We start from the raw sequence: 138,277 nt of genomic DNA, 5'->3' as shown, positions 1-138,277 counted from the left end.
AGCCAAATTGACCTAGTATCATGTTACCATATTCCTGAGCACAAGGATTTCCAATTTCAAATTTAATATACACTCAGTAGCTATTTGATTAAGTACAGCTGTATACTTGCTTGTTAATGCAAATAGGTAATCAGCTAATCATGTGACAGCAACACAATACACAAAAACATGCAGACATTGTTAAAAAGTTAAGTTGTTGTTCAGATTAGACATCAGAATGGTGAAGAAATGTGATCTCAGTGACTTTGACTGTGGAATGATTGTTGGTGCCAAACGGGGTGGTTTGAGTATCTCAGAAACTTCCTGGCATTTTGACGCACAACCCGTACTAAGTTTACGGAAGATGTTACAAAATGCAAAAAAACATTCAGTTCTTAAAATCCCAAAGGTGCTGTGGGGGCAAAGCACCTTGCTAACGAGAGGAAATCAGAGGAGAATGGTCAGACTCGGTCACACTGACAGGAAAGCAACAGTAACTCAAATTACCATGTGTTACAACAGTGGCGTGCCGAGGAGCATCTCGGAATGTACAACACATCATACCTTGAAGTTCACGGACTAGAGAACAACTTCTTCAAACTTGTCTGCGGAAACAGCTTAAGTTCTAACTTTAATGTCTCTTTTTTTCTCTCCTTTTCAATGTGGATGGGCTCTGTCACGCCCTTGACCTGCATCTGCACTCATACTGTGGTTCTTTATGGCAATGGTTCCTGCTCCCTGAGATGGCCGAAAGGCCGTTTTAAAATATCCCATTGGCGTGGAAAGAAGATGAGTGTACCTTCGGGGCACTAAGGCTTTACAGCCCTGTGGACAAGCTGATTCTAGGCTGCTGCTGCTGACTGAAGCTTCACGGGAGAAAACAGAATATCAGGAACAGTGGATCAGCTGTCGGAGGTCACTGTACCCGGTGAACTGCTCTCTGACTCCTCTAACTTTCTCTCGGTGGGGGGGTGTTTGCTGCCAATTCTCGTGTCAGAGAACTTGAAAAACACGATGCGGCAGACTTTAATGCCATAAATCAGTGAGTTTTGTTCTTGTTGGTCTCCCCTCGCTGTGTGACACCTCTCTACCCCTTTATTATGGAGAGAGAGAGCCTGTGGCACGTCAAAATGGTCAGCTAATGATTAGTTTTTCTGTACTTCAGATCATGGTCTCTCTTGGGGCCTCTGCTATTGCTTGCTTGGTGGGTACTGGGTGCTGATGCTTTTTGCTGAAACATGAAGGCGAGTGGGAAGGCTGATGCTTTATTGCAGCTTGTGCTTGGGAGGGGGAGAAGGCAGATTTTGGGGTTCTAACATCTTTACTGTCATTCAATCTTTTGGGTACTCCTGTTCTTGAGAATGTCTGAGAAGAGAAATAATTTCAGGTTGCATATTGTATACATTCTCTGACCTTAGATGGAACTATTGACCTATTGAAGTATTGAAAATACATTGGCTAATGTGTAAATACTGACTAATGTATAAAGCATTGTCTAAGTTAGCAAACATTTTTCTATGAAAAATATGTGCTGGCCATCAAAATCAATTAGTAATTACAAATCTGTTGCCCAGGAGTTGAACATGCTTTCCTTCTCATGATTCTCTCGTTGGTCATCAGGAAAGGTGAATTTTTGAGATTGAGTTCGTGCTTCAGGTGGAGACAAGAAAATCGGAATACAAGGTGTCGCTGGTCCACTCTGCAATAAGGCAGCCTTTCATATGTGTATCCATTGGTGCCATTTGCTGTATGTGGAGGTCCCAGAGTGACCTTCTCTATATCCTGTTGGGCCTAACACAGATCAGGTGAAATTGCTTTCTTGAGTGCCCTTTCCCTGTCTGCTGCAACAGACAGGTTCTCCCACCATTTTAATTCAACTCCGCTCTTTCACGGCCTCTTCCGCTGCCAAGTTTAAGCCAGGCACAGACAGGAAGAGTAACACCTCATATTCTTAATACATTCATTATTCCTCAATAGTTTCTGCATGCTTCATCTGATAAATTAACTATTCTCAATAGAAACTTTGGTTGCTACACCAACTAAGCTGCCACAAAAAAATCCTACATTTTAAGGTAAAAGCATGGATTTCACAAATTGGCATGAGCATGTCGGATTTAACGGTTGTATACAAACTAGCAATTAGATTAGTGGAGAAAGCTCTAACGTACTCATTTACATGTTTTCTCACATTAGGTATTCAGTATTCTGAGAGTGATGAATTAGATATTTTTGGCAATGTAACAGATATAGCAAATACGAGTTTCACAGTCTTTTGCATGATGTAGGGAAACACGGTCTTTGTTAAAACAACTAAGGAAGATACAGTAAGTCAATGTGCCGTATGGGCAAGCACTCCAATACCTTGATCAAACTAGAGACAGAAGTGAATTCAGTGACAGTGCAGTTTACATAGCATTAATACATTTGCAGCCGGGTGTCACCTCACCATATCCCTGAACACAAGGATTTCCATTTCAAATGTAATGTCCACTCAGTGGTTACTTAGTTAGGTACACCGGTACACCTGCTTGTGAATGTAAAATCTAATCAGCCAATCATGTGAGAGAACTCAATGCATAAAAACATGCAGACATTGTTAAAAGGTTCAGTTGTTGTTAAGACCAAACATTGTTCATGGATGAAGAGTTGAGAGAGTGGATAGATTTGAAAACTAGTGTGGACGTGGTATAGTTGATTGCAGTTGGAGCAAAGGACTGAGCCTACTGTTGGGAGTTTCCTCTCAGGCAGGAAGCGGGGTAGAGATGGCAAGAAGTGTCAGAGAAGACTGAAACAGCGATTGGGAAGTAGTATTGGATTGCCTCATGATAGGAAAGATGTGGAAACCATAGAAAGGGTGCAGAGGAGATTTACAAGGACGTTGCCTGGATTGGGGAGCATGCCTTATGAGAATAGATTGAGTGAACACAGCCTTTTTTCCTTGGAGCGATGGAGGATGAGAGATGACTTGATATAGGTTTACAAGATAATGAAAGGTATTGATCGTGTGGATAGTTGGAGGCTTTTTCCCAGGACTGAAATCACTAGAATGAGAGGGCACAGTTTTAAGGTGCTTGGAAGGAGATACAGAGGAGATGTCAGGGGTAAGTTTTTTATGCAGAGAGGGGTGAGTGCGTGGAATGGGCTGCCGCCAGCGGTGGTGGGGACAGAAACGGTAGGGTCTTTTAAGAGACTCCTGGATGGCTACATGGAGCTTAGAAGAATAGAGAGCTATGGGTAAAGCCTAGGTAGTTCTAAGGTAGGGACATGTTTGGCACAGCTTTGTGGACCAAAGAGCCTGTATTGTGCTGTAGGTTTTCTATGTCTGTATGTTCTATGCTCTATAGGAGTTGTATCGAGGAAGGTGAATGGCAAGTTTCTGGGAAACATAAAAATAAGGGCTAATTGAAGATTGTAGTGGCTAATTGTCCAGTGATGAAGGCAGAAGACAGGATTTAAATAAAAGAAGGAAGGAAGAGTTTAAGAATTTGTTGAGCTTTGAATGTTGTCCAGTTTCTGATAGCAATCCAATTAGGCTAACTAAGGATTTGAAAAACCATTAGGAAATATTGTGGGTGCAAATCCCTTAAAAGAAGGGGCACTCTTTTTATTTTGTAATGATAGTAAGCAATGTGAGAAAGCTTTGGGGTTAAAAGCTGTGAGAGGAAGGAAAGTAACAGCAAGGAATTCTATTGAATGACATGGGCTTTGGGGATTCATCTCTCTGGTTTCTCTAGATGTGTCCAAGGATCAAGTTAAAAATAATTTGGTTGGGGAAAAAGTTGCGTATGCTATATATTTCAAAGGGTTTCATCGTGGAGTCTGAGCAGATAGCTTATTGGTGTTGGTTATACTTGATGGAAAAACAGCTGCTGCATAGGTTAGTGAGATGTATTGTTTGACTCTGTATGCTTCTCCATCAGAGATGTTTCAATGGAAGAAATTTGGTCATTAGCGGCTGTGTGTAAGGGTAAAGGTGAGAGTAGATGTGGAGGAGAACATGATTATGGCAATTATGTAGAAGGCATTAGTCTAAATTGTAGCAACTGTGGGGAAGAACATAGCTCTGCTATGCAGGGTGTTGTGAGTATTAGAAAGCTGCCAAAGTGTAACGTGTTCAGCTGGAAATGGGCATGTCATAAGCAGAGGCTCCGCAGAAAGTACACAAGACAATAGGTCTCATTGACACTAATGTCCAGATTATAGATAGTTTATAGGCAATGTCTAAAGTGCACACTGTATTACAAAGGATTCTCTGATTGTTGATAAAGTGAGGTTTGTCACTTTCGTGACAGATGTGGTAAATTGTTAAGCTCAAACTAAGAGAAAAATGAAAGTTATTTTAAAAGCTGTAGGAAAAACATCTGGAGATAAAAGGCATAACTCTAGAAGTTTTCTTTTGAGATGCAGAGTGGGATAAGACTTTCTGGCCCTTTAAGGCATGTCACGTAACAATGCCCCAATGCAATCATAGCCTAATAATGGGACAATTTACAATTACCGATGAACTTACCAACTGGTACGTCTCTGGGCTGTGGGAGGAAACTGGAGGAAAACCATGAGATCACAGGGACCAGCAGCAGGAATTGAACCCTGGTCGCCTGTGTGCTAACCACTATACTACTATGCCACCCCAATGGTTTTAAGTTATTACTGGTGAAGCCTCTTCAATTACTCCAGAAGACTGAGGTTGGGTAAAATACTGAAAGGCTTTTATTCGCTGTACAATACGACCTCCATGGTGAGCGTCTGCCCCTGGACTGAGGGGGAGGGGCAAGGCGAAATCACCTTTATTCAGGAATCTGTGAGAGGAGCTACAGGGGCAGTCAGCAGAGGGGCGTGTCCAGACAGTTAACCCAGTTACAACCGTGTCCTCCCGCCCATCAGGTAAAACCATGTAGGCATACTGGGGGTTCGCATGAAGTAAATGAACACTCTCGACCATCGGGGAGTATTTATTGCTCCTCGCATGTTTCCGGAGCAGCACTGGCCCCGGGGACATCAGCCAAGTTGGTAGGGTGGTCCCAGTGGTCGACTTTCTGGGAAAAGAAAAGAGCCGCTCATGAGGGGTGGCATTGGTGGCCGTGCATAACAGGGAGCAGATGGAGTGGAGTGCCTCGGGAAGGACCTCCTGCCAGCGGGAGACCGGCAGTCCCTTTGACCTGAGGGCTAAGAGTGTGGCTTTCCACACCGTGCCATTCTCATTCATCACCTGTCCATTCCCCCGGGGATTATAGCTCGTGGTCCTACTCGTTGCAATTCCCCTAGTCAGTAGATATTGACGCAGCTCGTCACTCATAAACGAGGACCCTCTGTCACTGTGGATATAGCATGGGTATCCAAACAGAGTGAAGAGCTTGCGCAGGGCTTTTATAACTGACGTGGTAGTGGTGTCGGGGCAGAGGATGGCGAAAGGGAATCGCGAGTACTCGTCGATAACGTTAAGAAAGTACACATTGCGGTCGGTGGAGGGAAGGGGGCCCTTAAAGTCAACACTCAGTTGCTCAAAGGGGCGGGTGGCATTGATGAGTGGTGCCCTTTCGGGTGGGTAGAAGTGCAGTTTGCACTCTGCGTGGACTTGGCAGTCCCTGGTCATCATCCTGATCTCCTCACGGGAGTAAGACAAGTTCCGGGCTTTCACAAAGTGGAAAAGCCCGGTGACCCCCGGGTGGCAAAGATCTACATGTAGGGTGTATAGCCGGTCGATCTGTGCGCTGGCGCACGTTCCCCGGGATAGGGCATTGGAGGGCTCATTGAGCTTCCCAGGCCTGTACATGATGTCATATTTGTAGGTGGAGAGTTCGATTCTCCACCTCAGAATTTTATCATTTTTCATTTTGCCCCGCCGTTGGTTACTAAACATGAATGCGACTGAGCGCTGGTCTGTTAGCAGGGTGAACCTTTTGCCGGCAAGATAGTGCGTGCAGTGCCTAATAGCTTCCACTATGGCCTGGGCCTCTTTCTCCACTGCGGAGTGCTGAATTTCAGGGCCTTGAAGGGTACGGGAGAAGAACGCCACGGGTCTTCCTGCCTGGTTGAGGGTAGCAGCCAGTGCAAAGTCGGAGGCGTCACTCTCTACTTGGAAGGGAATGGCCTCATCCACCGTATGCATTGCTGCTTTGGCAATGTCCCCTTTTATGCGGCTGGAGGCTGCACAGGCCTCAGCAGAGAGGGGGAATGTGGTGGACTTGACCAGGGGGCGGGCCTTGTCTGCGTAGTTAGAGACCCATTGGGAGTAATATGAAAAGAAACCCAGGCACCTTTTGAGGGTTCTGAGGGTGTTGGGAAGAGGGAGTTCCAACAGGGGGCGCATACGGTCAGGGTCAGGGCCAATGACTCCATTCTCCACGACACACCCAAGGATAGCAAGTCGGGTGGTCCTGAATACACACTTGTCCTTGTTATAGGTGAGATTGAAAGCTTTGGCCACTTGGAGAAATTTTTGGAGGTTGTTGTCATGATCCTGCCGGTCATGACTGCAGATGGTGATGTTATCCAGATATGGGAACGTGGCTTCAGTTGGCACTGGTCCACCATCCGGTTCATTGCCCTCTGGGAGACAGATACACCATTCGTGACACCGAAGGGGACGTGCAGGAATTGATAAAGCCTGCTGTCCGCCTCGAAGGCAGTGTAAGGGCGGTCCTCCTGGCGGATGGGGAGCTGATGATAAGCGGATTTTAGGTGTATGGTTGAGTACACCTTGTAATGTGCTATCTGATTGATCATATCTGCGATGCCAGGTAGAGGGTACGCGTCAAGCTGCGTGAACCTATTGATGGTCTGGCTATAGCCCACGACCATCCTATTCTTCTCCCCATTCCGAACAACCACCACCTGTGCACTCCAAGGACTTGTGCTTGCCTCAATGACCCCCTCCCTGAGCAGCCGCTGCACCTCCGACTTAATGAAAGCTCTGTCCCCCGCGCTGTACCTCCTGCTTTTAGTTGCTACGGGTTTACAGTCGGGGGTCAGGTTGGCGAACAGCGGTGGGGGAGGGATCCTGAGGGAGGAGAGGCCGCAAGTGGTGTCGGTAGTGTGGCAGTTGGCATGATGTTGGGTGGGATGCGCGGGTCGGTGTGTGTGGGTGGTCAGTAGCGGGGTATGTGACGTATTCCTACAAAACTGGGGATTTACGACAGTAACTGGTGGGAGGGGCCCATCATACTCCATTGTCATGCTTTTCGGGTGGCTCTGGAAGTCGAGCCCCAATAGCACAGGGGCACACAGTTGAGGCAAGACCAGTAATATAAAGTCTCGATATTCTATGCCCTGCACCACTAGTGTTGCTACAAACCTCCCCCCCCAGATGTCTGTTGTATGCGACCCGGAAGCCATGGTGACCCTCTGACTTACCGGCCGTATCATGAGTCCACAATGCTGCACTGTGTCGGGGTGGATGAAACTCTCCGTGCTGCCTGTGTCAAACAGGCAGCTTGTCCTGCGCCCCTCCACCAGGATATCCATCATTGACCTTGCGAGCTGGTGGGGAGCGCTTTGGTTGAGAGTCACGGAAGCCAGAGTTGATTCACTGTCTTGGTCCGGCGTGGTGGGGTGCCGCGTGAGCACCCGTTGGTCGTAGGCGGTGGGAAGTGGCGCTGACCAAGATGGCCACTCCCATGTCTCGCACATGGTGGCGGTGTGCAGGGAAGATGGCAGCACCCATCTCTTGCACGTGGTGGCGGCGTGCAGGGAAGATGGCAGCAGGCAAGATGGCGACCCCCATATTTCGCACGCGGCGCTGCTCGATCCCGCTCGCGGTTTGGACTTACAGACCTTGGTGAAGTAGCCCTTCTTTCCGTAGCTGGAGCAGGTAGCTTCTCGGGCCAGGCAGCGTTTCTGGGGGTGTTTCTCGAGACCGCAGAAGTAGCACTTCGCGGACTCGCGACTGGCAGCAGCCGAGGTCGATTCGCTGGTGGGTTACGGGGTCTGCGGCGCCCACGAGGCCATCGGGGGATCGCGTGCCTGGACAGCCTCGGAGTTATGCAGAGCGGCCTCCAGCGTGTCGGTCAGTTCGATCGCCGAACTTAAGGTAAGATCGGCTTTTTCCAACAGCCGCTGGCGCACGTACACTGACCTGGTCCCCGTGACTAAGGCGTCCCTCACTCGGAGCTCTGCATGCTTCGCCGCTGTCAGCTCCTGGCTATGGTAGGCTCGCATGAGCATCCGTAGGGCCTGGACGAACTCAGCACTTGATTCCCTGGGCCGTTGTTGCCGTGTCGCTAAGCGTTGCCGAGCATAGACGCTATTTATCGGCTGCAGGTATTGTCCTTTGAGGGTGCTCATCGCGCCGTCGTAGCTTGGCTGGTCTCTAATCAGCGAATAGACCCGTGGACTGACCCTGGAGAGTTGAACTCTGCACTTCGCTATGGGGTCAGTCGCTTTAATCTCCTATAGGTACGCTTCGAAGCGGGCCAGCCGTAGTTCGAATGCGTTTCCAGCATCAGGCGTTTGCGGATCGCTGTCTAACTTGTCGGCCTCAGAGCGTGTTCCATGCTTTAAAATTTACAGCGAATAAAGTTGAAGCACCTTCAATTACTCCAAAAGACTGAAGTTGGGTAAAATACTGAAAGGCTTTTATTCGCTGTACAATACGACCTCCATGCTGAGTGTCTGCCCCTGGACTGAGGGGGAGGGACAAGGCGAAATCACCTTTATTCAGGAATCTGTGAGAGGAGCCACAGGGGCAGTCAGCAGAGGGGCGTGTCCAGACAGTTAACCCCATTACGACATATATATGGTTTACCACAACTGGTGCCTTACAAGGAGTAGTAAATAATATTCAGACTTCAAAGAAGAGTTGTTAATATTTTTTTCTCATCTTACAATGGAATGCCAGAAAGCCTGTTTGCAAATGGTCCACAGTTTAAGAAATTTATTGAAGATTTACCTAATAAACTTGTTATATGTGTACAGGAAGCCTGGTTGAAATCTTGTCTAAGTTTCAAGATACAAAGTTATGTTGATATAAGATGTGATCAGAAAATGGGTAATGGAGGAGGAGTGGCAGCAAAGTTGGGATAAGGAAAAGACAGGATGAGAACTCAACTGGTAGAATGGTATAAAAGGAGAGAAGTTGTACATTAGAAATTGGACATACTAGGTTGAATAATTCCCTGTTCAGAGTTAACATGCATGATACTGGCATGTGTAGGGAGTGCACTTGTCAAGAAATGGTGGAGCATATCTTGTTTGAATGCAGTTGCTATGAGATGCTAAGGAAACATCTCATCATTCAATTGAGATATTTGGGACAATGTTTCAGATGGAAAGTTCATTGGGATATCACCGCCATCATAGCGTATATAAGTGTGTATTTGCCTTTCAGAAAAGTATTTGACTTTTTGATATTAACTAGGTTTTTGGGGGAGTGGAATTTACTGGGTATACTTCCTTTCTCTTTGCTCCACACTCCAACTCAGTAGGTGACTGTAACAGCCAACTGCCATGAAACATTACAAGAAGAAGAAGACCAAACATTAGAAAGGGGAAGAAATGTGATCTAAATGACTTTGACCATGGAATGATTGTTGGTGCCAAATGGGGTGGGTTGAGTATCTCAGAAACTGATGAGCTCTTGAGATTTTCACACACGACATTCTGTAGATCTTACAGAGAATGGTGTGAAAAACAAAAAAATCATTCAGTGAACGGCAGTTCTGTGGGCAAAAATGTCTTGTTAATGAGTGGAAATTAGAGGAGAATGGCTAGACTGACAGAAAGCTGGCAGTAACTTTGATAACTACACTGTAGCACAGTGGTGCTACAGAAGAGCATCAGTGAATGCAAAACAGGTTGTACCTTTGAAGTGAATGGACTACGGCAGCAGAAGACCACATAAACACAAACTCAGTGGCTGCTTTATTAAGTACCACCTCATTTCTACCATGTATATATTGGCTAGATATCAGTTTCCTGGCAATTCTAGATACATGATTACTTGGAAACACGTAGGCTATGTGCTGATGGATAATAAAAATTAAATTGCACAATGTATGGTGTAATACAAAAAATAAGATTACTATCATGTAAAACAGTAAAAGTTAGCACATACTTTTCTGTGGAAATAATTTGTGACAGTAAAAATCAGTTAGTCATTACAAATCTTCTGAGCAGGAAGAGTTGAGCATGCTTTCCCTTTCATGTACTTTCATGACTGAGTGGAAGATTTTCTAGTTGATCATCAGAAATAGTGAATGTCTTGAGACAGGATCCTACCACCAAACACATCTTTACCTCCTACCCCTCACTCTCCACTTTCCGCAGCGATTGCCCACTCTGTGATTCTCTTGTTTATTCGTCTTTCCCCATTAATCTCCCTCCTGGCATATTTCCCTGCAAGCAACAGAAATGCTACACTTTCCCATTTAACTCCTCCCTTACGTCTACTCAGGCCTGAGAGCAGACTTCCAAGTGAGGAACACGTTACCTGTGAATCTGTTGAGGACGGCTATTGTACCCGGTGCTCCTGAAGTGGCCTGCTCTACATTGGTGCGACCTGACATAAATTGGGGGGGGAACCACTTTGTCAAGCACCTTGGCACCATCTGCCAAAAGTGGAATTTCCTACTGACCAACCATTTAAGTTCCTATCCCCATTCCTTTTCCAACAAGTCAGTCCATGGCGTGATGAGGCCATTCTCAGGCTTGAGGAGCAACACCTCATGTTCCGTCTAAATAGCCTCCAACCTGATGGCAGGTACACTGATTTCGCCTTATGGTAAAAAAACAATTCCCTCACCCGTCTCTCTTCTATTCCACACTATAGCCTCATACTTGTTCTCCTCACCTGCCTATCAGCCCCCCTTCTTCGCTTTCTCCTGTAAGCCACTCTTTTCTCCTATCAGATATTTTCTTCCCCATCACTTTACCTTTCTCACCCACCCGGCTTACCTGTCACTACCTAGGTATTCCTCTTTCCCCATCTCCACCTTTTTATTCTGGTGTCTTTTCCCTTCCTTTCCAGTTTTGAAGAAGGGTCTTGGCTCAAAATGTCAACTATACTCATTTCCATAGATGCTGCCTGACCTGCTGAGTTTTTCCAGCATCTTGTGTGTGTTTCTTTGGACTTCCAGCATCTGCAGATTTTCTCTTCTTTGTTTCTTCTCAAGATGGATCTGTTTATGTGCACCATGCCCTGATCAAAAACAACTTTCAGAGTACCTTTAGAAGAAGAATTATAGAAATGCATGAAACTGGAAAAAGCTACAAAAGCATTTCTCAAGACCTGATTGTTCATCAGTCCACAGTAAGAGAAATTGTTTACAAATAGAGGAAACTCAGTACTGTTGCTACTTTCCTAAGGAGTGGGTGTCCTGCAAAGATCACACCAAGAGCACAAGGTGCAATGCATTATAAGAAAAACAAGAATGCTCTTCATGGAAGGACATCATGGAGGAAGCTACTGCTCTCCAAAAAAAAACATTGCTGCACCTCTTAAGCTTGCAAAGGACAATCTGGATGTTTTACAACACTTCTGAGACAATGTTCTGTGGACAGGTGAGACAAAAGTTGAACATTTTGGCAGAAGTGCACATGTTTGTGTTTGGAGGAAAAAGGGCACTGCACACCAACACCAAAACCTCATCCCAACTGTGAAGAATGCTTGAAGGAGCATCATGGTTTGGAGCTGCTTTGCTGCCTCCTTGAAGGAACACTTAATTCAAAGCTGTATCAAGATACTTTACAGGAGAATATTAGAGTAGCAGTCTGTCACCTGAATCTTGATAGAATTTTTATGATGCAACAAGTCAATAATCTGAAAAACAAGAGTAGATCAACAACAGAGTTGTTCAAAAAGGAGAAAATTTGTTTTTAGAAATGGCTGAGTTGAAGTCCAAACCCTAATCCTATAGAAATGTTGTGGAAGGACCTGAAGCAAGGAAATCCACCAACAACCCAGTTATAGCAGTTTTGTAAGGAGGAATCCTAAAATTCCTCCTAGCTGATGTGCAAGACTGATCAACAGTTCCTGGAAACATCTGGTTGAAGTTATTGCTGTACAAGGGAATCACACCAGTTACTGAAAGCAAAGGTTCACATACTTTTCCAACAAATACATGTTATATTGGATATTTTTCTCAATAAAGAAGCAAGTATTATGGATTATGTTTCATTTATTTACTTGGATTATCTTTATCTAGCTTTAGGACTTACATGAATATCAGATATTTTAGGTCATATTTATCCAGAAATAGAGAAAATTCTACAGGGTTCACTAACTTTCTAGCACCACTGTATGTTTATGCTTTGCATGACCTTGCTGTTTTCTTGCAATGTACCTTCATTTTACAGTTCTTATTTTGTTGTGGAGCAAATTGTTCAGTGTGGCATTTGGAGCATTGAACATCCATTTCTGCCAAAAAGTATTGTGCAATTCCAATATAAATCTGCATTGACCCATCTTTTATGGCATAGTGTGCCAAAAAACAGTTCAGATTGGCAACAACATCTACTTCACGAGGTGCACCTCAAGTCTGGATGCTTATCCCCCTATGCTAGTGGCTTTACACTTAAGACTGTGTGGCTAAGCACACCTCCAAAGCCATATTCAAGTTTGCTGATGACACTAATGTCATAGTCGGAATCAAAGGTGGTAATGAATCAGCGTGAAGGGAGGGAGATTGAAAATCTGTACCGAGTGGTACCATAACAACAACCTCTTTCAATGGCAACAAGAGCAAGGACTTTATTGACTTCAGGAGAAGGAAGCTGGAGGTCCATGAACCAGTGCTCAATGGTGGATCAGAGGTGGAGAGGGTCAGCAACTTTAAATTCCTTGGTGTTATTATTTCGGAAGACCAGTCCTGGGCCCAGCACATAAATACATTACAAAGAAAGCATGGCAGCGCCTCTACTTCCTTAGAAATTTGCAAAGATTTGGCATGACATCTGAAACTTCGATGAACTTCTATAGATGTACAGTGGAGAGTATATTAACTGACTGCTAATATCCTGGTATGTAAACACTAGTGAATGAAAAGTCCTACAAAAAGTTTGGATATGGCCCAGTTCATCATGGAGAAAACCCATCCAACCATTGAGCGCATCTACATCGAGTGTTGTTGCAGGAAAGCAGCATCTGCCGTCAGAGATCCCCACCACCCAGGACATGCTCTCTTCTCACTGCTGCCATCAGGAAGAATGGATAGGAGCCTTTCGATACACACCAACGGGTTAGGGAATATTCATTGCCCCTCAACCATCAGGCTTTTGAACCAAAAGGGATAACTACATTCAACTCCACTTGTCCCATTATTGAAATGTTCCCACAAGCTATGGACTCACATTCAAGGACTCCTCATCTCATGTTCTAGATATGTTTTGCTTATTTATTTATTTTTGTTATTCCTTTCATTTTGTATTTATACAGGATGTTGTCTTTTGCGTACTTGTTGAACACCCATGTAGATTGATTCTGTTATGCTTGTTATTCTTTTTTCTGGATTTATTGAGTACTCTCTCAACAAAATATATCTCTAGTTTGTATACTGTGATATATATGTACTTTGATAATAAATTTACTTTGAATTTCCTCACATTAAGTATTCAGTACTCTGGGAGTGAGGAATTAGATACTTATGCCAATGTCTTAGTGTTGACAAATACGAGTTTCACAGTCTTTTGCATTATGAGGGAAACCAAGGTCTTTGCTAAAACAACTAATGAAGATACAGTAAACCAATCTGCAGTAGAACCAAATACTCCAATACTCTGAACAGAAGTGAATCCAGTGACGTATGCTGTTTACATAGTTCTACTGCATTAACGAAATTGCAGCCAAATCGACCTGGTATCATCTCACCATATTCCTGAGCACAAGGATTTCCAATTTCAAATTTAATATACACTCAGTGGCTATTTGATTAGGTACAGATGTACACCTGCTTGTTAATGCAAATTGGTAATCAGCCAATCATGTGACAGCAACTCAATGCACAAAAACATGCAGATATTGTTAAAAAGTTCAGTTGTTGTTCAGATTAAACATCAGAATGGTGAAGAAATGTAATAAGAGTCAGAATCAGGTTTATTATCACCGACATGTGACATGAAATTTGTTAACTTAGCAGCAGCAGTTCAATTGAATACATAATATAGAAGAAAAAAAATAAAATAAAAATAATAAATAAGTAAATCAATTACAGTATATGTATATTAAATAGATTTTTTAAAGTAAAAGAAACAGAAATACAGTATATTTTTAAAAAAAGTGAGGTAGTGTCGAAAGGTTCAATGTCCATTTAGTAATCAGATGGCGGAGGGGAAAAAGCTGTTCCTGAATGGCTGAGTGTGTGCCCTCAGGCTTCTGTATCTCCTACCTGATGGTAACAGTGAGAAAAGGACATGCCCTGGGTGCCGGAGGTCATTAATAATGGACGCTGCCTTTCTGAGACACCGCTCCTTAAAGATGTCCTGGTTACTTTGTAGGCTAGTACCCAAGATGGAGCTGACTAGATTTACAACCTTCTGTAGCCTCTTTTGGTCCGGTGCAGTAGCACCCTACCCCATACCAGCCAGTGATGCGGCCTGTCAGAATGCTCTCCATGCCACATCTATAGAAATTTTTGACTGTATTTGTTGATGTGCCAAATCTCTTCAAACTCCTAATGAAGTATAGTTGCTGTCTTGCCTTCCTTATAACTACATTGATGTGTTCAGAAGTTATGTCCCCAGAGATCTTGACATCCAGGAACTTGAAGCTGCTCACTCTCTCCACTTCTGAACCCTCTATGAGGATTGGTGTGTGTTTCTTCATCTCACCCTTCCTGAAGTCCACAAATAGCTCTTTCGTCTAACTAACGTTGAGTGCCAGGTTGTTGCTGCGACACCACTCCACTAGTTGGCATATCTCACTCCTGTACGGCCTCTCGTCACCACCTCAGATTCTACTAATAATGGTTGTCAGCAAATTTATGGATGGTATGTAAATTTGCTGATGCAGGTGACTGAATGTGGAATGACTGTTGGTGCCAAACGGGATGGTTTGAGTGTCTCAGAAGCTTCCTGGCATTTTAGAACATAGAACATAGAATAGTACAGCACAGTACAGGCCCTTCAGCCCGCAATATTGTGCCGACCCTCAAACCCTGTCTCCCATATAACCACTCACCTTAAATTCCTCCATATTCCTGTTCAGTAGTCTCTTAAATTTCACCAGTGTATCTGCCTCCAACACAGACTCAGGCAGTGCATTCCACGCGCCAACCACTCTCTGAGTAAAAAAACCTTCCTCTAATATCCCCCTTGAACTTCCCACCCCTTACCTTAAAGCCATGTCCTCTTGTATTGAGCAGCGGTGCCCTGGGGAAGAGGTGCTGGCTATCCACTCAATTTATTCCTCTTATTATCTTGTACACCTCTATCATGTCTCCTCTCATCCTTCTTCTCTCCAAAGAGTAAAACGCTAGCTCCCTTAATCTCTGAACATAATGCATACTCTCTAAACCAGACAGCATCCTGGTAAATCTCCTCTGTACCCTGTCCAATGCTTCCACATCCTTCCTATAGTGAGGTGACCAGAACTGGACACAGTACTCTGAGTGTGGCCTAACCAGAGTTTTATAGAGCTGCATCATTACCTCGCGACTCTTAAACTCTATACCTTGACTTATGAAAGCTAACACCCATAAGCTTTCTTAACTACCCTATCCACCTGTGAGGCAACTTTCAGGGATCTGTGGACATGTACCCCCTGATCCCTCTGCTCCTCCACACTACCAAGTGGCCTGCCGTTTACTTTGTACTCTGCCTTGGAGTTTGTCCTTCCCAAGTGTACCACCTCACACTTCTCTGGGTTGAACTCCATCTGCCACCTCTCAGCCCACTTCTGCATCCTATCAATGTCTCTCTGCAATCTTTGACAATCCTCTACACTATCAACAACACCACCAACCTTTGTGTCTTCTGCAAACTTGCCAACCCACCCTTCTACCCGCACATACATGTCGTTAATAAAAATCACGAAAAGTAGAGGTCCCAGAACCGATCCTTGTGGGACACCATGAGTCACAACCCTCCAATCTGAATGTACTCCCTCCACCACGACCCTCTGCCTTCTACAGGCAAGCCAATTCTGAATCCACCTGGCCAAACTTCCCTGGATCCCATGCCTTCTGACTTTCTGAATAAGCCTACTGTGTGGAACCTTGTCAAATGCCTTACTAAAATCCTGTGGACGAGCTGATTCTAGGCTGCTGCTGCTGACTGAAGCTTCACGGGAGAAAACAGAATATCAGGAACAGTGGATCAGCTGTCGGAGGTCACTGTACCCGATGAACTGCTCTCTGACTCCTCTAACTTTCTCTCGGTGGGGGGGTGTTTGCTGCCAATTCTCGTGTCAGAGAACTTGAAAAACACGATGCGGCAGACTTTAATGTCGTAAATCAGTGAGTTTTGTTCTTGTTGGTCTCCCCTCGCTGTGTGACACCTCTCTACCCCTTTATTATGGAGAGAGAGAGCCTGTGGCACGTCAAAATGGTCAGCTAATGATTAGTTTTTCTGTACTTCAGATCATGGTCTCTCTTGGGGCCTCTGCTATTGCTTGCTTGGTGGGTACTGGGTGCTGATGCTTTTTGCTGAAACATGAAGGCGAGTGGGAAGGCTGATGCTTTATTGCAGCTTGTGCTTGGGAGGGGGAGAAGGCAGATTTTGGGGTTCTAACATCTTTACTGTCATTCAATCTTTTGGGTACTCCTGTTCTTGAGAATGTCTGAGAAGAGAAATGATTTCAGGTTGCATATTGTATACATTCTCTGACATTAAATGGAACAATTGACCTATTGAAGTACTGTAAATACTGACTGATGTGTAAATATTGACTAATGTGTAAATACTGACTAATGTGAAAATACTGACTAATGTGTAAAGCATTGTCTAAGTTAGCAAACATTTTTCTATGGAAATATGTGCTGGCCATCAAAATCAATTAGTAATTACAAATCTGTTGCCCAGGAGTTGAGCATGATTTCCTTCTCATGATTCTCTCGTTGGTCATCAGGAAAGGTGAATTTTTGAGATTGAGTTCGTGCTTCAGGTGGAGACAAGAAAATCGGAATACAAGGTGTCGCTGGTCCACTCTGCAATAAGGCAACCTTTCATATGTGTATCCATTGGTGTCATTTGTTGTATGTGGAGGTCCCAGAGTGACCTCCTCTATATGCTGTTGGGCCTAACACAGATCAGGTGAAGTTGCTTTCCTGAGTGTCCTTTCCCTGTCTGCTGCAACAGACAGGTTCTCCCACCATTTTAATTCAACTCCGCTCTTTCACGGCCTCTTCCGCTGCCAAGTTGAAGCCAGGCACAGACAGGAACAGTAACACCTCATATTCTTAATACGTTCATTATTCCTCAATAGTTTCTGCATGCTTCACCAGATAAATTAACTATTCTCCAATAGAAACTTTGGTTGCTACGCCAACTAAGCTGCTGCCGAAAAATTCTACATTTTATGGTAAAGAATGGATTTCACAAATTGGCACGAACATTTCGGATTTAACGGTTGTATACAGACTAGTAATTAGATTAGTGGAGAAAACTCTAACGTACTCATTTACATGTTTTCTCACATTAGGTATTCAGTATTCTGAGAGTGATGAATTAGATATTTTTGGTAATGTAACAGAGATAGCAAATACGAGTTTCACAGTCTTTTGCATGATGTAGGGAAACACGGTCTTTGTTAAAACAACTAAGGAAGATACAGTAAGTCAATGTGCCGTACGGGCAAGCACTCCAATACCTTGATCAAACTAGAGACAGAAGTGAATTCAGTGACAGTGCAGTTTACATAGCATTAATACATTTGCAGCCGGGTGTCACCTCACCATATCCCTGAACACAAGGATTTCCATTTCAAATGTAATGTCCACTCAGTGGTTACTTAGTTAGGTACACCGGTACACCTGCTTGTGAATGTAAAATCTAATCAGCCAATCATGTGAGAGAACTCAATGCATAAAAACATGCAGACATTGTTAAAAGGTTCAGTTGTTGTTAAGACCAAACATTGTTCATGGATGAAGAGTTGAGAGAGTGGATAGATTTGAAAACTAGTGTGGACGTGGTATAGTTGATTGCAGTTGGAGCAAAGGACTGAGCCTACTGTTGGGAGTTTCCTCTCAGGCAGGAAGCGGGGTAGAGATGGCAAGAAGTGTCAGAGAAGACTGAAACAGCGATTGGGAAGTAGTATTGGATTGCCTCATGATAGGAAAGATGTGGAAACCATAGAAAGGGTGCAGAGGAGATTTACAAGGACGTTGCCTGGATTGGGGAGCATGCCTTATGAGAATAGATTGAGTGAACACAGCCTTTTTTCCTTGGAGCGATGGAGGATGAGAGATGACTTGATATAGGTTTACAAGATAATGAAAGGTATTGATCGTGTGGATAGTTGGAGGCTTTTTCCCAGGACTGAAATCACTAGAATGAGAGGGCACAGTTTTAAGGTGCTTGGAAGGAGATACAGAGGAGATGTCAGGGGTAAGTTTTTTATGCAGAGAGGGGTGAGTGCGTGGAATGGGCTGCCGCCAGCGGTGGTGGGGACAGAAACGGTAGGGTCTTTTAAGAGACTCCTGGATGGCTACATGGAGCTTAGAAGAATAGAGAGCTATGGGTAAAGCCTAGGTAGTTCTAAGGTAGGGGCATGTTTGGCACAGCTTTGTGGACCAAAGAGCCTGTATTGTGCTGTAGGTTTTCTATGTCTGTATGTTCTATGCTCTATAGGAGTTGTATCGAGGAAGGTGAATGGCAAGTTTCTGGGAAACATAAAAATAAGGGCTAATTGAAGATTGTAGTGGCTAATTGTCCAGTGATGAAGGCAGAAGACAGGATTTAAATAAAAGAAGGAAGGAAGAGTTTAAGAATTTGTTGAGCTTTGAATGTTGTCCAGTTTCTGATAGCAATCCAATTAGGCTAACTAAGGATTTGAAAAACCATTAGGAAATATTGTGGGTGCAAATCCCTTAAAAGAAGGGGCACTCTTTTTATTTTGTAATGATAGTAAGCAATGTGAGAAAGCTTTGGGGTTAAAAGCTGTGAGAGGAAGGAAAGTAACAGCAAGGAATTCTATTGAATGACATGGGCTTTGGGGATTCATCTCTCTGGTTTCTCTAGATGTGTCCAAGGATCAAGTTAAAAATAATTTGGTTGGGGAAAAAGTTGCGTATGCTATATATTTCAAAGGGTTTCATCGTGGAGTCTGAGCAGATAGCTTATTGGTGTTGGTTATACTTGATGGAAAAACAGCTGCTGCATAGGTTAGTGAGATGTATTGTTTGACTCTGTATGCTTCTCCATCAGAGATGTTTCAATGGAAGAAATTTGGTCATTAGCGGCTGTGTGTAAGGGTAAAGGTGAGAGTAGATGTGGAGGAGAACATGATTATGGCAATTATGTAGAAGGCATTAGTCTAAATTGTAGCAACTGTGGGGAAGAACATAGCTCTGCTATGCAGGGTGTTGTGAGTATTAGAAAGCTGCCAAAGTGTAACGTGTTCAGCTGGAAATGGGCATGTCATAAGCAGAGGCTCCGCAGAAAGTACACAAGACAATAGGTCTCATTGACACTAATGTCCAGATTATAGATAGTTTATAGGCAATGTCTAAAGTGCACACTGTATTACAAAGGATTCTCTGATTGTTGATAAAGTGAGGTTTGTCACTTTCGTGACAGATGTGGTAAATTGTTAAGCTCAAACTAAGAGAAAAATGAAAGTTATTTTAAAAGCTGTAGAAAAAACATCTGGAGATAAAAGGCATAACTCTAGAAGTTTTCTTTTGAGATGCAGAGTGGGATAAGACTTTCTGGCCCTTTAAGGCATGTCACGTAACAATGCCCCAATGCAATCATAGCCTAATAATGGGACAATTTACAATTACCGATGAACTTACCAACTGGTACGTCTCTGGGCTGTGGGAGGAAACTGGAGGAAAACCATGAGATCACAGGGACCAGCAGCAGGAATTGAACCCTGGTCGCCTGTGTGCTAACCACTATACTACTATGCCACCCCAATGGTTTTAAGTTATTACTGGTGAAGCCTCTTCAATTACTCCAGAAGACTGAGGTTGGGTAAAATACTGAAAGGCTTTTATTCGCTGTACAATACGACCTCCATGGTGAGCGTCTGCCCCTGGACTGAGGGGGAGGGGCAAGGCGAAATCACCTTTATTCAGGAATCTGTGAGAGGAGCTACAGGGGCAGTCAGCAGAGGGGCGTGTCCAGACAGTTAACCCAGTTACAACCGTGTCCTCCCGCCCATCAGGTAAAACCATGTAGGCATACTGGGGGTTCGCATGAAGTAAATGAACACTCTCGACCATCGGGGAGTATTTATTGCTCCTCGCATGTTTCCGGAGCAGCACTGGCCCCGGGGACATCAGCCAAGTTGGTAGGGTGGTCCCAGTGGTCGACTTTCTGGGAAAAGAAAAGAGCCGCTCATGAGGGGTGGCATTGGTGGCCGTGCATAACAGGGAGCAGATGGAGTGGAGTGCCTCGGGAAGGACCTCCTGCCAGCGGGAGACCGGCAGTCCCTTTGACCTGAGGGCTAAGAGTGTGGCTTTCCACACCGTGCCATTCTCATTCATCACCTGTCCATTCCCCCGGGGATTATAGCTCGTGGTCCTACTCGTTGCAATTCCCCTAGTCAGTAGATATTGACGCAGCTCGTCACTCATAAACGAGGACCCTCTGTCACTGTGGATATAGCATGGGTATCCAAACAGAGTGAAGAGCTTGCGCAGGGCTTTTATAACTGACGTGGTAGTGGTGTCGGGGCAGAGGATGGCGAAAGGGAATCGCGAGTACTCGTCGATAACGTTAAGAAAGTACACATTGCGGTCGGTGGAGGGAAGGGGGCCCTTAAAGTCAACACTCAGTTGCTCAAAGGGGCGGGTGGCATTGATGAGTGGTGCCCTTTCGGGTGGGTAGAAGTGCAGTTTGCACTCTGCGTGGACTTGGCAGTCCCTGGTCATCATCCTGATCTCCTCACGGGAGTAAGACAAGTTCCGGGCTTTCACAAAGTGGAAAAGCCCGGTGACCCCCGGGTGGCAAAGATCTACATGTAGGGTGTATAGCCGGTCGATCTGTGCGCTGGCGCACGTTCCCCGGGATAGGGCATTGGAGGGCTCATTGAGCTTCCCAGGCCTGTACATGATGTCATATTTGTAGGTGGAGAGTTCGATTCTCCACCTCAGAATTTTATCATTTTTCATTTTGCCCCGCCGTTGGTTACTAAACATGAATGCGACTGAGCGCTGGTCTGTTAGCAGGGTGAACCTTTTGCCGGCAAGATAGTGCGTGCAGTGCCTAATAGCTTCCACTATGGCCTGGGCCTCTTTCTCCACTGCGGAGTGCTGAATTTCAGGGCCTTGAAGGGTACGGGAGAAGAACGCCACGGGTCTTCCTGCCTGGTTGAGGGTAGCAGCCAGTGCAAAGTCGGAGGCGTCACTCTCTACTTGGAAGGGAATGGCCTCATCCACCGTATGCATTGCTGCTTTGGCAATGTCCCCTTTTATGCGGCTGGAGGCTGCACAGGCCTCAGCAGAGAGGGGGAATGTGGTGGACTTGACCAGGGGGCGGGCCTTGTCTGCGTAGTTAGAGACCCATTGGGAGTAATATGAAAAGAAACCCAGGCACCTTTTGAGGGTTCTGAGGGTGTTGGGAAGAGGGAGTTCCAACAGGGGGCGCATACGGTCAGGGTCAGGGCCAATGACTCCATTCTCCACGACACACCCAAGGATAGCAAGTCGGGTGGTCCTGAATACACACTTGTCCTTGTTATAGGTGAGATTGAAAGCTTTGGCCACTTGGAGAAATTTTTGGAGGTTGTTGTCATGATCCTGCCGGTCATGACTGCAGATGGTGATGTTATCCAGATATGGGAACGTGGCTTCAGTTGGCACTGGTCCACCATCCGGTTCATTGCCCTCTGGGAGACAGATACACCATTCGTGACACCGAAGGGGACGTGCAGGAATTGATAAAGCCTGCTGTCCGCCTCGAAGGCAGTGTAAGGGCGGTCCTCCTGGCGGATGGGGAGCTGATGATAAGCGGATTTTAGGTGTATGGTTGAGTACACCTTGTAATGTGCTATCTGATTGATCATATCTGCGATGCCAGGTAGAGGGTACGCGTCAAGCTGCGTGAACCTATTGATGGTCTGGCTATAGCCCACGACCATCCTATTCTTCTCCCCATTCCGAACAACCACCACCTGTGCACTCCAAGGACTTGTGCTTGCCTCAATGACCCCCTCCCTGAGCAGCCGCTGCACCTCCGACTTAATGAAAGCTCTGTCCCCCGCGCTGTACCTCCTGCTTTTAGTTGCTACGGGTTTACAGTCGGGGGTCAGGTTGGCGAACAGCGGTGGGGGAGGGATCCTGAGGGAGGAGAGGCCGCAAGTGGTGTCGGTAGTGTGGCAGTTGGCATGATGTTGGGTGGGATGCGCGGGTCGGTGTGTGTGGGTGGTCAGTAGCGGGGTATGTGACGTATTCCTACAAAACTGGGGATTTACGACAGTAACTGGTGGGAGGGGCCCATCATACTCCATTGTCATGCTTTTCGGGTGGCTCTGGAAGTCGAGCCCCAATAGCACAGGGGCACACAGTTGAGGCAAGACCAGTAATATAAAGTCTCGATATTCTATGCCCTGCACCACTAGTGTTGCTACAAACCTCCCCCCCCAGATGTCTGTTGTATGCGACCCGGAAGCCATGGTGACCCTCTGACTTACCGGCCGTATCATGAGTCCACAATGCTGCACTGTGTCGGGGTGGATGAAACTCTCCGTGCTGCCTGTGTCAAACAGGCAGCTTGTCCTGCGCCCCTCCACCAGGATATCCATCATTGACCTTGCGAGCTGGTGGGGAGCGCTTTGGTTGAGAGTCACGGAAGCCAGAGTTGATTCACTGTCTTGGTCCGGCGTGGTGGGGTGCCGCGTGAGCACCCGTTGGTCGTAGGCGGTGGGAAGTGGCGCTGACCAAGATGGCCACTCCCATGTCTCGCACATGGTGGCGGTGTGCAGGGAAGATGGCAGCACCCATCTCTTGCACGTGGTGGCGGCGTGCAGGGAAGATGGCAGCAGGCAAGATGGCGACCCCCATATTTCGCACGCGGCGCTGCTCGATCCCGCTCGCGGTTTGGACTTACAGACCTTGGTGAAGTAGCCCTTCTTTCCGTAGCTGGAGCAGGTAGCTTCTCGGGCCAGGCAGCGTTTCTGGGGGTGTTTCTCGAGACCGCAGAAGTAGCACTTCGCGGACTCGCGACTGGCAGCAGCCGAGGTCGATTCGCTGGTGGGTTACGGGGTCTGCGGCGCCCACGAGGCCATCGGGGGATCGCGTGCCTGGACAGCCTCGGAGTTATGCAGAGCGGCCTCCAGCGTGTCGGTCAGTTCGATCGCCGAACTTAAGGTAAGATCGGCTTTTTCCAACAGCCGCTGGCGCACGTACACTGACCTGGTCCCCGTGACTAAGGCGTCCCTCACTCGGAGCTCTGCATGCTTCGCCGCTGTCAGCTCCTGGCTATGGTAGGCTCGCATGAGCATCCGTAGGGCCTGGACGAACTCAGCACTTGATTCCCTGGGCCGTTGTTGCCGTGTCGCTAAGCGTTGCCGAGCATAGACGCTATTTATCGGCTGCAGGTATTGTCCTTTGAGGGTGCTCATCGCGCCGTCGTAGCTTGGCTGGTCTCTAATCAGCGAATAGACCCGTGGACTGACCCTGGAGAGTTGAACTCTGCACTTCGCTATGGGGTCAGTCGCTTTAATCTCCTATAGGTACGCTTCGAAGCGGGCCAGCCGTAGTTCGAATGCGTTTCCAGCATCAGGCGTTTGCGGATCGCTGTCTAACTTGTCGGCCTCAGAGCGTGTTCCATGCTTTAAAATTTACAGCGAATAAAGTTGAAGCACCTTCAATTACTCCAAAAGACTGAAGTTGGGTAAAATACTGAAAGGCTTTTATTCGCTGTACAATACGACCTCCATGCTGAGTGTCTGCCCCTGGACTGAGGGGGAGGGACAAGGCGAAATCACCTTTATTCAGGAATCTGTGAGAGGAGCCACAGGGGCAGTCAGCAGAGGGGCGTGTCCAGACAGTTAACCCCATTACGACATATATATGGTTTACCACAACTGGTGCCTTACAAGGAGTAGTAAATAATATTCAGACTTCAAAGAAGAGTTGTTAATATTTTTTTCTCATCTTACAATGGAATGCCAGAAAGCCTGTTTGCAAATGGTCCACAGTTTAAGAAATTTATTGAAGATTTACCTAATAAACTTGTTATATGTGTACAGGAAGCCTGGTTGAAATCTTGTCTAAGTTTCAAGATACAAAGTTATGTTGATATAAGATGTGATCAGAAAATGGGTAATGGAGGAGGAGTGGCAGCAAAGTTGGGATAAGGAAAAGACAGGATGAGAACTCAACTGGTAGAATGGTATAAAAGGAGAGAAGTTGTACATTAGAAATTGGACATACTAGGTTGAATAATTCCCTGTTCAGAGTTAACATGCATGATACTGGCATGTGTAGGGAGTGCACTTGTCAAGAAATGGTGGAGCATATCTTGTTTGAATGCAGTTGCTATGAGATGCTAAGGAAACATCTCATCATTCAATTGAGATATTTGGGACAATGTTTCAGATGGAAAGTTCATTGGGATATCACCGCCATCATAGCGTATATAAGTGTGTATTTGCCTTTCAGAAAAGTATTTGACTTTTTGATATTAACTAGGTTTTTGGGGGAGTGGAATTTACTGGGTATACTTCCTTTCTCTTTGCTCCACACTCCAACTCAGTAGGTGACTGTAACAGCCAACTGCCATGAAACATTACAAGAAGAAGAAGACCAAACATTAGAAAGGGGAAGAAATGTGATCTAAATGACTTTGACCATGGAATGATTGTTGGTGCCAAATGGGGTGGGTTGAGTATCTCAGAAACTGATGAGCTCTTGAGATTTTCACACACGACATTCTGTAGATCTTACAGAGAATGGTGTGAAAAACAAAAAAATCATTCAGTGAACGGCAGTTCTGTGGGCAAAAATGTCTTGTTAATGAGTGGAAATTAGAGGAGAATGGCTAGACTGACAGAAAGCTGGCAGTAACTTTGATAACTACACTGTAGCACAGTGGTGCTACAGAAGAGCATCAGTGAATGCAAAACAGGTTGTACCTTTGAAGTGAATGGACTACGGCAGCAGAAGACCACATAAACACAAACTCAGTGGCTGCTTTATTAAGTACCACCTCATTTCTACCATGTATATATTGGCTAGATATCAGTTTCCTGGCAATTCTAGATACATGATTACTTGGAAACACGTAGGCTATGTGCTGATGGATAATAAAAATTAAATTGCACAATGTATGGTGTAATACAAAAAATAAGATTACTATCATGTAAAACAGTAAAAGTTAGCACATACTTTTCTGTGGAAATAATTTGTGACAGTAAAAATCAGTTAGTCATTACAAATCTTCTGAGCAGGAAGAGTTGAGCATGCTTTCCCTTTCATGTACTTTCATGACTGAGTGGAAGATTTTCTAGTTGATCATCAGAAATAGTGAATGTCTTGAGACAGGATCCTACCACCAAACACATCTTTACCTCCTACCCCTCACTCTCCACTTTCCGCAGCGATTGCCCACTCTGTGATTCTCTTGTTTATTCGTCTTTCCCCATTAATCTCCCTCCTGGCATATTTCCCTGCAAGCAACAGAAATGCTACACTTTCCCATTTAACTCCTCCCTTACGTCTACTCTGCTCTCAGGCCTGAGTAGACGTAAGGGAGGAGTTAAATGGGAAAGTGTAGCATTTCTGTTGTGTTCCAAGTGAGGAACACATTACCTGTGAATCTATTGAGGACGGCTATTGTATCCGGTGCTCCTGAAGTGGCCTGCTCTACATTGGTGAGACCTGACATAAACTGGGGGGGAAACCACTTTGTCAAGCACCTTGGCACCATCTGCCAAAAGTGGAATTTCCTGCTGACCAACCATTTAAGTTCCTATCCCCATTCCTTTTCCAACAAGTCGGTCCATGGCATGATGAGGCCATTCTCAGGCTTGAGGAGCATCACCTCATGTTCTGTCTAAATAGCCTCCAACCTGATGGCAGGTACACTGATTTCGCCTTATGGTAAAAAACAATTCCCTCCCCCTTCTCTCTTCTATTCCACTCTATAGCCTCATATTTGTTCTCCTCACTTGCCTATCAGCCCCCCTTCTTCGCTTTCTCCTGTAAGCCACTCTTTTCTCCTATCAGATATTTTCTTCCCCATCACTTTACCTTTCTCAACCACCCGGCTTACCTGTCACCACCTAGCTACTCCTCTTTCCCCATCTCCACCTTTTTATTCTGGTGTCTTCTCCCTTCCTTTCCAGTTCTGAAGAAGGATCTTGGCCCAAAATGTCAACTATACTCATTTCCATAGATGCTGCCTGACCTGCTGAGTTTTTCCAGCATCTTGTGTGTGTTGCTTTGGACTTTCAGCATCTGCAGATTTTCTCTTCTTTGTTTCTTCTCAAGATGGATCTGTTTATGTGCACCATGCACTGATCAAAAAAGAGGACCTTTAGAAGAAGAATTGTAGAGATGCATGAAGCTGGAAAAGGTTCCAAAAACATTTCTCAAGACCTGATTTTCATCAGTCCACAGTAAGAGAAATTGTTTAAAATGGAGGAAAGTACTGTTGCTACTTTCCCTAGGAGTGAGCGTCCTACAAAGATCACACCAAGAGCACAAGGTGCAATGCATTACAAGGAAAACACTGAACAAGAATGGAGTTCATGGAAGGACATCATGGAGGAAACCACTGCTCTCCAAAAAAAAAACATTGCTGCACCTCTTAAGCTTGCAAAGGACAATCTGGATGTTTTACAACACTTCTGAGACAATGTTCTGTGGACAGGTGAGACAAAAGTTGAACATTTTGGCAGAAGTGCACATGTTTGTGTTTGGAGGAAAAAGGGCACTGCACACCAACACCAAAACCTCATCCCAACTGTGAAGCATGGTTGAAGGAGTATCATGGTTTGGAGCTGCTTTGCTGCCTCATTGAAGGAACACTTAATTCAAAGCTGTATCAGGATATTTTACAGGAGAACATTAGGGTAGCAGTCTGTCACCTGAATCGTAGTAGAAGTTGTATAATGCAACAAGTCAATAATTTGAAAGACAAGAGTAGATCAACAACAGAATTGTTCAAAAAGAAGAAAATTTGTGTTTAGAAATGACTGAGTCAAAGTCCTAATCCTAATCCTATAGAAATGTTGTGGATGACCTGAAGCAAGGAAATCCACCAACAACCCAGTTATAGCAGTTTTGTAAGGAGGAATGGTCAAAAATTCCTCCTAGCTGATGTGCAAGACTAATCAGCATTTACCAGAAACTTCTGGTTGAAGTTATTGCTGTACAAGCGAATCACACCAGTCACTGAAAGCAAAGGTTCACATACTTTTTCCAACAAATACGTGTAATAATGGATAATTTTTCTCAATAAATAAATAAACAAGTATTATGTATTGTGTTTTATTTATTTAATTGGATTATCTTTATCTAGTTTTAGGACTTACAGGAAGATCAGATCATATTTTAGGTCATATTTACTCAGAAAGAGAGAAGATTCTACAGGGTTCACTAACTTTCTAGCACCACTGTATGTTTATGCTTTGCATGACCTTGCTGTTTTCGTGCAATGTGACCTTCCTTTTACAGTTCTTAATTTAGTTCTGGAGCAAATTGTTCAGTGTGGCATTTAGAGAATTCAACATCCATTTCTGCCAAAAAGTATTGTGCAATTCCAATATAAATCTGCATTGACACTGATGACCCATCTTTCATGGTATAGTGTACCAAGAAATAACTTGAACTTGAGCTTTGTCTGGACAAGTGAAGTGCAAGCTTGTGAAAAGTAATGGAGCCTTTGCAGTATTTGTCTAATAAATTTCAAGTGATCCAACATAGTGGAGTAACCACTTTCTCCTAACAACTGACTTCTTGTCCAGAACCTCATTATTAACATAAATCTGAAAGGAATATTCTCTAATACAATAATTGTATTCTTGACATGAGTTACTATACTTGATGCATGTATTGGAAATCTCATTCTGCAATTCACCAAATGGAGTTAAACATAAATACAGATCACAAATCTATGGACATCTTGTGTTCGTTAGTTGTTGAACAAGCCATGCTCAAAACAATTATTGTGTTCGATTGATCATTTCCTAAAGCTTACTTCAAAACAATAAAGCGGTAAATGTCCAAACCAGTGTACACAATGACACAGCCTTGCTTTGTGTCTCTATCTGATCTGATACTTCATCCAAATTTGATTCTTCATTTGAAGAAGTTTGGTATGGGCCTCCAGATCCTAAGAACTTTCTATAGGGACACAATTGAGAGCATCATGACTGGCTGCATCACTACCTGGTGTGGGAACTATACTTCCCTTCACAACAGTCTGCAGAGAATGGTGCGGACAGTCCAGCACATCTGTAGATGTGAACTTCCCACTATTCAGGACATTTACAAAGACGGGTGTGTAAAAAGGGCCCGAAGGATCATTGGGGACCCGAGTCACCCCAATCACAAACTGTTCCAGCTGCTACCATCTGGGAAATGGTACCACAGCATGAAAGCCAGGACCAACACGGTCTGGGACATCTTCTTCCACCAGCTCATCAGACTGCTTAATTCATGCACACAACTGTATTTCTATGCTATATTGACTGTCCTGTTGTACATATTATTTATTATAAATTGCACATTTAGACAGAGACGTAACATAAAGACTTTTACTCTCGTTTATATGAAGGATGTAAATAATATAGTCAATTCAATTTATTCAACTCAATTCAATCTTAATATTAACCTTCATTTTCTTACGGGATTTCCTGAATAAGGAGAATGCATTTTGTTTCAAGTTCAATTTCAGATTTTTGTCATTCAACTGTATACATGTATACCGCCAGACAAAATAATGTTCCTCCAGACCAAGATGCACGACATGGTACATATAACTCACACGCATAACACACAAAGTAATATTACCACAAATAATCAGGTGCACTTACAACACAAGTTAAAAAGAAACCAGTATAAAGCTGCTGGCAACACACATAAAAGTTGCTGGTGAACGCAGCAGGCCAGGCAGCATCTCTAGGAAGAGGTGCAGTCGACGTTTCAGGCCGAGACCCTTCGTCAGGACTAACTGAAGGAAGAGTTAGTAAGAGATTTGAAAGTGGGAGGGTGAGGGGGAGATCCAAAATGATAGGAGAAGACAGGAGGGGGAGGGATGGAGCCAAGAGCTGGACAGGTGATAGGCAAAAGGGATATGAGAGGATCATGGGACAGGAGGTCCGGGAAGAAAGACGGGGGGGGGGGACCCAGAGGATGGGCAAGGGGTATATTCAGAGGGACAGAGGGAGAAAAAGGAGAGTGAGAGAAAGAATGTGTGTATAAAAATAAGTAACAGATGGGGTACAAGGGGGAGGTGGGGCATTAGCAGAAGTTAGAGAAGTCGATGTTCATGCCATCAGGTTGGAGGCTACCCAGACAGAATATAAGGTGTTGTTCCTCCAACCTGAGTGTGGCTTCATCTTTACAGTAGAGGAGGGCTTGGATAGACATGTCAGAATGGGAATGGGATGTGGAATTAATATGTGTGGCCACTGGGAGATCCTGCTTTCTCTGGCGGACAGAGCGTAGGTGTTCAGCAAAGCGGTCTCCCAGTCTGTGTCGGGTCTCGCCAATATATAAAAGGCCACATCAGGAGCACCAGAGGCAGTATATCACCCCAGCCAACTCACAGGTGAAGTGTTGCCTCACCTGGAAGGACTGTTTGGGGCCCTGAATGGTGGTAAGGGAGGAAGTGTAAGGGCATGTGTAGCACTTGTTCCGCTTACACGGATAAGTGCCAGGAGGGAGATCAGTGGTGAGGGATGGGGGGGACGAATGGACAAGGGAGTTGCGTAGGGAGCGATCCCTGCGGAATGCAGAGAGAGGGCGGGAGGGAAAGATGTGCTTAGTGGTGGGATCCCGTTGGAGGTGGCGGAAGTTACGGAGAATAATATGTTGGACCCGGAGGCTGGTGGGGTGGTAGGTGAGGACCAGGGGAACCCTATTCCTAGTGGGGTGGCAGGAGGATGGAGTGAGAGCAGATGTACGTGAAATGGGGGAGATGCGTTTAAGAGCAGAGTAGATAGTGGAGGAAGGGAAGCCCCTTTCTTTAAAAAAGGAAGACATCTCTCTCGTCCTAGAATGAAAAGCCTCATCCTGAGTGCAGATGCGGCGGAGACGGAGGAATTGCGAGAAGGGGATGGCGTTTTTGCAAGAGACAGGGTGAGAAGAGGAATACTCCAGATAGCTGTGAGAGTCAGTAGGCTTATAGTAGACATCAGTGGATAAGCTGTCTCCAGAGACAGAGACAGAAAGATCTAGAAAGGGGAGGGAGGTGTCGGAAATGGACCAGGTAAACTTGAGGGCAGGGTGAAAGTTGGAGGCAAAGTTAATAAAGTCAACGAGCTCTGCATGCGTGCAGGAAGCAGCGCCAATGCAGTCATCGATGTAGCGAAGGAAAAGTGGGGGACAGATGCCAGAATAGGCACGGAACATAGATTGTTCTACAAAGCCAACAAAAAGGCAGGCATAGCTAGGACCCATACGGGTGCCCATAGCTACACCTTTAGTTTGGAGGAAGTGGGAGGAGCCAAAGGAGAAGTTATTAAGAGTAAGGACTAATTCCACTAGACAGAGCAGAGTGGTGGTAGAAGGGAACTGATTAGGTCTGGAATCCAAAAAGAAGCGTAGAGCTTTGGCTCCTTACTCTTAATAATTTCTCCTCATTCTAGGACGAGGGAGATGTCTTCCTTTTTTAAAGAAAGGGGCTTCCCTTCCTCCACTATCAACTCTGCTCTTAAACGCACCTCTCCCATTTCACATACATCTGCTCTCACTCCATCCTCCCGCCACCCCACTAGGAATAGGGTTCCCCTGGTCCTCACCTACCACCCCACCAGCCTCCGGGTCCAACATATTATTCTCCGTAACTTCCGCCACCTCCAACGGGATCCCACCACTAAGCACATCTTTCCCTCCCGCCCTCTCTCTGCATTCCGCAGGGATTGCTCCCTACGCAACTCCCTTGTCCATTCGTCCCCCCCCAATCCCTCCCCACTGATCTCCCTCCTGACACTTATCTGTGTAAGCGGAACAAGTGCTACACATGCCCTTACACTACCTCCCTTACCACCATTCAGGGCCCCAAACAGTCCTTCCAGGTGAGGCAACACTTCACCTGTGAGTCAGCTGGGGTGATATACTGCATCTGGTGCTCCCGATGTGGCCTTTTATATATTGGCGAGACCCGACGCAGACTGGGAGACCGCTTTGCTGAACACCTACGCTCTGTCCGCCAGAGAAAGCAGGATCTCCCAGTGGCCACACATATTAATTCCACATCCCATTCCCATTCTGACATGTCTATCCAAGCCCTCCTTTACTGTAAAGATGAAGCCACACTCAGGTTGGAGGAACAACACCTTATATTCTGTCTGGGTAGCCTCCAACCTGATGGCATGAACATCAACTTCTCTAACTTCCGCTAATGCCCCACCTCCCCCTCGTACCCCATCTGTTACTTATTTTTATGCACACATTCTTTCTCTCACTCTCCCTTTTCTCTCTCTGTCCCTCTGAGTATACCCCTTGCCCATCCTCTGGGTCCCCCCCCTTGCCTTTCTTCCCGGACCTCCTGTCCCATGATCCTCTCATATCCCTTTTGCCTATCACCTGTCCAGCTCTTGGCTCCATCCCTCCCTCTCCCCCTCTAACTTTCAAATCCCTTACTCACTCTTCCTTCAGTTAGTCCTGACGAAGGGTCTCGGCCTGAAACGTCAACTGCACCTCTTCCTAGAGATGCTGCCTGGCCTGCTGCGTTCACCAGCAACTTTGATGTGTGTTGCTTGAATTTCCAGCATCTGCAGAATTCCTGTTGTTTGCGTTTTTAAAGCTGCTGGCACTCATACAAAATGATACGTGGACGGTAGCAAGGAGTTCAGCAGTCTCACAGTCTGAGAGAAGCTGTTTCCCACCCTAACAGTTTTTGTCATAATTCTACAGTACCTCCTGCCTGATGGCAGGCAGTCAAAGAGATTGTTGGACAGACGGGAGTGTCATGGTCCGGTCCGTGAAGTCCGCATTCCGGTTCACGGTCCAGTCCATGGACTCAGGACTCTGGGTCTTCCAGCTGTTCCTTGTTTCGGTTGGGTTAATCATAGGCACCTGACTCCCATCTTGGGGCTTGGAATGTAAGTAGCCTAGGGGTCGAGTGTGGGCTGCTGGTTTGTCTTGTCAAGATCCCCTGGGAGCAACCAGCCAGTGGAAGGCTGGAGCAGCCACTTGCCATCTTTAGGCTGTGTTGGAGAAGCATCGCTTCATGGAGCCTTGCTGTCGGTAGTCGGAGCTGTCTTTGCGGTATGGATTCGGCCGTTTCCCGGGCCAGCTGAGGGGCCATCAGCCACTCCGAGATAGGTAGGGATCCGGCTGTTTCCATAGCCAGCTGAGATTGCTGGCCGTAACTGTGACTCAGAGCAACCCCAATGCAGAGATAGAACTGTCTGTCATTCTTCGGTGTTTGTCTCTTCTTGTCCTCGCCTCCGTGGGGTAAGTCAGGCCATTCTGCAGTTGCCCTGTGGGGGGATCTGTCTTGTCTTGTCTTTGACTCTGCTGGGTAAGTCCGGCCATTCTGCCGTTACCCGATGGATGGACCTGTCTCACCTTGGTGTGGAGATAAAGTTGAGTCCCGGTTTGTCTTAGGATAAGTCCAGGCTCTATTTCTATGTACTGTCCAGTCTCATGTTAGTGTCGTGTTAAAGTTGAGTCCTGGCTATTCAAAGGATAAATCCTGGCTCTATGTTAATGTACAGTTCCCAGTCTGTCTCCGAGCTCCAGCCTCCGAGTTATCAGCTTCCACATTCCAAGACCCCAGCTTCCAGCCTCAAGCCTCAAGATCCCAGCCTCAAGCCTCAAGCCTCAAGATCCCAGCCTCAAGCCACAAGACTCTAGACCCCAGCCATGTCCTGTCCTGTAGCCATGTCATGTCCTTGCCTAGTTCTGGGGTCCGAGCCCGAGGCAAGACCCAGGTTCTGGGTCCTTGTCCAGTCTCTGGCTCAGAGTCCAAGCACAGGCTCCTAGTTCATGGTTCCTTGGCCTGGTCCCGCTTTCCCAAGCCCAGGCTCCTAGTTCATAGTTCCTTGTCCGGATTCCCTGTCTAGTCCTTGTCCTAGCCCAAGTCTGCATTCTTGTCCCTGCTCCTTGTCTGTATCCCGTCACCTCCTACTCCAGTCAAGTCCTGTTCCTAGTACTTCAGTGTCTATGTTTTGCATTTGGGTCCGTTCCCAGCGCCCCCCCCCCCCCTTGTGTTAGGGAGGGATTATTGACAATGCTAGGGGCCCTGCATTCCTGATAAATATTTCAGAGCGACCCCAATGATCTCAGCAGTCCAAGTCAAATGCCTTGCAATTCCCATACCAGATGGTGATGCAGCTGGCCAGGACACTCTCGATGGTAAGCTTGTAAAAGTTGGTTAGAATGGGGGAGGGGGGAGTCTCACTCGCTTCATTCTCATTAGGAAGTGGAGAAACTGTGTGATTTCTTGAGTAAAGAGGTGGTGTTGAGGGATCAGGTGAGATCATCTGTTATATGCACTCTTTAAAACTTGGTGCTCCTAACTCTCTTCATGGAGGAACTGTTTATGTGTAGCAAGCAGTGGTGAACCTGCACCTTTTTTTTGTTTATCTCAACAAAACGTTGTTGATTCCAACCATGTTACTACACTGACGCTCGTTTTAAGATCAAAAAAGTCTACATTGAGGCATTCTTCTTGTCACAAAATGCCAAGAAAACTGTCATTGGAGGATCCCGAAATTCTTCTAGCACTGTCTTAATGTCTTTTCAGCGTGGCTCTTGCAAGAAACTTGCTGACTCTGCTTAGAAGTTGTTTGGAAGTTGTTCTGTTTTAGTCTTTCTCCTTTGCATTTACAGTATATTGGATGACTATTTTTTAATTTTACATATCTTGAGCAATATGGATTTTCCCCTCAGAAATCCATGTATGTGATTCACAGTCTTTCCTCATCACTGAAATTTTAACTCTTGCTATAGATGCTGTCAAGTGAACTGAGAATTTGAAGCATCGTTCTTATTAATTTAAAAGACAGGCATTTTACTTCAAATTTAAAATGTTTGTGAATAAAGTTAATGTTTTTTTTCATTTTTATTAATTTTTATATATATTATGTAAATAAATAAACATCCGTTAGTCTCGTGAGACCATAGATTTGCGCCTTGGAAGGTTTCCAGGGTGCAGGCCAGGGCAAGGTTGTATGGAAGACAGGCAGTTGCCCATGCTGCAAGTCTCCCCTCTCCATGACACCGATGTTGTCCAAGGGAAGGGCAGTAGGGCCAATACAGCTTGGCACCGGTGTCGTCGCAGAGCAATGTGTGGTTAAGTGCCTTGCTCAAGGACAAAACATGCTGTCTCAGCTGAGGCTCGAAATAGTGACCTTCAGATCACTAGACCGATGCCTTAACCACTTGGCCACGCGTTGACACATATTACGTGGTGGCAGGGAAATCCATATTGGCCTTTAAGTGATTTTTACTGTTGCATTTTTGGGTAATTGTTCTTTTATGACCATCTGCATTATGCTCATTGTCTCAATTTGTGTTCAATTATATCAAGCAAGATTGTTAATTGTTGAATTAAAAGAATTATTATATATTCATTTAAATTTACAGACTTTATTTAATGAATATAAATGGACAATAGTTCACAATGAATCTGTGCATCATTGTTATAAAGCAGTGCAAAATTATTGCTCGCATAATACACCAGGGTGCTCTCTTCAGTTACCTGATGAGGTAACCATAGCCTTTGGCCAGGAGCAGATGTCATTAGGTGGTGCCCAACCTTCATAAAGTGTTGTGACTCATAACCACTACACTCTCCTGCTGGTGGTGGCCAAGTCACTGCCCATCTGCTCTTGAATTGCAGCTCAACTCCTCTCGCCTGCTCCACATCCAGCAAGAAGCACTTTCTGCTTCCGCCCCCATCCTGCGAGCTGCTTGGTTCTTGATCTTTTCATCAAGACCCAGTGCAGACAGCAACGTCCATGCTGACCTTGCCAGAAACCCTCTATTTCCGATCTCCACTGGGAATAGCCACGTCAGCCATCCTTTGTTCCTGCACTCCTGGACTGAGGACTGGTACTTCAGGGCCTTCCTCTCATGAGCCTCCTTACATCCTTCCTCCCATGGTACTGTGAGCACCATCAGGATGATTTTCTTTGTACAGATAAATCCACTCTCTATTTGATGTTAATTGATGAAGATTTGCGCATGCAATGGTGCATTTTGGAAGTTATGTAACAGAGAAGGAGGTGAAAAACTGGGAGGCAATACAAAGTGGTGGAAGATGGGGGAAGTAGTTTGTCATTGGCAGAAGACTCATGGATGAACTTCAGTTTATAATGGTGGAGTAAGAGCTGGTAACCAGTAGTGTGTTGCAATGATCTATTCTAGAGGGGTGACATGTGTACATGAAAGAGGGTTTCTGCAGAGGAGCTGAAGCTTGGATGGATTTTGGCTCATTTATGATGATGGCCAAGGAAAGTTATGGATAATTGTCCATGTTTGCTGGGTCAAGTAAATGGTCTCATTCAGCCTCAGGCTTTTGCCAATAATGAGAAGGGAGTTGGTGACTAGAGAATATTTTTTTTAATTGTGGAAATCTAAGACAGTAGTTTCAATCTTTGATATTCAGTTAGAGGAAATTTTAACTCATCTGGTGCTAACTTTCAAACAGTCTTACCAGTGAGAGAGTAAGGAATGAAAAAGCCCAAAGAGAGTGCTGAGTTGAGTGATGAGGAAGTTAGGGTTAGCAAGCTGGCTTGCAGTCAGAGTGGGTTACCAAACTGATGATTAGGTACACAGAGACAAGTGGAAGTGAGCCAAAGGGGGATAGAGGGTCTGAAGAGTACGAGTTATGCAGAATTGATCACAGCAACAGTAAACAATGCATTATAGTTAAAGATTACTATAAATTTGGGGGTGACGGTGAAATATTGGTCAAGCCATGAGCAGTGAAACCCTGGCAAAGAAACCTGACTGCAGTAAAAACTTTCCGATAGGAAAGTCATCAGCTCAGGAGTTGGCAGCTCTTCAGGAGGGTGGATTGCAAGCTAAACAAAGTACACAAAATTCTGCAGGAAATCAGCAGGCCAGGTGGTATCTGTGGAAAAGAGGGAACAGTCGACATTTAGGACCGAGACCCAGATGATGCTTCTCTTGTTTGTGAAACTAAACAAAGTTCTATTACAATTTAAGCAACTGCCCAGCAGATACACGACTAAATAGCTGAGCATTGCATTTTTGCAGAACACAACAAAGCAGAGGATCTACATAATAAAGACCATAACTAGGTTACATAGAGTCGGACAGCTTGGAAACCGGCCCTGCAAATGATTCATGCCAATAAAGTTGCACTATCTAAGCTTGTCCTGTTTGCCGGAATTTAGCCCAGTGATTCACTCCTAAGGGAGTGTTAGGGGAAATGGAATTTGTTGGGGGCATTCCAGATTCTTCGCGGGGGAGGGGGACGTTAAGCTGCACCCTAACTTGAGGCACAAGACCTGACTGTTAGTAGAGCAGACTCTTCCAAAAAAAAAAGGATGAGGCACTGGAACATAAGAACCAGAGCTCTGTAGGCAGTGAAATAGAGCCAATCAGTAAACCTGCTGACCCCGAGGATTTCCCTGAGTTGTTCAAAGCGACCTCGGCTTCATATGTGTGGTCAAGAACCATCTTTGCGGATTACCAGACCCTATATGTGCTAACTGGAATAGTCTAAAGGTAGCTTGCCGAATACCAGTCCTATCCCAACTAACCCTCAGATTCCAATCTGAATCCCTGTCAATGTAATGTTCACTGTTGTGATTGTCTTCACCTTTGCCTCGCCATTCCTTTACATGCTGCTACCGTCGTTCCATCCATGTCAACAGACTGCCGCTGATGTTAACCGATAGGCATTCCCAGCTTGTGTTAATTTTTAATTTTAATTTAGCCCCATTAATGATGGATAAATACGTACAGTGCAATCTCTGTGTCTGAAGGCAGTGAAGCCTTGAATTTTAATCCTGCTAGGAAATAGAAACTACAGAAAGTGCACCAATAAAATGTTACATACCTGGAATGTGGTTTTATTCCATTCCCGTCAGATTAGTGATGCCCCATGTGTCTTATTTGTAATGCTGTACTGTCTAATGAAGCTATGAAACCATCAAAATAAAAGATACCCTGAAAAGGTTACTTATGGTATTACTCAGTTCCAAAAACTGAAAGAAGCAAAATTAGTGAGACTTGGAGTATCAACTATGCACAGAGCTACAAAAAATTCAATTTGGGGAACAACTGGATGAGTCAACTGTGCGAAACAATGGAAAAGTTTATGAAGTGATTCTCTTTTGTTAAAAAGTTAAAAACAAGTGTCAATAGAGAATCAATCTACAATTAGCTCAAACTGTATACTGAGGATAAAAGTATTGTGATTAGAAACATGATTTCTTGTGCAACAGATGGAGCTCCATATATGACAGGTTGCCATGCGGGTTTAATGGCATTTATGAAAAAAGAAATTCCAAGTCTGTTTGCCATCCATTTTGTAATTCATCATCAATATTTCACAGCCAAAAACCTCAGCCGGTGACCTTTTTCAAGCATGAATTTTGTAATATCTGCTATCAACAAAATTAAAGCTCATCCATTAAATAGAATATTTTGCCAGTTATGCCAAAATAATGATGAAGAGTTTGAATGCTTGCTTCTTCACACTGAAGTGCAGTGGCTGTCAAAAGGCTGCTGCTTAAAACATATATTTGATCTTTTTGACACTGTGGTTGAATTTTTGCTCAAAGTTGACAAGAGCTTGGGAAACAAGATTGAACTTCTATGTCGAGATGTGACATATCTAACCAATCTGTATGAGAAAATGAACATTTTGAATATGAAACTGCAGGGTGAGAATCTCAATTTAATCTAGGCAAATTGTGTCCACTTTTATTGAAAAATTGGAAATGTGTAAGCAAAACATTGGGAGAAGAATGTTTTCACAGTTTCCCTGCATGGAAAGTATGGCACTTTCTTTCACAGATGGTGATTTGCAAGAGTCCTGCTCACACCTTCAGTCACTGAAGAAGGAGTTTCAGAATGAATTCAAGGATTTGAACGATCTGGAAATACCTAACTGGGTAATTAGCTAATTTCTTTGCAATGTGGAAGCGCAGGAAGAGAATTTACAAGAAGAAATAATCAAAATTTAGAATGATGAAGAAGAAAAAATACTTTTCAAAAATGGTGGCTTTTGTGATATGTGACTACATTGTCATACGAAGTTTCCTGGTTTTTGGAGAAGAGCCAAACTACTCTTCATTGTATTTCCATCCTCCTACCTTGTTGAAAGAGGCTTCGGTGCAGTGAATCACATACTCACAAAAAACAGAAACCGCATGTACATTGTTACACGTGGGGACTTAGGGCTTTTGTTGTCACAACTTGAACCAGGGATTTCAACTCTTGCTAGTAACCATCAAGCTCAAGGATCACATTGATATTGAAGCTGCTGTACAGTACAGATATGGTAGACATGTTTTTACTCTATGGGGGTGCCAGAGAGTATATCATGCCTGAGAGGGGTGTTGGCAAGTATGAAAGTGCTTCAGGGGAAAATGGGCTAAAAAAAGGTTAAGAAACATTGGTTTAGTCTGTAAATTTCTAAACCTTTCCAAGCCATAAGACACAGGAGCAGAATTAGGCCACTCAGCCTATTGAGTCTATTCTGCCATTCCATCATGGCTGATCCCAGATCCCCCTTAACACCATACACCAGCCTTCTTGCCATATCCTTTGATGCTACGACTGATCAGGAAGTTATCAGTTTCCACCTTAAATATACCCACGGACTTAGCCTCCACTGCAGTCTGTGGCAGAGCATTCCACAGATTTACCACTCACTGGCTAAAAAAGAAATCCTTCTTACCTCTGTTCTAAAGGGTTGTCCCTCAATTTTGAGGTTGTCACCTCTAGTTCTGAATACTCCCACTATAGGAAACATCCTCTCCGTATCCGCTCTATCCAGTCCTTTCAACATTCAGTAGGTTTCAATGAGATACACCGCCCCCTCCACCTGGCATTCTTCTAAATTCCAGAGCGTTCAGGCCCAAAGCTCTCAAATGCTCTTCATATGTTAACCCCTTCATTTCTGGAATCATTCTCGTGAATCTCCTCTGGACTCTCTCGATCCTTTCTGAGATCTGGGGCCCAAAACTGTTGACATTTATCTGTCCAGCAATAATTTAAAGCATATTATTGTACCCCCCTCAACCAGTTCTTCTGGCGTACCACTCTTTGTGTAAAACAAAAGTTGTCCCTCAAGTTCCTGTTAAATCTCAGCTCTCACCATAAACCTGTGCCCTCTAGTTAACTGATTCCATAAATAATAGAGAACACTGTTACACAATAGAATAGCTACATAACAGAGAGCTGAATGTGTGATATTTAAGAACGGTATGAACCGTATGAACAGCCAAGAACTGAATAGACAGTTATGAGATATAATAGGAAGTGAATGCAATTTGTGTTAACAAAGTTTTTTTAAGTTGTTTCTGATTGGCTAAGTGTGTGGCAACTCATCCAATAAGAGGAAAGCAGTATTAAGTGAAGGGCTATTTTAGAGCAGCCGTTGTGCCAGTGGCAATTTTAGTGCAGTGATCCTACATATAGCAAGAAGGCATAGGTGAGAAGCAGGTAAGAATGAGTGGGATTTTTGCTTTCCTATGGATCTGTGACTTTCGAATTAGTGTAGACAATATGGCAGTGTGGCTAGTGTAATTTTCCTGCTGCAGTATGTGGGAAGTCAGAGAGTCTCCTGGTGGTACAGTTGGATGCACTCTGGATTATCCGGGAGGCTGAGAGCTTTTGTAAAGTGATCATAACTCGGTGCAGGCTACAGTTAGATGTGTGACCACCAGAAGTGAGGAGAGTAGGCAGATGATGCAGGGTTCTGCAGAAAAGTGTCAATGGCTGAGAGGAAACCTGATAGAGGTTCTTAGATTGAGAGGCAAAAATAGTGTAGATCAGAATTTTTTCCCCGGGTAGAAATGTCAAACACCATGGGATATGCTTCTAATTTGGGGGAGGGGGAGATTATAAAGGTGACACGAGGTGGGAGTTTCTTTTAATGCAGAGAATTGTAGGTGCCTGGAGTAGTTTGCCAGGGATAGTAGTGGAAACAGGCAGTTTGGTGGAAGTTAAGAGACTTTTACATTGGCACATGGATGTGAAAGGAATGGAGGGAAATGGATAATGCACCGAAGGAGGATATTTAAGATAAAATTGGTTTTATTTGTCCCATTTAAGTGAAATGCATTGTGTGCGTCAAATCAGATCAGCGATAATTGGGCAGTCCGCTATTCTAGCGCCAACATAGCACGTAGACAACTGAAGAGCAAATCTGAAGATCCTGGAAATTAAAGTAACACACACGAAATGCTGGTGGAACTCGGCAAGCCAGGCAGCATTTATGGAAAAGAGTAAACAATCGATCTCGGCCCGAAACGTCGAATGTTTTATTCTTTTCCACATCCACAACTCATTGGCCATAACTGTACGTCTTTGAAATATGGGAGGAAACCGGAGCACCCGGAAGAAACCCACACGGTTACAGGGAAAACCGGCAGCGACAAGAATCCTGACCTGACGCTGTGAAGTGTCGCGTTAACCGCTACGCTGCCGTGCCGCTTTATCTTAGCCTACATTAGCATCAAATTCGGCATATTATACGCCAAATTGTCTTTCTGGTGCAATGCACACAAAATGCTGGAAGAACTCAGCAGGTCAGACATCATCGATTAAAATGAATAAACAGTTGACATTTCGGGTCCTGATGAGGGGTCTCGGCTCGAAATGTCAAGTATTCATTATCTGCAGAATCTCGTGTGTTTGTCTTTCCGATGCTGTGTTGTTCTGTGAAGGACGGATTTAATTTGCAATTGAATGTCCTGTGTCAGAGCTGACTTTTTAAAAGAGAATTAGAAGCTTGGTGTATATTAGGGTAAGTTTTGCTGTCACAAACTATGATAAGAAACAGTATTACTTGAAAGCAGAAAGAATATCTCGCGGTTTAAATTGACTCTCCGCGATATGTTAGAGACTAGTCTATCGTGAACAACAGATTCTGTGATACAGAGTTTTCTAAACACGAGATGTGTGCGCTCTGCACATAGATAAGGGGTGTGGCGATTGTCTGTGACGTTGCGCTCTGGCTTGATTGGCTCTGCACACACCACCTCCTTTTCCTTCTCTAGATTGTCCTTGTGCTGATGGCGGAGACAGATGTCGTGCGAAGCTCGGCTTCGAGTTGTAGCATTTCGTCGCTCTCCAGTGCGCTGTCGAACACCCGGCTCGACTTGCTGGAGTCGGAGTGCTCCCCCAGCACCCTCAGCGGCTTGCAGATGTCTCGACCGGCTTCTAGCAGCCGGCTGCGCCGAAGCAGCTCCCGCAGCTACAGCGTGGAATCAGCGGACAGCCCAACCGAGGTTCGAGTGCTGGTGATAAACACCGGAGGAACTATTGGCATGATGTACCGAAATAATGGTGAGTACGAAGCCAGCAGGCAGATTTTATACACGCGTGGCACTCCGCACATCATAAGGGATTGTATAAACTCCAATAATACTTAAGGAATTGAACAGAAAACGCTTAGAGCGGTTTGGGCGAAACAGAGACAAATGGGACTGATTCGGATATACGTATTCACCGGCGTGGACGAGACACTGTAGGGCCCATTGTCATCGGTGTATAACTTTCTATAACACCGACCAGAACACGAGGCCATTCCGCCCTTTGAGCACGAGCAACAAAATTGCAACTGACTTTATCACAGCAGCCTTTCCCTGCCCTGTTCCCATACTCTGATATGGAATAACGTCGACTATCCCTTTGCCTCAACAACTGCTGCTTATGTGATAGCTTCCTGTGCTGTAGATTCCAGCATCTGCATTCTACCTCTCGTCACTATTCCCATATCCCCCATTTGCTCCAGAGTCCAGAAAACTACTGGTAATAGTTTTGAACGCACTGAAGCTGCCAAAACACGCCAGAGTTCCAAATTCATCATCCTCCGAGTGAATACATTTCTTCCCATTTTAGTTCTAAATGGTTGATCCCATATTTTGAAACCATGATCCTGTAGTTCCATACTGTTCCACCTATAGTTTCCTTTAGCCTGTATAAGGGTGTTGAGGCCTTTTTTTGTATCTTTCAGTGAGGTCACCGTTTTAGTCACCTGCATCCTAAACAACAGGGGACTTGATCTCTCCTCATTTTCTCGTGTTACTCTGCTAGGAATCGTTCTAATGAATGTCCATTGCACACCATCTGTGGAAAAAATCTACAGAAGTGCTCCTCCCAAGCATATATCTGCTAATAGTAAAACTTGTGTGTCCTTGACTGATAACTTTTTAGTTGAGTTTAAAAAAAACTTTTTCACAATGTGCTCTGCCTTTTGTTTTGCTGCCTATGCACTCAGCTTGTCTAAATTCCCTTGAAGCCTCTTGGGAACCTCAGCTTCATCAAATAACATAAAACCATTTAATTTGGTTACATTGGACTAATTGTTGATCAGTCCAGCACTGATCCCTGCTCTGTTGCACCAGTCACAGCCTGCCCACTTAAGGGTATGCTTAACCAGCTATCTTAATGCATGTTACCCCCTCCCCCCGACCCCATCTACTACAATCTTCTGAACACGTCTCTGGTTTGACCGCGATTCCCTTCTGAAAATCTATGATGATTCTGGTCAATTGTATTATTTTCTATTGGACACTTTGTTCCAGATGCCAGCATTTTTTTTTCCATCTACTGATATCAAGCTAACAAATAAAGTCCATTTTGGACAATAAGACAAAGGAGCAGAATTAGGCCTTTTGAGTCTGCTCCACCATTCCATCATGGCTGATATATTATCCCTGTCAACCCGATTCTCCTGCCTTCTGTCTGACAAATCAAGAATTTATCAACAGCTGCTTTAAATGTACCCAGTCAATTAATTCCACAGATTCACCACCCTCTAGCTAGAGAAATTCCTCTTTCTGCTCTAAATGGCCATCCCCCTATTCTGAGACTGTTCCCTCTGGTCTTGGACTCCTCCACTATAGGAAACATCCTTTCCACATCCACTCTATCTAGGTCTTTCAACGTTCAATAGGTTTTTAAGATACCTCTCTCATTCTTCTAAGCTCCCAAGTACTGGCCCTATACAATCAAATGCTCCTCATACATTAACTCTTTCATTCTGAAATCATTCTTGTGACTCTCCTGTGGATTCTCCAATGCTAGCACATTCTCTCTTAGAAAAGGGGTCCAAAATTGCTCACAATATTCCAAGTACTGTCTGACCAATGTCATGGAACTTTAGCATTACATCCTTGCTCTCGTAGTCTAGTCCTTTCAAAATGAATGATAGCATTGCATTTTCTTTCTGTACCTGGGACTCGACCTGTCAGCTAAAGCTTTATGGAGTCCCACATGAGGACACCCAAGTTCCTTTGTGCTCCTGATTTTTGAATTTTCTCCGTTTAGAGAATAGTTTGCACTTTTGTTCCTTCTACCACAATGCATGACCAAATCCTGAATGCTATATTCCATTTGTCACTTAAACTGAGTCTTTTTGCACACCTTGCTTCTTCCATGTTATTGCCCTTCACCTATCCTTGTAATGTCTGCAGACGTGGTCAGAAAGTCATCAATTCTCTCATTCAAATCACTGAAATGTAACTCGAAAGCTGACTCCTGCAGAACACCACTAGTCACTGGCAGCCAACTAGAAAAGGCTCCCTCTATTCTTACTCTTTGCCTTCTGCCAGTTAGCCAATTTTCTATCCATGGTAGTATCTTTCCTGTAATACCATGGGCTGTTGTTTAGCAACCTCAAATGCTGCACCTTGTCAAAGGCCTTCTGAAGATCCAAGTAAACAACATCCACTGATTCTCCTTTGTCCTGCCTGTTGTTTCCTCAGAATTCTGACATTTTTGTCAGGAAAGACAAAAGGAAAGGAAACCTATTGGCCTGTTTCATCCAAGTACCCTGAAATCTCGTTCTTAATAATGGACTCCCTGAAATCAGGCTAACTGGGCATAAATTACTTTTATTTCTCCTCTCTACTTAGAGTGGAGTGTCATTTGCAATTTTTCAGCCCTCTGGAACCATTTCAGTATCTAGTGTATTTTCTCCTTCCCTCTTCCTTTAAAATGTGGGATCATATTTTCTCTTCACCAATTTGGAGACCTTTCCAGAATTTATAGTATTTGAAAAATGATTGCTAAGCATTTACTATTGCATAGCCTTCTTTCTTTTTTAGTCTTTTTATTAATTTTCAAGTTCATAAACATAATAACAATAGTGATACAAGGAGATTGGAATTACCTTATTGTTAATAAACATATACAAAAAAAAGACTACAAATAGTACAAGTGTAATAGACTTCCAAACTCTTGATATAGTTAATCCTGGAGAAAAAATAAATAAAAAGAAAAGAATATTGCAAAGAAAAACCCAAAAAAAGCTTAAAAAAAAGTAATGACTAAACTCAAACAAAAAAAGCAAACAGAACAAAACAAGGCTGAACCAATATATTAGATCGAATACATTCATTAATGTCATCAACTCTGCTCCTCTATTTGTATATTCTAAGTTAATAAAAAGGATTCGGAAAAGGTCAGACTACATCATATGAAAATGTTGAAAAAATGGCTTCCAAGTCTCTTCAAATTTAACCGAAGGATCAAGAATGACACTTCTGATTTTTTTCTAAATTTAAACATGATATGGTTTGGGAAAACCATTGAAATGTAGTGGGGGTGGGGGGGGTTGGTCTCTTTCCAATTCAATAAAATAGATCTTCTGGCCATTAGTGTAACAAATGCGATCATCCGACAGGCTGAAGAGGATAAAGATCTATGTTCCATCATTGGCAAATCAAAAATTGCCGTAATAGGATGGGGTTGTAAATCAAAACGCAAAACTGTTGAAATAATATCAAAATATCTTTCCACAATTTTTCTCAGAGAGGGCTGGACCAGAACATATGAGTCAACGAAGCCACCTCAGAGTGGCTTCTGTCACAAGTAGGATTTATATGGGAGTAAAAATGAGCTAGTTTATCTTTAGACATGTGGGCCCTATGCACTACCTTAAATTGTATCAGCGGATGTTTAGCACACATAGAGGAAGGGCTAACTAATTGAAAGATTTTTTTCTCATTTCTCTATAGGTAGGCCAAGTTGAAGTTTCCCTTCCCATTCATTTTTAATTTTATCAGATATACCTGGCTGTATTTTCATAATTGTATCATAAATGGTGGCTATTAATCCCTTCTGATAAGGATTTAAACCTAAAATGTTGTCTGATATCAATAGTGTGTGAAATCAGAAAGGTAGGCAGTGTGGTATTTAAAAAGTTTTGTGTGTGTGTGTGTCAAGTTATATTGATTAGATAACTGTTCAAAAGACATGAAACAGTTATTCAGAAATAAATTACGGAAACATGTTATACCCTTCATTTTCCATATCAAAAAGGCTTGATCCATAACTGAGGGTTGGAAAAAAATTAGATATAATAGGGCTTTAATATGAATTTGTTCAAACCAAAAAATTTACGAAATTGGAACTATATTCGTAATATATGCTTAATTATTGGATTAACCAATTGTTTATTCAATTTAGAAAATACAAAGGGAAGTGAAGTTCCTAAAATAGCAACCAATGAAAACCCTTGTACAGAGTAACTTTTGAGGTTTACCCATTGTGGACTTGGAATTATATCCCAATCTTGTGTCCAAAATATTAAATATCGAATAGTAATTGCCCAGTAATAGAATCTTAAATTCGGCATTGCTAAACCACCATCTTTCTTGGACTTCTGTAAATATCTTTTATTTAACCTGGGATTTTTATTCTGCCATATATAAGAGGAAATCTTAGAATCAATAGTATCAAAAAAAAGATTTAGGAATAAAAATTGGTACTGCTTGAAATAAATATAAAAATTTAGGTAAAATCATTTTAATGGCATTGATTTGGCCAATCAGTGATAGAGACAATGGGGACCATTTAGTGAGCAATTGTTTAACCTGACTAATTAACGGTGAAAAATTGAGCTTGAATAGGTCCTTATGTCTCTTAGCAATTTTAACCCCCAAATAAGTAAAATAGTAATCAATCTGAATGGGGATATTAGAGGAAGGTTTTTTGGGGATAATAGAGGAAGGTTTTTTACTCAGAGAGTGGTTGGTGCGTGGAATGCACTGCCTGAGTCAGTGGTGGAGGCAGATACACTAGTGAAGCTTAAGAGACTACTAGACAGGTATATGGAGGAATCTAAGGTGGGGGCTTATATGGGAGGCAGGGTTTGAGGGTCGGCACAACATTGTGGGCTGAAGGGCCTGTACTGTGCTGTACTATTCTATGTTCTATCTATAAATGGGAACCTGCATATTGAATGGAAAAAGTTCGCTCTTACCAAGATTAAATTTGTAACCAGAAAAACTACTGAACTGAACATGTAAAGATAATACTGCCAGAATGGATTTCTCAGGGTTAGAAATATGTAATAGTAAATCATCTGCATATAGTGATAATTTATGTACCTCATTACCACGGGTAATACCAAATATATTAGGAGAGTCATGAATAGCAATTGCTAACGGTTCCAGGGCAATATCGAATAATGATGGACTAAGAGGGCAACCCTGCCTAGTACCACGGAATAACTGAAAAAAGGGAGACTTTGATTATTGTTAAATACCGAAGCCAAAGGAGTAAGGTATATCAATTTAATCCAAGATATAAATATTGGACTGGAATTAAATTTCTCAAGCGTATTAAACAAACATGTCCATTGGACTCTATCAAAAGCTTTCTCAGCGTCCAATGAGATGACGTATTCTGGAGTTCTAGGTAAAGAAGTATAAACAATATTCATTAATCTCCTAATATTAAAGAGTAATGATTTTTAATAAATCCAGTCTGATCAACAGAAATAATTTGAGGTAATACATTCTCCAGTCTTGTTGCCAATATTTTAGAAAAAATTTTAGAATCCACATTCAGCAAAGATATAGGCCTGTAAGATGCACATTCAGTAGGATCCTTGTCTTTTTTAAGAATTAGGGAAATAGAAGCTTGATTAAAAGGATTGAGGTAATGTACCTATAGATGCTGCATCCCTAAAGGTTCTATGTAACCAAGGAGAAAGTATAGTAGAGAAGGATTTAAAAAATTCTACTGTAAAACGGTCTGGACCAGGTGCTTTACCTGAATTCATTGAAGAAATAGCATTTTTTATTTCTTCTACCATAATAGGTACATCTAGTTTTAAACGTTCATTGGGTGGTAATTTTGGAATATTCAATTTCTTTAAAAATTTGTGCATTAAAGTGGAGTCATCAGAAAATTCTGATTGGTAGAGAGAGGTATAAAATTCTTGAAAGGATTTGTTTATCTCATCATGATCAACCGTCAGAGTACCATCTTTCTTACGAATCTTAACAATCTGGCATTTAACTGAAGCCGATTTCAGTTGATTAGCCAGTAGTTACCCAGTTTTATCACCATGTATATAGAATTGACCCCTAGTTTTAATTAATTGATTTTCAATCGAAGATGATAGTAATAGACTATGTTCCATTTGAAGTTCGACTCTCTTTAAAAAGCTCCTGATTAGGAGTAATAGAGTATTTCTTGTTGATTTCTTTGATCTTGCCAACCAGCTTAAGTATTTCATCATTATTTCGCTTTTTCAGTCCAGCAGAATATGAAATAATTTGTCCACAAATATATGCTTTAAAAGTGTCCCATAGTACCCCACTGGAAATTCCCTCCATAAAATTCGTTGTGAAGCTATCTTTTTTTTACATCTCCTTGTGATGTATCAGTTTCAAGACACTTTAACTTCAACTTTTCTAGTATTTCTGTTAAACTTTTCTTTTCCTCAGTCACTCTGGGCCCTTGATCCTCTGCTATTTCTAGGACTGTTCTTCAATGGCTCCTTGCATATTTCCTTGAAAGTAAGTGGATGATTACATTGATTAACCAGTGGTGCAGATGGATTGTTAGCCCTTATATTAGGAGGATACAAGAGTTATACAGCATTTAGGGAAACTCTGTTAAACCACACCTGTTCCTGGAACAGTGCTGCCCATACTAGTTAGGAGTGCACAGGAACATTCCCTTCAGCACACATTATGCCAAACTAATTAGATTATGATTACATGTCTAAGCACACCTATCCCTTCTGCCTTCACAATGGTCGTATCCTTCAATTTCCTGCATCTTTGTGCCTACCTAAGGGCCCCTTAAATGCCTGTATTGTATTTGCCTCCACTATTGCATTTGACATTGTGCTGCAGATACCAGCCACTCCTTGTATTTAAAAAAAAATGTATCTTACCCAATCAATCTCCTTTCATCTTGGTTTCTCACCTTAAACGTATTTCCTCTAGTATTAGACATTTCAACCCAGTGGGGGGGGGGGGGGGGGATGTACTAGCTGCCCACTCTATCTGAGCTTCTATAATTTTATAAACTTCTAACCAGTCTCAACCACTGTTTTTGGGGAAAACAACCAACGTTTTTCTAACCTCTCCCAGTGTCCTATAATGCAGGCAGCATCCCAGTAAACCTCTGCATCAATTTCAAAGCCCCCATATCCTTAATTGAATGTAATAATACAGGGGTGGCCCAACTAGAGATTTATAAAGCTGCAATGTAATTTCTCAACTCTTAAACTTGATGCCTCAACATCACTCAAGATGGTGATATTGGCATGGGGGGGAATTTAGATCTGGAACTAACCCTTTTATAGCTGTTTAAACTTAGAAGATTAATAGTGATTTGGTTGAAGTATTTAAGAAAGGAAGTGGAACTGGTAGAGTAGAAAGGCCACTCATAATTGAGGCATCTACTTGTGGAATAAGTAGGCAGTTTCCAAAAGAACTACTCCATTTTAGTACCTTCTATGCGCAATGGATGGCAGAACTTCTGAAATCTCTTTAAAAGCCAGTTGATGCCATGGTAAATGCAGATTTTAAAATCTGAGATTGATAACTTTTGTTAAACAGAAATGCTGAGGAATGTTGAGCAAATGCATGTGCAGAGGCTGCATAGGTTAGGGAAGAGGTGACATACTGAAACCTAATTTTATACAATTTCTGCCTCATAATGTTTTGTGAGCCTTGCAAATAATATCAAGGTGTTCCATGGTGTTCCTGAACAACTAGATAGAGTATGTTTCATTAGTTTTTAGCTATAAAATATTGAAACTCTTAGTGGACATGGAGAGGATATTTCCTATAGTGGGGGAATCTAGGATCATAGAGCACAGCTTCAGAATAGAAGGACATCCCTTTAGAACAGATGAAGAATTTCTTTAGCCAGGGGGATGGTGAATTTGTGGAATTATTGCCACAGCTGACTATGGAGGCCAAATGATTGGATATATTTAAAGTAGAGTTTGATAGGTTCTTGATTAGTAAAGACATTAAAGGTTATAGAACATGGAAATCTACAGCACATTACAGGCCCTTCGGCCCACAATGTTGTGCTGACCATGTAACTTACTTTGGAAACTGCCTAGAATTTCCCTACCCCATAGCCGTCGATTTAACTAAGCTCCATGTACTTGTCTAAAGGTCTCTTAAAAGACCTTATTGTATCCGCCTGTACCGCTGTCGCTGGCAGTACATTCTACCACTCTGTGTGGGGAAGAACTTGGCTCTGACACCCCCCTTGTATCTACTTCTAAGCACCTTAAAACTATGCCCCCTCGTGTCAGCCATTTCAGCCCTGGGGGGGGGGGGGAACCTCTGACTATCCACACGATCAATGCCTCTCATACCTCTATCAGGTCACCTCTTATCCTCTGTTGCTCCAAGGAGAAAAGACCAAGTTCACTCAACCTAATCTCATAAGGCATACTTACTCCAATCCTGGCAACATCTTTGTAAATCTCCTCTGCACTCTGTAGTATCCACGTTCTGCCTGTAGTGAGGTGAGCAGAAGGCCGAACGGGGCTGCGAGGGGTAATAAGGCAATAAAGTGATGGTCCAAAGGGACTAATTCTGCTCCAGTGTCTTTTGGTTTAATTTAGTAATGGGTAGTTCTAGGGTGAACACAAGATATTTAAAGGAATGCAAATATTGTCTAAAAACTGTGCAAGGTAATATCAAATGAGAAGCTATTAAAAAAAAACAATAGAAGCATAATGCAGTATTAAAATAAAATAAACTAGGTGAAGCTCAACTCTTTCACAGTTTTTGTTAATCTGATTTTGTATTCACTTGCCTAACTATTGATGAGACCCAAAACCAGGAGATGGAACAAAGCTGGAACTCGAGCTAAACCCTTGTTCAGTAAAACCACACAACTACAAAACTACAAAAACAACTACAAAAGTCAAACTCATCCCAATGAATGACTATTTGAATGGTTTATCTAAGAGCGTTCGAGGCATTGATACAATCAATAACCATCAGTGAAAGTCAGCCTAGAATTAGTTGTCAGCTGAGCAATAAACAATGGTGGTTTTGGTTTGCTGTAACACCTTTCTTTTGTTTTCTTTTTCAATCTTTTTATTAATTTCAAAATATAGAAACAAAATGTAGCAATAATACAGATAATATGAGATGTATTGTTACATTTAAAAAAAGAGTAATTGCAAAACCAAATAGTGGAAATTACCAAAACTCCCATACATGTAGAACTGATCACGGATAATATTGTATATTGCATATAATATAATAATATTGCATCTGTCACATATTGGATTAATATGAGTAATAACGAGATAGTTTATCTTTGGACATATGAGCCCTGTGAACTACTTTAAACTGTATCAACCTATGCTTAGCACGTACAGAGGATGAATTCACCAACTGAAGAATTTTTTCCCATTCTTCAGTCGGTATATTAATCTCAAGTTCTCTTTCCCAGTCAGCTTTAATTTTATTAGAGGCATCAGGACATAAATTCATAATTATATTATATACAATTGCTATTACACCTTTCTGAGAAAGATTTAAGTCTAAGATTTTTTCCAAAGTGTCCATTGGATATAGGTGTGGAAAATTAGGAGAGACAGTAATTAAAAAGTTTCTAATCTGTAAATATCTGAAAAAGTGAGATCTGGGTAAGTTATATTTATTAGAGAGTTGATCAAAAGACATAAAACAGTTATCCAAGAATAAATCGCGAAAAGATATTATACCTTTGGTTTTCCAATCAAAGTAAGCTTGATCCATCAAGGAAGGTTGAAAAAGAAAATTTGATATAATGGGACTTGCTAGAATGAATTGATTAAACCCAAAAAATCTTCGGAATTGAAACCATATACGTAAAGTATGTTTAACTATTGGGTTATTCATTTGTTTATATGATTTAAAAGAAGTAAAAGGAAGTAAAGTTCCTAAAACCGAACCCAAGGAAAACCCTTGTAATGAATTAGATTCAAGATTTACCGAATGAGGGTTTAAAGATGCCTCCAAATCTTGTAGCCAAAATTTTAAATATCGAATATTAATTGCCCAATAATAGAATCTAAAATTTGGGAGGGCAAGTCCCCCTTCCTTCTTGGATTTCTGTAAATATCTTTTACCTAACCTAGGATTTTTATTCTGCCAAATATATGAGGAAATTTTTGAATCTACGTTATCAAAAAAAGATTTTGGGATAAAAATTGGAACCGATTGAAATATATGCAAAAATTTAGGCAAAATGATCATCTTAATAGCATTAATCCGACCAATCAAAGACAAAGAGGTTGGGGACCATTTGGTAAATAAAAGTTTAATCTGATCAATTAAAGGTAAAAAATTAGCTTTAAATAAATCTTTATATTTTTTGGTAATTGTTATCCCTAAGTATATAAATGAATCAGTAACCAATTTAAATGGTAAACATCCATAAATAGGTACATGCTTATTTAAAGGGAATAATTCACTCTTACTAAGATTCAATTTGTAACCAGAAAAGTTACTAAATTGAGCTAACAGATCTAAGATAGCAGGAATTGACTTCTCTGGGTTAGAGATATATAACAACAAATCATCTGCATATAATGATAGTTTATGTATTTCATTTCCACGGGTAATACCAACAATATTTGGCGAGTCACGGATAGCAATTGCTAAAGGTCCAAGAGCAATATTAAATAGTAAAGGACTAAGAGGGCAACCTTGCCTAGTACTGCGAAAAAGACGAAAAAAAGATCTATAATTATTTGTACAGACCGAGGCTACCGGGGAGTAATATAACAATTTAATCCAAGATATAAATGTCAAATTAAAATTAAATTTCTCAAGAACATTAAATAAATAAGGCCATTCAACTCTGTCAAAGGCTTTCTCAGCATCTAATGAGATAATACATTCCGGGGTAGTAAGTGAGGGGGTATAAACAATATTCATTAACCTCCTAATATTAAAAGATGAATAGCGATTTTTAATAAATCCGGTTTGATCCATGGAAATAATTTGAGGTAACACCTTCTCCAGTCTAGTAGCTAGAATTTTTGAAAAAATTTTTGAATCTACATTCAGAAGAGATATCGGTCTGTAGGATGCACAATCCATAGGATCTTTATTCTTTTTAAGAATTAAGGAAATAGAGGCTTCATAAAACGATTGTGGTAATTTACCTAAACTAATTGCTTCCTTAAATATTCTAGACAACTTAGAAGAAAAAATGGAGGAAAAAAATTTAAAAAATTCCACTGTAAACCCATCGGGACCGGGTGCTTTACCGGAATTTAATGATGAGATTGCAGTTATTATTTCTTCCTCTGAAATGGAAGTTTCTAATGATAGGCAATCTTCGGGAGATAGTTTCGGAAAACTCAATTTACTTAAAAAATCATGCATGAAATTAGAATCATGAGGAAAATCAGAATGATATAAAGAGGTATAAAATTCTTGAAAGGTTTGGTTTATCCCAACATGATCAACTGTGAAAGTATCATCCTGTTTGCGGATCTTAGTAATTTGACTTTAACCGAATCAAATTTCAATTGGTTAGCCAGTAATTTACCCGATTTATCACTGAATATAAAAATCACTTCTAGTTCTCATTAATTGATTTTCGATCAAGGATATTAATAATAAGCTATGTTCCAATTGGAGTTCAACTCTGTGTTTGTACAGCTCCTTGCTAGGAGAAATAGCATATTTTTTATCAACTTCTTTAATTTTATCAACCAGTAGAAGTATTTCATTGTTAATACGTCTCTTCAAACCGGCTGAATAGGAAATAATCTGACCACGGATATAAACTTTAAAGGCGTCCCAAACAGTTCCGTTGGAAACTTCATCCGTAGTATTAGTTGAAAAGAAGAAATCAATCTGCTCCTTTATAAATTTGACAAAGTCCTGATCTTGAAGCAAAATAGGGTTAAATCGCCATTGTCTGGTAGTACAAAAGGTATCCATTAACTTGATGGAAAGTTTCAATGGAGCATGATCTGAAATAGCAATAATGTCATAATTACAATCAACTACATATGGAATCAAACGAGAGTCAATCAGGAAATAATCAATTTGGGAAAAAGAACGGTGAACATGTGGAAAAAAAGGAGAATTCCTTATCATTTGGATGTAGAAATCTCCAAATTTCTGAAATCCCAGCATCCAACATAAAAGAGTTGATAATAGTAGCTGACTTATTCGGTAAAGCCGGACTACTTGTGGATCTATCCAACATGGGATTCAAACATAAATTAAAATCACCGCCCATTATCAACATATACTCGTTTAAATTAGGAAGGGAAGTAAGTAAATGTTTAAAGAATTCAGGATAATCCACATTCGGAGCGTAAACATTAACCATAGCGACCTTTTTATTAAAAAGTACCCCCGTAATTAACAGAAATCTGCCATTAGGATCTGAAATGATGTCTTGATGAATGAATGTAATTGAGGGATCAATAAAAATTGAAACGCCTTTAATTTTGGCTTGAGCATTTGAGTGGTATTGTTGATCTTTCCAAAAAGAAGCGTTGACTGTCCTCTTTCCTTACATGAGTCTCTTGAGCAAAGATAATATGAGCATTCAGTCTTTGTAATATTTTGAAAATCTTTTTCCGTTTTATTGGATGGTTTAAACCATTTGTATTCCAAGAGACAAAATTAATAGAATGAGCCATAACTAAAAATTAACCCTTTGGTGAGTAAGGGGTTAACCATAATGTGAGCTCATGAAATCGGAAGAGGAAAACATGATTAGAGAGGAACCGGAAACCTCGACACTGGGGACATCTTTGTAGTTCTGAATCAGCCCAATAGAAAAAATTAAAAAAGAAAAAGACCACCCCCTCCCCCAACCCCAAATAGAAACCCGAACTGAGCCAGAGAAGGCTGAAGAAAGCGCTACCTAATACTAACTTTAACCCCATTTCTGCAGGGGGCAACTCCAAAAATATATGTTAGATAAGTGACCTCCCAAAGACTAATATGTGAAAAATAAATAGTATTGTAAATTAGTCTCCATAGTAAAAATTACTAAAATATATAAAATAAAAGAAACCAGTATCAGTGCATATAATTAGTTAATTATAAACGAGTAAATAAAAAAACGCTTCCAAAATAAGAAAAATGGATTATGGGAAGAAGAAGCATAAGAACATGGCATCCGGAAAAAAAAAATAAAAATTATAGCAAAAGAAAGACAAGTCGCCATTTTAATTATGCGAAAATCAAAAATAGGAAGCATATAACTACAAATGACCGTCGGATCGGATCATTAGTAATAACAAAAAAGGATAAATTAAAACAAAAGGTTAACTAAGGGAAAGTGATGTTATTCACAGAAGATAATATTCTATATAAGTTATAGAATAATCACTATAGTAAAAAACAAAGAACAAAAATCTTAAACTTATAAAAAACCTTCATCGCACAGTAGTAGAAGGTTTATTTTGAAGAAAAACACCAGAAAGAAAAAAAATTGGTGCTGGAAGCACCCGACACAGATTAGGAGAGGGTATCTGTATCAGATGGGAAATTATCATCCAAAAAGCTCCGAGCAGCAGTTGTAGAGTGGAAAACACGACGATTTCCATCGGGAAGAGAGATTCTGAGTCGTGCAGGATACAGTAGTGCCGGTTTGAGATTTTTTTGATAGCATTCCGACATTAAAGGTTTAAAAGTCAGTCGTTCCTTCATCACTTCAGGACTGTAGTCTTGAACTATTCTGAAGGAATGCTGGTGATACTTGATCATCCCTTGTCGACGAGCGATCTGGAGAAGTTGTTCTTTAACATTAACATAATAGAAACGAAGAATAACTGGTCTGGGTTTGGAAACAGCCGCTGCCGACTTTACCCACGGTATAGGATCGAGTAATGGAGGATCGTTGGGAAAAACTGAACCGAACGAATCCTTTAAAAGTTTAGCAAAGAATATTACAGGATCTCCAACCTCAACATCCTCGGGTAGGCCAATTAAACGTAAATTCTGTCTTCTCGATCGATTCTCAAGATCAATAACTTTGGATTTAAGTTGTTGGAGCTGTTTAGTAGTCGAAGCTAGATTCTTCTAAGATCTCAACTTTTGTATCCGTCTTCTGAGATTTAGTATCCAGCTCAGAAATTTTTGCATCGTGTTTTTGAACATCAGCATTCAGGAATTTCAAGGATTCCGTGATTGATTTTAAATCTTCATTAAGGCTTTGACGATGTTGTTCAAATTGAGCAGTTAAACTTTCAGATAATTTTATCCGATGCTGCTCAAACATTTCCTCCAAACACTTCACCATAACTTCGTAAGTTAATTCCGTTGGTTTAGAGTTACCTTTCTTCTTTCCTCCGTTCCCATCAGCGTCTTTCCCATCTTTGGTTTTAGATCTCGTACTCATTTCTTAAGCTCAAAATTTGCGATTGACAAAAGGAAGTCAATTAATCGATAATTCAAAGAGATAAAGTAAGTCTTCTGGTGTACTTAAAGTTGATTAGATCAAGGAGATCATAGGTTAAAAAGGGTAACGGGAATGGAGCGAAGCCAGAGAGACGACCTCACTCCATGAGCGCTCCCTGCAGAATCCACCTTCCTTTTGAATGTGGTTACTTGCAGGATTTGAGCCTGGGGTTGATGCGGGTTAGAACAGCTGGTGATCAGTCCTTTGTTAGTGGTCCCAGGCTGTTACTTCCTTGTTGCAATGTTGCTTATGGCTATACTAGCACTAGTGGATGGTTCAGTCGGGGTAGATTGAACCCTTCCAGGAGGAGATAAAGGTTCAGCTCTGTCTCTGCTGATCTGCCTGATATCAGATCTCCCCCTCCCTCTCCCACTTTCAAATCTCTTACTAGCTCTTCCTTCTGTTAGTCCTGACAAAGGGTCTTGGCCCGAAACGTCGACTGTACCTCTTCCTAGAGATGCTGCCTGGCCTGCTGCGTTCACCAGCAAATTTGATGTGTGTTGCTTGAATTTCCAGCATCTGCAGAATTCCTCGTGTTTGCCTGATTAACTTGTTGGGCCTTTAGGAGTAGATGGCCACAACAGGCTGATGTGGCAATACCAGCAATTTCTGTCTCTGATAAATCTGTAGAGCAATTTAACCATTCGTTTGACAATCTAACCTGGTGTCCAGGAGTCTTGCCCATTACAATACTGTCTGTCCTGAAGTGCAGCTCAAGACATGAATGACTTCACCCTTCAACCAAGATCAGAATGGTTCCTTTTGTGCACCTGTCCATCTGTCTCGGATGTTGGACACTATCAGTATTGTATCCAACACTGTGTGGAGTTTTATTCCCAAAAGCACTTCGGCTTCAGCTCCCCACAGGCTTGGATGTGATGTAGCTCAGTATGTCAACAGAAATGTGTTGAGAGCTTTGGTTGATGCTCCTTCCCCTTTTGATTTCAGAAGTGACTGAAAGTATCCACAACCTCTCTGCTTGGCTGTTGGACTGTGGAGTGAGGGGATGTGGATAACTCTGTTCTGGGACAATGCGGCGAACTGCTGTGAACTGAATTGAGTGCCATTGTCAGAAACAAGTGTTTCTGGCATGCAAAGCAGTTGACGATCTGCTACAACTGTTGAATAGTAGCTTCTGTCATTGTTGATTTCATAGGTAATACGTCTGGCCATTTAAAATGGGTATCATTCAGGCCAAGGTCGGGACACCTGTTGACTGGATCATTCTTGTCAACATGTGCTCTACTCCATGGGCTAGTAGCCTGAGGTCTTGGCTGTGGATCGGCTCTACTCGGGTTCTTTGCTGCCACAGAGCACTGAGAATGGTGCTTGCACATGTATGTACCTTCTCTGCCTATCATCTGAAATGTGTGCCAAGCGTCTTCAAACATGTCCACAGTTGAATAATGTATTAGGTTGGTAGAAGGCTATGACCTTTTCCTCAAACTTGACTAGCCATCCTTCAATGAAGTATCTGGAAATGTGCTGAAGAAGCGGATCTGCAGCTATTTCTGCTCTGATCTTGTCAACCGTGACCAGAAGATCTTCAATGGCATCTGATACAAACTGGTGGACTTCACAATCAATTAAAATTGCTCCCCATCTCTGATCTCCACAAGGCAGCTCTCCGGACCTAGCATAGCATTGGAGCCTTTGATCGATTTCCAAACTGTATATCACAGGCTCCAACAGTTTCTGTAACACAAACAAGACAAAGAACAAGCAGAAGGTGGAAAGTAGTGACCATCATTCAATTTTACGAATAAATTTGCCAAAACTGGTAATGGGTGCTGGTGTGTCTCTAAAGCTAAATTAAGATCAGTTGAGAAGCCAGCAGATGGTCTCATAGTACCATTGGCTTTCTTGATGATCACTATTGGAGCTGCTCAATGTGAGTAGTTGACAGCTTTTTATCACACCAGCTTGCGGTACGTGATCTAGCTCTTGCTCCATGATTGGTAAGGCTGTGTATGATACCGATGTTTTGGGACAGAAGACTGGCTTTGCCTCAGGACGGAAATAGAGTTTTGCTTGCCATTTGGTACAGCAACCTAAACCTTGAAACATTTACTGCCTAGTGCTGTTGCTGTTGTATGGTGTCAAGTACTGATGGTAGAATGGCATGAACTGACTTGAGCTGAATTGCCAATGTCTTCATAGAGACTTCATCTAGAGGGATGCTCCAGAGATTAAGCTTGTCTATCTAGTGAATTTGGATCAGGCTGCTTTGTTGGGTAACACACACAGTTCACTTAGTTACCATTCAGCTTCCCCATGAGGTTCAGTTCGCCAGTCAGTAGGAGGGTTTCACCTGGTTAAACTGCACGTGGAATGATGAGTTGATTTGACTGGTGTGGACCTGAGGGCTTGCCATGTGTGTTTAGAAATGACGGTGATGTCTGATGCCATATTGAGTTGTAGTTGATAAATAAACACATTGATGTAATACCTCCTGGGGATGAAATCAACTTTGAACATGACCATTAAATTCACTGTAGATTTTCGTGGTTTTTGAAACTTCCTGAACTTGTATTTTACTGGCCTAGTTGACAGTGGAGGATGGCAAATGCTCCCTGTGTGATCATAAAATTGGTATTTGCTGCAAGTATTTCTTGTATTGGCAGTTTCTTCCATGATGCCATGCACCACAGTTCTGGCAAGCTGTGTTTATCTGCTTGGAGATGTGTGTGATGTCTGGGCCATTAGACTCTGCATTGACCCTGGTCTGTTTGACCAGGTTGGAATCGTGTTTCAGGTTGATCAAATGCTGACATTCTTGAGTGGCAGCTTGAAGAGTCATACCAGTGTCTTGCTCCCGTCTGGCCAGGAGCTGTTGCAAATGCCTGCATTGCCTGGTGCCTGAAATCCACAAATAAAAATCAGACACTTGAACTGTGATTCAATCATGTTACCCAGCTTGAGCTTTTCACACTTGTGGTTGATGATACCTGTATATGTAACAAACTCATTGGCATCATGTTTAACGAGTTTTGGGCTTTGGTAGCAAACACCGAAGAGATGACTATTCTCCAAAAATGCTTGTTAGCTATCAGACAGTTCCATCACATAAGTGGCACATGTTCTTGGGCAGAATTAATTTGAAATAATGCTCATGTACAGCTGTACACAATTTTCAGAGCAAAGTCCACGTCTTGCACAACGCAACTTGGTTGCGTTCAAACGCAACTCTCGAAGCAGCATCGAACTGAAAATTGGTATGGACACAGCAACTGAATCATCTGAGTTCTGTCCAGTGTTTGACATCAATGTCACTGGACTCACTGATAACTTGCTCATTAAGGTTTTGATTAACTTCAGCTGGGCTACCTCAAATTGAGTTTGCCTCTGTTGTATTGTGGCTAAGCCTTGCTGAAATTGCCATGTCGATATAATACAACACTTCACAGCCAATTTTGTGTTTGCTCACCTGTTACTAATGAAACCCAAAGCCAGGATTAGAGCAGAACCAGAACTCAAAATAAACCCTTATTCAGTAAAACCACCCAAGTTTCAACTCAAAGGTACGTACCAAAGCAGGACTATTTAAATGGTTTATCCAAGGCCCTTGGATGTTGAGAGGAATGAGGACCAATCAATGAAAGTCAGCCTGGGATTGGTTATCAGCTAAATCCAGGCATTGGTTGTTTCAGCTCACCATAACAGATTTTTAGCAGAAATTGTTCATTTTTGACTCGAGGAAGAAGTTGGTTGGCATCCCATTCTCAGAATGCAACCCATATACAGACATCCCACCTCTCCTGGAAGTTCCGGAAGTCTCCCGCGTATTGATAGTGGCTCCCTGACGCCCAGAAATTATACACAATATCCCGGAAATCGATTTTCTTCCCCCCCCCCCCCCCCGAGAGGGAGAGTGAGCATCCTGATAGGTCTACTTAGCACGAAGAGAGACCAGTCAGTTTTCTCTGTGGACGGACTTTACAGTCGACCTCAAAAATGATGAGTTTTGTCTGCTGCACTGTTTGCAACAGTGACTTTTCTATTGCCCATGGTGGGTTAAAATGTAAAAGACATTGAGGTGAGTTTAACAGGTGTCATTTATTCATTAGCATAGCTGATGTTATTTAAACTAGCTGGCTAGTTGCTAAGAAGCTACTCTATTGATGTCCTACATGATGAGGCCAAACTCCCTGTGGACTTGCTTAAAGTTGTAATAGAATAAACATGATAATATAAGTATATATTTTCATATAACATTTTCTGCATATACCCAATTTGGTTTACAGATTAGACAAAGTCACGAAATTATTACATACACCCTTGGAGGTCGACCAGGGGGTGGGGGAGAGGGGGAATATGGAGTTGCGGGGGGGGGGGTTGCAAGGGTGCTACCTCCCTGAAATGGTGGTGCTACTTCCCTGAAATGAGTTTTTGCAGGGTGGGATGTCTGTATATATAATTTAATGACAGGCAATTTAAGCAAGCCATCGAAGATTTTACTGAAAGGTGTGTTAGTCTTAATGAAGCTTTCTTTTGTTTGCCATGCTATAACCTGCCAGGGTTATATTTTTAGGGATTTGTATTCAGGATTTTCAGGATTAATTGTATAAAATGCAAAAGCTATAAAAAGCCATATCTAGTTAAGGTGGTTTAAATATAACCTTGACCTTGAAATGTTGTATGATTGTTTTCATGCATCTTAAAATTCATGTGAAATCAAAAGGTTAAATAGAGTAATTTTTGTTAGTGGGGCTTTAGAGTTATTGCAGGAACTTGCCTAATTATGTCTGGGGGCGTTTGATCCTGTGCCAATCTGTTTTTGTGCATCGTTCACATTGCATATGACTGCCTCTCAGTAATGCAATGGGCCAAGTAGAGTTACAACTCCAGGTGTGTAAAATCTAATCTTCTTGTGATAGACAACTAAAATTCTTATGGCCCTTTATTTCCACATCCTGGAAGAGGTTTCACTGCTAATGTAATGGTCTCTCTCTGTACAGAAGCGGTGTTTGTGTTATGGTTAGAGATAACTGGTGCTTTGGAATGTGAGCTGTCCAATCAGGGGAGCGGGTATTTGTGCGTCTGACACTGGTCTGAGGTGAAGAGAGAAGACACTGCAGAGAACTAGTTGTAGGATTCGACCTGGTGGGGTCTGTGATTCGCTGGAGCGCTACTGAGGATCGGTGAATATGATTTTCAGAAGAGTTGACTCCAACTTGTGCACATTTGACTGTTTCATTATAATGAGCCCTGTTTTTTTTTCCCTTTACTAACCCATAACATCCATTAAATAGTTCTTCAATCATATGCAGTGTGCTATCTGTTATTTCTTGGCACAGAGATATAACAGGGTAACAAATCACACAGCATTCATATAAACCAGGATTTGGGGTGCAAGAGCCATCCCATTCTCATGGATTTACTGGGACCGGAGTGTGTATTCCTGAGATGTACTCATATCAAGGAAACCAGAGTTTGATCAATATTTCCTGAACACTGATCAGTTAGGCCACTTTGTATATAACTATGAAGGCAGCCTCTCCAGTTCTTCAGACTTGCTGGGTTCTTTCTCTCCCTTTTCTCTACCATTTTATTATTGTAACCTGTAAGGTGATTTGAATCAAATATGTCTCCTGGACTAGAGAAAGCAAGGTTTCCTGGTGGCCACACGTTTTAATTCCACGTCCCATTCCCATTCTGATACGGCCTCCTCTACTGTCAAGATGAAGCTACACTCAGGTTGGAGGAACAGCACCTTATATTCCGTCTGGGTAGCCTCCAACCTGATGACATGAATATTGACTTCTCTAACTTCTGTTAATGCCCCCCTCCCCTCACACCCCATGCCTTATTTATTTAATATATAATATATATTCCCCCCCCCTTCTCTTTTTTTTCTCCTGTCCCTTTCACTATAACTCCTTGCCTGCTCTCCATCCTCCGGGCTCCCCTCCCCCTTCTTTCTTCCCAGGCTTCCTGTCCCATGATCCTCTCCCTTCTCCAGCTCTTAGCTCTATTCCCCCCCCCCCCCCCGCCATCTTCTATCATTTTGGATTTCCCCCTCCCCCTCCCACTTTCAAATCTCTTACTATCTCTTCTTTCAGTTAGTCCTGACGAGGGGTCCCGGCCTGAAGCATTGACTGTACCTCTTCCTATAGATGCCGCCTGGCCTGCTGCGTTCCACCAGCAATTTTTGTGTGTCACCTGGACCTTTTCTTTCGAGCCCATGTAGGGATGTCAATTGTGTTCACCCCTGGTCAACAACTCAGTTTAGGAAATCCCCACATGAATCTAAATTAATTCACAATTTGTGCTTAACTTATGTGTTTAATTATGTAAACATAATGTTGACTCCAGACCATCAAGTTGGATTCAAAATGTTGCTATTCCTTTTGTAGCAGTCATCACCAAAAACACACTTAAATCTACAGTAACACGAGGAATTCTGCAGATGCTGGAAATACAAGCAACACACATCAAAGTTGCTGGTGAACGCAGCAGGCCAGGGAGTATCTCTAGGAAGAGGTACAGTCGACGTTTCGGACCGAGACCCTTCGTCAGGACTAACTGAAGGAAGGGCTAGTAAGAGATTTGAAAGGGGGAGGGGGAGATCCAAAATGATAGGAGAAGACAGGAGGGGGAGGGATGGAGCCAGGAGCTGGACAGGTGATAGGCAAAAGGGATATGAGAGGATTATGGGACAGGAGGCCCAGGGAGAAGGAAAAGGGGGAGGGGGGGAAACCCAGAGGATGGGCAAGGGGTATAGTCAGAGGGACAGAGGGAGAAAAAGGAGAGAGAGAGAAAGAATGTGTGTATATAAATAATGGATGGGGTACGAGGGAAGGTGGGGCATTAGCGGAAGTTAGAGAAGTCAATGGTCATGCCATCAGGTTGGAGACTACCCAGACAGAATATAAGGTGTTGTTCCTCCAACCTGAGTGTGGCTTCATCTTTACATAGAGGAGGCCGTGGATAATTCCACATCCCTTTCCCATTCTGATATGTCTATCCACGGCCTCCTCTACTGTCAAGATGAAGCCACACTCAGGTTGGAGGAACAATACCTTATATTCTGTCCGGGTCGCCTCCAACCTGATCGCATGACCATTGACTTCTCTAACTTCTGCTAATGCCCCACCTACCCCTCGTACCCCATCCGTTATTTATTTATACACACACATTCTTTCTCTCTGTCTCCTTTTTCTCCCTCTGTCCCTCTGACTATACCCATTGCCCATCCCCTGGGTTCCCCCCCCCCCCACTTTCCTTCTCCCTGGGCCTCCTGTCCCATGATCCTCTCATATCCCTTTTGCCAATCAACTGTCCAGCTCTTGGCTCCATCCCTCCCCCTCCTGTCTTCTATCATTTTGGATCTCCCCCTCTCCCTCCCACTTTCAAATCTCTTACTAACTCTTCCTTCAGTTAGTCCTGACGAAGGGTCTCGGCCTGAAACGTCGACTGTACTTCTTCCTAGAGATGCTGCTGCCTGGCCTGCTGCGTTCACCAGCAACTTTGATGTGTGTTGCTTAAATCTACAGTATTGAAATAGGGAATCTCCAGTTGCTCAAGTGATTGAACTATCTTCTCTCTGTTTTGGGCATGGGGTCTTCTTTACAACAGTTTGTCTTCAGAATTCTTGCTGAACTACACCCAAAATACTTCATTCTTATACACATCAGCTCTGTGTTGTCATGCTTTGATTCCGTTGGACTTGTGTGAGCCTTTCATTGGTTTTGTCCCAAGGCAACAGAAAGGAGAAGAGCAATAAAGTAATGCTAAGTAACTATTTGCCTCTGTCATTCCCTTGCTTCTCTTTGAGTCAGGGCAATTCTAATCGGTTACAATCACTATGGGCCAAGCACTGGGCACTCAGGTTAATTTAATTCCAATACTACTGCCTTTCCTTACACTACAGTTCTCATCCCAAAGAGCAGTTCATAAGCAATGTATTTGGAAATAATCTCTGATTTAGCAGCATTAGTAGGGACTTCACTCTGTTCACTTTCAGTTGTTCTGATCCAGCCATTCCTGAGCAGAGATACTACGTGAAACATTTCACAAAATGGTTGCACGTGCAGGCTTTCAAAATGGCAGCCTTCATTTTTCTTACCAATTGGCAACAGCAAAGACATTTGTCTACTTCCACTGTCCTGGATGTACGAGGAGTGATTGATAAGTTTGTGACCTAAGGTAGAAAGAGTCAATTTTAGAAAACCTAGCACACTTATTTTTCAATATTGTCCCCTCCTACATTTACACACTTAGTCCAGCAGTCGTGGAGCATACAGATCCCTTTGTAGAAGTTGTCATCTTGGACCTCCAGAAAGTGGTCCACAGCAGGGGTGATTGATAAGTTCGTGACCTAAGGTAGAAGGAGATGAGTTACACAGCTCTCGTTACATGCACATGCAGGTCAACTCTGAGTGATTATGCAGAAAGTTTGAAGTTAATAACCCATCTCCTCCTACCTTAGGCCATGAACTTATCAATCGCCCCTGCTGTGGACCACTTTTTGGAGGTCCAAGACACCGACTTCTACAAAGAAGGGATCTGTATGCTCTACGACCGCTGGACTAAGCGTGTAAATGTAGGAGGGGACTACGTTGAAAAATAAATGTGCTAGGTTTTCTAAAATTGACTCCTACCTTACGCCATGAACTTATCAATCACCCCTCATATTCCAGTTGGCTTTTACAGATTGTAATTTCTTCATGGCCTACAGTTCAAAATTGTCAAAGAAAATCAAAGAAAAACAATGTGTCAACCTGAAAACGCTATTAACAATTGTTTTGATAAGGTGGTTCTGTTTGTCAGACACTAATTATCTCGGCCTTCTGGAGTTCCTCAGGTATATTCCTCTTCATTTGTGGCCTTGGAATTAACCATCTTTCTTTCGTTTATCATTAGTACTGGCACCAAAAGAAAATGCTTTTATCAGTGCTCTTCGAAAACAACCGGGCTTACATGATGAAGATTACGCTATAAAAACCAGGCTTTACGAATGTGATTTACCAGAAAATACTCTGGTGCTTCCGTAAGTAATTATTTATATGTCTAATTTAAATTTTAGGAAATGCTGATCTATAGAAACGTGGATAACAAATTGAAACTCTAGGCTCGGCAATGTTGGATGGATTTCTATTAACTTGGACCACTATGGTGCAAGTAGCCATTTCACAATACTCCATCACGAGATGTTTAGTTCCCCTTCCTAGGAGTTTAATGTGAAATATGGGCTGGTACTTTAATGTAATATTGCTGGTGTTGGCAAACATTAATGGAGATTAAAAACATAACCATTATTGCAAAGTAGGAAATCTGGATGCCAGTTTCTGTAAATAGCAGTGATAATGAAGAGATAATCAGATTTTGGGTATTTCAATAAAATAGATATTTTCCAAGACCATGGGGATAATGTCACTGCTGTTCTAAAGGTTGGTTTTCATGTCCACTGTGACCATGGGACTGTGGGTTAAAGTCTCATCTGAAATTCAGAATCTGCAGTGGTAGTGCACAATTTCAGTACTATATTGGAGTGTCAGCTTAAGTGTTTGGGCTCAATTTGCTAGAGTGGGACTTTATGCATAATCTTTTGACTGTAATGTGAAAGACCTAACAAGTAAGCCATAGCTCACTAAATTAAGTCTTGTGTCTGCAGCCAGTAAAACATTTATATTTTAAAAAAAAACCTGCATGTGTGTGTACACTTGGTGGCCACTTTAATTATAAAAGAGTGGAACCCAGTGGTCTTCTGATGCCGTAGCCCATTCACTTCAACGTTTGAAATGTTGTACGTTTGGAAATGCTCTTCTGCCCAAAACGGTTGTAACATGTGGTTATTTGAATTACTGTTGTCCTTCTGTCAACTTGAACCAGCCTGGCCATTCTCCTCTGATCTCTCTCATGTGGGGTGCTTTTGCCCACAGAGCTGCGGCTCACTGGATATTTTTCTTTTTTGTACCCTTCTCTGTAAACTCTAAGAGACTGTGTGAGAAAATCCCAGGGGATAAGCCGTTTCTGAGATGCACAAACCACCCCATCTGGCACCAACAATCATTTCCACGGTCAAGGTCACTTAGATTACATTTCTTCCCCATTTCTGATGTTTGGTCTGAACAACTGAACCTCTTGACCATGTCTGCATGCTTTTATGCGTTGAGTCGTTGCCCCATGATTGGCTGATTTAGATATTTGTATTAATGAGCAAGTATACCTAATAATGTGGCCATTTGAGTGTATATATTTCACCCTGTTCTGCCCAACAGTTTAATTCAGTCTGTGTCTCAAATTCAAATAAGTCAATTTTTTTCTTTTCCATTTGTAACCACATTTTGCTTCACTACTGTTTGCAAAGCAAAACACAGCACTTCTTTGTATCTGTGACTGGAAAATATTTGTTCAGAGCTGACCTAGGATTTGTGCTCCCTTCTCAAGTGAGCCAGGAACCCATAGTCTTTGACTTAAAGTCAAAAGTACTGCCCACAGCTGACAGAAGGAAATATCCCATTAAGTGTTCATGCTTTGGGTGAATCATTGTACATTAAGGTGATTCTTTGTTAAAAATGCACAGAATTCTTTTAATGTTCCGGCGCGTATTCACTCAGCGTCTATCCCCAGAAATGGAATTAGGCAGTCGTTCCTGGTTTTGACACGGCCACAACTTCATTAACCCCAGGCAAAGCAAAATCCTGCAGTTTCCTCGACATTTTCATGTTATGTATTTTCTATGCAAACAATACATTCTTCCTATTTAGAAGGTGGCTTTTGGTATCGCCTAGTCCAGGGTGCCTTGAAGGAGGGCAAATTAGTGTGCAACCTTCAACCTTAGCTGGCCGTTGAACTCCATACAGTGCTTTCTCTGATCATATCGCTTTTACTGCATAAACAGCTATATAAATCATGATGACCATCTTGTTTCAAGAGATTATCTTGCATACATACCAATCAACTTCCAAGTTGGCTTAACAGAGCAGTGTCAGGTTATTGTCAAAACATTTGAATGTGACTGCTATTTAGGTATAGTGAAATTTAAAGTGCTTTCTCATTTATCATCAGGGCATATTAGTTTTCAATCTTGATGCCAAAGAAAGTATGCTAATCCACAGGGCACACATCAAATTCCAAATGGGGCAGAATTTGATTTGCGCTCCTAGGAAGGTTTCCTAAATTGGTATTAAATAGTCCAATTTGACTTGAAGGCCGTACTGGCGCTGACATGGCCAAGTGATTAACCAGTGGAGAAACAATGGAAAATGGTGATTAGTTTTAAGATGACTGTGAATAAGGACACGTATGGATCTTGCGCGAGATTATTAAGTTAGGGCAAGGAAAATTAAAAGCTCTAGGGAGAATTAATCAGAAGTAGCTGGCTTTGAGCAATTCAAGGATAAAGGAGGAAATGTGCTGAGAGAGTGGGGTCCTGATAAGCATTTTGCATTGATATTAGTCAAAGAGGACATCAAAGTTCAGAGTAAATTTATTATCAAAGTACTGTACATATGTCTGTATATCCTACCCTGAGATTCATTTTATTCCAGGCATTCACAGTAGAATCAATGAAAGCTCGTCTGTCAAACAATGTTCAAAAGAAGTCGATCTGTGTAAGATGGAAAAAAACCCAATAATGATTTTTTTTTTAGTAAATAATATTGAGAAAACTTTGTAGAGATTTTGAAAGTGAGTCGGTAGGTTGTGGAATGGGTTCAGAGTTGAGCTGAGTGTGTGTGGTGGACAGAGATCAGAGCTAATACACTAGGGCATTTTGAGATGGATAAAGAGGGAGTGTTGCATTTCTTAGATAATGTTAAGTCAGTCAGATGTTTGCTGTATGCCCAGGTATATCTATGCAAGTACAATGGGAAATCTTGCAGCAGCATCACAGGTATATCGCATCATATAAGCAACATTCACAGGAAAATAAGTTAAATGTTTAATCACTGTTTTGACAAACAGCACAGTTACAACTAAGTTCAAAGTGGTCATCGAGTTTGTTAAACTAGTGGTGATTAAGGTTTTGCTGGTTAGTTCAAGAACTGAATGGTTGATGAGCACTAGCAGTTCATGAACGTGGTGGTGAAGGATTGTTCTTCTCTCCCTCCTGCAAAAAAAAAACGTCATGGCCAGGATGGTGGGGATCTTTGGATATTGCTTTGAGGCAGTGCCTTCTGTAGATGCTTCTGATGGTGGAAAAGGGATTCTTGTATTCCTGCAATTTGAAGTGCTATTCCAGATCATGATGCAACCAGTCAGTATTTGGTGACAAACCGAGCCTCTATCTCCTCCTGGGCTGGTGCACTTTCCTTGTGATTTGAATCTATGTGCTGGTCCGGCTCAAATGAGCTACCATGGATTTAAAGCTGACTCCAGACTGCTTGTTTTTCCCCAGAGCAGCCTGGTCCTGATGGGATATACCCCAGTTTATTGAGAGATTTCTGGGACCTTGACCAACACCTTTCTTTCCTTTGATGTCAGGCTGAGTCCCAGAAGACTGGCAACTACCTAATGCTGTCTAAAGCAAGAAGAGAAATGGGGAATAATCCTGGGAAATACTATCCTTACATTAGAGGTATTGGGGGGGGGGCAGCATATAGTGTAGTGGCACTCACAACACGCTGGAGGAACTCAGCAGGTCGGGTAGCATCCATGGAAATGATCAGTCAGCGTTTTGGGCCGGAACCCTTCAGGACTGAAGAGGGAAGGGGCAGAGGCCCTATAAAGGAGGTGGGGGGAGGATGGGAAGGAGAAGGCTGGTAGATTCCAGGTGAAGAACCAGTAAGGGGAAAGATAAAGGGGTGGGGGAGGGGAAGCAGGGAGGGGATAGGCAGGAAAGGTGAAGAAAGAATAGGGGAAAACACAATAGGTAGTAGAAGGAGGCGGAACCATAAGGGAGGTGATAGGCAGCTGGGGGAGGGGGCAGAGTGACATAGGGATAGAGGAAGGGAGGGGGAGGGAATTACCAGAAGTTGGAGAATTCAATGTTCATACCAAGGGTTGGAGACTACCCAGATGGTATATGAGATATTGCTTCTCCAACCTGGGTTTAGCCTCATCATGGCAGTAGAGGAGGCCATGTATGGATATATCTGAATGGGAGTGGGAAGCAGAGTTGATGTGGGTGGCTACTGGGAGATCCTGTCTGCTGTGGCGGACGGAGTGGAGGTGCTCGACGAAGCAGTCCCCCAATCTGGGTAGGGTTTCACCGATGTAGAGGAGGCCGCACCGGGAGCACCGGATGCAATAGATGACCCCAACAGACTCACAAGTGAAGTGTTGCCTCACCTGGAAGGACTGTTTGGGGCCCTGAATGGTGACAAGAGAGGAGGTGTAGGGGCAGGTGTAGCACTTGAGCTTACAGGGATAAGTGCCAGGTGGGAGATCCATGTGGAGTGATGTGTGGACCAGGGAGTCGCGGAGGGAACGATCCCTGTGGAAAGCGGAGAGGGGTGGAGAGGGAAAGATGTGCTTAGTGGTGGGATCCTGTTGAAGGTGGCGGAAGTTGCGGAGGATAATGTGCTGGATCCGGAGGCTGGTGGGGTGATAGGTGAAGACAAGGGGAACTCTGGCCCTGTTGTGGTGGTGGGAGGATGGGGTGAGGGCCGAAGTGCCGGAAATAGAGGAGATGCAGGTAAGGGCATCATTGATAACGGCAGAAAGGAAACCACGATCCTTAAAGAAAGAGGACATTTGAGATGTCCTGGAATGGGAAGCCTCATCCCGGGAGCAGATTTGGCGGAGACGGAGGAACTAGGAATAGGGAATGGCATTTTTGCATGTGGCAGGGTGGGAAGAGGTATAGTCGAGGTAGTTATGAGAGTCAGTGGGCTTGTAGAAGATGTCAGTGGACAGTCTGTCTCCAGAGATGGAGACCGAGAGGTCGAGAAAGGGGAGAGAAGTGTCTGAGATAGACCAAGTGAATTTGAGGGCTGGGTGGAAGTTTGAAGTAAAGTCGATGAAATTAATGAGCTCAGCATGGATGCAGGAAGCAGCACCAATGTAGTCATCAATGTCGTGAAGGAAAAGTTGGGGAGCAGTACCAGTATGGGTTTGGAGCATAGACTGTTCCACATAACCAACGAAGAGGCAGGCATAGCTGTGGCCCATGCGAGTGCCCATAGCTACACCCTTGGTCTGAAGAATGTGGGAAGAGCCAAAAGAGAAATTATTAAGTGTGAGTACCAGTTCCACCAACTGGAGGAGGGTAGTGGTGATGGGGAACTGGTGAGGTCTATTGTCCAGAAAGTAGCGGAGGGCTTTGAGGCCTTCTTGATGGGGAATGGAGGTGTATAAGGATTGGACATCCATAATGAAAATGAAGCGGTCGGGACCGGGGAACTGGAAGTTATTGAAGAGGTGGAGGGTATGGGATGTATCCTGGATGTAGGTGGGGAGGGACTGAATTATGGGTGACAAAATGGAGTCCAGGTAGGCAGATACAAGTTTGGTGGAGCAGGCAGAAACTATGGGTCTACCGGGACAGTCAGGCTTGTGGATCTTGGGGAGGAGGTAAAACTGAGCCGTGCAGGGTGTGGGAATTATGAGTTTATCGGCTGAGGATGAAAGGTCTCAGGAGTTGATGAGTGTTGCTTTGACCCCAGCATCTGCAGAATATTTTGAATAGTGTAGTGATTAGCACAACGATTTACAGTACCAGTGACGCATGTTCAATTCCTGCTGCTGTCTGTAAGTAGTTTGTATGTTCTCCCTGTGATTGTGTGGTTTCCTCCAGGTACTCTGGTTTCTTTTCACAGGTTAACTGGTCATTGTAAATTGTCCCATGGTTAGACTTGGGTTGCTGGGCAGCATGGCTTGAAGGGTTCATTCCGTGTGGTATCTCAATAAGTAATAAGTTGGAGAGGATTCTTAGTGACAGGATTTATTAGAATTTGGGAAAACATTGCCTTAAGGACAGTTAGTGTGGCTTTATGTGTGGCAGGCTCTATCTTGCTAACTTGATTTGAGTTTTTCAAGGATGTGGTGAAGATGATTGAGGTTAGTGCGGTGGATGTTGTCTGTATGGATTTTAGTAAGGTGTTTAACATGGTCCCACTAGGTCAGTTCATCCTGGAGATTAAGTTGCATTTGATCTGCAGTGACTTTGCCATTTGGATCTGAGATTGGCTTGCCAGAGAGAACGCAGGGTGGTCGTGGTCATGGTTAATGGGACTTGTTCTGGCTGGTATTCCAGTAGAACTACTAGGACTTGATGTTTCAATCCCTATGGTAAGTTGGCACTCTCGATGTTGGCAGTGGGTTTGGAGTGGTGACAGGGAGGGTAGGTACGTCATCGGGGTCATCAGGTGGGCACCCTCCTCCTTTGACGTTTCGTTGATAAGCCCACGATGTCTCCAGATGGCTCAACGCTGCTACCTGGCGTCCCAGATACACCCCCCTCAGTTCCATACCCTTCTGTCTTCATCTTGCAGCCCAGTTGTTGTCTTTCCTTTTAATCCAAATCCAATTGCTGTGTTCTTCTGCTGCATTTGACAAGGATTTGGTTGCTTGTTGGAGGGAGTGACCCCTCACCCCCATCTTCTTCAATAGACTGGTCATAGATGTAGTAACGAGTCCCCTGCATCCCACTTCTACAGGGAAAATCTTGGTCTTCCTGCCATTCCAGGCAGCTTCAGTTGTCAGTTCAGAGTACTTGGTCTTTTCCCTCTCATAAGCTTCTTCAACACCATCTTCCCATGGTACTGTCAATTTCACAACATATGCCAGCTTGGCTGTTGTGGACCACAGGACCATGTCTGGCCAGAGTGTTGTAGCCGCAATGTCTAGGGGAAACACAAGCTTTTTCCAAATCCACGTCTATTTTCCAATCCCGAGCAACCTGCAGAGTGCTTACATCTTTTGATGTTATGTGGTGCTCTGGAGGTTGACATATAATTGACTTGGATAGAAATGTAGTTTGGGTTATTGAATCCACAAATGATACAGGTTTGTAGTGTTGTAGGTAGTTTAGAAGATTGCTAAAATGTAGAGCAGGGTTTAGATCAGTTACAGATATAGGATGGAGAAATCACAAGTGGAGTTTAATGTGGTCAAGTGTGAGGTATCAGTTTGATAGACCTAATGTAGAGTGAAAGTACGCAGTTATTGGCAAGACCCTTAATAGTGTGGATGTAGAGGGATCTCGGTGTCCAAGTTCATAGCTTCCTGAAGGTGGCTGTGTAGGTTGATATGTTGATAAAGTATGGTATACTTTATTATATTTTAAGCATTGAGTTCAAGAGTCAATAAGTTTCATTGCAGCTTTGTGAAACTCTAGTCAGATGGCATCAGAAGGGATTAGTTTAAGTTGGCATTTACTTGTTTAATAGCATGGCACAACATGAGCTGAGTTTCTTCTGTGTATCATCAATGAATCATTATAGAGCGCATATATTTGTTAGAAATGAAGTATTGGTGTTTGTTTTGCAGTTGTACAAGGTCAAACAAAAGGATTGTGTACTCAGTAATTGAATATTCACCTTTGCTGGACTCCTGTAACATGACCACAGATGACTGGGCTAAAATTGCTCTTGATATAGAGGTAAGTTGAGACTTGAGTCGGGTATTTCAGAGAATTTTATAGGACCAATAAGTAGCAGAGGTTTAAAATTCCTGCATTGAGGGAATGATTGTCTTGGGGCAGATCTCTTGCTGCCTGACAGGAATTTGGCTCAAAACCTGGATCTGATCAGTTTCTGCTGTTTAAGCTCTGAGTGGGCTTTCTCTCCAAAACTGATGAAGTTATAGCCGCACAAAGGTAACCTAGTCTTGGGTCAGATTGTCTTTAGTCAGTAGAAAGCTGGTATTATTGGGATTGTGGTTTTATTTTTGTATGGTGTTGGCTTAAAACCACTTAATATTTGCAGACTTAAGTACTGATGTACCCTGCTTTTCTGTTCCATCTTCAACTTAAGTGGACATAATTCAACATACGATGATTCTGATTTAGGATTCTTGATTGACACAACAGGAACTGATGCAGGAGTGTTCCTTCAAGCTATCAGAGCTGTTTCCTCTTAAATAATTTGTTATCATAGCATTAAGCTCTTATCAGTTTCCTGGTTTAAAAACAAAATCAGTGGGTTAACTGTTTAGTACTAGAAATGGCATGGAATTTCCTGGATGATTTGTTTAACATTTTCAAAGCTCTAAGGTAGTATTAAAAGTTATAAAATCATACATTGCTGTTGTTGGTCAATATTGCTGTCAAGAGCTTTGAATGTACCAGTAAATTTGCAAACGAGCTTGGGTTTCCAAATTTCCCTTGAGCACTTTGGACTATGAAGTGTTGGAGGTTTCATCATTCCTGTACACTGGCCAGTGATATTGAACGGTGGGGACAAATTAGACATCAGAAAATCCTGCTTTGTATCAGATTAAAACACTTCAAGTGAGTAACATCAAGCACTCTAATTTCCTGTGCTAGTTGTGTCACTGCCCTTTCAGCAGCATGATAGGAATGATTCGAAATGCCTGGCATATAGAATAGAAGATGTAAGTGAGATTTACACTGTTGAGGTGAAATTTGATATGTCTGTTCCTCACAAATCAACTTGCAAGCCATAGATCGGAAGCCAGTCTCATAGCTCTGCAGTTTTCTAAGCTTTGTTTTCTTTTTGTGTATTGCCAGGCTCGCTACCAAGAATACAGTGGCTTTGTGATCCTTCATGGAACAGATACCATGGCTTACACTGCTTCTGCCCTTTCATTCATGTGTGAGAATCAAGGAAAACCCATCATCCTGACTGGTTCACAAGTAAGTTGTAGTGAGTCAGATCTTTACAAGGAAAGATAGTGATTTAGATTTCGCGTACTATGTTAAGAACAGTACTCCTGGGATTTGTATAGGTCTTTAAAAGGTATACAGTAGATAGAAATTGTTTAGTTCCTGTAGGCTTCTGACTTGGGTTAATTTTCAAGTGCCACCTTTATTAACATCCAAGGACACACCTTGTATTGGAAGAACAAACAGGTAGGCAGGGTGGGCTGGATCAGTTGATAAGAAATTAGATCACATCCTTGGAAAGAACTGGCATAGGACTGGAAGATGTAGAGTTAAGAAACTACAAGGGTTAAAAACTCCCTGATGGGGAGTTGTATACAGGCTTCTGAACAGTAGCCAGGATGTGAGATATAAATTTAAACAGGAAATAGAAAAGGCATGTAATACGGGCAATGTTACGATAGTCATGGAGGATTTCAATATGCTAGTATATAGGAAAGCCAGATTGGTGCTGGATTCTAAGAGGGAATTTGTAGAATTGTCGAGTTGGCTTTTTAGAGCAGCTTGTGGTTGAGCCCACTAGGGGAAAGACAATTCTAGATTGGCTGTCATGTAATAGACCAGATTAAATTAGGGAGTTTAAAGAAAAGGAGCCCTTGGGAGGTAGTGATCATAATGATAAAATTTACCCAGCAGTTTGAAAGGGAGAAAATAGATGTATCAGTATTGCAGTGGAGTAAAAGGCATTAGTGGCTTGAGCGAGGAGCTGGCTAAAGTTGATTGGCAGGGGACACTAGCAGGGATGGTAGTAGATTAGCAATGGCTGGAGTTTCTGGGAGCAATTCGGAAGGTGCAAATTGATGCATCCTAAAGAAGAAGAATTATTCTAAAGGGAGGATGAGGCAACTAGGTAACAAGGAATGTCAAAAGACAGTACGAAGGCAAAAATTAGCTTATAATATTGTCGAACTTGGAAATTAGAGAATTGGGAAGCTTTTTAAAAGCCAACAGAAGGCAACTTTTGTAAAAGAAAAAAAAACAACACACGAACCACATTTTTTTCCAGATATAAAAGAATAAGGGGTGAGAGTGGATTCTAGACCACTGGAGAGGTAGTAATGAGGGACAAAGAAATAGTGGATGAACCTGATAGACTGATGTCTGTGGAAGACACTAACAGAATGCCAGAAATTTGAGAGTTGGGGGCAGAAGTGAGTGTCATTACTATTACTAAGGAGAAGGTGTTTTGGGAAATGAAGATAAATAAGGCACCTGGATAGACCCCCCCCCCCCAGGTTTCTGAAAGAAGTAGCTGAAGATATTGTTAGTAATCATCTTTCAAGAATTACTGGATTCTGGAATGGTATAGGAGAACTAGAGAATTGCATATGCGTCTCTCCACTCTGAGTAGGGAGAAAAGCAAAAGAAAGGAAATTATAGACCAGTTAGCCTGACTTCAGTGGGAAGATGTTGGAGTCCATTACTAAGGATGACTTTCTAGTTACTTGGAGTCGCATAATAAAGTAAGCCAAAGTCAACGTGGTTTCCTTCGGGGGGGAAATCTTGCCTGACGTATCTGTTGGAATTCTTTGAGGAAGTAACAGGCAGGACAGTCAGTGGATGTTGTGTGCTTAGATTATCAGAAGGCCTTTGACAAGGTGCCACACATGGGGCTGCTTAACAAAATAAGAGCCCATGGTATTACAGGAAAAAAATCTAGAATGGATAAAAGACCGGCTGATTGGAGGATACAAAGTGTCAGAATAAAGAGGGCCTACTCTGGTTGGGTACTGAGGACTTGTGGTGTTCTGTAGAGCCCTGTATTGGGACTGCTTTTCTTCCATATTATATGTCAGTGATTTAGATGATGGAATTGATGGCTTTGTGGCTAAGTTTGCAGACAAGGGCAGATAGTGTTGAGGAAGCAGGGAGTCTGCAGAAGGACTTGGACAGATTGGGAGAATGGGCAAAGAAGTGGCAGATGAAATGTAGTGTCTGAAAATGTATGGTCATTCACTTGGGTAGAAGAAATAAAGGTATAGACTGTTTTCTAAGTGGGGAGAAAATTCAAAACCCAGAGGTACAAAAGGATTTGGGAGTCCTTGTGCAGGATTACCTAAAGGTTAACTTGCACGTTGAGCCAGTGGTAAGGAAGGCAAATGCAATTTTAGCATTCATTTCAATAGGACTAGAATATTAAAGTAAGGATGTAATGATGAGACTTTATAAAACATTGGTCAGACTGCACAAGGAGAATTGTGAGCAGTTTTTGGCCCCTTAGCTGAGAAAGGATACGCTGGCATTGGAGGGAGTCCAGGGGAGGTTTGTGAGAATGATTCCAGGATTGAAAGGCTTAACCTACGAGGAGTGTTTGACAGCACTTGGCCAGTACTCGCTGGAGTTCAGAAGAATTTTGGGGGGGGGGGGGCGGTGGTGGAGGAGGGTGGGAATCTTATTGAAACCTCCCGAATATTGAAAGGCCGAGATAGTGGATGTGGAGAGTGTAGGGCCAGAGGGTGTGGCCACTGAATAGAGGGACATTCATTTGGAACATAGGTGGGGAGCCTGAGGGTGATGCATGTGTGGAATTCATTGCCATAGATGGTTGTGGAGGCCATGTCATTGAGTATATTTAAAGCAGGGGCTGGCAGGTTCTTGGTTAGTCAGCATGTCAAAGGTTACAGGGATAAGGCAGGAGAATGGAGTTGATAAGGATAATAAATCAGCCATGATGGAATGGCTCAGCAGACTTGATGGGCTGAGTAGACTAATTCTTCTCTCATATCTTATTGTCTTATAATATGAAAACTTATTAATTAATTTACCAAATTAGTAATGGAAATGCCAAACTTTTATTATATTAAGTTCAAATACAATCACGTAAGTGGATAATTAGACACTTATGTATATAAAAAAAAAAAATGAATTCTGGTATCAATAAAAGAAATAGACATTTTCCCATGACCTATGAAATTGCAATGAGCGTTCAGGAAACCAGTAATTCTAATTAATGGGCTTTCAGTGCTGTTAATGTGGATAAGGTATAGGAGGGGAACCTTGTTAGTTACTTTAATTGGGTTGAACTTTCAGCATGATGCAAATCCATCTGTCATTATGTTGATAAATCAAAATGCATTGAATTTTTCGGGGATTAAAATATCACATGCAAAATTCAAATTGCATGCTCTGCTTTTCTGTGATGTACACCAAAGTGCAGGAGCCCTTTTTAGCATTGGATTTCATCTGCCACACTGGCACCATTCACTCAGCTCATCGGTGTGTGCTTGAAACCTCTCCATCTCCTTCATACTTGCAATCCCCCCTAATCTTTTCAGGGCACAGATTTGTAGGAGCAGAATGGGTCAAAGTTTAACCATATTCCAAATGTTATAAAATTTGTTATTTTGGAAACTAACTCAACTGAATCATGTAGAATTGTCTTGCCTCTTCCTACCTCTTTCTCCCCCCTCCCCAGCAGCATCTGCAGCCTTGTGGGGCCCATAAAACTTGGGTCTTCATTATAGTAGGCATCAGGCAGCACAGAGAAGGATGCAGTCAGTGACAACCCTTGGGCAGTGGATCCTAAATCCTACACCGACCCCAAAGCCCTTTTGACTGCTTGCTGCCATTGAAGGTCATTTGACTGCTTCTAAACAATGATCAGAGGCATTTTAAAATGATTGAAATATTCAGAAATTGTTTTAAAAAGTAAAATGCAAATTAATGCAAAACATGAGTGATATCAGTTCATTAATAAAGTGGAGGAGGGAAAAAATTGTATGTATGTACATTTCAATCCGGGTCAGTGATCCCATTCAGGTAACAGGTAGAATCTGAAGGGTTTGGTGCAAAGTGCTTCTGGGGCCTCATCTTCGACCTGACTCCAATGATGGTGTGAGAGGCAAATTATGCAGTCATTCAACTACAAAAGCACCATGCCAGCAGTCTGTTGGCAAAATGTTAGTATATTTAGATCAATTTTTACAACTCTTATTTGTCTGTTTAAAGACTTTAATTCTGTAACTTTGAATCTTGCATTCTTAAATGTGCCTGATGTTTGGCAATACTATAGCAGAAGTTGAAGTACCTGGATTTGGATACATTCTGGAGCAAGCTGGAATGAGGGCTTTAATAAATACTAATTACTGGATTTTATCATCCATCCCTAATGCACACAACAGAACACTCGCAGAGTTTTCTGATTTTGTAACAAGTGCAAGTATATTCATTTATGAAAGCTGAAAAAGATATTGACAGAGGTAGAACTTTTACAGAGAAAGAACAGGTAATGTGAAGCAGAAATTGATCCCTGGATTCTGTGGATGTCATGTGAATGCAGTTGTGAAGTTAAAATTCAAGCTGAATAGAGTTAAGTTGTTCTGTGTCCACCCCATTTAAATTTCACCTTGTCAGATTAACTTAAGTCCTTGACAATTTTCTCAGAAGGGAAGAGTATGTCCCTGTGCTTGCTGGCTGTCAGGATGTGCCCCCCCGCCCCCACACTATATTGCCTGAAGCCCCAATGCTTGAGACTGCACTGCCTGACTCCAGGGTATGAGAGCCCGATGAGGTTAGCTCTGTGCACCAGGCCTGAAAGCAGGCCGAGTCCAGAACACTTCAGTCCATAAGTATATTGGGAAGCTTTTTGGTCATTGAGGTTCTTTGTCACGAAGTGCATAACATGCTGCCTGTTACTTCTTGTCCATATCCTAGGGAATATGCAGGATTTTCCACAGTACCACATACACCTGCTCTACCCTATCAAAATAGACAGTTTAAGTGTTTACTTGATGGATACAAGCATGCAAAAGGAAATCTTAGACACAGATCCTAAAAATACACACCTTTATACATGTATGAGGTGGACAATATTTAACAATTGAAATATAACAAAGTACCAAAACATTAGTATTGGTTCTTGTATTCCTGGCCTTCTGAAATTCATATTTTGGTCAAGTATTCCTTGAAGCTTGTCTGTTGCATCTATATCCCTGGACTTAGTCACTTATGAAGGATTTTATCAAGTGCCTTTTGTATGACCAGTGTCTTTTCTAACAGAGCAAAACAAATTCCAGCAGTCATTAGGTTGGCCAGTGCAATGCGACAGGAGGAAGATAAAAATGCAATGAAAGGAAATGGACTGCAAAGTTTTTTCAAAAAGAAATTAATTCACTCAAATTCAAGTCATCGAACCAGACTTTCTTTATCAATTTCCTTTAATCATTTCTGTTTTTAACATTGCATTGTTTTAGGTTCCCATCTATGAGATGAGAAATGATGGCCACGATAATTTACTTGGGGCGTTGCTGATTGCTGGCCAGTTTGTGATCCCAGAGGTAAGCACGCAGCTTCTGATGAAATGAAGGGTCCAGTCTGGTTGACTTGGTAATTTGAAAACTGATATCTTTACTAATATGCATTACTGATTTTTGTGTTAAATTATTTAGGTTGGTCTCTACTTTCAACACAAGTTGTACAGAGGAAATCAAGTGACAAAAATAGATTCTGCAAGTTTTTCTGCATTTACCTCACCAAATATGCGGCCACTTGTCAATGCTGAAGTAGAAATTAAAGGTAAATGCATTTGTATAGCCCCAATTGTTTATCAAGTTTAAGTACTCTGTACATAATTTTTAAATATCATTCCATGAATATTGGGTGTGATTTAGTAATGGCATTATTTTTGCAAATGTGGAACACATAGAAAATCTTTGAATCGCTTATATTATGGATTTGCTGAATGCAAGTAGCTAATGTTAATAAACATTAAAGTAACTAACTTAAATACCTGCCATTTTTTTTAGTAACTGGCTGAGTAAACTAGACAGATAGTCCAAGTGCATGCTGCTTTTATTATTAGACAAAATGGACAAATTAAGCATATATTCATCGTGCAGGTATATATTTTTGAGTGTGTCCCATGATACTTTAATTATGACCTAATTCATATGAAATCTCAACTAGCCATCCATGACTAGTGCTTAATGTAAAGAAATATCTAGTTATGTTTTATCAAGTGGTTTCATGATACAAAACTCAACATTCGAGAGTGTAGTTCTCCAGGACTGAACCTCCAAGAGAATCTGCTGCTTACAGACTTTTCCTGATCCTCTTTCATTTCTCCTCTCAAGTTTTGTTTTTAAGAAGAGGAACTTTAGTTTATAACTTTTATATATTTATAAGTATGCAAACAGTTATTTAGCTGAGGAATTCACCTGGTATTAAGGTAGAAGTAAAGATGTAGTACATTAGAGTACACAGATATTATCTGGTGTTAGCAGGGATTCCTTTTTGGAACAGGGTAACTGCAGAATGTACACTGTGGCTATTTTGTTAGATACATAAGGTACCCAATAAAGTGTCCAGAGTGTAGATAGCATACTGCAAAAACAACTGCATTAGTCCTGTATTATGACCACAGCAAGATCTACTATAGATTTTGTCCTTGACAGTGGGTTCAAATAACCTCTCCAAGCAGGTATTAACCTCCATCAAATATGAGTACTTAGCAGTCTATGGAAATCAAAATGTATATTTTAACTTGATCTAATAGTTTTAAAAAAAAAAAGTCCCATCAGTGAAAGGAAATGTAAAACAAATCTTCAAGAAAGGGAAGATAAATAAGAAATTGTTATCACTAACACATGCAGGGGAGTTATCTGAATTTAAAATAAATGCAGATATTAACAGAACTAAATGCTAAAACTGAAAAGTAACACTGATGATGGAAATCTGAAATTGAGCATGTGCTGTCTGAACAGCTGTACATGTGGAGCGAAGCAAATAATATTTCGGGGCAATGATTTGATGACAGGTCATTAACTTGAAATATCAATTGGTTCCCTTTGTTCAGAGGCTGCTTGTTGTGCTAAGTGTCCTGAATTTTTCAGTAAATGCTGTGAACTATGAGCAGAAGGGTGGAGTACAGAAGATTTGTGTTGGATTCTATGCAAAGCTACAGCAGACATTAACCTCTTGTTTTTGGATTTTTCCTATACTTGTCCCACAGTTATGGACTGCTGCTATGATTGCAGAGTTGGCAGTTTTTAATTGCAACTCTAAACCCTTCCTTCCCTCCTCATAAATTAAGCCAGTGTAATATTTTTACTTTAATATTTATGTTTGTGGTCTTCTGCTGTTGTAGCCCATCCACTTTAAGGTTCAACATGTTGAGTGTTCAGAGATGCATTTCTGCACGACACTGTTATAATGTGTGATTATCTGAGTTACTGTCACCTTCCTATCAGCTTGAAGCAGTCTAGCCATTTTCTGACCTCTCTCATTAACAAGGCATTTTCACCCACAGAACTTCCGCTCACTGGAGGTTTTTTGTTTCTCGCACCATTCTCTGTAAATTCTTGAGACTTGTGCGTGAAAATCCCAGGAGATCAGTTTCTAAGATACTTGAACCACCCCGTCTGATACTAACAGTCATTCCACAGTCAAAGTCACTTGGATCACGTTTCCCATTCTGATGCTTGGTCTGAACAACAACTGAACTTCTTGACGTGTCTGCATGCTTTTAAGCATTAGTTGCTGCAATGTGATTGGTCAATTAGATATTTGCATTAATAAGCAGATGTACCTAATAAAGTGACCCCTGAATGTATATGGAACCAGTATGAAACTGGTTATGACACTTAGAAATACTATGCTGAGCTAGATAGAAAAAATATCCTCTTCATGCCCTCAGCATTTCAAAACAATTTGTTCAAAGTCAGTGGAAAGAAGCAATTCTAAATCTTATTCATTTCCCTTAAAAAATCAATGTAGTTACTTTCTCTTTTCTGTGTAATGCCTTATTATTAAGCTACTTATTTTGTCACGTTGCTGACAAATTGATTATCAAATTTGAAGGCTGAGAAGACCACAATTAAATTATAATCCCAAACTTTGTATCATAAGATTTATTTGTTTGAATCAGTTTTGCCAGATTTTTTAAATCTTGGCCACCATTGAATTTGTAATTATCTCCCTTGCTACTCTCCACCCCAACATTCCAAAAAGTGTCTGTTTCCTTCTCCTTAAAATTGTGAATCGGTGAACAATGTGGAATTATGGATTGCCACCTGTGGCAGAAAATTAAATCTCTTATTTGTTTTGTTCTCTAGGAGGCTTCCTGTTTTCAAAAATGAGGAGTCAAATACTACCAATACATTCAATCTCCTTGGCAGCAAACTGCTTCTATTTTTTTGTTTAAAGCAATTCACAAATTAAAGATAAAAAGCAGAGATCTTAAACTTGTGCACTGAAATCATTAGCGAACAGAATTACAATGACATTTATTTCAAAGCTTTATTTAGAAGGCATGGTTTAGGTAATCTCTTGTAATTGTGATCAAATTAAGTATGTTCTGTAATTGGGTAAAATCCTAGAATTCGCATTTCTTTGCTATCAGAGATGATTGTCACAAAATAGCTTAATGGTAAGCTCAGAAATTGGGAAATTGCTTTCTGAACTCTCCACTCTGGAAATTGCACTAGCACATAATTCACCAAAAGTCTTGCCATTGAAATACATGGACCTTGTGTAACCTGTAGTATCGAAACCCACTGAGTGTGCCAAAAGATGTTTAGATTTGTAATTTCTCAATGACTAGGTGCTTTGTCTATTAGTAACTGTTCTTTTTGGCCATAGAAGTTATGTATCACTTGTCACATTTTAATTATTATTGGCAACTTGAAAAAGTGAAGTACATTTTTAATAACTCCCTCTCTATATCTCTCCTCCTCTCTCCTTTTATTTCACTTTCTATATGATTTAGCTTTAGCTTACTTATTCCAAGTTCCACCTCCTGGTTGAGTCTAATTCTTAAGGCTAATGTCTCAGCAACAAATATACAACTTAGTTTTAATTCCTCCCAGGTCTGATACAGAGTGCTGTAGCAAAATGGATTCTCAATAAATTCTAATGCAAAAGCCAATAGTCTGTAGCAAATTAGTGTGTAATGAATGGCTTGAGCATATTATAAAATCCAAAGTTTTATTTATACTCAAACATTTCTACTTCTTTGATTTGCTATTCATGGATTACTTTCATAGTATTATAAGCTTGGGTCTATCACAAACTTGTGCCTAGCCCTTCTCATAAACGGGATTCTGCTGATGCTGGAAACCTGGAGTAACGCACACACAGTGCTGGAGGAAGTCAACAAGTCAGGCAACATCTATGGAGAGGAATAAAAAGCCATGGGCCAAAACATCAGCGCTTTAGGACTGGAAAGGAAGGAGGAAACACCAGGATAAAAAGGTGGGGGGAGGGGATGGGTGAAGCCAGGTGGGTTTGAAAGGTAGAGGGCTGGAGAAGGAATCTGATAGAGGAGAATTGACCATGGGAGAAAGGGAAGGAGGGGCACCAGGGGAGTTGATTGGCAGGTTGATGAAAGGGTTAAGAGGCTAGAGTGTGGAAAAGAGGGGGAAAGAGAAAGAGTTACCGGAAGGAGAAAGCTATGTTCGTGCCTTCAGGTTGGAGGCTTCCTAGACAGGATATATCCTTCCTGATGCAAGGAGACCAGAACTGCAAGCAGTACTCTGGATGTGGCCTCATCAGTACCATATTCAGTTGTCGCATAACCTCCCTGCTCTTAAATTCAATCCCTCCAGCAATGAAGGCCAACATTCCATTTGCCTTCTTGATAGCCTGCTGTACTTGCAAACCAACCTCTTCACGATTCATGCACAGACACTCCCAAGTCGTTCTGCACAGCAGCATGCTGCAATTTATTTTTATCATTTAAATTATAATCTGATCTTCCACTTCTCCTTCCAGAGTGGATGACCTTGCATTTATCAACATTGTACTCTGTCTGCCAGACTGTTGCCCACTCACTTAACCTATCTATATATCTCTCTGCAAACTCTCTGTATCCTCTGTGCAATTTGCTTTTCCACTCAATTTAGTGTCACCAGCAAACTTAGATGCACTACACCCAGTCCCTCTTCCAAATCGTTAATGTATATCGTGAACAGTTGCGGGCCCAGCACCGACCCCGCAGTACGCTGCTCACCACTGATTGCCAACCAGAGTAACACCCATGTATCGCAACTCTCTGGTTTCTATTAGTTAGCAATCCTCAATACATCACCCCCAACTCAATGCATCCTTATCTAATGGATAAGTCTTTTATGTGACACCTTATTGAACACTTTCTTGGAAATCCAAGTAAATAACATCCGTCTGTTCCTCTCTATCCACTGTTCATTATATCCTCAAAGAACTCCAGTAAGTTTGTCAAACAGGACCTTCCTTTGCTGAATCCATGCTGTGGCTGCATGATTGATCCATTTCTTTTCAGATGCCTCTCGATTTCTTCTTTTATGATACCAAAATGATAGCATTTTCCCAACTACAGATGTTAAACTAACTGGCCTATAGTTACCTGCCTTTAGTCTACCTCTGTTTTTGAACAGTGACATGATAGTCACCTTCTTCCAATCTGACGGGACCTGCCCAGATTCAAAAGAATTTTGGCAGGTTGACTCTGTGTTTAAGAAGGCATACGATGCATTGGCCTTCGTCAATCGTGGGATTGAGTTTAAGAGCCGAGAGGTAATGTTGCAGCTGTATAGGACCTTAGTGAGACTGGAGTACTGTGTTCAATTCTGGTCACCTCACTATAAGAAGGACGTGGAAACCATCGAAAGGATGCAGAGGAGATTTACAAGGATGTTGCCTGGATTGGGGCGCATGCCTTATGAGGATAGGTTGAGTGAACTCGGCCTTTTCTCCTTGGAGCGATGGAGGATGAGAGGTGACTTGATAGAGGTGTACAGGATAATGAGAGGCATTGATCGTGTGGATAGTCAGAGGCTTTTCCCCACGGCTGAAATAGCTAGCACGAGAGGGCATAGTTTTAAGGTGCTTGGAAGTAGGTACAGAGGAGATATCAGGGGTAAGTTTTTTATGCAGAGAATGGTGAGTGCGTGGAATGGGCTGCCAGCGGCGGTGGTGGAAACAATAGGGTCTTTTAAGAGACTCCTGGATGGCTACATGGAGGTAAGAAAAATAGAGGGCTATGGGTAAAGCCTGGGTAGTTCTAAGGTAGGGACCTGTTTGGCACAGCTTTGTGGGCCGAAGGGCCTGTATTGTGCTGTAGGTTTTCTATGTCTCTAACTTATCACCAAGGCCTCAACTATAACCTTTGCCATTTCTTTCAGCACCCTGGGATGTATTCCATCAGGACCAGGTGATTGGTCTATCTTTAGGCCCACAAGTTTGCTCAGCACCACCTCTTTAGTGATAGCTACTGTATCGAGGTCCTCACCTGGAAGTACTGTTTGGGAATGGAGGTGAATGGGCAGGTGTAGCATTTGTTACTTGCAAGGATGTGTACCAGCAGGGAGATTAGTGGGGATGGACAAATAGAGGAAGTGATTGTTCCCCATGGAAACCAGAGAGTTGGGGGGGGGGGGGGGGAAGAAAGAGATTAAAAAATCACCAGAAGTGGAATTTCCTGGTGGTCAACCATTGTAATTCCAACTTGCATTCCCATTCTGACATGTTGGTCCATGGCTGCTGCTTTTGCCATTGATGAGGTCATTCTCCAGTTGGAGGAGCAATGCCTCATTCTGTCTAGGTAGCCTGTCTAGGTGACCTATCCATTGGAGTTGGTGTGTCTTAATTGTGGTGGGAATGCTGTTGATGTTGGTCCTTTCCAGTACGCTGGTGTTACTGGGTCTGTCCTTCCAGCTGATCCTCAGTCTTGAGGTTCTTTGGCATTGTTTCAGGTCTTTCAGTTGTCTACTGTCGGTGGTCCATGATTCAGTACTATTGGAAGGACAAATGCTCTATAGATCAAATAATAGACTTGCAGTTGTTTGGATTCACTCAATGGAATCTGATGTATGAATATCTAATACAATGTACATGCAGTAATACCCATATACCTGGGTTATCCATCATGCTAAAATCAGGATGGTTTTCAATACCTCCAGAATTTCCTATCTCTTTATCTACTTGAGACTCATCTCACAGCATAGTTTCACAAAACTCAGCTTTGCCTTTTAGGAAGCTTTTGCTTGACTAAAATTTGTCTTTATCCCTTTGAGAAAGGGGACCAAACACTTCCCTGTAACATGCCTGATAATATGGTTGGCACAACAAAGGTTGCACTCTTGAAAGGAAATGATCAACGCCACCTCTTGGTCAGCTGAACAATCAAAACAGTCCCATATTAATTTGTCTATCATGTTTAAAATGTAATATTTCAAGTACTGTAATAGTCTTTCCAAATGAGGTAATGGATAAATAATCTAATGTGTTAACAATCTTCAACTGCCTATGTTCAATGTTTCAATGCCAAGTGCTTGTAACTTGTGTGGAGAGGAACTTCCTCCTCTGTTCTCTAACAATGTTTAACTGTGACTCAGAACATCACCCTTGTACTTTTTTCAAAGCCATTCACTTCCTTTTGAAAATTTTGTCACGATCCCCCCTCACCAGGAACTAGAATAAAACAATTCAAACACAGAATGTTTTTGGAACTTCCTGTAGCTATAATCCCTTTGGCTTGAGCTGAGTTGAAAGTAAAGGGCCAAAGGTGAAAAGACGGACTTTCTGAAATAACCTAATTTGATTTAATTGTATTTTTTTCAAATTCCTTTCTTTAAACATGCTGTACTCTCCATGGAATAGAAATCAGTTTTATTAAACTGCAGTGAAATTGTTTGTTTCCTATAGTCAACTGGGATGATGTTTGGAGACCACGGTCAACTAAGAAATTTAGAGTTCACACTAACATGAATCGAAATGTGGGATTGTTACGACTCTTTCCTGGAATCACTGCTGCCACGGTAACTGCCCTATTCTTGATGAATTAGCTAAAGACTCTTTTGATGGTCAAAGTAAAACATTAATTACTGATAAGAATATTGAATGGAAAAATTGTATATGTATAGTGGTATTTCCATAGGCGTAATGGTGGTAACATTTATAAATTATCTGGTATGTTGGTAATATCAAGGTAAGGTATGAAATTCAACACCAAATTAATTCCTGGGAATATAAGGACACTAACAGATGCCTATGCAAGTGGATGGGCTGACAGATTTGCAATATTTACTAACAAAATGGATAAGCTTTCAGCTTTGGGTCAAATTGCTTTTTGAAGTTATTGTGGAACTTGCTGAAAACAAGTTGATGTGAATAGATGTTGGAAATTTGAAACGAAAAGTAGAAGATGCTGGAAGCATTCAGTCAGCGGCATCTACAAAAATAGAAAGTCAATGCTTCAGATTGATCCTTGTCTTTTCTGTTTAACTTACACTTGCATTATGATGTTGAAAAGCAGCTGATATTTTAGTTTCAAGATTTGTAAGTTGGGCGATACTGTATTGATCCCAAAGGAAATTACAGTGTCACAGTAGCATTACAAGTGCACAGGTATAAATATTAGAAGAGAAGTAGAAAGAATTTAAAAAGTTGCCACAAACAGTCTAACATGAGGTGGGGGGGGGTGGCGTCATCACTTTTCTGACTATAGATTGACTCTTAATAGAGCCAAATGGCCGAGGGTAAGAATGACCTCGTATAGTGCTCTTTGGAGCAGTGCGGTTGTCTTTGTTTCTTGCTAAAAGTGCTGCTCTGTTCAACCAAGGTGGCATGCAGAGGGTGGGATACATTGTCCAGAATGGCCAGGATTTTCTGTTGGGTCCTTTGTTCTTCCACAGCCTCCAGTGTGTCCAGTTTGACTCCTCTAAGGCAGCCATCCTTTCTAATCAGTTTATTGAGCCTGTTGCTATTAGCTGTCTTGATGCCGTTGTCCCTGCACACTACTGCTTAGAAGATTCTACTGGCAGCAACTGACTGGTAGAACATGTGAAGGAGAGCCCTCCATACTCTAAAGGATCTCAGTCTCCTCAGGAAGTAGAAGCAGTGTTATTCAAAGACTCTGGTATTGTTTTATACAGCCAAAAACATGTTAAAAATTAATTAGACATTTTTAAATAGATTCTGTCCCGCAGCACTGTGGACAGAATTATTGCAATAGAGCCAACTCCATCTAAGATTCTTTCTCGTTGAGATTTTATTGAGCTAGGTTCTTTCCTGCACCCAGTAGCAAGTTACATAATCTCCATTGGCTTAGACCTGGGGAAAATCTTTCTTTCTAAATTTAATACCCTTTTGATGCATGGAGAACTTAATGAAGTGGGGATGGATTTTTATGTTAAAAACTCTGTTAAGAGTGGGAGGGTTAATCCTGGGCACTTCAAGTAAGGCAGGAGTTTGGATCAGTACCTGGGTCTCTGTTTCCCAGTACAAGCAGAATTTGACCCAATTTCATTTGAGGAATGGGATTGGATGAAAGGCTTATTCTTATCTGTTTCCACCGCCCCGCCCCCCCCATTGAATTTGTGGACTGTCAGATACCTGGGGGATGGTCTCATGGGTACTTGGAAATTCCAAGTGGCTATCAGACATTGTTGGGTGAAGAGGTAGCATGAGTTGCGACATTTCAGCTACATAATGGTCGGAATTGTTTCTCTGCCCACCCCTTAACTTTTTGGATAAATTAATTTTCGCACATTAATCTTTGACGATTCCACCTCCTAGTGGGTGTAGCGTGATTATAGTATGGTCATAAGCATTTAATGCAAGTTGGCCCTCCAATCGTTTGAATGAGCTCATATTAGGGAACTAGATGCCATTCCATCACCCAAAATGACAAAGCTGGAACTTGTGTTAAAGAAATGTAGGTATTTTAAATCTATGGATGCCATCCAATTTTCATTTACAACATTTTGAAGATAGTCAGATCACTGTTTTCTTCAAATGTTCCCACCATAGTTATGGGAAAGAAAGTTTGGATGTTCAGTATGCAGTTTACTGCTTTCCATAAAAGGTACATTTCTAGGCCATCCAGACATTACTTAGCATTTATTCAATAGTTCCATTTAATATCTGAGAATGTATACAATATACAACCTGAAATTCTTGCTCTTCGCAGACTTCCATGAAACAGAAGAGTGCCCCAAAGAATGAGTGACAGTAAAAATGTTAGAACCTCAAAAGCCCTCCCCACTCCCCCTCCCACGCATAAGCAGCAGCAAATCAACGACCCTCCCCCACCTCCCTAACAAAAAAAAACAACTCACTGATCACGATGTTAAAGTCTACTGCTCTTACCCCCCCCCACCAAGTTCTCCAACGTGAGAATCAGCAGCAACCCCTTCCCCACCAACAAAAGTGAGCAATTTGCCAAGTACAGAGACCTCCGACAGCCGATCTGCTGTTCACAATACTTGTATTGGTATAGTTGAGTGCATTCTTTCAGATCCTATTGAGAAGGATGTGTGGAATCTTCTTGGATGCCAGTTCTGAACAATAATTCAGAGTATGATGTAGATTATAGGATTAGCTGTTTATTAAGAGGAAAGGAGCAAATTTACTTCGATGGTGTGTAATTCTGCTTTCAAGAAATACATTAGTGGATAAGAGGAAAATTTAAGTTTTTGTAATGGTTAAGAGCTAATAAAAAAATGTATTAAATTTGTGAGCTTTGCTGGCATTTGTTTACAGGTAAGAGCCTTTTTGCAACCACCAATGGAAGGTATTGTGCTGGAGTCTTATGGAACAGGCAATGCTCCAGATAATCGTCCAGATATGTTGGAGGAACTCAAGAAAGCTGTAGATCGTGGAGTCCTGATAATAAACTGCACTCAGTGCTTGCGAGGTTCTGTTACTGAGTCATATGCCACAGGAAAGGTTAGTTGCTGATCTAATTAAAAATTTGTGCAAAGTTTTCTCAAGAATTTTTTGTTTATTCTAATGGATGGATTAACAATGCCTGAGGAACACTGGAGTAGATATTCTTCCCCATTGATCAAGGAATATCATAATTTGTTAATTTGTTGAATTAGAAAATGCTTCTCGGTATTATGTGTGTGTGTGTGTGTGTGTGGGTGTATATATATGTGTGTATGTATGTATATATGTATATATATATTATTGTGTGTAATTATTTTTTTTGAAGTGAAATGAATAGATTTTCTGAGGTTATCACTACCAATTTTCCAAGTCTGGCCTCCATTTTCTGCTGCCACCTTCAGGTATATCAGTGCATAAAAACAGGAAGGTGCAACTGCAGATCCTGTATCAAGTGAGGCTTTTTGGGTGGAAACGTACAACTGTAGCAGAAACAAGAGGCTTTTGTTGTCTGCCGGTAAATTCACAGTTAGTTGCAGGAATTTGTTCTTTTGCAAAATCTCCTGCTAGTTTCGAGAAGTAGCATGACTGTTGACCCCTGGGAACAAAGGCAGTTGGGATAAGTGTAACTCTGCTTGCTTACATAGTCATAGTCATACTTTATTGATCCCGGGGGAAATTGGTTTTCGTTACAGTTGCACCATAAAATAATTAAATAGTAATAAAACCATAAATAATTCTGTAGTAATATGTAAATTATGCCAGGAAATAAGTCCAGGACCAGCCTATTGGCTCAGGGTGTCTGACTCTCCAAGGAAGGAGTTGTAAAGTTTGATGGTCACAGGCAGGAATGACTTCCTATGACGCTCTGTGTTGCATCTTGGTGGAATGAGTCTCTGGCTGAATGTACTCCTGTGCCCAACCAGTACATTATGTAGTGGATGGGAGACGTTGTCCAAGATGGCATGCAACTTGGGCAGCATCCTCTTTTCAGACACTACCGTCAGAGAGTCCGGTTCCATCCCCACAACATCACTGGCCTTACGAATGAGTTTGTTGATTCTGTTGGTGTCTGCTACCCTCAGCCTGTTGCCCCAGCATACAACAGCAAGCATGATCACACTGGCCACCACAGACTCGTAGAACATCCTCAGCATCGTCCAGCAGATGTTAAAGGACCTCAGTCTCCTCAGGAAATGGAGACGGCTCCGATCCTTCTTGTAGACAGCCTCAGTGTTCTTTGACCAGTCCAGTTTATTGTCAATTTGTATCCCCAGGTATTTGTAATCCTCCACCATGTCCACACTGACCCCCTGGATGGAAACAGAGGTCACCGGTACCTTAGCTCTCCTCAGGTCTACCACCAGCTCCTTAGTCTTTTTCACATTAAGCTGCAGATAATTCTGCTGACACCATGTGACAAAGTTTCCTACCGTAGCCCTGTACTCAGTCTCATCTCCCCTGCTGATGCATCCAACTATGGCAGAGTCATCAGAAAACTTCTGAAGATGACAAGACTCTGTGCCCTAGTTGAAGTCCACCACCCTTCAGTTCCTACCAAATGGCTGAAGTTTTTACACATGGATTCAGGAGGAGCACGACCATTTAGTTGAGAATTGTTCTTTAAAACAACAACAAACAAACATCTGGGTTAATTTAACTGAGTTTTCAATAATCTCTCAAGTTGCTATTATTTATGCACCTCTTTTTAGTACACAGGCATATCATGTACAGAATATATTTCACTGTGGAATTGCAGTCCATTCCTATATTCCAATTTGCATAGTACAAGTGATTAGATACCTGAAAATGTAATGCCTTAACTAATGGTCTAAAGGCCGCAAGATGTGGAAAAGCATAGATTGTTGCAAATTTGATAGTTGGACATGTATATATTTTTTTTCCTGATTTCGCTTCAAGAGATGAAATGATGCATCAGTTAATCCAAACAGAAAATCTGTAGATGCTGGAGATCCAAGCAACACAAAAGACTGCTGGAGGTACTCAGCAGGCCAGGCAGCATCTATGGAAAAGAGTAAACAGTTGACATTTCAGATGAAACCCTCCAGGACTGGAAAGGATGGAGAAGTCAGTAAGAAGGTCGGGGGACAGCATGAAGAAATAGAAGGTAGTAGGGTGATAGGTGAAATCGAAGGAAATGAAGGGCTGGAGAAGGGAGAATCTGATGGGAGAGGGTTGAAGATCATGGGAGAAGGGAAAGGAGCACCAGAGTGAAGTGATGGACAGGTAAGGATATAAGGTGAGAGAGGGTCACATCTACCCTTAAACCACCTCCCTCACCACCACTCAGGGCTCCAAACAGTCGTTCCAGGTGAGATAACACTTCACCCTTGAGTCTGGGATCATCTGCTGTATCCGGTATTCCTGGTGAGACCCAGCATAGATTGGGAGATGGCTTTGCCAAGTTTCCAATGTTCTGTCTGCCCAGAAAAAGCAGGATCTCCCTGTAGCCACTCATTTTAATTTTACTTCCCTTTCTAACATGTCAGTCCACGGCCGCCTCTACTGCCACAATGAGGCCACACTCGGGTTGGAGGAGCAACACCTTGTATTCCATCTGGGTAGCCTCCAACTTGATGAAATGATCATAGATTTCTTAAATTTCCAGTAATTTTCCCCCATCCCCACCCCCCAATCCTTCACTATTCCTGTTTCCCTCACCTTGTCTCCTTTCCTGCCCATTACCTCCTTCTGTTGCCTTTCTTCCATGGTCTTCTATCCTCTCCTATCAAGGTCCCCCTCCTCCAGCCCTTTATCTTTCACCAATCAATTTTCCAGCTTTTTACTTCACCCCTCCCCCTCTTCCGATTTCACTACCTTGAGCTTCTGCCCTGCTCTCCCCACCTCCATCTTCTTGCTGTGACTTCTACCCTTCCTTTCCAGTCCTAAAGAAGTTCTCGGCCCGAAATGTCGTCTCTTTACTTTTTTTTACATAGCACCTGCATGGCTTGCTGAGTTCCTCTAGCATTTTGCATGTGTTGTATAAATCAATCCAAATGCTTTTTATCAGAATTGTTAATCATTAGCTCACTCAAAATGAAAGGAGCATTCAGTAATCTGCCAATTAAGATGCAAGAGTAAAAATAGAATGTACTTCTGCTGCCGACTAACCTGGTAATTTAGTGATGGCCAGTTGAATAGTTTGTTTTCCTTGCATCTATTTTACTATTGTCTTCTAAACGCATTAAGTACTTATTCTAGATGATTTCAAACAAGATGCAATAAAGAACTAATTTCAAAATGATACCAAAATCAGTTCAACTTGTACAATATTTTGAATTGGTTATTATAACAGTAAATTATGTTCTAAATATTGAGTCAAATTTGGCTTTGATTGCAAACTAACCACTCAGAATAATTCAGTCATGTTCAAGGTAAATTCATTATCAAAGTACCTATACAGTATGTCACCATATACAACTCTGAGAATCATTTCTTGCAGGCATACTCAATAAATCCATAGTAGAATCAATTAGAGACAGCACCAAGTCCAGAAGACAGTAAACTGCAAATGCAGAAAGAAAAGTGGTAGTAATTAAAAAAAAAGGCAATAAATATCAAGAACATGTGACGAAGAGTCCTTGAAAGTGAGCCTATAGGTATGGAAACATTTCGATGATGGGGCAAATGATCCTTTGGTTCAAGAGCCTGATGGTTGAGGGGTAATGACTGTTCCTGAACCTGGCGGTGACCCCTAAGGCTTCAGTACCACCTTCCTGATGACAGCAGCGAGGAGGGAGCGTGACCTGGGTGGTTCTGCTTTCCTGTGACAACAGTTCATGTAGATGTACTCAATGGTGGGGAGAGCTTTATCCATGATGGACTGGGCGGTATGCACTACATGTGTAGGATTTTTCACTGAGTGACGTTGATGTTTCTTTACCAAGCTGTGATGTAGTCAGTCGCTATACTCTGCATGACACATCAATAGAAGTTTGTCAAAGTTTTTAGGTGTCATACCAAATCTTGTTTAAATTTTGGATGTCAGCTGAATGCATATTCTGAATGTATAATTCCATGACATTTAAATTTCAGGCTCTAGCTGATGTGGGGCTTATTTCTGGCTGTGATATGACACCTGAAGCTGCTTTATCAAAATTGTCTTATGTACTGGGCAAGACTGAACTGAGCATTGAAGAAAAGCGCAAGGTAATGTATAGCAATGAATTGTGTAGCATTTACAATCTTCCTAGTATAATGTTCTTGCACAATTCCAGCAATCTGAATTTGAAGCTGCACTGGGAGTGGAGAGAATGATTGCATCCTCGCTAAAGGATTGCCACAATCTTAGTGCTTCACCGAAAGAATGGTCAGTGTCCCATTGGCTGAATTATTTCCATTTCATTCCTATGATGAAATTTATTGTCTTTTATTGGGATGTTCTGAACAATTTGACAAGTTAGGAATTTGGCATACCGTACCTATTCACACACAACTACTCAGGGTACTGGAACATAAATACACTGTCTCTTTAAGGGACTTGTGTGATATTGAGGAGCGCCACAGTGTAGTGGTTAACATGACTCTGTTATAGTTCAGGTCATCAGAGATCAATTCTGGCACGGTTGGTAAGGAATTTGTACTTTCTCCCTGCGACCATGTGGGTTTCCTCTGGGTGCTTGGTTTCCTCCTACAGTCCAAAGACATACCAATTAATTGAATGAATGAAATTTATTTCGGTCAGTACAGACATAACAAAAAGCATCATTTTCAACGATGATTTCATAGGACAAAATTACAACAAAAAAAACATAGATATTCTTTAAAACAGACCGAAAATTAGTAACTTAATTGATCTTTGTAAATTATCTTGTGATTAGGTTAGGGTTAAGTAGGTAGGTTGCTGGGTGGCATGGCTTGTTGGGCCAGAAGAGCCAGATCCACGGTTTACTCAATAAATAATACCCTGGATTTTCTTAAAATGGTTTAATGGCAACATGTGCTTGCAAATCTAAAACATAGTAAATAGCCTCAAGAAGTTTCGTGGAAGCGCAATGAAACAATATTTGACTCCGATTTTTGGAACAGCAGGAGTCGGAACAAAGGTGGGTTTTAAGAAGACATGGTAGAGCTTGGAGGAGGGATTCTCGGAGGCTTACATCACCGGCATCAGAAGCCACAAATGCCTGTCTAGAGCAGTTGCATTTGATTAACGTGACTGGGGTGTTGTAGGGCAGAGGAGAATACGAGTGAAAGGCAAACTCATGAGGAATTGGTAAAATAAGAATGAGAGTTTAAAAAAATAATGTACTGGGAACAAAGGTAATTAACATATGAGGTTGATGTGTGAATATGCTTTGGTAGGCTTGGAAACTGCCAGCAGAGGTAATGAAAGAAGAATGTTCTGTATTACTAGCTGGAAATATTTAACCATGTTATGAAGGTTAAATTTTACTTGGTTGATCTTTTCTGTGTAGCAGTTAATCTTTGCAACACCTGCTGTAAATTGAGCTTCAATTCCTGCCATTGTCGGTAGGGATTTTGTATTTCTCCCTATGTCTGCATGGGTTACTTCTGGGTGCTCTGATTTCTCCCATGTTCCAAAGATGTATGGTACTGTGCACAAGTCTTCGGCACACGTGTATAGCCAGGGTGCCCAAGACTTTTCAACAGTACTGTATTTGCCAACGTGGAGTGGAGAGTGAGTCTGTAAATCTGGCGGGAGCAAAGGATGTTGGGAATGGTGAATGTAGAGTGCCAAAGGTGAGGTGTGGGACAGGTGGCAGAGGAGTGCCAGGAAAGGGGGTGGCATGGGTGCAGACAACGCCAGCACTGAGACACCAGGAAAAATCATTTGATGCCAAACAGTTGGTATATCGATAATTGCAGAATGTTTCTCTGGTACTTCCTGCTCCCTCCACTCTCAATGATGCTTTCCTTCTCCCTGCCCTCTTCCCACTCAGTCCACAATGGGCATCCATATCAGAATCTGGTTCATCATCACTTGCGTGTCATGAAATTTGTTTGCAGCGAATAAGTATGTCTGTTTGTCTCTTTTACACAGTACTGTTGGAGTTGGTAAGTACTGGACGTGCTACATTGGTGCCAGAAACACGGCAACACTTGCAGTCTGGCCTCTGCAAATTCTTGATGCAAATAATGCACTTAACTGCATGTTCTTTGAAACATGTGACAAGGCTAATATTAAAAAATATCTTTATAATCTTTAATGCTCAGGCATTTTAAAAGTTCAGGTACTTTAAAGACTTGATCACTGGCATTTGATTGCTCCGAATTTGACAATTTGCCTTACTATATTAATGAACTTTTTATTCTTGAACTAATAGAACTTGTTCTGCTTTATCCCAGATGCTGTCTGAAAATCTGAGAGGGGAAATGAATACAAAGTTTGGTGAGGCAAAGATTTCTCTCGGTGACAGCCAGTTTATTCAAGCCATAGCTAAATCTCTTGGAATCAGTTGCAAAGCGGTAAGTTTTGAAAATGAGAGCTCACGATTAGGTTTCATACTTTATTTTGGAAACACTAAGCTATTGTATTTTCTTTCTGCCAACATCTTGGGTCTCCCTCAAAAAGAAAACCTGAATTGGTCAAAAATGTACAGTGGCATGCAAAAGTTTGAGCACCCCGGTCAAAATTTCTGTTACTCTGAATAGCTAAACGAGTAAAAGATGACCTGATTTCCAAAAGGCGTAAAGTTAAAGATGACACGTTTCTTTAATATTTTAAGCAAGATTACTTTTTTACTTCCATCTTTTATAGTTTCAAAATAACAAAAAAGGAAAAGGGCCTGAAGCAAAAGTTTGGGCACCCTGCATGGTCAGTACTTAGTAACATCCCCTTTGGCAAGTACCACAGCTTGTAAACACTTTTTGTAGCCAGCTAAGAGTCTTTCAATTCTTGTTTTGAGGAATTTTCGCCCATTCCTCCTTGCAAAAGGCTTCTAGTACTGTGAGATTCTTGGGCCGTCTTGCATGCACTGCTCTTTTGAGGTCTATCCACAGATTCTCGATGATATTTAGGTTGGGGGACTGTGAGGGCCATGGCAAAACCTTCAGCTTGCGCCTCTTGAGGTAGTCCATTGTGGATTTTGAGGTGTGATTAGGATCATTATCCTGTTGTAGAAGCCATCCTCTTTTCATCTTCGGCTTTTTTTACGGACGGTGTGATGTTTGCTTTCAGAATTTGCTGGTATTTAATTGAATTCATTCTTCCCTATACCAGTGAAATGTTCCCCGTGCCACTGGCTGCAACACAAGCCCAAAGCACGATCGATCCACTTCCGTGATTAACAGTTGGAGAGGGGTTCTTCTCATGAAATTCTGCACCCTTTTTTTTTCTCCAAACATACCTTTGCTCATTGCGGCCAAGAAGTTCTATTTTAACTTCATCAGTTCACAGAACTTGTTTCCAAAATTCATCAGGCTTGTTTAGATGTTCCTTTGCAAACTTCTGATGCTGAATTTTGTGGTGAGGATGCAGGAAAGGTTTTCTTCTGATGACTCTTCCATGAAGGTCATATTTGTGCAGGTGTCGCTGCACAGTAGAACAGTGCACCACCACTCCAGAGTCTGCTAAATCTTCCTGAAGGTCGTTTGCAGTCAAACGGGGGGTATTGATTTGCCTTTCTAGCAATCCTACGAGCATTTCTCTCCTAAAGTTTCCTTGGTCTTCCAGACCTCAACTTGACCTCCACCGTTCCTGTTAACTGCTATTTCTTAATTACATTATGAACTGAGGAAATGGCTACCTGAAAACACTTTGCTATCTTCTTAAAGCCTTCTCCTGCTTTGTGGGCATCATTTGTTTTAATTTTCAGAGTACTAGGCAGCTGCTTAGAGAAGCCCGTGGCTGCTGATTGCTGGGACAAGGTTTGAGGAGTCAGGGTACTTATAAAGCTTTGAAATTTGCATCACCTGGCCTTTCCTAACAATGATTGTGAACAAGCCATAGCCCTAACAAACTAGGTCTGAGGCCCTAACAAGCTAAGGTCTGAGACCTTGGTAAAAGTTATCTGAGAGCTTAAATCTCTTGGGGAGCCCAAACTTTTGCATGGTGTTCCTTTCCTTTTTTTTCCCCACTCTAAAATTGTACAAAACAAAAATAGTACTCTAATCTTGCTTAAAATATTGAAAAGAATGTTTCATCTTTAACTTCATGACTTTTGGAGATCATTTCATCTTCTAGTCACTTAACTATTCACAGTAACAGAAATTTTGACCGGGGTGCCCAAACTTTTGCATGCCACTGTATACATTCAAAACAATATCTGTAACAATTGCATCCGGACTCTTGCTCTGCATCGTTCCTGACAGGACCATGCTTAATTTAGCACATTTGCTGCCAGTGTTGACCAAAGAGCCTCAAGTTGCATGTCCCATGATACAGCAAGCAAATTGAGGGGGAGCAAAATTCCTATTTTGCACAGCCTTGACTGTAGACTGTCCTAACTGATCCTCTGGTGTGCAGGTTTGGGGCACTGATTCTCCTCCTCACAGGGTCTGGATTCAACATTGTGGCTGCACTGTCGGCCTCCACTGATGCTGCATAATCCACTGAGTATGTTTGTTGCTCTGTTTTAGATCTTTGTTATCATAACGGATTCTGAAGATTAGTTCTATTCAAATGTGTTATCACTTTGGACAAGGCAAATTTTTCGCTTGGCTTCACAAGTGATGCGGCTGTGCGTTTGCTGACATACCTGCAAGTTTGAGCATGCCTCTGCTAAAGTGATGTCAGTGGTGTTACCACCCCTTTGAGTATCTCTAGTTTTAAACACTGGAAAAAACACTCCCTAATTGTTATGGCACACTGAGAAAATCTGAAGTTTTATTAAGTATCTTCATTGATTGGCTTTATCTGAACAGCAACTAGGCAATGTCAGAGTGTCCTCTTAATGATAAAAGCAGCCATCCACTGTGATATGGTCCTACTTGTACTAGAGTATTCATGTGATAAGTTAACCTGAATGTTTGCCAGTGATTATGGCTTGCACTTTGAACTGCAATCCTCAAAGATGAAACTGTGTGCCATGAATCATTTAATGATTGATCCCAGAAATTATCACTAACTGTAGGAGTGTCGACAAAAATCGACATGAGTGTAATTACTTCTAATGTACACTCTATTCCCAAAGCCAACAAATGGTGATGTCTCAAATGGAAAAAACCCCGCCCCCTCAAAACATAAGATTTAACAGGTGACATATATGGCAAACTTAACCCTTTAACAGTCTGAGTGAATTCTTCTAATAAAATTCAGGAGTCCCTACACAACTTTGTATTCTAGTATAAATTAATTTCTTTATGATGTTCAGATTTAAAAAGGCTCTGGTCTATGCCTAGGTTGAGATGAGTATTGTACCCTGAATTTTAAAACTGACCCATTTGTGTTCTGAATAGATTTTTTTTAAAGACTAGGCATTGTTCCTCCAATTTTTACAAAAAGGAAATGATTGGGAAGGGAGAAGTGGGAGGGCATTGAGAGCCAACACTGTGCTGGAGGATTGTTTCAAATGAAAGGATATTTACTCTTTATAATATAATAACTTCTTTGTTTTCTTTTAAAACAATAGGAATTGGAGGCTATTCGAGATTCCCTAACCCCTTCTTTGGCTTGTGCAGCTGCAAAGACTGGTGATATAAATGCCTTGGAAGCTATAAATGACATGGTAAGGCGAGGAAATGAAGCCTGCACTTGCTAAGAATTAGAAACAAAACACAGTGCTGGAAAATTTGGTAGATCAGCCAGAGTGGAGAAAACAGAAAATACAATTCCTGCTTGGAGTTCCTGTTTGATTGATGTGCTGTGGATTGGCTATTAGCCTTTGTTTACAATGAGTCCAAAATTCAGATCAATGGAACCTAAACTAGGTACCTGGCTGCGACACTGCCATAACAGTTGAAATTGATTTTTGACATGTTGTTATGGTCATACTATTTGTTACACTCTCAATAAATGGGAAAACTTAATGGGTAGTTTTATTCGATTGCACAATAACATCATCCAACGGGTGTCAAAAGTACACTTTCTCATTGTGCTGGATTCCTCCCCCAGACAGACACAAAACAGAGAAATATGGGATCCATTCAAAGAAAAGATCAAATACACAGTGTGCAAAAAATGGACAAATCACACAAATGGCAAAAATAAAAGCAAAAAAAAACGCACAATATAAGATATCAAACACATCCTTGAGGCAGTCTAGGAATGTTCAGTTCAGTTTAATTTAACGGTGTCGTTCAGTAACTGCAGGCTGCAGAGCCAGCCTGCCCAGATCAAAATTGCACATAATAGTGAGGAAAAAAAAGTAACCAGAAAAACATGACATGAACCGCATAGTCCAATCCACAAACTGCATCGATTAAACCTTGACCAAGACTCAAGACTTTGGCACCTTCCTCTGGCAGCAGTGAGACAGTGCTGAATACTCATTCACCTTTCGCTCTCACGAGGCAAACTTGTTTATTTCATGTGGAAAAATACAAGTGAGCAGAAGGTTATCAGAAATAATACCTAAAGGTCCTTTCAGAATCTAAAGATCAAACTTTTCTCTAACTTTGGAAAAGAATTACAGAAATCACACTACTGGCAGCTGGTTTTGCCTGGCCTGCTGCGTTCACCAGCAACTTTGATGTGTGTAGCTGGTTTTAAGATGTGTTTAACTTCACAAGAAACAATCTTTCAGTTTATTTTAAATGGCATATTGATATTCAGATTTTTGACTCGTGGCATCACATGGAAGGTCTTGTGTTTAGGGAACATATACTAGATACATTATTTTTAAAATAAGCTGGTAATTCCATTTGGAACAGCTCTGCACTTCAGAACGATTGGGATAATACACATACGGACCTTCAAAACGCATCTGATCTTTAAAAGGACAAATTATGATTAACTAGTTTTCCAGCTATAAACTATTAGTTTTAGTGTACAGATTGAGATAAAGAAGTGTAACACTAAATGCTAGAGCAGTGGTTTCCAAAGTAGTTGATATTGACCTCCCCCCTTCCCCACCACGGGGAGGGGGAGCAAGGAAATTCTAAGGGGGTGATAGAAATAAAGGGTGTTGGGGTGGTGGGGGTGAGGGTGTTTGGTCACAAGGTGGCAGCTGAGGGATTATAGGCTTAATTTAAGAAATTACTTATTGCAAACATTTGATCCTCAGATTACATAATCTTATCTCTTGCTAACCCACTGTTGGGGTTTGCTTGAAGTGTGTTATAGTGGGTGAAAAGCAATGTGGCACTTCTGTATATGGCATATCATAAAACCTGGATTGAAGAAATTGTGACATTCACTACTGTGGTACAGTGTTAGCCAGTACGACTCTCATACTCTAATAACATACTGACTCAGTTCGTGTGAATTATGGTGTGGCCTTCAATGGGGTGATGTTCAAAATCTACCCTCTTTGAATGGTCTTGACTGCATTTCTCTAGCACATAGCCCAACCGGGATATTGCTGCTCCACTTCAGGCAGAGAGTTGGCTTTTACCTGAGCTATTATGATGTGATAACTTTTCCCTTTATTGATTACAGCACTTGATGTTGGACTTAAACAATAGGCAATTGAACATGGTCGTTAATCCATACCTAAAATGGCCGAAGCAGACCAACTGAAAGTGTAGACAGTATAGTGTGGAGTATCTGAAATATGGATTTGTACTAGCGCCCGGCAACAAATGGCAGCCAAGGTGTGAGTTGTGTGGAAGTCCTTTTCAAATGAGGCAAAGAAACTGTCCAAGCTCCTTGACATTTGAAGAGAATACACTGATAAAGCAAACAAAACTTGGCTTGTTTTCAGTTACTTTGTGAAAATGTTCAGAAATAGAAAATACTTTAAAACATGTATGCCAGAACATAATAACAAAGCAGTACATTGTTCATTACCAAATCTGGAAAGCCCCATACAATTGGACAACTGATTCTGCCAACAGTAAGGGAGGTTCTGTGCATGGTTTTGCATAAGTCACCAGACCAAATAATTAAAGCTATTCTGCTCAGTGACAACTCTGTTCAAAGATGAATAGATGAAATGTCTGAGAATGTGGAAGAGACTATGCAACTTGCTTGTTGTTCCTCTTCCCACCTTGTGGCATATCGGATGCTGAACCCAACAGGGATGGAAATCATGCAAGGAGCCAGCAAGATTCGAACCCAGGACTACTCACCTCAAAGTCCGGTGTGGATACCACTACACCACCGATTGCCAGCATACTTGGGATAACAGAATTTGCTCTGTAGATGGATGACTGATCTTTGCCAGGCAATGAATCTTTACTTCTTGACTATGTTTGCTTTATAAAAGATGAAAGTGTGGTTCTAGAGTTATTTACAAGAGGACTAGAAACAGATACAAAGAGGGAGTCGATATTTTAAGTTGAGTGATCAGGATGCCACTGTGGGGTTATTACTTCCTGAAAAGCTGTACCTAACATAATTTGCAGGAAATAAAATCGAGTCACATGCTCGCAGTTCTTGACTATTTTGAGATCTTTGTGTTAAGAATATAGGACAGTTTGAATGCTTGCTATTGCACACAGAAGTCAGATGGCTCTCAAAAGGAAACAGACAATTCAGCACTTCTTTAAACAGATAAAATTCTATGAAGACTTGAATGTTTCATTCAGTAATCAACTCAAGAACATTAAGCATGACATTGCTAATTTGTCAGAATTATTTGCAAAGTTTAATGAAATCAATTTTCAATTGCAAAAAAAATCTTATCAAAGTCAAATCAATTGTCTCCACATTTCTGTCCAAGTTAACCCTATTTATTTAAGTGCAGTATTGGCCATCATGACCTCTTCCAATTTTCAAGCCTCTATATTGGAAGAAAAAGAGAATACGAGACGATCTACTACTATGCTACTCCACCTGGATGAGCTGCATAAAGACATGTCAGATTTCAGGATCTTCTCTCAGGCAGATTGGGTAATGAGGAATTAAGGATGGAGGAAGAACTGATCTTGCTGCAAAAGTATTTTGAGCTGAAAGTTTAAAAAAAAAAGTCATATCAAGTTTTTTATTGCAGAAAGAAATCTCAGCACTGCCCTGCACTGTTTAGAAAGGTCAAGATGTACTTTATTGCTTTTTCAGCATCATATTTAGCAGAGCACTGTTTCAGTGCAGTTACTCACCTTCTTTCAAAGCAACAAAACAGATGGTAAATTGAATCTGAGACCCTGAGTGACATTCAACCTGATGTTGAGAGGCTGATTTCACTGTACCAAACCCATCATCTCATTGAAAGGTGAAAAAACAATGAAGTAGTGAATCGTTGGACTACCAATGAAATGTATTCGACGTTTCGGGCCGGAACCCTTCGTCAGGACTGTAGAGGGAAGGGGCAGAGGCCTCTGCCCCTTCCCTCTACAGTCCTGACGAAGGGTTCTGGCCGGAAACGTCGACTCATCGTTTCCACAAAATCCACGGATGCTGCCTGACCTGCTGAGTTCCTCCAGCTTGTTGTGAGTGTTGCTTTGACCCCAGCATCTGCAAATTATTTTGTGTTGTTGATGAAATGTATTTGTACCTTTTAAATAGATTTGAATAACTTTTGCAATTATTTGTCACTGTTTTGAATTTGCAGTTCCTATTTTCTTTCACTGTACATCAAAAATCAAAATTCTTTATAATTTTTATGAAGGAGCACTGGGGAAGTGATTTGGGAACCAAGGGGAGCAGTATCCCAAAAATTTAGGAATTACAGCAGAATTGAGTTCTTCCAGCATTTTCTGTTTTACTCTGGATTTCTAGCATCTGCAGAATCTCTTCTGTTTGTGATCAAGAAGTTAATAGCTGGGCCTTATTTGTGCTTAAAGGAATTGTACGATCTCTAATATTCCATCAGACGTGGAGTACCGCACTAATGTTCACTCTCTAGAATCATGGGTAGAGTTAGTGGTAAACCTGAATGCTGCTTGAACTGTATCCTGGTGTATTAGCATGTCAAAAGACTAGCCGGACTTTACAATGGAAGCATGTGGGGCAGGAAGTTTCCTTTAAAGGCTGATTATGACCTTATGTTGAACACTTTATGGTGAGAATAATAGAATTGGCAGAGGGTTTACTTTGTAGCTGACTGCTTCAATGTTCAATGAACAGTGACTGGAACAAGCCTTGAGGAAACTGCAGCTTTTTTTCATGGATAATTTACAGCTCACTTAATTATTACGTCATTTCACATTTATCTGCAGAATATAAGTTGTTACATCTAGACTATTCATTTTGGAGCTTTGCTCTGCTACATTCGTTTTATATTCCAACAGCAGCTGGCTTTAACTGAAAGAAGACTTGCATGTTATTTTAACTTTGTGCTGAAGATCTTTTGATCTACTTTCTGTTCTTACTTGCCATCTCTCTCCAAAGGCAGGCGGTGTTGCACGTTGTGTAACCTTGAGTGGACAGTCTGTTCATCACTTTGTTCAGCTCAATCTGTGCTCTTGCCTGCTGATTAGCAGCAATTGGGTGTTTAAAAATCAGAAATCAAAGATTAGAAGAATTAGGGTGGGAAGATCTGTGCCAGCTTTGCCCAAATTTTCCATTTCAATTTGGGCATTATGAGCAGTTTTGTATTGTTATGGAATCAAACCTATCATCAGTGGAATTGGTTAAAAAGCCACTTGACGGAAGTAACATTTGCCATCTAGTCATGATTAATATTTTAAACTGAAGTATCAATGAATATCTTATGCAAGGAAATTTGCAGCATCTGTTTTTTTTTTAAAACAGGGTGGGAAATTGTCCAGTGCAGATTATGATGGGCGCACTCCCCTGCATGTGGCAGCTTGTGAGGGTCATCTACAAGTTGTGCAGTATCTCTTGGAACATGGAGCCACTGTTTATGCTCAAGATCGTTATGGCAATACACCATTAAAGAATGCAGTGAAATTCAGGTACATAGGGCTTCATTCATTAACCTTCTAAATCTTAAGGTCCTCGTCTCTGCTTTCAAAGACCATGGGCAGGAATCCCTTTTGCCGTATCTGAGAAATTGGACACAGAAGCTTGTAGATGCAGTCAGGAAAGACAGCTGCACCTGGGAGGAATTGTCTTTTGGGTAAATTTTAAATGTTGATGCTCTTCTGTTGAATGGAGCCTAAAGATAACACTGCATTACTCAGAACCTGGCAATTCTGGTGCCCCAGCAAATGTTTATCACTAAAGCAGTTTCATTTGGCCATTTTGCATTCCAGTTTGTGAAACTTTGGTTCCTGCTGTTTCCCTACATCACAAGCTACATTAAAGTAGTACCTTGGCACTGAGGTGCTTTGGAACATTCCGAGGTATGAAAAGGCTCATTATAAGTAACATTTCTTTGAAGAATGAGGAGGTTTCTCCGTTATCTCATTGTTTCCTTTTTAAATAATGAACATTTAATTAATTTGGAATTGGTTTATTTTTGTCACGTAGAAAAGCTTGTCTTACATACTATTCATACAGATCAGCTCGGGTAGTAAACAATAGAATGCAGAATAAAGTGTAACAGCTAGAATGAAAATGCATTGCAAGTAGATAATGGGGTGCAAAATCAAATGGTGAGTTACCTGTGAGGAATAGAAACAGGAAGTATGTCTATGAGGCCGTTGTTCTGTGCTCAGTGTCAGATGTGGGAAGTTCGGAGACTCCCAACCTCCCAGGTGGCCACATCTGCACCAAGTGTGTCGAGCTGCAGCTCCTTAGGGACCAGGTTAGGGAACTGGAGCTGCAGCTCAATGACCTTTGTCTGGTCAGGGAGAGTGAGGAGGTGATAGAGAGGAGCTATAGGCAAGTAGTCACACCAGGGCCTGGGGAGACAGATAAGTGGGTAACAGTCAGGAGAGGGAAGGGCAGGAGTCAGACACTAGAGAGTACCCCTGTGGCTGTCCCCCTTAACAAAAAGTACTCCTGTTTGAGTACTGTTGGGGAGGGATGATCTACCTGGGGGAAGCAACAGTGGCCGTGCTGCTGGCAGAGAGTCTGGCCTTGTGGCTTGGGTAGGAAAAGGAAGAGGATGGCAACAGTAAAAGGAGACTCTATAGTTAGGGGGTCAGACAGGTGATTCTGTGGACGCAGGAAAGAAACATGGATGGTAGTTTGCCTCCCAGGTGCCAGGGTCCGGGATGTTTCTGATCATGTTCATGGTATCCTGAAGTGGGAAGGTGAACAGCCAGAGGTCGTGGTACATATTGGTACCAATGACATAGGTAGGAATAGGGAGGAGATCCTAAAAACAGGCTACAGGGAGTTAGGAAGGAAGTTGAGAAGCAGGACCTCAAAGGTAGTCATCTCGGGATTACTGCCTGTGCCACACGATTGTGAGTATAGGAATAGAGTAAGGTGGAGGATAAATGTATGGCTGAGGGATTGGAGCAGGGGGCAGGGATTCAGATTTCTGGATCATTGGGACCTCTTTTGGGGCAGGAGTGACCTGTACAAAAAGGACTGGTTACATCTGAATCCCAGGGGGACCAATATCCCTGGCAGGGAAGTTTGCCAAGGCTATTGGGGAGATTTTAAACTAGAATTGCTGAGGGGTGGGAATCGAACTGAAGAGACGGAGGAAGGGGTGGTTGGTTCACGAATGGAGAGAGCTTGGAGACAGTGCGAGAGGGAGGATAAGCAGGTGATAGAAGGAATGTGCTCAGACTGATGGTTTGAGATGTGTATTTTAATGCAAGACCAAAGCAGATGAGCTTAGAGCATGAATCAGTACTTGGAGATATGATGTTGTGGCCATTACAGTGACTTGGATGGCTCAGGGGCAGGAATGGTTACTTCGAGTGCCAGGCTTTAGATGTTTAAGAAAGGGCAGGGAGGGAGGCAAAAAAGGTGGGGGCATAGGTCATGGAGGGATTGTCTACTGATCATCCTGAGTCTCTGTGCATGGAAGTTAGAAACAGGGAAGGGACAATAACTCTACTGGGTGTTTTTTTATAGACCACACAATAGTAACAGTGACATCGAGGAGCAGATACGGAGACAGATTCTGGAAAGGTGTAATAATAACAGGGTTGTTGTGATGGGAGATTTTAATTTCCCAAATATTGATTGGCATCTCCCTAGAGCAAGAGGTTTATATGGGGTGGAGTTTGTTAGGTCTGTTCAGGAATTTTTCCTGACACAATATGTAGATAAGCCTACAAGAGAGGCTGTACTTGATTTGGCTGTGGGAAATGAACCTGGTCAGGTGTCAGATCTCTCAGTGGGAGAGCATTTTGGAGATAGTGATCACAATTCTATCTCCTTTACCATAGCATTGGAGAGGGATAGGAACAGACAAGTTAGAGAAGTGCTTAATCGGAGTGAGGGGAATTATGAAGATGTTAGGCAGGAACTTGGCAGCATAAATTGGGAAATGTACGGCAGAAATGTGGCAAATGTTCAGGGGATATTTGAGTGGTGTTCTGCATGGGTGTGTTCCAATGAGACAAGGAAAGGATGGTAGGGTACAGGAACCATGGTGTACAAAGGCTGTTGAAAATCTAGTCAAGGAAAGAAGAAAAGCTTACGATGGGTAAGTAAATTTGTCGATGGCACAAAGGTGGGAGGTGTTGTGGATAGTGTGGAGGGCTGTCAGAAGTTACAGCGGGACATTGATAGGATGCAAAACTGGGCTGAGAAGTGGCAGATGGAGTTCAACCCAAATAAGTGTGAGGTGACACGCAAAAAAAATTGCTGGTGAACGCAGCAGGCCAGGCAGCATCTATAGGAAGAGGTACAGTCGACGTTTTGGGCTGAGACCCTTCGTCAGGACTAACTGAAAGAAGAGATAGTAGGAGATTTGAAAGGGAGAGGGCGAGATCCGAAATGATAGGAGAAGACAAAAGGGGGAGGGATGGAGTTAAGAGCTGGAAAGTTGATTGGCAAAAGGGATACAAGGCTGGAGAAGGGAGAGGATAATGGGATGGGAGGCCTAGGGAGAAAGAAAGGGGAGGGGTGGAAAAAAAACAGAAGATGGGCAAGGAGTTATAGTGAGAGGGACAGAGGGTGGGGGGAAAAGGGGGAAAGAAAATAAGGGATGGGGTACGAAGGGGAGGTAGGGCATTAACGGAAGTTAGAGAAGTCAATGTTCATGCCATCAGGTTGGAGGCTACCCAGACGGAATATAAGGTGTTGTTCCTCCAACCTGAGTGTGGCTTCATCTTGATGGTAGAGGAGACTGTGATGAGACTTCACAGAAGTGTGAGGTGGTTCATTTTGGTAGGTCAAATATGGCAGAATATGGTATTAATGGTAAGACTCTTGGCAGTATGGAGGATCAGAGAGATCTTGGGGTCCGAGTCCATAGGACACTCAAAGCTGCTGCGCAGGTTGATTCTGTGGTTAAGAAGGCGTACAGTGCATTGGCCTTCATTAATCGTGGGATTGAGTTCAAGAGCCGGTAGGTAATGTTATAGCTATATAGGACCCTGGTCAGACCTCACTTGGAGTACTGTGCTCAGTTCTGGTCACCTCACTACAGGAGGGATGTGGAAACTATAGAAAGGGTGCAGAGGAGATTTACAAGGATGTTGCCTGGATTGGGGAGCATGCCTTATGAGAATAGGTTGAGTGAACTCGGCCTTTTCTCCTTGGAGTGGCGGAGGATGAGAGGTGATGTGATAGAGGTGTATTAAGTGATAGGTGGCATTGATTGTGTGGATAGAGGCTTTTTCTCAGGGCTGAAATGGCTAACATGAGAGGGCACAGTTTTAAGGTGCTTGGAAGTAGGTACAGAGGAGATGTCTGGGGTAAGTTTTTTACGCAGAGAGTGGTGAGTGAGTGCAGTGAGCTGCCGGCAATGGTGGTGGAGGCAGATATGAAAGGGTCTTTTAAGAGACTCCTGGATTGGTACAAGGAGCTTAGAAAAATAGAGGGCTCTGGGTAACCCTTGGTAATTTCTGAAGTAAGTACATGTTTGACACAGCATTGTGGGCTGAAGGGGCTGTATTGTGCTGTGGGGTTTCTGTTACTATGTTTCTGTTTCTGTCTCTCATTTGCCCCATCTGGTACAATTTTCCCTATATGGGAAATGTGATCGGGTATTCTCAGAGGCAGAGAGAGTAAAGGGGAGAAATAGAAAATATTTCCCTTGTTCTTTTAATTCCAGTCCATATTGGCTCTTTTTCCATCAGTCAGACAGCAGGCACTGGGGCAGGGACGTGATCTTCAGCCTTCAGGGGTGATGTGTACTGCAAAGCCCAGTGATGTGATGAAAAGTCAACAGCAAAAAGATCAAAAGAACACAAAATGCCATTGTGCAGGGCAATCTATTTATTAAATCGTTATAATTCTGGTCATTCAGATTCAGAATCAGGCTTATTATCACTGGCATGTAACGTGAAATTTGTTAACTTAGCAGCAGCAGTTCAATGCAATGCATAATATAGCAGAGATAAAAATATAAATAAAATAAAACATAATAAACAAGTAAATCAATTGTGTATATTGAATAGATTTTTAAAAATGTGCAAGAACAGAAATAATATATATTAAAATGTCCTAAGGATTCAATGTCCATTTAGGAATCGGATGGCAGAAGGGAAGAAGCTGTTCCTGAATCGCTGAGTGTGTGCCTTCAGGCTTCTGTACCTCCCACCTGATGGTAACAGTGAGAAAAGGGCATGTCCTGGGTGCTGGAGGTCCTTAATTGTCAGGCCTGAACATTGAGTTGGATCAGTGTACACTAGTGTGATGTTCTAAAAATATCACTATAAGGCTTCCAAAAGTAGAGTTTATGGGTTATAAAGTGCCTTAAGAGCGTTCTGAATTTCTGAGAGGAACAAATGTGTGCTCTTTGATAGAAGGATGAGCAACTGTAGCCTTATCTCCTAGATATTTTAATTTCAAATAATTCAACACGTAGGAAATAGTATGTGATTTCTTTTCAGTGTGAGATCTGAATCACTGCAAGGAAATTATTCTGTTTTTTCCCTTGCACTTGCGTGAGCATGATTGCAAAAGAAATCATATTCTTCGGTACTTTGACCGATGATTGTCCCCTTTCATAATATTCCGTGTTACTGTCATTTGGGAGATCCTGTCCTGCGGATTCCTCAGTACAATGACATTGGAGAATTGTGTTGGAGATGCAACTGGTGGTGATGAATACCTGCAGGTTTAAAATATTGACATTTACTTTTTTATTTTGTGTTTTTGCGATTCTTTTTGCATGCAATACAGTGTCTACGGTTCCTTGCAGGAAGGATTTCCTGACGTTAAAATCACTTTTTTTTTTGGTTCATTTTCTCTCAATAAAGAGCCATACAGGTAAAGTCCATAGAAAAGAGAGTAGTGGTAGAGGGTCATTACTCTGACTGGAGGTCTGTCACCAGTGAAGTTTCACAAGGATCAGTCCTCAGATCTGTTTGTGATATATTTAAATGATTTGGATAAAAATCTAAAGTGGGCAGACTAGTCAGTTTCCAAATAATATAGAAATTGGCAGAGTTGTGGGTAGTGAGGAAGAAGGTTCAAGATGCATTTATTATTAAAGTCTGTGCATAGTATACAACTCTGAGATTCACCTTCTCCAGACAGCCACAAAACGAAGAAGACTATGGAAGCCGTTCAAAGAAAACAAAATTGAAAAGGATTTAGCAGGATATCGATCAGTTGGAAATGTTGGCACAGTGTTCAATTGGGACAAGTGTGAGGTGTTCTGCTTTGGGAAGTCAAATGTAAGCAGAAAGTATACATTTAATGGCATGAATGTTCAATACATTGATGTACAGAAGGGTCTTGGGGATGCAAATTTGAAGCTGTCAAACACAGGCAGATAATGTGGTAAAGAATACTTGTCTTCATCAGTTGGGCTGCTGAGTATGAAACCAAAGTCGTGATGCAATTGTAGGTATATAAAATTGTGAAAGGCACAGATTTTTTGGGTATATGGTCGGTCTGTATCCCAGGGTGGAAACGCCAAATATTGGAAGGCGTAGGTTTAAGGTGAGAGGAAGAAAGTTTAAAAGTGATTTACAAGGCAAGTTTCTTTTTGTTTTTACAGGTAGGTTCTTGGAAGAGGTGGAAGTAGACACTGCAGTAACATTTACTTGGCATTTTGAGGCATTTACTTGGGTGCATGACCAAGCAGTGGATTGGAAGGATATAGACCGTGTGCAGGCAGATGGGATTCATGTCATGATAGGCTCTTCCTGTGCTTTGTTTTCTGTCTGTCTAAATACTGTTTTTCTGATCTATTGTCAGTGTTATAGCATGTGTGTTTATGGTAAGAGCAGGAACTGAAAACTTTTTATTCCAGGAAATTCACTGTTTAAGGAATGTCTCAGATCAGCCATGCTTTCATGTAGTGACATGAGGTGGAAGGTCTTGTGCAAAAGTAATTTTTCTGATGTAATAATCATGAGCAATATGCCTGGCATTTAGCTACCCTGACATTTTCCAATTGAATACCAAAAAAAATTTAGGGGGGGTGGGGGTCAACTGTGGTCATTAGCAGCTAGTAGTACTTCCTGCATGCAGGAGTTTCTGTTCCTTACGGGATAAGAAAGTGAATCCTAGATTCTTAGCTAATTAGCACCCTCTAGTGGTGCCCTTAAGGATTGCTAGTTATGCAGCTTCATGACCAGTAGGAGATGCAGTTCATAAGCATGTTAGGGCAAACAGTATTGAGCTCGGATCAGAAGATTTCTAGTTTAGTATTTCAGTACCAAACGGAATTCAAAACAAATAAGTCCCCTGTCTAATTTAGTTTAAGCCTAATTCGTACATAGATTGGGCTAAGCTTCTCCATTGCTAGCATTAGAAGTCCATGTTTTCAGCCGTTAAAATGCATGCAACAGAAATTGTATGTAAAACTCTCTATCCCCTTCACAATAGAAATTTATGAAATTGTGCTGTAGCAGGTCTCGCTGGACTGAGAACACTTTTTGTAAAGGATTAGTTCTGTTCTGTTGAATGTTTTGTTTCTGTCTCCTACAGACACCATGACATCATCAAGTTACTGCGGCAGACTGGAGCCCATTTCTCAAAAATGGAGATTATAGACGTGGGAACTGACTTGTGCAGGTAAGTGTGTGATCTGGAATTTTGCCTGGCTTGCTGAGTATTTCCAGAGTTTTCTGTTCGGATTGGGTGACCACCTGTGAAGCAGTTGGAAGGAATGACTGAAGCTCACTAATGGCATCCTATTCTCGCCCACTCTGACCTATCTTGCCTGTCTCCTGCAGAGCGATGGTAGTTTAGTGGCTAACAAGTCTGTTCTAGTGCCTGCAACCTCCAGTTCGATTTCTCTGCTGTCTGAAAGAAGTTTGCACGGTGCCCCCCATGACAGTGTGGGTTTCTTCTGGGTGTTCTGGTTTCTCCTCTCATTGCAAAGGGATACCATTTAGGGTTCCTAAGTTGTGGGCATGTTATGTTGGCGTCAGAAGCATGCTGATACTTGTGGGTCCCCCCACATGTCATATCCTCCGCTGTGTTGGTCAATGACACATGACTAATTTCATTGTACGTTTCAATATACATGTGACAAAGCTAATCTTGATATCTTTAGTCTTTGATATAATGACACCCACTAAGCTTGAGGCACAGCACTTCATCTTTATGTTTGGGCTCACTGCAGCCTTCTCGGTGCAAAATCAAATTCTACAGCTTGATTTCTGTCTGTCTACTGTGTTATTGACTCAATTTGTCTTCGCCCGTTAACATAGTCTAATTTGGCAATGCTGACCTCACCTTTTCAGAGATTTTCTTTGTCCAATTATTTTGCCCCCTCCCCCACATCCCCTGCAAGTTAAAAGTAAACTTTCTCAGTTTGTGTGAAGGATTTTTGATTGAAATGTCTGTTACTCTTTTTCTACGGATGCTCTCTGATCATTGAGTTTTTTCAGAATTGCTATTTTTATTTAACATTTGTGATTTAAAGAACGTAATTTGTATATTGCAGAGGTATCAGTAGATGTGCTTCCGTTCATGTATAAAACCCCTTAGCCATAACTGTCAAGTGAAGATTTATTTATTTTCTCCAACACTGGACCAGAATTTGAAAGTTAAATTGCTGGTGATTCAGTAATTTAAATGCCAGTCCGGTTCAGGGTCAGGGTATTAGTTATAAGCAATGTACGTTTTAATTTTTTTTTTGGAATTGCATTAATAGTTGCTCCTGAATCAGAAGAGTATTGATCATCTCCATCTTGATCAGTTCAATTCTTCAGTGTTTTGGTTTTGGCCTTGGCCTTCACAGGGATGTACAATACAGACTTTCACTTCACTAAGAGTATGCATATAAATTTTGCTGATTATGTTGGTAACTCAAACGGCAAGTTGAATACTTAGTTTCATTTTCTGTCATCAGAGAAAAGCTAGCTTGCCCTTGGGTCATTGGTGGAATATAGATGAGTAGATTTGTAAATTTTACCTGTTTGTTCCCCACCTGAATATTGGGACCTTTGCAGCTTCCCTTTCAAAGGCCCTTTAGGTGGCACTCGACAGACTTCAGACAACCACCTTAACCAACAGGTAGCTGTCTGAAATCTGCTAGGTGCCACCTAGAGGGACTCTGAAAGGGAAACTACAAAGATGTACAGTACCTGAAATATACAAATCCAAACCTGGTGATCAAGTGCAAATGAGAGAAACGAGTGTAGTTATCCTGCAGTTTGTGCCAGATGGTGAGTGGGCTTGTCAGTTGCCACAGCAGAAAAATTGCTGTAGATCCTGTTGGAATGACTTTTCCTTCTCAAGAATGCTGTGACCTACTGCTGGCCCATGTTTGACAACCGCCCATTCTGTGATTGACTACAAGAAAAATAAAAAGAATGTTTCAGGGTGGGGACTGCTGTATAAATAGAACAATTCAGTTATTCACTTTTTAACCTTTGCACTGTTGGTGGAGCTTGATTTGTTACTTTGGTTTGAGAAGACAATTTAATTTCATATTTCTCATATTTCATAAAACAACTGGGCCATTTGGGCAATCCAGTTTGTGCTGTTTTTGTGAGCAACCACAACAAACCCATTTGCCTACTTATTTGCCCACAGCTTACTGTCTCACATATGAATATTAAACAACCACCCTGATCCTTCACCAGCCTTCTACACCAGAGGTAACTTAGTTGCCAATTAGCCCAACAATCAGCGTGCCTTTTTGGAATATGGGTGGAAATGAGCACCTGGATGAAACTGATGCAGTCACACATTCTGCATCTTTGAGTTGTCACTTCAAATCCATAAGAGAATTTTCTTTCCAGTTCCTTCTAAGCAATGAATTTGCCTTTAAGTAATTTTGCAGGTCTTTTAGGTTCAAAGTTAAATCACATTGCAATGTTAATTAGTAGTGATTGAGTATAGGTGTGATAGAAATGTTTAACTTTATTTGCATATGCCAAAACTTGGCTTGACCATTTTTGGATTTGGTTCATTATTGTCGCATGATCTGAGAGACAGTGAAAAGCTTATTCTGCATAGTGTTCATACAGATCAATTCGTTACATAGTACATTGAAGTTCGAACAAGGTAAGACAATAACAGAAAAGAGAATGAAGTGTAAAGGTGCATAGAAATTGCAGTGCAGGTAAACCAAGTGCAAGATCATAACTTGTATAGTTGATGTCAAGAGTCCATCTTATCTCCCTAGGAAACCATTAGGTAGTCTCATAACAGTGGGTATAAACTGCCCTCAAGCCTGACTGGTACAGTACATGCTTTCTGGATTTTGTATCTTGAGTCTGATAGAAGAAGGGACGAGAGAGAACGTCTGGGGTGGATAGTTTCTTTGATGCTGGCTGCTTTACTGAGGCAGTGAAGGATGGACGGTCCATGGAGGGGGGAGGCTGGTTTCTGTGTGCTGTGTCCACGACTCGCTGTAGTGCCTTGTGGTCACGTGCAGAGCCGTTGCCATACCGAGTCATGATCCACCCAGACAGAAGGCTTTCAATGGTGCATCAATGTAAAAAGTGGTGAGGGTCCACAGGGATGTGTCAAATTTCTTTAGCCCCTGAGGAGGTAGAAGATTTCTGTTGGGCCTATTGTAAAGATCGAGAAATCTTGACATTCTGTAAAGGTCTGACTTGTAATTACTGAGCTGAAATCTGAATTTGTAAGCTTAATTTATCATTTAAGTCTCAAAGGGGTGTCTCTTTGACTTGAATCTTTGCGTGTGTGGTGATCTATTTTTTAATTTATTTTTAAAACCCCTTCTAAGCAAAACGCTGTCCTCTATAATTCATGTTCAACCTGCTTTCTTCACATCTTGGTATTGGCTGGTGTTGTTGTGTAGCAAGGTAGAATGAAGCTTCAGGTGCTCACTTATGAAACATTTATTTGCATTTAACTGTTTAACTGAATTAAAGAGACTTTTTTTTTAAGGGGAACGTTGAGCAGTTTAACACAGTGCTTCCGTTTGAGATGCTTTGAATAATTTTGTCCATAATTTTGCATCTTTTCGCTGAAACTAATTTTGTGATTCAAAAATTGGCTGTGTGAAAATGGCAGCATTGTTTACTTTTAGTGGTTCCCAACTTCCTCGTGGGAGGAAAAGTGGGAAAGTAGAAATGAGATGATAACAATGCCAAAATGGAGCCAATGATCACCACATTGAGGAAATAAAATGCTCAGTTTTCTTCCTAATGACACTGATGGAATCACATTGTTTCCTGCTTGATTCTAACTTGATCCTTGTTTAAAACAAAAAAGATTGCTTTGACTTCAGTACTCCAGGAGTTGCAATAAAATGACTCAATGATAGGCCAGGTCATCAAAATGCTCTCAAAACCCTTGAAATAAATTAATCAAGAAAATTAATTTATCATTTATTTATCTTTCTAAAGTGGTAGATCAGAATTGTGAACATGCAAGCATCACCAAACTTAAAGCCCTGTTTAGGTACTGTAGCTGGTGAATTGGTTTTGGTATGGAAATTGGTGGATTTGCTTGCAGTTTTGCTGTGAACATCTTGCTGACTATGTTGGTTAGGGGTGTTGTCTGCAAAATTGAACCTGCCAAGGCAATTCGAGAACAGTCTGCTGCATCCAGAACTTGGGTCCTCCAGCTTAAGTAGTGTGTGCGCACGTCTTCAAGTCTTTGCCAACTTGTTCACTGAAGCAAATGGGACAATGGGCCTTGTACCTCTGTAAAACATCCTACTCACAATAAAGGTCCATGATGAAATTCTGGGAAAGATGGACCATTTTCCAAAGCTCAGGAGCTAATGTTTCACACAGGCATGTATTGATAATGAAAAATAAACTGCTGGAGGAACTCAGTGGGTCAGGCGGCATCCGTGGAAGCAGAGGAATGGCCAGTGTTTCAGGTTGAGACCCCACATTGGGACTGAGAGTATAAAAGGAAGATGGCTATTATAAAGAGTGGAGACTAAGCAGACGTGCTCTGTCTGTACTGCCATCATGATGTACTGCTTGTAAGTCATTTCAGCTCCTCTCACCTTGCCCTGTTTGTCCCCAGCAATCTCCACTGTTAAGATGAGGCCAGACGTAAACCGGAGCATCACTTCATGTTTTGAGTGGTTAGTCTATACTCGTCAACTGCTGGCCTCTGTAGCTATCTTCACCCTCTCACTTGGCTTCATTTGTCCATCAACCCCTCTTCATCTGGATCTACCTATTGTTTAACTTTTCCTACCTTACTTTGTACCCTCACCATTTGATACTGGCCTTTACACACTCAGCCCTGAAACAATAACTCCAGCAGAATTTTGTTCCGGGTTTCAGCATCTGCCGTCTCTTCATAAAATTGCCCATTGCTTTCAATGTGCCTGTAAAGCCTTCAGATGTCTGAAGAAAAGTAATCTTCATCTTCAAACACAAATCATCTCAGCTCACAGTATACTGAGCAGATTGAAAACTTTCAAGACTGTTTTCAAGCTTGCCTCAAGAATGTGTAACATCTTCCTATAACACTTATGAACGAGCTAGAGTTGAAAAGAGCCTGTTGTAACATTTTTTACAAATTTGCCTGCTGTCTTTGAAGGAAAATACTTCTTAGAATTTGGCATGGCGTTTGATTGTTCGCTGATTTTTTTTTCCCCCTAATATCTCAGTGTATGCATTGTGCTATCAAATTTTAGTGTCTTGATTGGGATACTTTTATTTTAAGTGGATCTCACATGAGACATTTTATCTCTTTAGTTATATAATGAAGAACTTTTAACAAAGAATAATACAGTGAAAATATTTTAGTAATGGTAATCTTAATGTTATTTTTAAGATCACATTTACCTTTTTCATAATTAATTCTCATACCCAGCATTTAAAATGTTTTCTTCCTGCTTCTGTTTTGTCTTTGTCATCCATTTTTACATTGTTGACGTGAGTGATCAGGTCCAACATAATTACCGAGTAGGCAGTAGGTTGAAAGTTTAAAATATTTGAAAAGAACAAAGTGAGCCCAGCCACTGATATGTTACTTCTGTTTTACTATCCATGTGAGAAAAATGTAAAATATTGTTTGTTCTGACCAGTTTGGCTGCAAATTGTGACATAAAAGGACTTCAGGCTTGGGAGCTCGCAGGACTTGACTTTAAGCAATCCAGCTACGATGGACAAAATCCTCTGCAGGTGGTAAGTAAAACTGTATTTGGGGAGAAACCAGAGGAGAGTTGCATTAAAAATCTCAGGGCTGACATTCCTCCCAAATGAGACATACATGATGCTTCAGCATTCTTGCCTGAGCTGCTCATTAGCTTCTATTCAAAAATAGCTGTTGGCACTTTCATGATATGAATCACATTTTTCAGCTGGGTGAAGCTAAGCTGCATGAATGTTTCTGCCTTTGCCTCTAGGCTTTGGCTGCTGGGAATGAAGAGGTGGTTGCATACCTTCAATCAAGTCTCCAGCAAAACACACTGGTAAGAGTTGTGTAAAATTAGTTCAACCATAATCAAAAAATCTAAATTATAATATTATAATAAATCTGACTTTTTTTTTTTTACCTTGAGCAGTCTACGTAGAATATCCCGGGGAAGTGCAGTAAACAATACACCACGTAGTAAGCATCTACAAGCTATAGCTTTATACATCTTTTCCCTTTTGGAATAAAGTCCTGCAGCTTGAGTTCAACTTTAGAAGCCAGCTAGATCAGTTTCAAGCCACGCTGGGGGACCTGCATTCAACTTCAAGCAGTTTGTTTCTAAGAGACAGTGAAGAGGGTGTTAAGCTGGCTAAAAACTTCAAGGTGGAAAATATATTTTATAAAAAGAACATGTATGGAGGTAGTGAATGAGCATGAAAATAATTCTCAAAAGATTTCTTGATCAGTTGGATCAAGGATAAAATCTCTCTTGCCTTCTGTTTCTCTTCATTGCTCTGTTCTTGTTGAAAGATGACCCTTCCCTCTTGTTCATGATGCTCATTATCTTCTGCTTCTGAATGTAGTCTAAAAGAATTTCTTACTGAACTGTTTTTCTCCTTTATCACTCATCTCCATAATGTGAATATTAAACATTATTGCTTGGTCTCAATTTCTGGACCATAATATATGGAATCATAACTTATGAATGCCTATATTTGAAAGAAAATTTGTTGTACAGGCTTTGGATTGGTGGGTGACCATCTGGTGAAGTAAGGGAGTTGGGGTCTGTGCCAGATTCCCCTGTGGCCATTCTCCTTGGCAATAAGTTTGGCTCTTTGGCTACCGTGATGCTGGCTGGTTGTGCAGTTCATCAGGGGAGGATGAAGTCAGGCAAAGCAATAGTGATAGACTTGTTAGTTAAGGATATTCTGTGGCACAAGACATGCTGGGATGGTGTGTTGCCTCCCAACTGTGGAGTTGAGGATGTCTCTGGCTGCAGAAACCTGGTCAGCGTGGAAGGACTGAGGGGAAGGTAGATGTAAGCAGGCGGCAGCGACGGTGTAATAGACACCATGAGATAAATGGTTTGAAGTGTTTATTTTAATGCTAGGTGAACTATGGGTAAGGGTAATTAACCTAGTGTATGGATCAGTACATAGAACTATGATGTAGCTTAGTGGAGATTTGGCTGAGAGCAAGTCTAGAATGGATGTTTAATGTCACAGGGTTTTGATGCTTTAGAAAAGCTGGAGAGTGAATTAAAAGGAGCAGGTATTGTCCTATTAATCAGGGATGGTATCACAGCTGTACTCCAGAGGGGCAGAGGGGCATAATGAAGGCTCATCCACTGAGTGGACTTTTTGGAAAAAAAAAGATGGAATCACTCTGGAATTATCCTATTGATTCTTTCTCTCTCTCCCCCCTCCCCCCCCCCCCATAGACACTGGGACATTGAGGAACAGATACTAAGGCAGATTAGGGAAAGTTGTGAAAACAGGGTTGTTGTAGAACAGGAATTCCCAACCTGGGATATAGACCCCTTGTTTAATGATATTAAAGCATATAAAGGTTGGGAACCCCTATTGTAGAAGGTCCTCCTTCAAAGAGCAGGGTTTCCCTTCCTTGTCCACTGAAACTGCCATCCCCTGTATCTCCTCCATTTCCTGGACATCCACTGCCCAGGACCGATTCAGTAATGAGGTGAGTGAAGCTGGTCAGGAGCCTGGTAGTTGTAGTTTTGCACAACATTGTGGGCCATTGGGCCTGTTCCTGTACTGTACTATGTTCAACCCTTACTTTCATTCTTGAGAAGAACAATAACTTTTCTCCATCCCACTTCCAGGTCTTGGGATGAAGCAAATTTATTGGTCCAAACAAAACTTAAAATTGTATCATAATTAATCTAGATGGCTATTGGGTAGTTTTCCTTTAGATATTCTAAGCAAGTGCTTAGTGTGAGTGTGCAAAATCTGCACAAAACTTTAAACTTGTTTAAGAATGAGTAGCCAGCTATTTTAACTGTGAATTATTTCACTTCAAAGAGTTGTGAAATTGACTTCCATCAATGTAACTTCAAACTGAACTTTTGATTAGGCTGAAACGTGTTTGTGCTTTGTGGTTTGAAAATGTGCCCATTAACTTAATTCTTGACTCTAATCTGATAAATCAGGAAGGTGCCTTGCTTTTTTTAAAAACTTCTGTTTAAGCTACAACTTTCTCACCATTTGTGAGCAGCCTGCCAAAAACAGGAAGTGCATATTTTTCTTTATTGATACGATACAGGATCTGTGGTATGAGATACAGGTCAGGACAAACCTGATGAGCATGATGCTTTTCAAATCTATACAGTGCCCAACCCAACTGCAGAATTGCTTTAACGTTCCTAATAAGTGACCACGTTCTTTATGAATATGGGCAGGATGGTATAGGATGTCTTGGGGTGCTGGTGGTGGGGCTTCCTTTGTAAATCTGGAGCTAGCAATCACCACGTCCTGAGTCTGTTTTTCCTTTTGAAGTGTCCTTTGTTTTTGGGAAGAAACTGTTTTTTAAAAATTAGCTGCAGAAAAGCTGCATGTAACTGCGGCGTGTATCATAAGCAAATATAAAAAAAATTGAGGGACCTCAAGAAAATTATTAGGTTTGAAAACAAAATTTGCTAGTAAATATCTTGTGACAGAGCTTCAGTAATGAATCCTTACTCAGTATCCACGTAATTACAAGATTACATAAGCATTTAATGCCCAGATGCTTAGGGAAGTTTCTGACTACATTGAAACATAACTATCTTTAGATAAAGAAACTTGCTTTATCGATGGAAATGTTGCCTTGATGTTTTTGCAAGCTTCCTGTTTTTCTATTTCTACTGAAAGTATTAAAATAATTGTTTAATGGAATCATTATCTAGTTAGTAATTATTTGAAACATTGAGAGTGAATTGAGAAGAATCTTAAAGTAGATGAAGCAAAGCAGTGATAGACTACGGGAGCTGGCTTGAATCTTTTTGTCTCTTTTTATTGACTTAGCTGCTTGCTGCCCATAGCTCCAATGATATTTAAACCATTGAAGATTATAATGGGTGTAAATTAATTATCAAAGAGTCAAATTGAAATAACTGATTTTGTCTTTAGAAGGTAAACGATGAAGTAACGTTGAACTTGTATATCTTGTAAACATCTGTTATCACCACTTCTGATGTATTTTTTTTTAAAAGTGGGAAGGAGGTAGTATAGATTTACTAAGATGTACTAGACCAAGGAGACTGGGTCTGAAGAATGGCAAATGAAGTTATTGAATTAAACTGAACCATTGAATTAAAGATTACAGATTAACCTAATAGAAAACTTAAAAGTAAAAGAAAAGTATTGTTTTCTATAAAGGAATAGTTATTTTCTTTCGCCAAGAAAATTACATTTTTGCAAATTGTCAAGGAGTTTAGTATTAATCTTTACAAAGAGGATAGTTGATGTTCTCTGAATTGGAAATTAACTTATTTGAGGAGGGAGTATTAGGATGTGGAGAAACAGAAAAAAGGGATAAAACTCAGCATCTAGGGCTGAATGGCCTATGTATTGTAACTTAAAATGTAGCATAGTGGATGAACCATATTGCTCAGTTTGCAATGTGGTTTTCCACCACCAGCCATTTAGAAGCAGATTCTTCTGTCTTGAACTCTGATCCTTGTTTACACTCACTCCAGACAATCTGTGGAGCTGACAGACTGGCACTTCATTTGGAAATGAGACTGCAGCTGTTATAGTGTGGAACAAATCAGGCTGAAAAGCAGCTATTGGCGGGTGTAAAAGAATTGTCAACAGTTGTAGGACCTTGCATGGGAACTGGCAGTGGGGAGAGATGATGGATGAGGAGCAGAGCAAGGGTGAGACAGGCTGGTTGGTCATAGATGCACTGAGGAGGAGAACGAATGGTGGGCAGATGGTTCTAGTTTGCCAAGTGGAGGGAGGGGAGAGAGAAATTGAAGACAAGCTGAAGGGTAATGAGAGGGTATGGAAAGTACTGGAATCTGATAAGGAAGGAAGGTGATAATGGGACATGGGAGGCAGTAGATACTAAGCTGATGGAGAAGATCCTGAGAGGCAGGATTTATGAACATTTGGAGAGGCATAATATGAATTGGAATAGTCAGCTTCGCTTTGTCAAAGGCAGGTCGTGCCTTACGAGCCTGATTGAAGTTTTTGAGGATGTGACTAAACACATTGAAGGTAGAGCAGTAGATGTAGTGTATATGGATTTCAGCAAGGCATTTGATAAGGTACCCCATGCAAGGCTTATTGAGAAGGTAAGGATTGTACGCTCTAGTATCAATTGTTTAGTGACAATAAAGTAAAGGAGGCATGGGATCCAAAGGGACATTGCTTTGTGGATCCAGAATTGGCTTGCCCACGAAGGCAAAGAGTGGTTGTAGACTGGTCATATTCTGCATGGAGGTCGGTGACTAGTGGTGTGATCTGGGACCCTTTTTTTTTGTGATTTTTTTTTTAAATGAGCTGGATGAAGAAGTGGAGGGATGTGTTAGTAAGTCTGCTGATGACATAAAGGTTGGGGGTGTTGTGGATAGTGTGGAGGGCTGTCAGAGGTTACAGCAGGACAGCAATAGGATGCAAAACTGGGCTGAGAAGTGACAGATGTTCAACCCAGATAAGTGTGAGGTGGTTCATTTCAGTAGGTCAAATATGGTGGTAGAATATAGTATTAATAGTAAGACTCTTGGCAGTATGGAGGATCAGAGGGATCTTGGGGTCCAAGTCCATAGGACACTCAGAACTGCTGCACAAGTTGACTGTGTGGTTAAGAAGGCGTACGGTGCATTGGCCTTCATTAACTGTGGGACTGAGTTTAAGAGCCAAGAGGTAATGTTAGAGCTATCTGGTCAGACCCCACTTGGAGTACTGTGCTCACTTCTGGGCACCTCACTACAGGAAGGATGTGGAAACTATAAAAAGGGTGCAGAGGAGATTTACAAGGATGTTGCCTGGATTGGGGAGCATGCCTTATGAGAAAAGGTTGAGTGAGCTTGGCCTTTTCTCCTTGGATAGATGAAGGATGGGAGGTGACCTGAGAGGTGTATAAGATGATGAGAGGTATTGATCGTGTGGATAGTCAGAGGCTTTTTCCCAGGGCTGAAATGGTTGCCACAAGAGGGCACAGTTTTATGGTGCTTGGAAGTAGTACAGGGGAGATGTCAGAGGCAAGTTTTTTTACGCTGAGGGTGGTGAGTGTGTGGAATGGGCTGCCAGCGATGGTGGTGGAGGCAGATGCGATAGGGTCTTTTAAGGGATTCCGGGATAGGTACATGGAGCTTAGAAAAATAGAGGTCGGTGGGTAACCCTAGGTAATTTCTAAAATTAGTACATTTGGGACGGCATTGTAAGGGCCAGTATTGTGCTGTAGGTTTTCTAGTTTTCTGTGTTTCTGTGAACCTAGAGCAAAACAAACTGACGGAGGAGCTCTGTTAGGTAGCATCTGTGGAGGGAAATAGACAGTCTGTTTCAGATTCAGAACCTACCTCAAGAGTGGAGCATCTTGCCCAGATAAAGAGTTTCAATCCATAGCATTGGTGTCATGATTCCTGGAAATGTCTGACAACTATGCATTCAAATCCCCGACTAGCCAGCTACAGATTGACACTAAATGTCTTCAGCAGGATTACTCCAAACTAGCAAGCTATTTGGTTGCAAGCTGTCTTTTTTGTTCAGACAGTTGGAGCATTCTCACTCTGGAGATCTTGGAAGTTAACCATTCCCTTGATTGCCTTAATGCCACTGTGTGTAGGGTGGAATGCAGAATACGAGATAGACAATGTTTGTTGTAGTATTGAGTACAGCAGAGCTTCCTGGTTATTGTGTTGAGTGAATTCAAGCCTTTTCATACACAATTTTTAGTGCTATCCTTGAATACCAACCAGTAGGGGAGAGATTGGTTTAGGAATTAAATTATGCAGTACAATTTATTTCAATATTACACAATTAAACATGAAGTTTGGGTGGAGATTCTCAATAACAATAATTTATGGGTCATTTTCCATATTCAAGAAAAACGGGCCTTTCTTGGTGATTTGCACAGATCTTGCATAAACGGACTGCATTACATGGGGAAACCTGTTGGCAAGATCGTTCCAAATTGTCCTGAGAGTTGAGTGACTGGTCTCATTCAAGGTAATGAAGGTGCAGTACCAAATTTTCATTAATATTTCCCAGCATTCCCATTGTTTACATTTCTGAGCCCCTTCCTCCCTCACGCTAGTTGGTAGTCTTGATTCTCAGAGTTCTGTGGTTCTCAATGTCTTACCCATTCTTCCCCCTCACTCCACCATGGCTTTGATCCTATTGTAATTCAGCAATTGGCCCTCTCTTCTCTTCCCATGCTGTCTTCCCTCTCCCAAAGAATGAATATATCTTGGCCCTAGGTAGTGTTTCTCCTCACTGTGGAGAATGAAAAGGAAAATATGCAGGCACATTCAAGGGCACCACTGAAGATTGCAGCAGAGGGAGCCCATCACGGAAATGCCATGGAAAGATCATGTAGGAATTATTAGGGAGTCAGAGCTCTGAGGTTAATGATTCTACATTGCTGTCTCGATTATATTTTATCTTTCTACAAGAATCCCTGAAGATAGCAAGTGGTTTGGTGTGATCTTAAACTAAATTAGGTGGTCAAAAGGGGATGTATACTTTATTAGAAGCAGGATTTATGTATTCATTATAACTGAATATTTACAGATGCCGATCATTTTGCTCTAGTTTTATAACTTCTGAGGATATGATATGTGCTGAATTTGTTTCCTCTCCAGCTATATTAATGACTACATTAACACCTGCTGTCAAGATTTCTACTCTATATTGTTAACTGAATATATTAGTCCCATCTATACATACATCTTGTATTCATGTGTGGATCTACATGATGTAATTCAAAATATTGAGTGAACTTCATATTGCTAAAGATCTTTTTAAGTTAGCTGTCACATTAATTTAATGCAATTATTATACTTTATATAAATTATGAAGTTAACAAAACTAAATTTGAACCAGTAGGGTGAGTGACCTGGGCAAGGCTGAAGTTTGCAGGAACCGGATTTCACAGCACCTTGGAATCTGCCCACAGTTGGACGTGGTGACTACTGCACATTTGTAAAAGACAACAGTTTATTTTAAAGAATAACCTATTGTAAGATTCATTGGTGGATATAATTGAAACAATATTATCCCTCCACCTCCCATGGAACAATGAAAAAATTACTTTATGGCTTTTGATCCAATAATGCATCATTGTTACTTAAACTATGTGCTTAGTGAATTGATTTGTGTTGTTCAACTCTTTGCTTTATTGTTTTGCTGGATTTGTTTCGCTGATTGTTGAGCTGCAGAAGAAGCAGTCGTCTTGTGATTTTAAAAATTCATTGTGATCCTGCCCATAATGGTAATGAGTTTATTCAAATTTGCTGCTGCTATGATTACTGATGACTTGAAAGCAACTGATATCATTGAAAGCACCTTTTGCAATTTGCATTTAATTCATTAATCTGCACTTGCAAGCGTGACATTTCATTCACTTGTACGAGGGATTATATCTGAAAGGTTAGATTAAATAATGCAAGATATTGTGCATGCTTCTGCAGGTTCAGTCAGTCATGAGTTAATTCACTGGCAGCAATTGACAGCGGTAGAAATTAGGAAGTAATCTTGAGAGGAGTGATCAATGCATCTTGCTATAAATACACACAGGTATAAAGGTAGGGGAGCTAAAAATAAATATTGTTGCAGGTAATGTCTTCTGTTGAAAGTTATTCCTCCAGATTCGTTTTTTTTTTAAACAGTTCTATGACTAAGTAAACACATTTCTCCTAAAATTCTAATAATTTTGTAGAACTGGGAATAGTTCTTTAATTTTGGATTGAATTGTGTCCTGTAGGACTTATCACAACGTCTGAGCAATTCCCCCTCAATGGATTTTATTTTATCACTGATTTCCACAATATTACCTTGTCTAGGATTAAGTCTACGTACATTTCGTTCATTTTGCTATTCCCATTTAGCCCAATTTTCAGTTTAAGGAGCAGCCAATGTTACAAACACACCAAAGGTTTTGAAATGTATGTGCTTTTTGCCTTTATTATCATTGACTTGCTCCATGGACATTGTATTTGTACATCATTTGCTAATTTAATTTTTGTTTGCTTGACAAAGTGTTAAATAAAGTGCCATTTAAGACATCACTTGTTTATGCCTCTGCATTTCTTGTACAATCTATATTACTGCATTTTTAAGCTTACATTCCTTTCAAGACTTGTTTATTTATCCATTAAAGATTTTTAGTTAGGGGCAAATCATGAATTGATACGATGGTTCTATTAAGTTTATTCTGAAAAGTTGTAAGAGACAAATTGCATAAATATCATGGACAGTATTAGGTATTTTAGAGTCTGCTTCATAACATCAAGTTTCACTGAAGAGATTTTGTATTAAATTTCAGCAATGATTAAGCTTTAAAATACTTAATGAAAAGTTCAGTACGCTTCCTCAAGCAGTAATTCGTAATAACTAAGTAATTCATAACAAATATGGAATTATTTGAACAAAATATTGTCCAAACATTAGCAATAGCATTCTGCTGCTTTAATGGGACTTAAAGTTCAAGTCTGCCTGAGAAAGCATAGATGATTTTGACTTCATCTGCGAGTGAACCCTCCCATTCCTTCACTATTGCATTAGGAGGTTATCCTAGATTATTGCGCTCAAGTATCAAGAATGAATCTTGAAGACTCAACATTGTGACTCAAATTTGAGTGGTGCCTACCCCTGGATCACAATTGACACATTTACATTGAGACTGTGTTTACAAACATCTGGTATTTGGAACACAAAATAATCTGCAGATGCTACCAGCCTTCTCCTTCCACCGTCCCGCCACCTTCTTTATAGGGCCTCTCTGCCCCTTCCTTCTTCAGTCCTGACGAAGGGTTCCGGCGTGAAACATCGACTGATCATTTCCACGGATGCTACCCGACCTGCTGAGTTCCTCCAGCGTGTTGTGAGTGTTACTTTGGTATTTGGAACCCCCAATCATTTGAAGTGTTGGGAATTTACTTCCCACATTAAATGATAGCGCTTGATTGAGATTTGATCCTCCTTACTGTGGTACTTCACACTGAAGAGGTGATGTTAACAGCTGATGCTTAAAACCAGTAACTTGCTTATTTGTGCTGGGATTTTGTGATGTGAATATCATTTTCATCAACCAGTGTGCTGCCTGCTCCAAATAAAACTTCAGCTCTCCAGTTGTGGGCTTAGTCACTGATCCACCCTCCAGCGTGGACAAGAAACCCAGGTCTGGAACAACTTTAACAACACTTGTGTGTTCTTGGAGCTATCACAGTGCAACTCAGAATCACACTGCTGGAGTGGGCATCAGTGATTCTGCAAAGCACCATTATTTGTGTGCCATTCAATACTATTGAGCATTCCATACTTTCTCTATATTCTGTCCATAATTTCACTTTGCATTACAGGATTTAAGATTATATATTGCCCTAGATTTCAATCATGCAGAATATCTTGTGTTTATGGGTCAGGTCACAGATCTCTCGGTGGGTGAGCATCTGGGGGACAGTGACCACTGCTCCCTGGCCTTTAGCATTATCATAGAAAAGGACTGAATCAGAGAGGACAGGAGAATTTTTAACTGGGGAAGGGCAAATTAAGAGGCTATAAGGCTAGAACTTGCGCGTGTGAATTGGGATGATATTTTTGCAGGGAAATGTACTATGGACACGTAGTCGATGTTTAGAGATCTCTTGTAGGATGTTAGGGATAAACTTGTCCCAGTGAGGAAGATAAAGAATGGTAGGGTGCAAGAACCATGGGTGACAAGTGAGGTGGAAAATCTAGTCAGGTGAAAGAAGGCAGCATACATGAGGTTTAGGAAGCAAGGATCAGATGGGTCTATTGAGGAATATAGGGAAGCAAGAAAGGAGCTTAAGAAGGGGCATGAGAAGGCCTTGGCGAGTAGGGTAAAGGAAAACCCCAAGGCATTCTTCAATTATGTGAAGAAAAAAAGGATGACAGGAGTGAAGGTAGGACCAATTAGAGATAAAGGTGGGAAGATGTGCCTGGAGGCTGTGGAAGTGAACGAGGTCCTCAATGAATACTTCTCTTTGGTATTCACCAATGAGAGGGAACTTGATGATTGTGAGGACCATATGAGTGAGGTTGATGTTCTGGAGCATGTTGATATTAAGGGAAAGGAGGTGTTAGAGTTGTTAAAATACATTAGGACGGATAAGTTCCCAGGGCCTGACGGAATATTCCCCAGGCTGCTCCATGAGGTGAGGGAAGAGATTGCTGAGCCTCTGACTAGGATCTTTATGTCCTCGTTGTCCACAGGAATGGTACCGGAGGATTGGAGGGAGGCGAATGTTGTCCCCTTGTTCAAAAAAGGTAGTAGGGATAGTCTGGGAAATTATAGATCAGTGAGCCTTACGACTGTGGTGGGAAAGCTGTTGGAAAAGATTCTTAGAGATAGGATCTATGGGCATTTAGAGAATCATGGTCTGATCAGGGACAGTCAGCATGGCTTTGTGAAGGGCAGCTCGTGTCTAACAAGCCTGATAGAGTTCTTTGAGGAAGTGACCAGGCATATAGATGAGGGTAGTGCAGTGGATGTGATCTATATGGATTTTAGTAAGGCATTTGACAAGGTTCCACATGGTAGGCTTGTTCAGAAAGTCAGAAGGCATGGGATCCAGGGAAGTTTGGCCAGGTGGATTCAGAATTGGCTTGCCTGCAGAAGGCAGGGGGTCGTGGTGGAGAGAGTACATTCAGATTGGAGGATTGTGACTAGTGGTGTCCCACGAGGATCTGTTCTGGAACCTCTACTTTTCATGATTTTTATTAATGATCTGGATGTGGGGGTAGAAGGGTGGGTTGGCAAGTTTGCAGACGACACAAAAGGTTGGTGCTGTTGTAGATAGTGTAGAGGATTGTCCAAGATTGCAGAGAGACATTGATAGGATGCAAAAGTGGGCTCAGAAGTGGCAGATGGAGTTCAACCTGGAGAAGTGTGAGGTGGTACACTTTGGAAGGACAAACTCCAAGGCAGAGTACAAAGTAAATGGCAGGATACTTGGTAGTGTGGAGGAGCGGAGGGATCTGGGGGGTACATGTCCACAGATCCCTGAAAGTTGCCTCACAGGTGGATAGGGTAGTTAAGAAAGCTTATGGGGTGTTAGCTATCATAAATCGAGGGATAGAGTTTAAGAGTCGCGATGTAATGATGCAGCTCTATAAAACTGGTTAGGCCACACTCAGAGTACTGTGTCCAGTTCTGGTTGCCTCACTATAGGAAGGATGTGGAAGCATTGGAAAGGGTACAGAGGAGATTTACCAGGATGCTGCCTGGTTTAGAAAGTATGCATTATGATCAGAGATTAAGGGAGCTAGGGCTTTACTCTTTGGAGAGAAGGAGGATGAGAGGAGACATGATAGAGGTGTACAAGATAATAAGAGGAATAGATAGAGTGGATAGCCAGCACTTCTTTCCCAGGGCACCACTGCTCAATACAAGAGGACATGGCTTTAAGGTAAGGGGTGGGAAGTTCAAGGGGGATATTAGAGGAAGGTTTCTTACTCAGAGTGGTTGTTGCGTGGAATGCACTGCCTGAGTCAGTGGTGGAGGCAGACACACTAGTGAAGTTTAAGAGACTACTAGACAGGTATATGGAGGAATTTAAGGTGGGGGCTTATATGGGAGGCAGGGTTTGAGGGTCGGCACAACATTGTGGGCCGAAGGGCCTGTACTGTGCTGTACTATTCTATGTTCTATGATTTTAGTTTAATCATGCATTGCCTACTCCAAGCTTTAGGCAAAATGTTAGGGCAAGAACTGGACAGTAAGTAAAGCATTGTTTAGTAGCATTTGTAACCATATTTCACCTGGTGAACCAACTTAAAAGTAGTCCTGCACATTATTTGAAAACTCAGCAATGTGCCCATTCCTCTTAAATCAGTCTTTGTTTTTTTTTTAAAAGTTAATCCTAAATTCATGCAATCCTGATTTTTGTTTTGTGAAGTTAATTTGTATTGATAGGATTCAAATTGAGCAATAATGATTTGTTAATTTTGAGTCTTACAACTTTTGTAATGAAGAGACACACAACGTTGGAGGAACTCAGTGGGTCCGATAGCATCTATGGAGGAAAATGGACAGTCCAGATTGAGATTCTTCATCAAGACCAGAAATAAGGGAGAACCAGTATAAAAGGATAGGGCATGGGGCTGGAGCAAGAGCTGGCAGATGATAAGTGAATTTAGATGAATGCAGAACATGGGGAGATGGTGAGGGAGAGTGTGAATAATGGAAGAAACTGGGATGTTGTAAGTGGAAGTAACAAAAATATCTGCACAAGATGGAATCTGATCAGAGGAGAGTGGATCATGAAATATAGGGAAGTTGGGGATGAAGGAAACCGAAGGAAGTGATGTGTAGGCAACTGGCAGAGAGAGTCCGAGGGAAAGGGTTAGGGGAAACCAAAGAGGGTGCAGAAGGTGTGGTTACTGGAAATCAGAGAAATCAATGTTCATGCCATCAGGTGGGAGACTAGCAAGGTGGAATATGTGGTGCCATTCTTCATCTGTATCTATGTTCAACTTGACAATAGAGGAGACTGTGGTGGGGCATGTCAATGTGGGATTTTAATGGTCTTAAGCAATGGAAATGGAGTTAAGATGGCCACTGAGAGATCCCGGTTTTTAATGGTAGATGTCGCATTAGCACCCACAAAGTGGTGACCCCATCTCCACCGGGTTTCACCAATGTAGAGGAGGCTATACTGGAAGCACCAGATGCAAATAAATGGCATTCAAATATTGTGCTGCCTCAGCAGGAAGGACTGTTTAGCCTGTATGGTAGTGAGGAAGGTAGTATAGGGACATGTGTAACGTTTAGCATAATTGCAGGGATAAATGCTTGGAGGGTTATCAGTGGACAAAGGAGTCAAGGACAGTGATTACCGCAGAGAGGAAGGGTGAGAGCGATGTGCCTGGTGGTGGGATCTCACTGGAAATGGCAGAGGTTGTGGAGAATGATGAGTTGAATGTGGAGTTTCATAGGATTGTAGGTGAAAACAAGGGGAAACCTGTTATGTGATTCGGAAGAGCTGAAGGTAGATGTGCAGGTGCAACTAATGTTTCTGGTTGTTTTTTATTTCAATGCAAGAAAGGCAGATGAGCTCAGAGCATGGATCAACACATGGGAGACATAAACTGCATGCCAAAAGGCGATGGTACAATAGTCATGGGGTGGAGGGGAGACTTCAATATGTAGGTAGATTGAGAAAGTCAGGTTGGTGTAGGACTCTAGGAGGGAGAGTTTCTAGAACTCCTACAAGACAGCATTTTGGAGCAGCTTGTGGTTGAGCCTATTAGGGCATCAGCTATTCTGGATTGGATGTTGTGCAGTAAACCGGAATTGATCAAAGAGTTTAAGGTAAAAGAACGCTTAAGGATCAGTGATAAAAGTCTAATATATCCCAATGCATGGGGTATAAGAAATAAGGTGGATGATCTTGTTGCACTGTTATGGATTGCCAGGTATGATGTTGTGGCCATCACTGATTTGTGGCTGAAGGATGGTTAGAGTTGGGAACTGAATGTCCAAGGTTGCACATTGTATTGGAAGGATATTAAAGGGAGGCAGAGGGGTTGGCGTGGCTCTGCTGGTTAAGAATGGCATCAAATCAGTAGAAAGATGTGGCATAGGATTAGAAGGTGTTGAATCCTTGTGGGTTGAGTTATGAAATTGCAAGGGTAAAAGGACCCTCATGGCAGTTATATACAGGCCTCCCAACAGTGGCTGGGAGGTGGACCACAGATTGCAACAGGAAATAGAAAATGTGTGTCAAATGGGCAATGTTATGATAGTCATGGGAGATTTCAACATGCAGGTCAATTGGGGAAAATCAGGTTGGAAATGTGTGAGATTGTCGAATACCTACGAAGTGGTATTTTAGAGCAGTTAGTTGTTGAGTCTATTAGGGGATAGTTATATTGGATTGGTTGTTATGTAATGAACCAGAGTTGATAGGAACCTTAAGGTAAAAGAACCCTTAGAAAGCAGTGATCACAATATGATTGAGTTCAACTTGAAAATTGATAGATAGAAAGTAAAGTCTGATGTAACAGTATACTAATGGAATAAAGGAAATTACAGTGGTATGAGAGAGGAGTTGGCCAAAGTAAATTGGAAGGAGATGCTAGCAGGGATGACAGCAGAGCAGCAATGATGTGAGTTTCAGAGAAAAATTAGGAAGTTGCAGGATAGATGTATTCCAAAAATGAGGAAATACTCAAATGGCAAAATAGTACAACTGTGGCTGACAAGGGAAGTCAAAGCTAATGTAAAAACAAGAGAAAGGACATACAACTAAACAAAAATTGCTGGGAAGACAGAATTGGGAAACTTTTAAAACCCTACAACGAGCAACTAAAAGAATCATTAGAAGGGAAAAAGATTGAATATGAAAGTAAGCTAGCAAACAATATCAAAGTGGATAGTAAAAGCTTTTTCAAGTATATTAAATAAATGAGAGATGAGAGTGAATATAGGACTGCTAGAAAATGAGGCCGAAGAAATAATATCTGGGGACAAGGAGATGGCAGATGGACTAAATGAGTATTTTGTATCAGTCTTCACTGTGGAAGACACTAGCAGTGTGCCAGATGTTGAAAGGTGAGGGAAGAGAAGTGAGTGCAGTTACTATTACAAGGGAGGTGCTCATAAAGCTAAAAGACCTAAGGGTACATAAGTCACCCGGACCAGATGAACTGCACCCTAGGGTTCTGAAAGAGGTAGTGGTAGAGGTTGTTGAGGCATTATTAATGATGTTTCCAAAATAATTGGCATGGTGCCAGAGGACTGGAAAATTGCAAATGTCACTCCACTTTTTAAGAAAGGAGGAAGGCAGCAAAAAGGAAGTTATAGACCAGTTAGCCTGACCTCCGTGTTTGGGATGATGTTGGATTCAGTTGTTAAGGATGAGGTTATGGAGTACTTGTAGGACAAACTCAGCACAATTTGCTTAAGAGAAAATCTTGCCTGATGAACCTTCGGAATTCTTTGAGGAGATTACAGGTAGGATAGATAAAGGGGATGTTGTATATTTGGATTTTCAAAAGGCCTTTGACAAGGTGCAACATGTGAGGATGCTTACCAAGTTAAGAGGCCATGGTATTACAGGAAAGTAACTGACATAGTTACAGCATTGGCTGATTGGTAGGAGGCAGCAAGTGGGAATAAAAGGATCCTTTTCTGGTTGCTTGCCAGTGATGACTGGTGTTCTGCAAGGGTCGGTGTTGACCACTTCTTTTTATGCTGTATATAAATGATTTAGATGCTGGAATAGATAGCTTTGTTGCCAAGTTTGCAGCTGATACGAGGGTTGGTGGAGGGGCAGGTAGCGTTGAGGAAACAAGTAGGTCACAGAAGGACTTAGACAGATTAAGAGAATGGCAAGAGGGGTAAATGAAATACAATGTTGGAAAAAGCTTTGGTAGAAGAAATAAATGCGCAGGCTATTTTCTAAATGGGGAGAAAATCCAAAAATCTGAGATGCAACGGGACTTGGGAGTCTCTGTGCAGAACTCCTTAAAGGTTAACTTGCTGGTAGAGTTGGTGGTGAGGAAGGCATGTGCCACGTTAGCATTCACTTCAAGAGGTCTAGGATATAAGAGCAGGAATATGATGCTAAGGTTTTATAAGGCACTGGTGAGGCCTCACTTGGGGAATTGTGAACAGTTTTGGGCCCCTCATCTAAGAAAAGATGTGCTGGCATTGGAGAGGATTCAGAGGAGGTTCACAAGGATGATTCCAGGAATGAAAGTATTGTCATACGAGGAACATTTGATAGCTCTGAGTCTGTACTTGGTGGAATTTAGAAGGATGAGGAGGGATCTCATTGAAACCTTTTGAATGTTGACAGGTCTAGACAGAGTAGATGTGCAAAAGATGCTCTCCATGGTGGAGAATTCCAGGACAAAAGGGCACAGCCTCAGGATAGAGGGACATCCATTTAAAAGAAAGATGTGAAGAAGTTTCTTGAGACAGAAGTAGAGTTCAGTTACTGCTTGTGGTAATTTGTGAAATTTATTGCCACAGGCAGCTAGGGAGGCCAGGTCGTTAGTTGTATTTAAGGCAGAGCTTGATAGGTTCTTGATTGGAGAGGGCATCAAAGGTTATGGGGGAAGGCTGGGCAGTGGGGCTGAGGAGGAGAAAAATGTGTTCAGCCATGATTGAATGGCAGAGCAGACTCGATGGGCAAAATGGCCTAATTTTGCTCCTATGTCTTATGGTCTAAGTGATCATAATATGATCCAATTCACCCTGAAATTTGAGAAGGAGAAGCTAAGGTCAGATGGCTCAGTATTACAGTGAAATAAAGGAAATTAGAGGCATGAGAGAGGAGTTGACCAGAATTAATTGGAAAAGAGCAGTGCCAGGAATGACAGCAGAGCTGGAATTTCTGGAAGCAATCGGGAAGGCACAGGATATATACATCCCAAAGAGGAAGAATTCTAAAGGCAAGAAGACACAACTGTGGCTAACAACGGAAGTCAAAACCAACTTAAAAACCAAAGGGAAGGCATATAATAGAGCAAACATTAATGGGAAGTTAGAGGATTGGGAAGCTTCTAAATGCCAACAGAAGTCAACTAAGTAGTAATTAAGAAGGTAAAGATGGAATACAAAAATAAGTTGGCCAATAATAAAGAAGATGCCAAAAGTTTTTTCAGATACATGAAGTGTAAAAGAGATGCACGAGTGGATATCAGACCACTGGAAAATGATGCTGGAGAGATACTAATGGGGAACGAAGAAATGGTCGAACTGAATAGGTATTTTGCATCGGTCTTCACTGTGGAAGATGTTAGCAGTATGATGGAAGTTCCAGGTGTCAGGGGTCATGAAGTGTATGAAGTTACCATAACTAGAGTAAAGGTTCTTGGGAAACTGAAAGGCCTGAAGGTAGATGTCACCTGGACCAGATGGTGTACACGGCAGGGTTCTGAAAGGAGTGGCTAAAGAGGTTGTGAGGCATTAGCAATGATCTTTCAATAATCACTAGGTTCTGAAAGACTGGAAAATTGCAAATGTCACTCCACTAAGCAAGAAGGGAGAGGCAGAAGAAAGGAAATTATAGGCCAGTTAGTCTGACCTCAGTGATTGGGAAAATGTTGGAGCCTATTTTAAAAATGTGGTTCCAGGGTACTAGGAGACACATGATAAAATAGGCTGTAGTCAGCATGGTTTCCTCAAGGGAAAATCTTTCCTGAAAAATCTGTTGGAATTCCTTGAAGAAATAACAAGCAAGAGAGACAAAGGAGGATTAGTTGATGTTGAGCATTTAGATTTTTAGAAGGCTTTGACAAGGTTCCACATGTGAGGCTGCTTAACAAGCTACAAGCCCATGGTATTACAGGGAAGATTCCAGCATTGATAAAGCAGTGGCTGACCTGCAGGTTGCAAAGAGTGGGAATAAAGGGAGCCTTTTCTGGTTGGCTGCCGGTGACTAGTGGTGTTCCACAGGGGTCTGTGTTGGGACTGATTCTTTTTACGTTATATATCAATAACTTGGATAATGTAATTGATGGCCTTGTTGCCAAGTTTGCAGACAAAAGGTGGAGGGCTAAGTAGTTTTGGGGAAATAGCAGGGTTACAGAAGACAGATTAGGAGAATGGGCAAAGAGGTGGCAGATGGAATACAGTGTCGGTAAGTATATGGTCATGAGATTTGGTAGAAGAAATGAATGGATTGACTATTTTCTAAATAGAGAGAAAATACAACAATCCGAGGTGCAAAGGGATCTGGAAGTCCTTGTGCAGGATTCTCTACAGGTTAATTTACAGGTTGTATCTGTTGCGAGGAAGGCAAATGCGACGTTAACATTCATTTCAAGAGGACTAGAATATAAAAGCAAGGATGTAACTTTGAGACATTAGAAAGCACTGGTGAGGCCTCACTTGGAGTATTGTGAGCAGCTGTGAGCCCCTTATCGTAGAAGGGGTGTATTGAAACTGGAGGGAATTCAAATGAGGTTCTCAAAAATGATTCCAGGATTGGATAGCTTGTCATATGAAGTGTATCTGATGGGTCTGGGCTTTATTCACTGGAATTTAGAAGAATATAAGTATTCATCACCCTTTAATATGACACACCAAATCATCACAATTTGTTTTAGAAGTCACATATTAGTTAAATGGAGATCTATTTTTGGGGACCTGTGAGTCAGTATCCTTGCAAAACTACACCATGAAGACAAAAGAACACTTCAAGCAACTCTGTGAAAGGTTATTGAAAAGCACAAGGCAGGAGATGGATACAAGAAAATTTCCAAGTCACTGAATATCCCTTGGAGTACAGTTCACTCAATCATCCAGAAATGGAAAGAATATGGCACAGCTGTAAATCTACCTAGAGCAGGCCATCCTCAAAAACTGAGTGATCGTGCAAGAAGGAGACTAGTGAGGGAGGCCACCAAGAGACATGTTAACTCAGGAGGAGTTACAAGCTTCAGTGACTGAAATGGGAGAGACTGCACATACAAAAACTGTTGCCCAGGTGCTTCACCAGTTGTAGCTTTATGGGAGAGTGGCAAAGAGAAAGCCACTGTTGAAAAAAAACTCACATGAAATCTTGGCTAGAGTTTGCCAGAAGGCATGTGGGAGACTCTGAAGTCAGCTGGAAGAAGGTTCTCTGGTCTGATAAAACCAAAATTGAGCATTTTGGCTGCATCATGCTGTGGGGATGCTTCATTACAGAAGTCTGTGGAAAGCTTGTAAAGGTAGAGGGTAAGATGAATGCAGCAAAATACAGGGAAATCCTGGATGACAACTTAATGTAGTCTGCAAGACAACTTCGACTTGGGAGAAGATTTGTTTTCCAACAAGACAATAACCCCAAGCATAAAGCCAAAGCCACACAGGAATGGCTTAAAAACAACATAGTTAATGTCCTGGAGTGAGCAAGTCAGTGTTCAGAGCCCAATCAAATTGAGGATTTGTGGCTGGATTTGAAAAGGGCTGTTTGCTCATAATCCCCATGCAATCTGACAGAGCTTAAGCAGTTTTGTAAAGAAGAATGGGGGAAGATTGCAGTGTCCAGATGTGCAAAGCTGATAAAGACCCATCCACACAGACTCAAGGCTGTAATTGCTGCCAAGGGTGTATCTACTAAATACTGACTTGAAGGGGGGGAATACTTATACAATCACCCTTCCAAGGGTCTCGGCTCGAAATGTCGACTGTACTCTCTTCCATAGATGCTGCCTGGCCTGTTGAGTTCTTCCAGTATTTTGTGTGTGTTGCCTGGATTTCCAGCATCTGCAGATTTTCTCTTGTTGCTTATGCAATCAATTATTTTATGTTTTATATTTGTAATTAATTTAGAACACTTTGTAGAGATCTGTTTTCACTTTGACCTGAAAGAGTCTTTTTCTGTTGATCAGTGTCAAAAAAAAAAGCCAAATTAAATCCACTGTTGTAAGACAATAAAACATGAAAACTTCCAAGGGGGTTAAATATCAAGGGGGCATTGTATATCAATGATCTAGATGATAATCTGGTGAACTGGATCAGTAAATTGGTGGATGACCCTAATATTGGGGTCGTAGTGGACAGCAAGGAAGGCCATCCTGGCTCGCAGCAGAATCTGAATCAGCTGAAAAGTAGGCTTAAAAATGGCAGATGGAATTTAATGCAGACAAGAGCAAGGTGTTGCACTTCGGCAGGACCTATCAGAGTAGGTCTTACGCAGTGAATGGTCGGGCACTGAGGACTGTGGTAGAGCAAAGGGATCTTGGAATACAGGTACATAATTCATTGAAAGTAGCGTCACAGGTAGATAGGGTCGTAAAGAAAGCTCTTGATGCATTGGTCTTCATAGATCAAAGTACTGAGTACAGGAGATGGGATGTTATGTTGAGGTTGGCAAGTGACTGACAAGAAATTATCGAGGTACCTGTAGGAGTTAGTGCGGTAAGTAATACTATTAATTTCCTAACTTATGTTAACTTCTTCCCCTTCTTCCTTTTGCTTTTGCTTGTCCCACCATCTCCACCACCTTTGCTCTTTCCCCTTGCCGCCATTTCGATCTGCCCATCACCTACATGTTCCTGCTTTTGATTCACTCCTCACATCGCTTTATTCCATGATCCACTGTCCTCTCCTATCAGATTTCACCTTCTTCATCCCTTTGTCACTCCACCTATCACCTCTCAGCTTCTTGAATAATTTCCGCTCTCCCCCTCCCTCACCTAGATCCACCTATTGCCTGCCAGCTCTTGCTTCACTCCTTTCTGCCATTTTTTAAATCTGCCTCTTTCTTTCCAGTCCTGATGATGGTTCTCAGCCCAAAATGTTGACTCTCCATTTCCTTCAACCGATGCAGTCTAAACTGCTGAGTTCCTCCAGCATTTTGTGTGTTGATCCAGCTTCCAGAATTGGCAGTTTCTTTTGTGTCTCCTGAATGAAAGAACACAGATTGACTTCCAGATAATATAAACAAACGGAGTAAGTGGCTACCAACATGGCAGATGGAATGTAATGTGGGAAAATGTGAGGTTATTCATTTCGTGGAGGAAAAAAATGCTAGGTGTTTTTTAAATGGTGAAAAATTGGGAAATCGTAATGTTCAAGAGAACCTGACTATATTTGTAAACAAATCCAAGAAAGCTTAGATGCAGCATGCGTGGTAACTCGAGATCATCAGCACTGAACTTTGAACTTTGAACTAGTTCCAGCACCAAATCACTGGCAGAGTTTGTGGAAAAAAAAAACAATAAACCTGGCTTGAAAGTACCATACTGGACTGAACTGAGGTACAAGCAGGAAGCATCTGAACAGAGATTTCTTGTGTGTCACACACACAAAATGCTGGAGGAATTCAGCAGGTCAGGCAGCATCTATGGAAAAGAGTGCAGTCGACATTTCGGGCCGAGTCCCTTCAGCAGGACAGGGGGATAAAAAAGATGAAGAGTCAATGTAAGAAGATGGGGAGAGGGGAGTAAGAAACACGTGAGACAGTGGATTTCTATATTGATGCAAACTTTCTGAGACTATGCTCAACAGATTTCAAGAATTGTTGATGAATGTGCTTTTCTGACTTCTCATCACTAATAACTGAGAGATGTC

At 41.8% G+C, this 138,277-nt stretch overlaps 1 protein-coding gene across 4 annotated transcripts; it reads left to right on the top strand.

Moving 5' to 3' along the window:
- The first annotated feature begins 39,762 nt into the window (after nt 1–39,762).
- Nucleotides 39,763–125,312, top strand: aspg (asparaginase homolog (S. cerevisiae)). 4 transcript variants are annotated; one of them, XM_072269711.1, is made up of 18 exons: nt 39,763–39,845; nt 41,405–41,693; nt 64,923–65,049; nt 72,435–72,546; nt 73,636–73,761; nt 78,981–79,064; nt 79,176–79,302; nt 86,407–86,519; nt 89,245–89,430; nt 93,427–93,540; nt 95,701–95,820; nt 98,925–99,020; nt 104,087–104,250; nt 111,257–111,343; nt 116,751–116,850; nt 117,072–117,137; nt 123,161–123,252; nt 124,132–125,312. In XM_072269711.1, exons 2-17 carry the CDS (start codon nt 41,420–41,422, stop codon nt 123,224–123,226), a joined length of 1,962 nt encoding a protein of 653 aa, XP_072125812.1. In that variant the 5' UTR covers nt 39,763–39,845; nt 41,405–41,419; the 3' UTR covers nt 123,227–123,252; nt 124,132–125,312. The 4 variants fall into 4 exon arrangements, with proteins under 4 accessions (XP_072125812.1, XP_072125805.1, XP_072125820.1 ...); XM_072269704.1 differs by having other exon boundaries at nt 123,161–123,261; XM_072269719.1 differs by lacking the exon at nt 123,161–123,252.
- Nucleotides 125,313–138,277: the final 12,965 nt, after the last annotated feature.

The sequence above is a fragment of the Mobula birostris genome, chromosome 1 (assembly GCF_030028105.1).
Source record: "Mobula birostris isolate sMobBir1 chromosome 1, sMobBir1.hap1, whole genome shotgun sequence".
In the NCBI taxonomy this organism is placed as follows: domain Eukaryota; kingdom Metazoa; phylum Chordata; class Chondrichthyes; order Myliobatiformes; family Myliobatidae; genus Mobula; species Mobula birostris.
The sequence above is the reverse complement of the archived record's forward strand: the minus strand, read 5'-3'. Positions and strand labels throughout refer to the sequence as shown.

What these genes read in the sequence shown, in the direction of transcription:
- aspg (XM_072269711.1), top strand. Translation starts at nt 41,420, where the DNA reads ATGGCGGAGACAGATGTCGTGCGAAGCTCGGCTTCGAGTTGTAGCATT. An exon ending in AAATTGCTCTTGATATAGAG is followed by an intron (nt 72,547 to 73,635) that starts GTAAGTTGAGAC and finishes GTGTATTGCCAG; the next exon opens with GCTCGCTACCAAGAATACAG. An exon ending in GACAAAATCCTCTGCAGGTG is followed by an intron (nt 116,851 to 117,071) that starts GTAAGTAAAACT and finishes CTTTGCCTCTAG; the next exon opens with GCTTTGGCTGCTGGGAATGA.